The following is a 144,179-nucleotide window of genomic DNA, read 5'->3' on the forward strand; positions in this document are numbered from 1 at the left end:
TTAATTTCCTGGAATTTATAAATGAAAATTCTGCTCTCACTGGACAATTTTTGTCCTCTAATTCACAAGATTTCTACATTAATTGTAATTCATATGAGAATAAGATTAAAAGCAAACATATAAATAAGACTTCTGAGCCATCTTGAGACAAACATATGACTTTGAATGTTTCAAGGAACAAGTGCCTCAGGTATTCATGAGGAGCCTGTATTATACATGAATTACTGAATAAACACTCATCCTATTGAATGAGTGGATGAACAAATGAATTTAGACAATTTCCACAAATATTTTGTCTTTATGCATAATTTATGGTTAACAGATTCTAAATTCTTATGTATTATTTTATATAGTATCTTTCCAAATTTTATATCATAGGTGTTATGTTTTACGTATTTTGTCAATGTTGCAAAGCAGAACATTGGCTGGATAATTAATCTATTTGATGTTATTGATTTAGAAGAAACTATAGCCTAGATAAGGTTTGGATAAGTCTAACTACAGGATATGCCATTTTCTTCCTCTACAGGAGATGTAAAGACTTTCTAATTTTTAGGTCAGCATGTTTTCTTCAATGATGAAGCTGTCCAGCCCAAAACATCAAATAGGGACATGGAACTTATCAGTCTTTAAGCTATCAGAATATTATATGCATCTTCATATGACTGGGGTCAAACACTTTGGAAAATTACATTGATTGACATGACTGACTTGAACTACTTTAGCAAAAGAATTATTTTAAAATCTGTATTAGAAAAAATGTATATATAAATTAATGCATATGCATAAACATCAGTCATGCTTGTTCCAAATTAGAATATTAAAAACTCTTTTCCTTGTATCTTTGAAAACAAAAATCAGTGATTTTCAAATAAATTTAATACTTGCCAGTTTAATAAGATTAAATTTATTATTAAAATGTTACAACAAAATTCATTTCAAAATTGTCTTGATTGTATGTCTATGTCTGCATACACACTTGGATTTGTTTCGGCCAACACTAAAGGGGATCCTATTGTTTTGTCTCTACTCCAATAAATAATAATCAGAATACAGGATGACATTAGTAAAAAGAAAATTTTTAATTATTAAAGTTACTAATCTATGAAAAGTGTTGATTTACTATTACTGAGATGGACTATGAATACAAAGCCACAATAGATACAATTTACTTCAATGTAAACAAATGATTTCAACAGTAAATTCCATAGTCTTTTAATATTAATTTGAATTCTACTTCCAGTAATTCAGATAGTATCTGTAAGTAGGAAAAAAGTCCCATAAGGAAAAGAAACTTCTTTTTGGTGAGATGTCTTTTAAAAATGACAATTATTTTTTGAATGATACGAGGCTTTAAAGAACTTTAAAGAAGTTGCATTTTGCTAGGTAAATTGCCAATGAGGAAAGAAGAGGATCTAGCCAATTTGTAAAATGAAGTAGAATGATGAACAAGAAATTGCATAGCAATTGTAAAAGTCAACTGCATTTAGAGTTGCAAATGAGAACAGCATTTATCAAACCTTTAGTAACTATGTACATTATGTAAGATTGAATCTAATGAAGCAACTTTTGACTGTATTTTTAGTTTTCATTGATTTCCTATGAAGAACAGAAACTTTAAAAAGTTAAATAAAATAGTAAAAGTCAGAATTGATTTTTACACAAGAAAGTAAAGGTGGGAATTACAGACAATCAGCAGTTTTTACCTTTTCTCATGAAAGGGGACTTGCTGTGATCCATCATCATTGTGGGCATATGGGTGTAATTGACCAGGGGGTTTTCCTTCATCATTTCAAAGGAGGTGTGATGGACTATCCTGTCCAAGGCTTCTTCATCCAAGGTCTTCTCTAGAAAGCTGGCAACCTTCTTGATTTCTTTTTTTGGGTTCTGTCAGTGAGTTAAATGATAAACACATGGAAATAGAAAACAAGTAAACCACTCACATAATTTACAAACTGAAGCAGCATTTATAATTCCATGCTTATGGTTGTGTCTTATGATGTTCAGGAGATTGAGAAAAAGAGATGACAAACTCAAGATCTGCCATGCTACACAGAAAGATACTAATTCAACAAAGAAAATAGTGAGATTGGACTGTATTTTTATTAAATACGGAAACATTGACATTTTAAAATATTATTACCTATGTATATGCATGTATATACACATGTATATATTAGCAAGAGATCTTGCAGTAAGGGAAGTTTTGGTAATATTTTCAGGAAGTGGAGAATGCAGTATCTGCTGCAAGATTATCAAGAAGAAGAGCTCACTGACTCTTCCTCTGTAACACATTCTCAATAAACAAGACTAACACTACGTGTGTGTATATTTATATATGACATTGTCTAAAAGTGTCTATATGATAGAAAGCAAACTACTGCCTACTTAGAGTAATGTATGTAACAGGTTTCAGGGAGATTTAAAAAATATTTGGATATTCCTTAAGAACTCCTTGGGCTGGTCCATGCATCAATCAGTATATATTGCTTTGAATAAATCACATAATGAGGAAATTAATCAGCTAAATTCCTCCAAAGATAACATAGGACCTCACTCAGAGTTCGGGTAATTTAGATCCTCTTCTGTGCTGCAACCTAACTACAACTTGGATATAGTGGAAATTTTCAGGTTATTTGAGGTAAAATATGAGGTCTCTGAGGTCTCCCAGAGGTATATTCAGATAGTATTACCATAAAGAGGGGCATGCTACACTAATATTTTGGTTACTACATTCAAACATTCTTAAGGTAATCACATTATCAAAGGTTCTTTCCATGTGTAACTACTGAGGCACAATATTTAAGGTGAGTACCATATTAATTACTGTAAACATGGTTTCAAATAGAAACCATGTATATTTATAAACCAGGTATATTTATATATGACATTGTCTAAAAGTGTCTATATGATAGAAAGCAAACTACTGCCTACTTAGAGTAATGTATGTAACAGGTTTTTAGTTCCCATCAGGGATTTGAGAATTGAAAGGTATTCTAAATTGTATATCTGAATTTTTTTCAAACAAACATTTTCATGCATTTTTCAATGCTGTGTGAGGGTAGGCATGATTGTCCAATTTTGGTAGAAAAGCCCAGATTAATGACAAAGGATACTGCAATAATATTTAATAAAGTTACATCATACAGACTAGCTGAATTCATGAAGTAAAGTAGAGTCAAAAAGTTTATAAGAAACTTAAGAGAGATACAACAGAAAGCATGTGACTCAATCCAAGTCCAAACATAGGAAAAGTGAACTTCAGTTATACTATACTCACAACCTAACTTATACCTTGGAAAACAAAAAGAAATAACAAAGTCAACACTGAAAAAAGAAAATAAGAGTTTTAAAAATTGACAAGTTGGAGAACAAAACAAATCCAGTTTTTTTAGAACATGTTAAATTAATTCCAATGCGAATTTGAAATTCAATTTACAAAATGAAGAATATACAAATCTAGGGATGACTCACAAATAAGTATGGGTGGAAATGCTGAACAAAGGCATGAAGATCACACTACAGCAAGCTATTGCAAAGGGAAACAACTGGGAGCACACAGATACCAAGCACACAATCATGAGCATGATGTCCTTGTAAGTCCAGGGCAGAATTTATGGATGAAAGGAGGATTGAAAAATCATATACAAACTAAAAGAAGAAAATAATAAATATAGATAAATGATTTCACAATTGCCAAGTGGTTACTGATCTGATAGGCTTGCAGATAAGAGACATGGGTAATAAGAAAACAGACGTTTCATTTTGGATTCCAAAATCTAACTCTAAAAATAAAACTTAAGGATTTTCCCATGACACAGATACACATTACTCAGAATAATTATCTAATATGTTACCTGTTTCAAGTCTTCATAGTACAAGTAAAGTAATGGATGTTCTTTCCTCTTTTCCCACCAACTCTTAACATGATCGAACCATGAACCATAGGCTACTAAAATAGAAAAAAAAATAGTGACTTCTTAAGTGTTTATTAGATCAAATCTTTGTGTGTGTGTGTGTAAGAGAGAGAGAGAGAGAGAGAGAGAGAGAGAGAGAGAGAGAGAGAGAGAGAGAGAGAGAGAGAGAGAAGTCAATTGCAAAGACATTTTGTGGACTTTGGTAATCAAAGAAGCTGAGACTATAGGATAAGTTTCCAAAAAGGTAAATTTAGCCAATAATAGATGCACTTTACAAAGGGACCATTTTAGGTAAGACTAGATTGGTCACTACTGAGTCATGCCAATGCCCATGTAAGATTCAGTATACAACAGAGTTAGAATCTAAATATCACAGATATAGCATGTATAATAGATCTATCTAATGATGAGCACAGCACAAAAATGGACTTTTAACACATAGAATGTGTTCATATGCCAGTGATTATTATGATACTTAAAGTTGAATTTTATGGTAAAAATTTAAATGTAGTTATGTTCCTACAGTGGAATTTAATATACTAAATTGTATCAAACTTGATCTTTCTCACTTTAAAAAAATCATGAAAGGAAACTCAATTATTTAAATTTAGCAATGTTTTAAGTAAAAACTATTTAAGATTTTAAAGGTAAGGCTTATGCCTACCTACCATTTCCGGCTAGGAATTTCTCCAGATATTCGGTCCAGGTGCCAGGGAAAGGGTGAATATTATTCATTAGATCAAAATGGTAATAGGAGACAGCAACATCCTTGCCATTTCGAGCAAGGTATATCATCTACATGGGAAAACATGAAGAAAAGCAAAGGGGGCTGCATTATCAATAAAGAAATACTTTATAAGTTAGTAAAACAGCAACTGACATTCTTTTAGAAGTTGTGGATGATAGTGCATCTTTATCAGCACTTCTCCTCTTCCACCACCACCTCCTCCTCCTTCACCTCCTCCTCCTCCATCACCTCCTCCTTCTCCACCACCACTTCCTCCTCCTCCACCCCCACCTCCTCTACCACCACTACCACCTCTTCTACTATCACCACCACCACCACCACCTCCTCCTCCTCCTCCACCACCTCCTCCTCCTACACCACCTCCTCCTCCTACACCACCTCCTCCTCCTACACCTCCACTACATCCTTCTCCTCCACCACCACAAACTCTTCCTCTTCTTCCACATCCTCCTCCACCACCTCCTCCTCCTCCCTCACCTCCTCCTCCTCCACCACCTCCTTCTCCACCACCACATCCCCCTCCTTCACTACCACCACCACCTCTTCCTCCTGTACCAACACCTTCTCCTCTTTCTCCCCCTCATTAGCCTCCACCTGCTCCTTCTTCTTGTGGAGGAATGGGTTAATTTGACTTATATGTTATAATCCATTTTCAGAGGTAGCCAAGGCAAAAGCTAAAACAAAGATAATAAAGGAACACTGCACACTGCTTACTGGCTTGCTTCCCACATTTTCCTTTTCGGCCTCCTCTCTGTTTGTCTCTGTCTCTTTGTCTCTCTGTGTGTCTCTCGGGTCTCTCTTGTCTCTCTGTCTTTGTTCTCTCTTCTTCCCTTCCTCCCTTTCTCTGTCTTTCTCTCTCACTCCCTCCCTCTATCTCTTCTTCTGTTTCTTTCTCTCTCTCCTTTGCCCATTGCATCACCCCCTTCTCTCTTCCTACTTTATCACCCCCATTCCCTCATCCCAACCCACCATGGAGAGACAAGACAGCCCAGCTATAAGAAAGGAATCCAAAGGCAGGCAACAGAACCCAAAACTGAGTCAGCTCCTGCTCCAATTGTTAGGGGACCCACATGAAGACCAAGCTGCACAGCTACTACGTGTGTTTAGAGAGGGAAGTCTAGACCCAGTTCATTCTTGCACTTTGGTTGGTGGTTAAGTATCTGTGAGCCCCATGTCCCCAGGTTAGTGGGGGATCTACAGGTCTTTATTTAGGGGCCCCTCCAGCTCCCTCAATCCTTCCTGCAATTCTTCCATAAGGTCCCCTGAGATCTGCCTAATGCTTGGCTGTGGGTCTCTACATCTGTTTTAATCAACTTCTAATAGCACTTTTATGTAGAATCTCTTCTCATGAACTTATTAAGGTTTTGGTTACCATACAAAGATAAAACTTTTATATATACAGATGATTATACTTTGTTTTTACTTTGGCACACCAAATTCTTTACATAAACTCAAATAAAAAAAAACTAGATAATTTTCACAGCAGAATTACTATCAGAGACATCTTGAATTTTTCAGGCAAATGGATGGAACTTGAGAATATCATCCTGAGGGAAGTAACCCAGATTCAAAATACATGAATGGTTTTGTAGTCACTTATAAGTGAATATTAGCTATAAAATACAAGATACCCACACTATACTCCACAGACACAAAGAAGCTAAATAAGAAAGAAGGTCCAAGCAAGGATGCTTGAATCTCACTTAAGAGGAGAGAAACGGAGGGATAGAGAACTGAGTGAGAGAGAGGACGGGGAGGGAAATGGGGATAGTTCAAGATCAGGTATAAGGAGGGACAGAAGAAATGGCAAGATGGCAATAAAAATGAATAGAAATCTGTAACTGCAGGATGGAGATACTATGGGCATTTTGAGACAGCTTATTGGGGGTAGAGAGCCCAAGGATCAATGATGGTGACCATAGCTGCGACTCACAGCATTGAACTAATGGAACCTGGAGAAGCCACCTCCTGTAGCCAGGCAGAAACCCCAAGTGGAGTTGTAGGGACACCAACCCACCCACAAAACTTTCAACCCCAAATTTATCCTATCTACAAGAAATGTAGAGATGGGAAATGGAGCAGAGACTGAGGGAATGGCCAACAAATAAGTGGCCCAACTAGAGACCCATCATATGGGCAAGCACCAATCCCTAACACTATTATTGATACCCTGTTATGCTTGCAGACAGAGTCTAGCATGGTATCCTCTGAGAGGCTCCACCCAGCAGCTGACTCAGACAGACAGAGACACAGCCAAACAGTGGGTGGAACAAAGGAACTCTTATGGAAGAATAGGAGGAAGGATAGCAGTCCCTAAGGGGATAGGAACGCCATAGAAATACTAACAGAGTCAACTAACCTGGACCCTTGGAGCCCTCAGAGACTTAATCACCAAAAAGCATAGAAGAGCTAGACCTAGGTCCCCTGTACATACATAGTAGCTGTGCACCTTGGTCTTCATGTGTGTCCTGAACAACTGGAACCAGGGCTAACCATAAAGCTGTAGCCTGCTTGTGGGATATGGTCTTCTAGTTGGGCTATGTTGTCTGGCCTCAGTGGGAGAGAGTGTGCCTAGCCTTCTACAGAGACTTGGTATGTCAGGGTAGGGAAATACAGGGGCAGGCTCTACCCTCTCAGAGGAGAAGGAAGGAGAGGGGAATGGGAGAGAGATTGTGGGAGGAGGTGACCGAGAGTGGGGGGGGGGCAGTGATGAATGTAAAGTGAGTAAGTTAAAAAAAATGTGGAAAGAGCACATATTCTCTCCTTAATACTCTTTGTAAAATGCCACATGATTGTGGGGCATAAAAGGGGATAAAAGTGGCAATATTGTGCTGTTACATTTAAGTTTAAAAACTTCATATACATAAATTGAAACTACTTTTAAAAATCTTAACTGTTGATAGTGCCAAACACCTATTATAGTAGAATTGGGGGGGAAGGGGCTGGAGAAGGAAGATTAAGGATGGTAATATCAATATCTAGGCCAGCCTGGACTATATAGTGATACCTCGTCTCAAACAAACAAACAGAACCAGAGAGAGGAGAGAAGAGGAATCAATAAGGGACCAGAAGAGGTGAGGAGATGATAGGGGTGGGATGGGAGATGGGGAGGGACATAAAATGGCAAGAGAGAAGAGAGGAAAAACAATCAAGGACTTTCTAGTGTAGTTTAGTTTTTCTGTATCACAAAGCATGCTACTACATCTCACAATAAGAATAAATAAATGGACAGGGTTTGACTGGGAGCTTGACCTATAGTCCACAATATACCTTGCACTTGTTCTCCCAGAATGATTTAGGGAGTAGGTCAATTGGAAGATGTGTCTTTATAATCCGAGGTGATGGAGCTTTCTTCAAGAGTTCAAGACCTGGGAAATTCAGTTTAGAACACAGAAAGATCAGAATATTGAAGAAGTTCAAATTTCATCTTCCTTTGAATATTTGTAAATGCTATTTACTCTGTGTGTGCATGTGCATGTGTGCCTGTGGGGTGTGTGTGTGTGTGTGTGTGTGTGTGTGTGTGTGTGTGTGTGTGTGGTGATTTAGATGTGTATATTAGTCACAGTACTCTTTTGGAGGTCAGAGGACATTCTTAAGAGTCCAACCTTTTCTTGCACTGTGTGTTTCAGATACTATTCAACAATCACCTTTTCCCCGCTGTGTTATCTCACTGCCCTGCAATGATTTTTTTCCCATTTTTAAGCAATATTAAATTCGGGGTGAATTTTAAATCAACTACAGTCACTTTTTTTTTTTTTTTTTTTTTTTTTTTTTTTTTTTTAGAATTCCAGAGGTACTATGAATTGAGAGGTAAACAGTGTACTGTTTGACATTTACCTCACTGTAGTAAAATGTCTACTATCATTATACTCTTTGCAAGATATTTTAAAATTATTGTGAGTCTTGTTTTATTTTCTTTATTCCAAAAAATGAGGAATAAAACACTACTTCCTAACTTGGAATTTATCAGATTTATTTCTTCAGAATTTTATTAAATCTATTTTTATCATGTCTTTCATACAAATCTTAAAGTCTTATGCACACTTTAATTTCAGTGTCACTTAGAACTATTATTATCTTTAATTTACCTGTTAATAGAATATATTCTTGTTATTTTCAGCATAGGTGTGTATTTTTCTGAAAACATTTGATTAATCATCTCCAAACAAACACATTTTAATCATTTATAATTTATAATATGAGAGCTTTAATCATTTATAATAATTTATAATATGACATCCAGTCCTAATGTTCTGTATAACACTTTCTTGTATGCAACACTGCATGTACTTTGTCATTGTGGCTCAAAGTTTTAATCCCAATACTCAAGAGATTGAGGCATGAGAATCTTAAATTCAGGGCCAGATTGGACTATTTAGAGATGTTCAAGGCAGCCTATTCTTTGTAGGGAATTTTCACAAAAGAATGAGCTCAATCCATTTTCTCATGCTTACTGCTTATGTTCACTCTATTATGTATATAATAATATGATTACTTATATGATATGACATACAATATACATAGAGTGGAAATTCTACCAGAATAAGAATGTGAACTTATGTTATTTACAAATGAATACCTTGTTGACTGAACTCCATGTTCATAACAAATATTAAACACAACCATTTTATAACAATAGAAATAAGGTCATGAAAATCTAATAAAAATCTAAGATGGCCAGTTAAATTTGAATATTAGATAAAAAAACATATTTTTCGTTTGTGTCTCTTTTAAAATCTTTGGGATAAATTTATTCTAAGTCAAATGTCTTATGGTCTGAATTTTAAATGTGATTGGAGATTGGATATCCTGGATTTATCTGAAGATATTAAGTAAAAACTTAAAAAATTCCACATCAGATCTCAAGTAGCTACCACCATGTTTCCCAGTACAGAGAAATGAAAAATTGTAATCTTCTATAGTCATGTGTATCTCTCTTACCCTTAGGCTGTCTTCCCATGCTTATTTTTCCTTGTCCCTGACTTAAATTTTATAAAAGATTTCTCATCTTCCTCGGTCTCAGAGTCACTTTTTGCCAAGTGAGCTGGTTTAAATGAGCTTTTGTAACATGAGTATGACCTCTAGGAGTTTATCAAGGTGTCGCATGTATCCACAACTGGTTCTAGAGTAAATTCAAGTACCTCCTTCACCTCTTGGTTAAACTTTAACAGATCTCTCTATGGCAATCAACTCCACCCTTAACCCTGCCTTCAGCAGTAATCCCAGTCTCCCATGCCTTCACTATTTGGTTTATATATTTTCTGTGGTATTAAAATTATCATTAATTTTGAGCTTTTATTTCACTTCTACTTTAGACAGCAACTAAGGATCAACACATCCCTTCTTCTGGAAGTTAGAAACCTTCTTGCTATGAGCCATCTCCAGGGCAGTCAGGGATTTATAATCTTCTGTTTAAATTCCAAGTATGAAAAGAGTTACTGCCATTCTTCTGTGTTCTTATCTAGGTTCCTAGGACGTTTACTTAAAATGACCTCTAACAGTTGCCTATAATACCAGGCTTTTCCAGTCCCTCCTAGCCTTAAAATGTTTGATATTGCCACTATCTAAACCTCTTCATGATGGTAGTTTTATGAATAACCATTATATTTTTATTACACTTTTGTTGGTCAATAGCCTTGCTTCCAAAGACTGATTATGGTGAAAGTTGCCAATTGAATATCTTTTAAGTGATTACTTAAAATATTCAATACATGAAATCTAACATTTTGTGCAGAATTATTAATAACCTTACCCAGATATAGCATCCCCAAGTTTCCAAATACACCCCTGGATTCATAGAACATTGGTTGATCTAAATAAAACTTCTGGACTCACCCTTCATTTTTCATTTCACCATACTTCTCAGGTGATCTGTCAGCCAATCAAATCTAAAGTATATCTCTAACATTACAAGTTTAATCTTACATTACCACTAGTGTAGACTTTGTATTTTAAGCAACACAAAAATGCCACTCAATAACTCCTACATGCCTAAAGCCCATTCAATGTCTTCCCTACCATGTTTAGAATAAAAATAAAGAAACTTTTAAGCATTTTACATTTATATATTATTTTTAATTCTGCACTATATGATTTCAAGTTGCTTCATACCCTACTCCTTCCTTTGTCTTCACAGTTGCTTTAGTCCATGTGTCACCCTAGGGGTTTTCATGCATCAATCCATGAACACTTGGATGCTTCATGTTCCTATTTTGTGTTTGTCCAAAATACCTGTATAACTTTGGGCCTTAATTACGTGTAGCTAGAATTGAAACGTTCCATCTGAAACAATTGTTCTTATGATTATATCTTATATAGTTTTATTCTTTGGCTCTGTGAGAGTAGTAACATTGATATAAGTTAATATACTTTCTAATGCTGCAGTATTTTTTTACATTCCTTGATGAGAAAATGCATATTTTACTAACAATTCTATAACTCAGTGAAAAATTCTTTATAATTATGTAAACATCTGTGCTTTGTTTCTTTTTTCTTTCTTCATTCTCATTTTTCTGAATTGAAATTACTAGTATGACAATGTTAGGTGAGAATACTCTTGCAAGAATTTCAATCACAAGGGGATGTAATCTTACCTGATATTCTTACTCCAGGAACACTCATTTCTAACATTGGAACTTTAGAGGTAATAACATCTCGCTGCATTTTTCAACATTTCCATCATTGAGAACCATGTCTACAATTTCACTAAGGCCAAGTCGTACCTGTAACAGAAGACGTGATCAGTTTCTTTGTCTTAATGGTTACTTATTATTTAATGATTTACTCTTTGAGAAACTCACACATGTAAAACATAAAACATTTTTGATTTTTTTAAAAAATAAATAGATACTTTTTAAGATTACAATATCATAACATCATTTGCCCCTTCCCTTCCTCCCTCTAAATTCTAACATGTCCCCACAACCAGTCCCCATACCAGCTTTGAAGACAGGACTCATCTCACTGTTGTGGTCACTCACACACATACACATGTTCCCCACACACAAACAACTACATACATAACATATGAATAAAAGAAAAATGTAAGACATAAAAGGCAGGTTAGAGCTGGATTATTAAGGACACAGGACTCACCTGATTTAGGGTAAGTGGTTATTACAATGTCATCAGATTTGCTCTGAAATTTTTCAATCTTTTCCCAATCAAGAGCAAAAGCATAGACCATGGGGTAGCCATGGATTATCTTTAGGTCTTTTCTCAAAACATCTTCTGAGGTACACATTTTTGCAGCCAGGCTGTACAGAAGGAATAGAAGGAGTAGAAATCAGGTTCTGTGTAACAAGTGTTAAACTTAGGACACCACAGTAAAGTACAGAGTGAACTTTATCACTGAGCACACGAAACACAATGTGAATCATGTGGAATAACACTACAGACTGGCAAGGGCAGCAGTTGGCTCTCTGACAACAGGAACAAAGTCTTCAATAGAAGCTTTAAAGAGAAAGGGACTATGCATCTGTGAATTGAGTCATTTTTTTATTTTTTATGCTAACAAAAATCTCCATTTACCGTAAAATATCAGCACTTTAGCTGTCCTCACTTTTCTTTAGGGTTAGTTTATTGTCATTCTGAAGTTTTAAACTGAAAGCCCTGCGTGTGTGTGTGTGTGTGTGTGTGTGTGTGTGTGTGTGTGTGTTTCTCTTCTAGGAATTGTTTCTTTGTCACTTCTCTTAAGGAAATGATTCAGGATCCTACAAATCTCTGTGTATGCCCACACATTTGAATGTAGACTTTAGCTATATTGAGCATCTTGGAATTGTAGGTATTTGTTCTTTTAAATTTGATTAAGTTACCCATGAAGCCTTAAGTTTTAACTTAGTTTCTAGTACTATTTTATATTTATATCATTAACTGATATATGAGACATAAGTTCTGGTCTGCATACAAATTCTCATGCTATCAGTCTCTTCTGAGATCTTATTAGAAATTCAGGATACCTAGTTAAAAATGTAGACTTCGGATCTACATTTTAATGTGATCCTGAAATTTCCTGAAATAAGCAAATTTGAGAAGGATGATTCTACATGACTTTAATTAACCTCTAACAATGTAGGTTGTAGATACATAATTGATTTAAACGGATTTAGTGTCTTATTGCTTTAATTATGTTTATTTTCCATTATTGCCATTCCTTACCCAGTCATTTTTTAAATGGTTTTATTTATTTATTTACATATTAAATGTTGCCCCCCCCCTTCCCAGTCCCCTCTCCAAGAGTTCTTCACCCCAATCACCTCTTTACCAGTTCTTAAGACATGCCTTTCATTTGTAAGTAGAATCAGGAAGCAGTTCTAGCCTGTCTGTTTCAGAGGCTCACAAAGGAGGAGTGGTCACCAAGATGGACTTTGGCCTGCTCACTGACTCGTTTTGCATATTTACTCTGGACCCAGCCCCATGTTTTAAAAGAGCCTTGACTTAGCTCATCCATATAAGAAGTCTTTGCAATTTGTAAGGGGACTTCTTTTAAGTCAAGGAATTATTTTTTCTCCACCTAAACCTCAAGCTCCTCACACAGGAAACTGCTGACTGAAGTGAATGAAGTATGTGCCATAAGAACAATCCATCCAGTTCCAAACTCAGCCATCATGCCAGGGAAGGCACGCACTAGCAGCTCTGCAGCCTTCCAGTTACCAGGCTGGGGGAACAGAGAGAATGGTTACTTCTGAATTCAGTATTATAGGAGAAACAGAGGACAGAGGACAGAAAGGTGGTTAGTGCTGTTGATATGCTGAAACATGGTGTTCTCTGTAAAATATGAAACATGCTAACAAAAAGCCTTTAAGTCAGGCAGGAAAAGAGATGGGAAAAATTTCAGTTATAAATTACACAACATACAAAATCTTACCTCAAGTAGAGACATGACCTAAAATTAAAGTGCCTGCATTCATTCTAGGAATAATCAACAAATTAAAATAGGATTTAAAGAAAATGTATCTTAGAGAAGTAACTGAGTCATCTGACATTAAGACTGAGTGATTCCGAATGAAAAACCTGGTTTCCTGATCAGAACTATTTGTGAGCACAGTAAAAAGAGGCCTGAAGGAAAAAAAGAAGGAAGGAAGGAAAAAGAAAAAACACAGAGAGAGAGACACACACACACACACACACACCACACACACACACCACACACACAACACAGAGAGAGAGAGAGAGAGAGAGAGAGAGAGAGGAGAGAGAGAGAGAGAGAGAGAGAAGAGGGGAAAGAGAAGAGTCTGTTTCTGCTATTGACTTTTTTTTTTTTTGAGCCAAGTCTGTTTACTGTAAATAATTTAAAATGTTTATTTTTGTCTGCTACATATAAACCTAGCTCTGGAATCACAACACTGACTACCACGGTTTTTGCTCTCCACAGTGTGCATGAGTGTATTTAACAGTGGGTGTAAGAGTGGGCAGAAACCTGAAACATTTCAGAAAGATTTCTTTGTTTCTGAATGGGCTTAAAGTTCAGAAGAGCCCCTCCATACCACCGCAGATACCAGAATGCTTCAAATGCATTCTATTGAATCCAGAGAGTTAAAACTAGGTACTGGAAGTTAGATGGTCTCAACATGACATTAAATAAGACATGAATGGAGAATTAGAAATTATGCAAAAGATGCTCAAAATTGCACAAGTGCTCAAAATAGAATCGTATAGATCCACAGAGCTCAAACGTTACAGGACAAAAGCTTGAAGGAAAACAATTTTAAAACAAGTTTCACTTCGCATTGTGATCTCATTGCTCAGCTATTACCTTCAGTCAGAAAGGATGCTGCAGCTATGAAGAGCCTTCAGAGTTGGTGACCTGAGAAGTGCAGGGCACCTCATCCTGTGCTCCAGAAAGAAAGAAAAAAGAAAAAAAAAAAAGTTCAAGGAGGATCTAAGCATAGCAGTCCTGTGACTTTACAAGCAGCAAAGATTTGAAGGGTTTGAAGTCCGTGCACTCAAACACACACACTCAAAGGCCTGCTGTTTCAACAGCTGTTAAGAAATGGTCGTAATGACTATGAGTAAGAAATAGGTCAGAGTGATGCCTGGAAGCCAGGAAGCCATAGATCACCAGGGTGTTAACTTCTCAACGAACTTCACAAAATCTGACAAAAACCGCACGAGGAAATAGCACGACAAGAAATGTCTCAAATCTTCCTGTCGCCACTCATTTGAGAAGCCCTTTTGATAAGTTTGACCACGGTGAAATGTGATTGCCTTATACATGTTGTTTTTTTATCTAAAAGAAGTCGGAGTTTGTTGTTATGAACATGAACTAAAATGCAGTAGCTAACTGAGGAGCAGAAACGCACGGGGCAGAAAGGAGAGCTCCCGAATGCCTGTGACTCTAATCATCTCTGATTTTCTGAGTTCCGTCTCTCCCCTGCCTCTCTCATACACACGCACACATCTCGGAATAAACAAAATATTATGTGTGAATGGGAACTCTCTCCCACAGAAAAATGCTCGTCTTCCTTCTCCAACCTGTCGCACACCCTGCAAATTCTGTCTAATCCAGTTGCCAAAAGGAAAAATTTTGGTTACGAACAGAACATTGGTGTCCAGTTTAGATGCAATGGCACCAGATAAGCTCTGGTCCTGGTGGTCATACTTATGTATGACCCGGCTTGGAAGCATCATAGAGTGTAGAAAGAACCTAAACTTTGGTTTAGACTAACAATTTATATAATATCTCTTAGGGAATTTTTAACATCACGTTTTTCCTTTGAAGGATTTTTCTAACAGATTCCTAATGTTTGTGGCTTCGCATATTACTTTCATACTTTTGCTTTTACATTTTGCCCAATAGAAAAAAGATACAGTATTACAATCATTAATTTTAAACTACAATTTGGTATTAAGAAAATGTGTTTTTGCATCCTCGGAAAGATTTATCGAGAAAAAAATTTTAACTAAATTGTTAAACATTGTAATATCTGTGAGATTTAAAATTCTATCTGACAAAATAAAAAACACATTTTTTTTCATCCTGCTGTCTAACATTGATGACAGCAAACTTTGGGTACAGTAGTGCATAATCTTGAAAGATATTCTCATCACATTCTTTAGATGCCAATTACTAAGATTCATCAGTTTTAACATCATGCATTAATGTAAGTTGTTTTTACCCAATAAACTGCTTGTAGTCCATTCTTACTATTTTATGGAAATATTTATGTTAACAAATTTTATGAGTGTATATGTTAAAGCACTTTTTAAAATCACTTTTATTTTATAAATAGAACAAATTTTTCAAGCGGTCATTTAAAAAAAAAACTTTTGTTACAGTATATGTCATATAATTTAGTGTTTATATAATATCCTAATATATTTGGATACATCTTTAGAGCTTAGTTTATACATGTTTTCTTTAAAAAAATGATCTTTAATCTTTCTTTACAGTTTAGTCATTATTCTCCTCCGGTCTGCACTCCAACAGTTCCTCATCCTATTCTTCACCCCCATCTCCAAAAAGATGCCACCATCTAACCCCACCCTGGCTTGAGGGTTAGGCACATATTCTCTCACTGAGGCCAGACCAGGCAGCCCTCTGCTGTGTATGTGTCAGGGGCCTCATATCAGCTAGTGTATGCTGCCTGCCTGTTCATTCGGTGTCTGAGAGATCTTGGGGGTCCAGGTTAGTTGAGACTGCTGTTCCTCCTACAGGGTCAGCCTCCTCCTCAGCTTCTTCCAGCTTTTCCCTAATTCAACCACAGGAGTCTCCGACTTCTCTCCTTCGTTGGGTGTAAGTAATCTGCATCTGACTCTTTTAGCTGTTGGGCCTTTCAGAGGGCAGCCATGCTAGGCTCCTGTACTGTAAGCACACAATAGCATCAGTAATAGTGTCAAGCCTTGGAGCCTCACCTTGAGCTGGATCCCAACTTGGGTCAGGTCACTGAACCTCCTTTCCCTCAGTCTCTTCTCCATTTTTGTCCCTGTAGTTCTTTTAGACCGGAATAGTTATGGGTCAGAGATTTTGACTGTGGGATGGGAGCTCCATCCTTCCTCTTGATGCCCTGTCTATGCTTAGAGTTTATATAAGTTATATAAGAAAATAAATTCTTTCTAAAGAGAGACTATTTTATACTTTTACAAAGTTGCATTTCAAAGGAACTTTGAAAAACATTCTAAGTGCATAGTTGCTTGTATGTTAATGAAGAACAAGTTTCTAAACTTTAACCATGCATGACTTTAATTATCACAGCAATGTTTCCAAGCTAAGCCTTTCACAAATTGTTAATAATAATACTCTGAGTAGACTAACCCAAGAGCAATGATGACATCGTCTAAACATTTCAGAAAGCATGTAACAAAGCATGACAATTAGGCAGTAACCTGGAAGTTGTAACTGCTGTTTTGCTGAATTGTACTGGATCAAAATCAACTAGATTGCATCAACTTGTTTTGCCTGATCTATGGGTCAACATTTCACTCTCACAGTTACTTCTAAGTCCTGCAGTTCTCTTTTTGGAAGTCAAAAGCTTCTGTATAGTGTGTTATTTTTTATAATTTCCTTCTTATGGATATGTGAATACCTAGAAAAAAACAGGTTTTCCTAATTTTTTCAGATAATAATCTGATATAGAACCATCTTTTCCCTTTTATGACATGGATGATCCTGGTCTGAAAATTATGTTCATACATATAAAGAAAATATGTTGTGAACTATGAGAGACAATGTGGAAGGTACAGTTAATAATGTTGATGACATTGTTTTTCTAATTGGAAATTGCACATGAACACTACAGAACGAATATTTGAAGGAGATTCATGATTTGTCTACATTGTCAGGATGATAGCATTTTCAAAACAATGTTGAAAGTGCCTCATGGCCAACTGTTATTTTATAAAAATAATAATACACCTAGCTTTATACTTTTAAGCTAAATAAATATGTTTATATATTCAAAATGCAATTGAATACCTTTTATATGGAATAAATATGTATATAATATATTATAGAATTTTTGTTAAATATTTTGAGATGATAAGAGTTTGTGAATTCAATTTTTGTATTAGAGAAACAGATGCCAGTCATTTCATTCTACACCAAAAAAATTTTATTATGTTATAAATTTATGATGGTGTCATATCACTTAAATTGTTCATGATATATGGTCAATATAATTAAAATGATGTTAACTCTAACAAAGGAAAAGAATCCCTTCAACAATATAAATCAAATGAGAACTAAATACAGATAAAAGAAATTTGAAAATTCAGTCCACAAAATCAAAGAGCAAATTTTTTATCATTACTCCTTAACTGTATGCAGTTACCAGAATCAAATAGGAGTTGAAAAAACAGGTCATGGAAGTTTTATTTGAATGTTTTAAAACTTAATAAATTTGTTCTTGTTACTTAAAATAGATATATAAACTTCACTTTCTTAGAAGTAAATGTATAACTAACATGATTATACTTCTAACCTGCTGTATTAGAGAAAGGCAGGGCTTAAAAGGCTCAATATCAAAGAAATATTCATCAGATCTCCCACCCACAAAAAGCAGACATTTTCTGTTTTATGTGAGCATTTTATTAGATCATGAAGTAAACTCAGCATCTGCTATAATAAATCGTTTTGTTATGCATTTAATTTGTTTTGCTGACTACAGAAATGTTTCTATTGCCTAAGTCACAAAATACTTTTCACATGGGACCAACTTTTCATTTCCTATTTTTATTCTTTTGGTAGGTCATGTATAAATCTAACATAATGGAAATCACAGTAGAACAATTTGTAACTCACTTCCACATCTACTGACAACCTAAGCTGCCAACAATGAATGTCTAAAGCATGATTTTGTGTCCCATACTTCAAATATAGTATTCTAAAACATTATAATTTGATGCAAAAGAACAGTGTTTTAATAGATAAGACCTCTGTTCCACATCAGAGAATGTCTTGTTTTCTGAAAAATAGTTGTCTAAGGATGAAAATAACTGTGGTAACTGAGAACAAGTAAACAAACCTTGTCCCATAGGAGAAAGAAAAGATTTACCCACTCTGGCTTAAAAGACTAGGTCTCAGTTTCTCAGCATGGGCATTTTGCTGTTTCCACCAGAACAGACTGTCTTGTGTGTTCACTTGGAACTCAGTCACTTTAATCAGCTTACATTAAATCTCCTTCCTTATAGTAATAATAGATTAGTCTCAATAAATCATGTTTTGGACCCATTGTGACACTACCAGAATGGCAGAGGGTATTATTTTTCTGTATTTGCTATTCTACCAACAGTAACCATGGGCTTAGACAACTGAGAACAATATTTGGCCCAACCTTCCATCTGATATAAACAAAAGGCAAATGTCCAGACACACAGATTCAATCTACACAAACATCGTGCACAGAAGCCCAGCGAATAATCATGGAGCAAATTCTTCAAGTGCCATCCTGTGAAAAGTGAGGGGGTTCAGGCTGCATAGATACTAGTGATGCTATTGAAATCAGATTTCTTTTTAATTTTAAAGGAATATGTTGTTTTATTCAATACAATGATTATATCTAAACACACACGGCTACCCACTTGTCCCCAAGCTAAGGGCAAGGCATCTACGACACAGCCTAAAAATATCATGACAGTTTTATGAAGTCTGTAATAAGATGACAGTTCCTTACTCCTTCTATGCCCTCTGTATCTTATTCTGGAAGAGACTGTGTGTCTGTGAATGGACTGAAATTTTCATAATCTGAGAATTCTGGGTCTTGAGCAGAGAGAGGCCACCAGGATCACTGACCAAGAAGTTTATATCTGTCTTGACCAATGCTCACAATAGTCGTGACTTTGAAAAATTTATAAAGCAAATGAGAACCACTGATTGATGCCATTCATTCTAATGTACTTCGGTGTATAAGCCATTGTTTACTGCCACCATTTTTTTTTAAAAGTCACTTCAAGAAAATAGAAGCATTGCTTGGAAAAAATGTTCAAGTACCTGTATAGGTGAACAAAGTTGTTCTTAGAAGACATCAATTATTAAGAAAAATCTCAATGCCATGTTGGGCTACAAACCCTACAAATGATTGGTTAGAGAGAAACCTGATGTTCCCCCAAACAATTTGTCACTCCTGTTGGTTGTTCACCATAACTAAATGGTAAGATGCTATGCTTGAAGATATTAGATGCTTTGCCCACAGGACATAAAGAAAACAAGCTGGAAATTTGATAAATATTTTTCCCTGTCAAGCTTTCCTACTTACGACTGCTAGGGAAAAAATGTCAAATGTTTTAGTCACCCATAGATTCCAGATGCTTCTGTGAAGATAGACCAGGTAAAACTTACTCACTGCTGCAGTGTTAAAATGGCTACATGGAGAGTAACCAAACACTTTCTGTTTGTATTTAAGGCCTGCTCACCAAAAGAAGATTTATTTATATCTGATACTGAAAACCAGGTTAAAACGTGTCAATATGTAAGACGTAAGCAGTAGTGGAGAGCTGAAGTAATTTTTGTTAATTAAACACAATATGCTTTTCAAATTGGCTTCTAGATATTTATGTTTATATCCATAAGTTATTATTAGTGAGAGTGATATATATATATATATATATATATATATATATATATATATATGTACATGTATATAAAATCAATGACAGAAAAGAGAAAGAGGGCAAGATAAAGGGAAAGGAGAGGAGAAAGGAGAAAAGGAAGAAGAGTAGGGGGAGAAAAGAGAGGAGGGGAGAAAAGAAAAAGAAGGAGGAGGAAGAAGAGAAAAGGGAGAAGGGGAGAGGGAGGGGGAAAGAAAGGAAGGGAGGAAAGGAGGGAGTGAAGGAGAGAGAGGAGAGAGAGAGAGAGAGAGAGAGAGAGAGAGAGAGAGAGAGAGAGAGAGAGATTGACTCATATTTTTGAGACTAAGACTGACCTAGTTTTATAGTTTTGCTTCATGGCACAGTTTGCTATAATAGACCTTAGAAACTCAAAGATCGAGTCAAGCGACATGTGGACCTTGTAGATGTTTAGAAACACAACGAATATTCCTGTCTGTGTCTTTTCACTTTGTTCCAGCCAAAACCCACAAACCTTCAGCATATCCTAGACAGGCATGTCTCTCAAAGAAAGTATTCAGACTCAATCCACCACTTAACATCATGATATGGTGAAAGTTAGCCCCCTAGTGAAATTGGTGAGCAACTGTAGTTTCACACAAACATGGTACCTGAATGTTTGTATTTAAATGCCTTTGAAAAACCCATCCAGGAATTCTGTAGCACAGTGAGGTGGATAAAATCCAGCTGTAGAGAATCTAGTCAGCCCTGTGAACCTGTGTTGGAAGCTGAGGAACACAGAGCCAACTCTGTACTTAAATCAGACGTTCTACATAAAAGATTTTTAACCTTAAAAATCCAGTGTCTAAAAAGTATATATTTGGAGCTGATGAATACAGATTAAGGACAATTGTTGCTTTTTCAGAAGACCTGCGTTTGACTCCCAGCTCCTACAATGGTAACTAATAGCCCCTTAGACCTCCAGTTCTAGGACATCTGGTGCCTTTATGGACCCAAGGCTAACAAATGGTTCATACACCTACAAGCAGGCATGCTCACATATGTATACCATGATATTAATAAAATACATGTTGTTAAGGACTATTTCTTCTGAAAGTAAAATTTCTTAGTATAAAGTACAAGTTCACTGTAGGAAGCAAGACCCTTTCTAGGGAGACATTGGCAACAACAATGAACAGTACTTCTCTTATTCCAGTTCACAACTCCAGTACCTACGAATCTTGGTTATTGGATACACTCTAGTAAGTATCCAGATGCTGGTTGAAAGCAAAGATCAATCCTTTCATGGGAACTTACATCAACTCTAAAGACCATTGCTTCCTAAATGACAGACAATTGAGTCTTTGAAAGAACATTCCACTATTATTGCAAACTAAGTACTTCAGCCAGTAGAAAATGCGATAAAGACAATAAATTTTATGAGCATGAGCCCATCGCTGTGGCTTTCAATGACGTGAGTTCTTTAGTAATAAGTAGGTCCTTTCTGTAGTATTATGAGAATGCTAAGAGGCAGAAGTGTATATTCACCACCATTTTATCCGTGTGCTCCATCAAGCCTTGAACATAGTCAAACACTCAGTGATTAACTGATATTTTTAGTTGTGGGTCTTCCCTTCAGCGCTTACTTGTATAAATAGCCTTAGAAACATTTTAAATTAATTCAGCTGAATTACAGTTAATGAAATGCAGTCTTTGTCTAGGGGGTAACCTAGAACATTTACAGACAGGAAGCTATTAGTAACTCAAACTAAAAAATACTATATTATAAATTCTCTTAAAATTGTATTATTTTGATAACAGGAAGTAAAAAGGAAACTACTATACGAAACGTTCTGTAATAAAGATAGTTAGGAGAGAATTATTACCTGTTATTTGTACATTTGAAGACTATGGGTTTTAGTAAATACAGAAAAATAATATATAAACACTTTCTTTGACTGACTCATGAATGTTCTTTTTCTCTAATGTTAGTGCCTGCCAAAGAAGACGGAGGAGACACAAACACTGCCTAGATCTCTGATCTAAACTTCAGTGTTGATTCTTCCATTTTCTTGACATAATCTTCTTCAAATTTCTCATACTGGGCTACAGTGAACTGATTCTTCCAATCACCTGAAATGCCTGTAAAAAAAAACCATAATGAAAAGCATCTGGGATTACTATTAAATATATGTCTAATAGAAATTTGTGTTGACAATTTGAATGTGTATTTCGTCTTTAACTTTTGATATTCATTATAACTGTAATCTTCAATTGCAACCAGATCTAATTGCTATACCTACTTCTTAGCCTTCCAATTTCCATAGATTTCACAAGTATCTTATGTTTAAAAAGTAATAATTTGTAAGAATCTTAAAGAAATGCCACTGGAGGAAACACTGCCTGATCATCTCAATATACTGTGAAAACTATAATTTAAATAAATATTTCTTCTTCATGGCATGTCATATCCTTCCATAAGGATTTTTTGGTGTTTTAAATATACAGAAGTCTTAGAAAAATGCTTAATTACATTTATTCCAATAATTTCCAATCTTGTTTGACGGTAATTTTTTCTCCTAAGTCATCATTTGACATGTAGACTGAAGCTTTCAATTAAGAAGTTCCATTTATCCTTTATTCCACAATAATGCAGAAGTCATAATTAAAATCCTAGTTTTTATTTTTTTTAAACTGCAAATGTTCATCATATTTTAACACAAGATGTCTTACAACTAAACTGAGAAAGGCAGTTCAGTGATTTCCATATACATTGTTGATAAAAAGAGTTTTTAATGAATATTTTCGCATTCACTGTTACCAGATATGTATGGCTTTCCTCTGCCATTTTGATGCTAAAACATTATTTCCAGCCATGTGTTTTATCCTACTTAAAACTAAGCACAAGTCTGGAAGTTGGGAAAGTTCTTAAAACCATCTTGAGGATTATGATTGCAGAATTAATTTAACAACCCTGTTTGTAGATAATGCATTCCAAAAAGAAATTTGAGAAGCATCAATTTTTTAAATCAACCAAGTCAGTGCTTTAATGAGTGAATGAATAAATCAATGAATGAACGAACAATTAATTTCCTTGCTGTATACAAAAGTACACGCCTACAGATCAGGATATAATCTTGATGTCATTTTTTTTTAATTGGATATTTTCTTTATTTACATTTCAAATGTTATCCACTTTCCTTGTTTCCTCTGTGAAAACCCCCTATCCCATTTCTCCTCCCCCTGATTATATGAGGGTGTTTATCTACCACTCACCTACTCCTGCTTCCCTGAGCCTGATATGGTTGTCTCCTGAGAGGCTCTGCCAGAGCCTGACAAATACAGAGGTGGACGCTCACAGACAACCACTGGACTGAGCATAAGGTCCCCAATGGAGTTAGAGAAAGATCTGAAGGAGCTGAAGGGGTTTGCAACCCCATAGGTAGTAAACAATATCAACCAACCCGTCCTCCCAGAGATCCCAGAAACTAAACCACCAACCAAGGAGTACACATGGAGTGACCCATGGCTCCAGCTGCATATATAGCAGAGGACAGCCTTGTCAGGCACCAATGGGAAGAGAGGCCCTTGGTCCAGTGAAGGCTCGATGCCCCGTGAAAACCTAGTTTTTCAAGTCAATTAGAGATATTTTATCTGGAAAATTCCAGAAATTATGTAAGATAAATACAGTATTCTAAGGTTTTTGTTTTTTTTTCTACTTTTGAGATTTCTTCTCTTAAACATACTTCATTGCTTCTAATTTCTTAGAATTTCACATTACTGTGATTACTTATACCTTCCACGATGTGATCAGAAACTATACCAAAAAGGATTTGTACTTTTCTCACCCTTTCTCATGAAAGGAGACACAGAGTGGTCCATTTCTTCCTTCATCATAGTGGTGTAATTAGCACTTGGATTCTCCTTCATTACATTGAAAGAGCTATGGTACAGGATTTTATTTACAGTTTCTTCTGGTATGCCTTTTTCTAGAAACTTTAATAATTTTTTAATTTCACACTTTGGATCCTGAAATGATAAAGAAGAAAAGGATCATTTCAGTTAGATTTGCTCACAGAGAAAGGAATGCACGTACTAAGGTTCTGTTTAAGCTTAAGAAGTGGGAGAGATATTTTGGGGTTTTACTCTACTTTTTGGGAAAGCAAAGTGATTTCTTTGGCTGTTCAATATACCAATCATGAGCTAAGAGGAAGATTAGAGTTTATTTCATGAAATTAAAAAAACTGATTGGGTTGATTCTCAATATTAATATTTAAACATGTAATGAATTTGCAAAATAACGGATAAGGTAAGTTGTTATTTTAGTTAAGGAATAACTTAACTAAATAAGCAATCATCTTGTTTTTTAAATATAACACCAAGTATAGACTATATATCTCAAGAATTTTCCAAAAGTCAAAAACAGATTCTATGATCTCTCACACCTACATATTATATGAAAATGGTAGCGAAGTAAAACAGTTGTGCTAAGTCATTCACATACCAAGTCAGTAATATGCAAATGAAGGGGAAATCATAATGTATAAGGGTGAAATTATTAAATTAAGAATGAAAATATCTGAGGTTGATCTAATGGCAGAGGGAATCTTAAATTCTAGTGGACTTCTTCACCTTCTCTGCCAACAATGTAAATCATTCTTCATATCTGAGGGGACTAAACCTTATTTCTTGACAACATCTTGGCAACCTAGGTAAGAGAGTTTCCATGTAAATTAATATAGAAACACACAAAGATCCATATGTAGGACTCGTTGTTTCCTAAAAGCCTGTAACTTCTACATTATGTAATCATTCTGCCTAGTAGAACCTAGACTTACTGTACAAGAGCAGCTATGAATTTGACTATGCAAAAAAGGAACATGAAGAATGAAGTGATTTCCATAGAAACATAGAACTGGATTCTGAAACCAGAGATGGTTTATCCATTGGAAAGGATTTGCTAGAAGTCTAGGAAACAAGATCAGCTGAGTCAGGCCTACCAAAACTCAGAGCTATAATTGCAGTTTTACTTGGTAGACTTCAGTTTTGAGAGACAACATGCCTCATGGAATTTAGTTGCTATGTGGTTCAATAGTGAAGTAATATTAATCTGAATATAAATAAAACTTTTCATTTTTTAATGTATACTCAGTGAAAAAAGAAAAAATGGTACAAAAAGAGACTGACTGAACATAAAGGATTAAATAAGTCCAGACTTTAGCAACTATCTTAATGATATTATATTTTAGAAGATAATAAGCTATTTTAACACATAAGTAGAATCACACATATTTTTCAAAGATTATTATTATCATTATACTTGATTGGATAATCAATATCATCAACATGGTGGATTTGAATTATTTCATAGATTGTGACAAATCTAGAGTTAAAAGTAAATTAGAAGTGCTTATAAATTAAGTAGAAAAGAATGAAATGGACAAATAAGTTAAATTACAGGTTTAAAAAAAATAAATTGAAGTGTCTACTTACTTCTTTCATATCTTCATAAAACAGGTAAAGGATTCGATATTCTTTTCTTTTCTCCCACCAGCCCTTCACATGATCATACCAGGGACCAAAACTCACTGAAGTTAAGGATAAACATAAAGTTAAAAACTATTCACATGAAGTAGAAATAGCTAAATGTCTCTTTAAGATATGCTTATCTGTCCATGTACAGAAAATTCTGTAGTTCAAAGAAAAGGGGGTGTATAGGAGTGACTATATTTGTGATTCCATTTTCTCATACAATTTGAATTCAATTTTTTAAAATAAAAGTTATTCTGTTACAAATTTGAAACACATCTTCTAAAATCTATATAGAGCAATGTTTATATTTCATACGTGATAATGAAACTGTACTCAGAAGAAAGGTCCCTATAGAAAGAAAAATTAGTTCCTGATTATGACAAATGCCCTTACAGGTAAAGGAGTTAAGACAGACACACCAAGATGGAAGACCAAGGCAAGAACAATCATGAACAGTTTGCCCTGCATAGTTTAAGTAAAAGGCTGTACAAAAAATACACCACATTCTCCTTGGATTTCTAGATTCTGAAAAAGTAAAAACATACATTTCTGTCATCTAAGCCACTCAATATGATAATTTGTTATTGGGCTTTTGGTAAACTAATATGACATTTGATAAATATAACTAAGACCACAAAAGTAAGGTTGCAGAGTCTGACTGTTTCAAACAATAAGTGAAGTGTAAGTTCAGAGGAGAAGTCGTAAATAACTAAGGTGACACAAAAGGGAAGTCACAAAACAACTGGGAAGAGTAAAGTACTTTTTTTCTAAGAAGCCTTCAGGCTTTGACAATGACAATGACATTGACAGCACAAGCACATAATATTTCAAGCAATGACAGGTCGTAAGTCTATACTACGTATCACCTATACATATTTGTTTCCAAGAGGAAGTTTATATGAGGAGAGGTTATATGTCAGTTGAGATTTTTTCCCTACATTTGTTATATTTTTATTAGAAAAAGCAACTGTATGTATGTTAAAGGAAGAGGTCACTTGAGAGTTTTGAATGCTAAAGAACAGAATCCAAGGAAAAGGCACACAGTTAAAATAGTAGAACATAGGCATTGGGGTTTGAAAGCAATTAAATAAATTGCCAGCAGCCATTAATAACTTACAAAATGTTGAAACCCAGAACTAGAGACTATAAAAGCCACAAATTAACACCAAGTCCCCTCAAAGACAAAAGGCACATGTGTTCTTTCTCTTTACTCTCCTCAATGCATTAGTAGATTGCTTGATGAAAATTAATTTTATAAGAAACATAAGATTTAGATTTTAAACTTTATGTTGCCTTGGAAAAAATATTAGTATTGAAATCATAATTAAAGGAACACTTGACCCACCTTGCCCAGCCATGAATTTCTCAAGGAACTCTTCCCAGGTGCCAGGTTCTGGGTGCATTTTTGCCATTTGGTGGAAATAATAGTAAGAAACAGCCACATCTTTGGCATTCCGTGCCACATAGATCATCTGCATGGGCAGATGAAAAGTTGGCATTTACTTTTGTAATTTAATAGTTTTTAACTGTTGCTTACATAGCTGCCTTTTAATTTATCCAATCATGATATTTGTGGACACATGCCCAACATAAGACATTTACAACTACATATTGTTTTAACACACAAAAGTTCATCTCTCATTTCTGACACATCTGCATTCTCTTTAACCTTTTAAAAGAGTATCACTTGAAATATGAAAGATGATTATAATAAGAACTAGAAACTGTATGAAGCCGCGGTTAGCGCCATTCCAAGATGGCATGGACATCGTGTCCTCCCCACTAGTAAACAACTAACTGCACAGGTGCAAAGGCAAAAGCGCGCCAAAAGTCACTGCCCATCCCGGGGCGTATTATGGGTAATGAGTGAACAGCTAATCAGAAGTGAATACGTCACTCTAGGGTGTATTTAAGCTGTGCCTCTTCCTGTGTTTCGCCCCTTCCGTGGTCTTCACTTCTGCTGATACAAGATTAAAGCCTCACTGTGGTAATACCCGAACACTGCCTCTCGTGTCTCTCTTCCACGGGTGAAAGGGGACACGGGAGGTGCACAGAACAAGAAACTTCACTCCTATGTTCTAGTGTCTTCTGTATGAGAAGGTATTGCAATAAAGGCTATTGGAAGGACACCAACCCAGCCACAAAACCTTCAACCTACAACCTGTCTGGCTGACAAGATGTACTGGGGCAATGGTTCTCAGACCATTTATGAGTGGCCAACCAATGTTGGTTTAATGCCATACCATGGGAGGGAGGCCATGCTCTATTATGCCTGAATGGCCAGGAATCTGAGACTGGGTAGCTCAGAGACAGAGGATAGAACCAAATACCAATGACAAAAAGGAAAAATAATAATCAATGAAATGATATTCTGCTCTGGTTATAGAATGGTACCTTGTCCAGTCACCATCAGAGAGGTTTCATCTGACAGCAGATAAGAACAGGTACAGAAACTCACATCCAACATTATGCATGAGAGAGAGAGAGAGAGAGAGAGAGAGAGAGAGAGAGAGAGAGAGAGAGAGAGAGAGAGAATCTGTCAGGATATTCCTGGGGAAATTGTTTTGTAGCACACATTTACTGAAATACCTTGTGCCTACCCCTCTTCAAGCAAGTTTAACACTTGAAGTTTAGCCATGCATGGAGTGAATACGTTTCCTAGGAAATTAGGTGCAGAAAGGGATCTTCAGGCAACTATGATTAGATTTTACTTTTCTTCCAACTTATAAACAGAGTGAGAACTTTCAAACTCTCTTGCCACAAATAGAAGCCCGTTTAAGTTTGGAAATGGACAAGGGTAGAGAGGAGTGAACAAAAACAGGCTTGGAAGGGATGTAGTCATGGGCTCATATAAGATTAATGCTGTAGCTTATATATTTCATTATAAACATTAAACCCTGTTGTTTCTTATTTCAATTTCAATAGACTGGGTCAATAAGCCAAAAAGCATCTATCAACATCATTTGTAACCTTGATGTGTTTGACTTGCTTTAGTCTCCACAAACTCCTAAAAATAAATCATACTGCCTTCTAGGTTCTTGTTGGTATTCATTACTGTAAGAGCTATCTCTCTTCCTGTCTCTCTGTCTCTGTCTCTCTCTCTCCCTCTGTGTGTGTGTATATGATAAAGAAGAAAATTGTTATGTAAACGAGGGAAAAAGAAGCGATAACTCAATGACGATATCTAAGTGGTCAATAAGCCATATTAAAGGCACCAATCTACTTAGTTTCTAAGGAAGTAGAAAATAACCCCCTGTGTAGCTATTAGTGTGAATCAAAATATTTTACCTATGTTTCATATTAATGAAGGTATGGAGTAACTTGGTTACCATTTGCTCATCAACACTTTAAATACTGCAGGTATTATCTTAAAATATCAACTACATAAATGAGTTACCTTAGGTTTCAATAATTCCACCCCTAAATATGTAGCCAAGAGAAAACCTGCATCTATACATTAAAAGACATATAATATGCAAAGGAATACTATTTCTATTGCTGATAACTAGCAGAAACTCAACCATATATCAACAGTCCTCTTGATAAGTAAATTCTCTGGCCCTTGCCTGGGCCTGCTGCCTGGAACAGACACCCGCCTGGTATGCTCTTGTGTGAATACTGGATCCGGAGATATCCTAGAGGGACCACTGAACCCAGAGAAGCAGGTAAGAACACACACACACACACTGCCCTATGCCCGCCCCAGAGCCATAACTGGGTGCAGGCAGCACTCAGGTTCCAGCAGACAGCCCAATTCCTGCCCCCATGGAATACAACCAATATACCAATATAGCCTAGAGGAGCCACTACACTCAGAGCAGTGGACACCTTATCCTGAGACAAGCTAGAGGAGACACTGCACCGTTCTGCCCCTTGCCTGTTCTGCTTCTATGTGGTCACCAGATCCAGAGACATCCTAGAGAGACCACTGAACCCAGAGTAGCAGGTAAGAACACACACACACTGCCCTATGCCCACCCCAGAGCCATAACTGGGTACAGGCAGCTCTCAGGTTCCAGCAGACACCCAAACCCCAGCCCTGCGGAATACCACTCCCCTTCCTCCCCATGCATTGGCCTGCTGCCTGGAGCAGACACCCTCCTGGTCTGCTCCCTTGTGGATATCATATCCTGAGACATCCTTGAGGGGCCATTGAACTCAAAGCAACAGACACCATAGCCCGAGACATCCTAGAGCAACAACTGAACTCAGAGCTACAGACACCATATACCGATACAGCCTAGAGGAGCCACTACACTCAGAGCAGTGGACACCTTATCCTGAGACAAGCTAGAGGAGACACTGCACCAAGAGCAGTAGACACCTAGCTGGTCTGCTACCGGGGAAACACCATATCCTGAGACATCCTAGAGGAGCCACTGTACTCATAGCAACTGGAGCTCAGGATTAAAAGATCAAAGAAACATCTGGACCCTGAGGAGTTCAGACACAATCAAGATAACTGGAAAGGCAGGCTTCACTCCGAGACAGTGAGTGCAGGCAGCACTAGAGTTTACTAGATGGCAAAAGGCAAGCACAAGAACATAAGCAAAAGAATCCAAAGTTAACTGGCATCATCAGAACCCAGCTCTCCCATCATAGCAAGTCCTGAACACCCCATCACACCAGAAAAGCAGGATTCAGAATTAAAACCACTTCTCATGACAATGATAGAGGACTTTAAGAAGCACATAAATAACACTCTCAAGGAATTTAAGGAGAACACAAGAAGACAGGTAGAAGCTCTTGAAGAGGAAATACAAAAATCCCTTAAAGAATTGCAAGAAAACACAACCAAACAGGTGAATGAATTAAACAAAACCATACAGGATCTAAGAATGGAAGTAGAAACAATAAAGAAATCCTAGGAAAAAGATCAGGAGTCATAAAAACAAGTATCAGCGACAGAATACAAGAGATAGAAGAGAGAATCTCATGTGCAGAAGATACCATGGAAAACATCGACACAACTGTCAAAGAAAATGCAAAATACAAAAAGCTACTAACCCCAAACATCCAGGAAATCCAGGACACAATGAGAACCAAACCTAAGGATAATAGGTATAGATGAGGGTGAAGACTCCCAACTTAAAAGACCAGTAAATATCTTCAACGAAATTATAGAGGAAATCTTTTCTAACCTACAAAAAGACATGTCCGTAAATATACAAGAAGCCTACAGAACTCCAAATATCCTAGATCAGAAAAGAAATACCTCCCGCCACAAAATAATCAAAACATCAAATGTACAAAACAAAGAAAAATACTAAAAGCAGTAAGGGAAAAAGGTATAACATATAAAGGCAGACCTATAAGAATTACACCAGACTTCTCATGAGAGACTATAAAAGCCAGAAGATCCTGGACTGATATCATACAGATCCTAAGAGAACAAAAATGCCAGCCCAGAGTACTATACTCAGCAAAACTCAATCAATATTGATGGAGAAACCAAGATATTCCACGACAAAACCAAATTTACACAATATCATACCACAAAGCCAGCACTTCAAAGGATAATTGGTGGAAAACTCCAACACAAGAAGGGAAACTACAACCTAGAAAAAGCAAGGAAGTTATCTTCCAACAACCTCAAAAGAAGATAGCTACACAAACATAATTCCACCTCCAATAACAAAAATAACAAGAAGCAACATTCATTTTTCCTTAATATCTCTTAATATCAATGGACTCCATTCTCCAATAAAAAGACATAGCCTGCGGGAACCAGCTTTGGATGGGGTCCCACAAAATCTCCGGCTTGTCAGAGGACAGGGTGCGAACAGCCGTTGTCTCTGCCATTGCCCTTGCCCATGAGTGGTTCAGGGTAGAACGTCAGCAGGGAAGGTCTGCTGCCTGTCACCCTCATTGCAGCAGAGAGAAGAGAACCCTGAAAGTGCTTCTGAAGTGTTACAGCTCTTTGCTAAGCCAGGAGGGGTGGGGAGAGTAGATCTCTTGCTCACTGTTAACAGCTCTCAGCTCTCACTGAGTTGGTGAGGGGCCCTGGCTAGCTGGCGAAGAGAAGAGGGGAGAATCTACAACAGAAGCTCTCAGACAACTGGAATGACTCTTGTGTGCCCTTTTACTTCTCAATTAAACTCAATATATACAGTTTGGAGTGAGTGAAGGTTTTAGCAGCAGGTGATCCCATTGGCTTGGTCTGAGATTTTGGGGGATGCCTCATATGCATGAGGAGAGCCTGGGGCACTATTCCTACATGACTCGATGGCCATAAACCTCTCTCTGTGGGAGGGGCTGTGAAGGGCAGAATCTGAGAGAGCCAGGGGCCCAGGAACAGAGCTGAATGCCCTCCATCCCAAAGGGTCTCCAGTTTGAATACAGAACCTCTCTGACAGAGCACCCAGATGCCACATGGCAGAGCAAGGCCCCTTCCCCCACTGCTTCTAAGCCCACCATTACTGCTCATTCTTTCCAACAGAAGGACCTGCAACAACAAATGTTCCTGTTTTTCAACCAAAAATTTTAGACATTTCTTTTTCTCCCTAACAGGAACACCTAAAACAACAATGCTTGTGCTTTTCAGCCAATATTTTTGTTATTTTTTTGTTTTATGCTGCCTTTTTCTCTCTAACCCTAGTGAAATATGTCTAACATTTTTTTCTGGTTTTCCAAAGCTTTTAGTGTTCATGGTGTAGTGAATGGGTGTGGATGGTTTGCATGAGCCCCCAAAAGTCAGGGGGCCTGGCTTTTATAGGGAGGGTTAATGGGGTGGGAATAACTTAATTAGCTACACCCCAGGCCTTTAGATAACTCATTAATATTTTAATCTCTGGAGATGAAGACCTGCTAATCACACCCTCTACCTGCATCCTACATGATTAAATGTCCAAGGACCAACAATAGCCTACCAGACTGGATACATAAACACGACCCAGCATTTTGCTGCATACAGGAAACACACATCTGTGAAAAAAGACAGATACTACCTCAGAGTAAAAGGATGGAAAACAATCTTCCAAGCAAATGATCCCAAGAAACAAGCTGGAGTAGTGATTCTAATATCAAATAAAATAGATTTTCAACCAAAAGTAATCAAAAAAGATAAGGAAGGACACTTAATATTCATCAAAGGAAAAATGTACCAAGAGGAACTCGCAATTCTGAACATCTATGCCCCAGATGCAAGGGCACCCACATACATAAAAGAAACTTTACTGAAGCTCAGAGCAAACATTGCACCTCACACAATAATAGTGGGAGATTTCAACATCCCACTCTCAGCAATGGACAGATCATAAAAACAAAAAATAAACCAAGACACAATGAAACTAAACGAAGTTATGAACAAACTGGATTAACTGATATCTATAGAACATTTCATCCTATAACAAAAGAATATACTTTTTTCTCAGAACCTCATGGTACCTTCTCCAAAATAGACCATATAATTGGTCACAAAACAGGCCCCAACAGATACAAAAGGATTGAAATAATTTTTTGTACCCTATCAGACAACCATGGACTAAGGCTCGTTTTTAATAATAACAAAAACAATGGAAAGCCCACATACATGTGCAAACTGAAAAATACTCTACTCAATGATGACTTGGTAAAGGAAGAAATAAAGAAAGAAATTAAAGACTTCTTAGAATTTAATGAAAATGAGGACACATTATACCAAAACTTGTGGGACTCCATGAAAGCAGTATTAAGAGGAAAACTCATAGCTCTAAGTGCCTACAAAAGAAACTAGAAAGAGCGTACACTAACAACTTGACAGCATACCTGAAAGTGTTAGAACAAAAAGAAGCTAATATACCCAAGAGGAGTAGATGGCAGAAAATAAACTCAGGGCTAAAATCAACCAAGTAGAAACAAAAAGAACTATACAGAATATCAACAAAACCAGAAGTAGGTTCTTTGAGAAAATCAACAAGATGGATAAACCCTTAGCCAGACTAACCAAAGGGCAAAGAGACAGTATTCAAATTAATAAAATCAGAACTGAAAGAACTGAAAGGGGAGACATAACAACAGAAACTGAGGAAATTAAAAAAAATCATCAGCCTATGCTTAACAAAATTGGAAAATCTGGATAAAATAGACACTTTCCTAGACAGATACCAATATCATAATTAAATCAGGAGCAGATAAACCATCTAAACAGTCCTATAAATCCTAAAAAAAGAGAAGCAGTCATTAAAAGTCTCCCCACCAAAAAAGTCCAGTACCAGATGGTTTTAGTGCAAATTTCTATCAGACCTTCCAGAAAGACCTAATACAAATTCTCTTCAAACTACTCCACAGAATAGAAACAGAAGGAACAACACCCAATTCATTCTATGAATCTACAATTACGCTAATACCTAAACCTCACAAAGACCCAACAAAGAGAACTACAGACCAATCTCTCTTATGAATATTGATGCAAAAATACTCAATAAAATTCTCACTAACCAAATCCAAGAACACATCAAAACAGTCATCCATCATGATCAAGTAGGCTTTATCCCAGGAATGCAGGAATGGTTCAATATTCAGAAATCTATCAATGTAATCCACTACATAATTAAACTCAAAGAAAAAAACCCACATGATCATCTCAATAGATGCTAAGAAAGCATTTGAAAAATTCAACATCTCTTCATGTTAAAAGTCTTGGAAAGATCAGGAATTCAAGGCCCATACCTAAACATAGTAAAAGCAATATACAGCAAGCCAGTAGCAAACATCAAACTAAATGGAGAGAAACTTGAAGCAAACCCACTAAGATCAGGGACTAGACAAGGCTGCCCACTCTCTCCCTACCTATTCAATATAGTACTGGAAGTCCTAGCCAGAGCAATTAGACAACAAAAGGAAGTCAAAGGGATACAAATAGGAAAGAAAGAAGTCAAAATTTCACTATTTGCTGATAATATGATAGTATACTTAAGTAACCCTAAAACTTCCACCAGAGAACTCCTAAACTTGATAAGAAACTTCAGCAAAGTGGCTGGATCTAAAATCAATTCAAATAAATCAGTAGCCTTCCTCTATACAAAGGATAAACAGGCTGAGAAAGAAATTAGGGAAATAACACCCTTCACAATAGTCACAAGTAATATAAAATATCTTGGAGTGAATCTAACCAAACAAGTAAAAGATCTATATGACAAGAACTTCAAGTCTCTGAAGAAAGAAATAGAAGATCTCAGAAGACGGAAAGATCTCCCATGATCCTGGATTAGCAGGATTAATTTAGTAAAAATGGCCATATTGCCAAAAGCAATCTACAGATTCAATTCAATCCCATTCAAAATTCCAAATTAATTCTTCATAGAGATAGAAAGAGCAATTTGCAAATTCATTTGGAATAACAACAACAACAACAACAAAACAGGATAGCAAGAACTATTCTTAATAATAAAAGAACTTCTGGAGGTATCACCATCCCTGACCTCAAACTGTACTACAGAGCAGCAGTGATAAAAACTGTATGATATTAGTACAGAGACAGGCATGATCATCTAGTGAGATGATCATGTGGGTTTTTTCTTTGAGTTTAATTATGTAGTGGATTCTATTCAATGGAATAGAATTGAAGATCCAGAAATTAACCCACATACTTATGGTCACTTGATCTTTGATAGAGGAGCTAAAACCATCCAGTGGAAAAAGGACAGCATTTTCAGCAAATGGTGCTGGTTCACCCGGAGGTCAGCATGTAGAAGAATGCAAATCCATTCTTATCTCCTTGTAGAAAGCTCAAGTCCAAGTGGATAAAGGACCTTCACATAAAACCATACACACTGAAACTAATAGAAGAGAAGGTGGGGAAGACCCTCGAATACCTAGGCACAGGGGAAAAGTTCCTGAACAGAACACCAATGGCTTATGCTCTAAGATCAAGAATAGACAAATGGGACCTCATAAAATTGCAAAGCTTCTGTAAGGCAAAGGACATTGTCAATTAGACAAAATGGCAACCAACAGATTGGGAAAAGATCTTTACCAATTCTGCATCCAATAGAGGGCTAATATCCAATATATACAAAGAACTCAAGAAATTAGACTCCAGACAAACAAATAACTGTATTAAAATATAGGGTACAGAGCTAAACAAGGAGTTCTCAACTGAGGAAACTTGAATGGTCAAGAAGCACCTTAAGAAATGCTCAACATCCTTAGTCATCAGGAAAATGCAAATCAAAACAACCCTGGATATCACCTCACACCAGTCAGAATGGCTAAGATCAAAAACTTTGTGACAGCAGATGCTGGCAAGGATGTGGAGAAAGAGGAACACTCCTCCATTGTTGGTGGGATTGCAAGCTGGTACAACCACTCTGGAAATCAGTCTGGTGGTTTTTCAGAAAATTGGATATACCATTACCTGAGGATCCAGCTATAACACTCCTGGGGATATACCCTGAAGATGCTCCAACATATAACAAAGACATATGCTTCACTATGTTCATAGCAGCCTTATTTATAATAGCCAGAAGCTGGAAAGAACCCAGATGTCCTTCAACAGAAGAATGGATACAACAAATGTGGTACATTTACTCAATGGAGTATTACTCATCTATTAAAAATAATGAATTCAAGAAATTCTCAGGTAAATTGATGGAACTAGAAGTTATCATCCTGAGTGCATTAACTAATCACAAATAACACACATGGTATTTACTCACTAATAAGCAGACGTTAGCCTAAAAGCTTGGAATAGCCAAGACTCAACTCACAGACCACATGAGTATCATGAAGAAGCAAGACCAAGTGTGGATGCCTCGGTCCTACTTAGAAGGAGTAACAAAAATACTCAAGGGAGCAAATATGGAAACAAAGTGTGGGAGAGAAATGGAAGGAGCGGCCATCTGCAGATTATTCCACCTGAGTATCCATCCCAGGTAAAGTCATCAAAGGTAGACACTGATGTAGATGGCAGAAAGTGCATGCTGACAAGAGCCTGATATAGCTGTCTCCTTAGAAGTCTGCCAAAGGCTGACACATTCAGAGGCCGATGCTCACAGCTAACCACTGATCTGATCAAGGGTTTCCCAATAAAGAAGTTAGAGAGAAGACTGAAGGAGCAGAAAGGGTTTGTGGCCCCATGAGGAGAGCAACAATACCAACCAACCAGAGCTTCCCAAGGTCTAAACCACCAGCCTAGGAGCACATAGGGAGGGACCCATGCCTTCATCTGTACATGAAGGGGAGGACAGCCTTGTTGGGCATACATGGGAGAGGAGATTCTTGGTCCCATGAAGGATGAACACTGAGTAGGGAGGAATTCAAGGTTGGTGAGGTGGGAGTGGGGGTGTAGGTTGGGGCAAATCCTCATAGGAGCATGAGGAAGGGGCATGGGATAGCAGGTTCCTGGGTGGTCTGGGATGGGGGTTAGGGGATAAAATCTGAAATGTAAATATAACATCCAATAAAAATAAATAAAAGAAAATTTAAGTAAACTCTGAAGGAGCCACATATTTGTGATGCTGTATATTATTGGTCCTCAAACTTTAATCTGAATTAAATTTAAATCTGCTATTTTTACATTTTACACTTTTGGGTTTCATTTCTGCAGTTTATGTTTCAGATGATCAGAATGGAATCTGAGAATTGTGTGTCTAGAAAGCTAGTTGGCCTGCTTCTTGTAATGTAATAGAACAAATACATTTATACAAAGAAATAGCTTTCACATGTGTATTGAGAAAATGAAAATAAACTTCACAATATTTATAGTTTATAATTACAGGGCAAATAGGCAAAGGTACTTAGTGTGAGAGCCAAACAGGTTACTGACTAAATGTTTGATGCAACTGAATTTTTGGGGTGCTGACAATAAATACTTTGAATTTCATAATATGGTTATTTCCTAAATATTCATGAAGCTCAATTCTTGAATTTTGTACTATTTTCCTTAATATTCTGTTTGGGAAATTTATTAAAATAAAATTATAAAATATATGAATCTATATAATTATAAATCATTTATTGTTAATAAAATACTATTTATACATAGTGCTGGATTGCTAATAGACTTCTAATCAGAAAATATATGTAATTATAAATATTGATTGATTAATAAATAGAATTATATATAATTGTCAATTCATATAAATTTCAGTCTGGTCAGGTATTATATGAATTTCAATTCTTTAAAAGCATCTGGCAGATAAGTGAAAAGATTGAGAATGAGAGACACTGAGTCTGACAGTGACTCGGGCATAGTGGACAACCTTCAAAATATGTATCCAAGTGTCTACAAAGACTCCACCCATAGGAAAGAAAGAGAGTAGATCAACAGAGTTGTTGAATTATGAAGAATAGAGTCTACCTACCAACCCTGATTCAGATGAAGAAACTAGTGACTGAACAAAAGACTTGGTGAAATCCCAGGGGAATGCTGGGACTACGGAATTGCTGGGATTTTGCTACATTGTATTTGTTGAATGCATCTGGTAATGATGAAAGATACAGGGCTTATGTTCCTTTTCAACCTGTGTTCCACTTTGTTAACTGGAAAAAAAAAAATAAAACAAGTTCCTGTTTAGGTCAATGACTCAGATCTTGGAGGCTCCCCTGCTCATGCTATTGTTCCTCGAGCAATTATGGTCACATGACCATTTAGGGATTCAAAGTTAACTAAATCCCTTCCTTCACTGTTACATGAAACCCGGCAACGATTTTTGGTCATTATTTTTCTGTCTTTATTGGACTTCTAAACTAAACAATTGTTCATAGAAATGTAACTGCGAGGTTTTTAGCCTCTTATACTGGGAAACTTAGAGACAGATTTGGTCCTCCATATCTGCTTTAAAGTCTGATTTGCATATCCTGAAATTAAAACCTAAAATGGGAGAATTGTATGGAGCCATGGCTTTGTGCTTGGCCGAGCAGCCTTGAGAGCATGCGTCATAGGTTTTTCAGGTTAGAGTTTGTGGCTCCTGAGGCACAGTGAACCTTCAAGTTCCCAGTATTCAGGAAACTTGTTTTTCTGTATGTTCTGTTAGTAGTCAAGGAAGCATGAAAACTTGGCAGGAAATTGATCTTTGACATCAGTCCTGTGTACCCTGTGCTAATTGCAAACATCATTGTATCCTAGCACCTCTAACTGTATTGATCCCAGAATTTTCCATTGTATTCTGTCTCTGATAATAGTATCAAAAGTATGATTGGTCTAAAAGAAATTGGCACAGCCTCAGTTGTGCTGCCAATTCTCCAGTCTTACCTGATTTAATTCTTTGTGTCTAAATCAGGTTACCTTGACCTTGTAGACACACACAATGTCCAGGCTTTCTCTTCATCTTTTTATCTCATTTACAATATGAAAGGACTGAAGAAAAATCTTTCATATTCTTCTTTGATCTTACATATGTGTGTATATGTGTGTCTTTGCATTTTTGTATGTGTGGTGTTTGCATGTGTTTTTGTATATGATAGTGAGAGAGAGAGAGAGAGAGAGAGAGAGAGAGAGAGAGAGAGAGAGAGTAAAACTATAATGAAAGGAGAAAGACAAGAATTTGATAAACAGTGAGATACATAGGTGGTGCTAGAGAGAGAATATGAAAGGTGGAAATGTTGTAATTATATGCAAATATCAAAAAAATCAAAATGAACAAAAGAAATGAAAACACAAAGAAAGATGATTTTTACTTGCTACCTTGCAGTCATTTTTCCAGAATGAAGAAGGAAGCAACTGAACAGGAAGATGTGTTTTCACTAGTCGAGGAGACTGCATGTTTTTCAGCATTTCAACACCTACAAACACACATATTAACAACATGAATTTTACATTTAGATTCACACAGCTTATTTCCGTGTAATATGATGCACTAGCTAAATAGTATACTTCCATATATAAAGGGATTTAAGATAGATCAAGATGTAGATATTAACTTGGAATAAATAGAGCCTAACCAAATTCTAACTTCTCCTCTAGACACTTAGGATTTCCTAGTTCTTGTTCTTTCTGTATTATTGTTGTTCCTGACTCTTTCTCACATTCTAAGAGGACATGTATATTTATTGCTATAGTGAAAATGAATATTCTGAGAAAATACCATTTGTTATTCCAGGAATTATAAGCTCCATGAATGGTACTCGTCTGTAGATTGCATCCCGTTTACATTTCTCTGCATCCCCATTGTTATAGATCAGATCTAATATTTCACTGATCCAAGTTGTTCCTAAGAGGAAAATGGAAGACACTAAATATCTCTGTTGAAAGTGACTTGAGAAAACAAGAGAGGCAGAGGCGTTGGTAATATCTAAAACAAACAAATAAATAAACAAACAAGGAGTGTGTTTTTATTTCCACATCCTTTATCCTACTCCAAAATGGTTTGTTTTAAATCAAAATATTCTAAAATGCATTTGATTTGGACCCTAGGAGGATGGACAGTGGGAATAACCAACTTTGGTGAAATTATTAGCCTATATATTTCCTATTAATATTTAAAAAAACATTAAAACTTAGATTTGAAGGGAATATCAGATAAAGATGACCAACGTATAATGAAGGTGTGAAAAGAGACACAAGGAACTTTAGCCAAGATGCTTCATACAATAGGATCCACTTGACCTCAGTACGGAGATTCACTCTGGCAAGTATGATAGTATGTCTCACCAGTCCTTCAAAATGTACCCAAATCATTTGAGAACATTGTATACTCAGCTGCATATGTGGTTTGATTATCGGGTGAGTGATATCTGTGCCTTTCAATATTTCTATTGAAAAAATATGATAAATCAGAAAACTAACTCCTTAGTTGTTCTCATATTGATAAGAGAAACGTTGAAATATACTATTTAATCTATGTTATAACATTTTAATGAATATGATTGTGTACACTTTTTGATGGTTTCCAGATACTACAAATGATACATACATATGGCAGTTTAGTTACAACTAAACTCAATGATTTGTTGGCTAACTTGGAAAATTAATTAAAATGAAAGTAAATGAAAGAAAGAAGAAAATTGGCCCAAACTACCTTCTCCTTTATTCTAAAGTGTCATATAGTACATGTATTCAATTCCTAAGACCCTGTAATCACATTGGGTTCATTTCATCTTGGAAGATCATAAAATACTAAATTTTAGTTTATTTGTTTTCCCCCTTAGGAAATTAAGCAGAAATATGGAGAAAAGTTTTTATTAGAGAATTTATTAGTTAGGAAGTTTGACTGATTGTGGGTTCAATAAATTCACAGGATACCTACTGGCATTTCAGAAGTGAATGTGCAGCTATATAGTCCCCAGCAAGCTGCAAGTTAAGCTTCTTTAACATGTTAGAAAAATTCAGCTTAGGCTGGACAAATATCTGCAGGTAATCAAGTTTATGAGTATGGGTTATTGCATAACTGTCTACAGTGAATAAACTGAAACTTCTTACCAGATTTGGGATAGGTGGAGATCAAAAGGTCATCAGGCCGGGCTTCAAATGACTCTACTTGGGACCACTGCTCAGCAATGCTCCAAAAGAGAGGGATACCTTGAACATTCACTAATTCCCTCCTGAAGACATCCAGCTTGTTTTCCATTTGGGAATACTATCTTTTAACAAAGAATCATCAATTAACTTTAAAAATGTCACTAATTGAATAATAATATCATTTCTCAAACTTTAGAGACATGAACTCAGATTAGGTGTGTTATAATCAAGGGAAAAATGTAGGATCATGAAAGGACAACATGGTTTTTGGTTGAACACCAGCTAGAGATGGCCAGAGACACCATAGGTTGGAGACCCCACAGGTTTCCCTGCAAGGGACAGCAAATATTTCGCCATGCTCTTGACACAAGGCTGAAAAGCTCCATAGATCTGCACTTTTCAGGCATGTAGTACAACTTCCCTACCAGCCCCTTCACAGGTTGAGGGTGTGACTAGAGGTCATGGAGCTTCAAGACAGATCTTCATATTAATGAGATACCTAAACACCTGAAGGCTTAGCCAGTTAAGCATTCCTTCCCAGACTCTCCTCCTTGTAAAAGTTATTTAACTTCAGGCCTGCCCTGAGAATACAGGGATATAGTTTTCATCCATTTTCTACCATGAAAGAAAATATCTTAAGATCATAGCCTATTTCTCTTCTTTGGGACCTACTGTGGGGAACTTTGGAGAAGGTTATCAGTGCCACAGAAGACCTCTCTATGCTTCCAGCCATGGAGGACACCAACTCAAGCCAGCCAAGTGAGTTGATGCACTGTAACCAAGAGTCTCATCCCTGAGGGACACATCCAGAGCTTCTCCCCCTTCCTGTGGGACCTCAGGTGTTCCCCACCCCTGGAGCAGAGTCCCTCTAATTCACACAATCCAACATTGACCCTGGGCTGGCATGGAGTAAACACAGTCAAATTACAGTGCCTCTGCCCCTCTGAGCTTCTGTCCTAGCCCCATAGAGGGGCAGATACAGGACCCACAATTAAACACAACAACAGACCCCCACACACACTACAACCCCACAGAAGAAAATAAATTGAACAAACAGATAAACAATTATTTTTATCTATACCTTTCATAAATAACATATTACCACACCTCATTTTTATATCAATAACATACACTAAATGTTTTCAAGATGTACAATATAGTTACTATACTTTGAAGTTAGGGAAAAATTGTAAGAAACCGAGCTACTGGTTCATTCTAAGTTCCAGAATGGCACAGTTTTCCTTAGATCAAAAAATAAAAGATGGCTTAAATTATAATGCCCTTTCTTTAAATTACAGATTCAATGAAACCAACATCAAAATTCCAACTCAGTTCTTCACAGAGTTAAAAAGAGAAATTCTCAAAGTCATTTGGAATAATAAAAAACCCAGGATAGCAAAAACTATTCTCAACAATAAAATATCTGGGGGAATCACCATTCCTGATCTCAAGCTGTACTATGGAGCATTAGTGGAAAAAAAAAAAAAAACCTGCATGGTATTGGTACAGAGATAGGCAAGAAGATCAATACAATAGAATTGAAGACCCAGAAATGAACCCACACACCTAAGGTCACTTGATCTTTGAAAAAGGAGCTAAAACTATTTGATGGAAAAAAGACAACATTTTCAACAAATGGTGCTGGTTCAACTGGGGGGTCAGCACGTAGAAGAATGCAAATCGATTCATTCTTATCTCCTTGTATAAAGCTCAAGTCCAAGTGGATCAAAGGACCTCCACATAAAACCAGATACACTGAAACTACTAGAAGAGAAAGCAGGAAAGAGTCTCAAACACATGGGTACAGGGGAAAGTTCCTGAACAGAACACCAATGGCTTATGATCTAAGATCAAGAACTGACAAATGGAAACTTACAAAATTGTAAAGCTTCTGTGAGGCAAAGAACACTATCAACAGAACAAAACAGCAACTAACAGATTGTGAAAAGATCTTTACCAATCCTACATCTGATAGATGGCTAATATCAAAAATATCTTTACCCTATTCAAGTTATTGGAAGGAGGTTCAGATTTTGAGTGTAAGGAGCCATCTTGAGTGTCATGCCAAATACCATTGGATTCATGTTAGTTCTAAAATTTATGGTGGTAGTCATTATGTGGGTTTCAGGCAGGAATCTGACATTAGGCTAGAAAAAAAAAGAAAAAAAGAAGTAATTTCAGGCAGAAATCTAAATCTTAGGCTAGAACAAGGAAGTAGGCTTCAGACATGAAAATGACTTTGGGCTAAGACAGGGAAGTTGGCTCAGATATTTTGGTCATCCTGATTAGCCCTTAGAAACAGTGATCACTGGAGTGTCCACAAAATTCATTTATTGCCTTTGTTCTTTGACTATTTGTGTTTATTGTCTTGCTTGTTCCTTGACTATCTGCATCTAGTGTATTTTTAGTTCTTCAACCTGGAACTGACCTCAATACTTGCATGTAATTAAAATGGTATGAAAGCAAAAAGGAGGAGGGGGATGAGATAGAGGGTTTCTAGGGAGGGAAAATGGGGAAAGGGAATGGCATCTGAAATGTAAATAAATAAATTATCCAATAAAAAAATTACAAGGTAAACTGGCAAATTGTTTAAATTATACAGGGCAGGCTACAAATTAAGAGAACATGTGTATGTGAGGTGTGAGCAGAGAAAATAGAGATCATAAGTAAGACATCAATGAACATGCCAAATGCACGGGGAGAGGATCACAAGGTCTCATCCCTACAGAAAGAACTATAGGCAATTGAGTAAAACTAGAAGTGTGAGTGGTGGCACTTCCTTGGGAAGATCACAGTGATTGTCCAGTGTCAACTGGTCAGCCCTGAAAACATACATGCAAGTTACATTATATTGACTTATCTAGTCATACACACACACACACACACACACACACACACACACACAAATACTTACATGCATGCAATAACAATTGGTAGAATGAGTGGCTGTGGCCATGGATTTGACAGACAGCAGGGAGGAGTGTAAGGAGGGTTTGGAGGGAAGCAAGGGAAGGGAGAATTAGAATAAAATATCAAGAACAAATAACATCAAAAGGATAAAAGAATGAAAATAAGCTTAAAGTTAGGCAGTTGAGCATACATTGCACATCTTCCACTAAACTTTGAAACACTCATTATGATGACACTTTTATTTTTTCAATGGGACTATAGATGAAGGGACTTCTCTTTTTTTCTCTTACCTGTTATAGGTAAGAGAAGAACTTGAAATCTACCATTAATCATACTCCAAAATATACCTGCCTCCAATTTAGCATAAGCTGAGGGATTCTGTTACTTTTTTCTAAAACTCTAGCTTTAAAATTTTAGCTAAACTGAGACTTTGTATTACTCTTTTAAGAGAATGCCTAACATGCAGTACCATTATTAAGCCTTTAAAAAGATCCCTAGATATTAGTACTCTGGTGGTTTGAATATGCTTGGCCCAGGGAGTAAGTGGCACTATTAGGATGTGTGGCCTTGTTCAAGTAGGTGTGACTTATGGAGGAAGTATGTGTCACTGTGGGGATGGGCTTTTGAGACTTTTCTTCCTGCTAGCTTCCTGGAAGCCAGTCTTCTCCTGTTTGACATCACAACCAGATGTAGAATTCTCAGCTGATTCTTTAGCACCATGCCTGCCTGGATGATGTGTATGTACTAACAGGATGATAATGAACTTAACAGCTGAACCTGTAGGCCAGCCACAGTTAAATGTTGTCTCTTATAAAAAGTGCTTTGCTTATGGTGTCTCATCTCAGGAATAAAACCCTTAAGACAAGTACTTGTCCGAAGGGTTCAAAGTCAGAAGTCTGAAGTCTGTAGATAAAATAACTAGCCCTCTGTACTCCTGGATTCTACATATTTCCCAGTTATTCACAGCTTTCCCAGTGCCCATGAGATACAATCAAGTGTCAACTAAATTAAAGAATAGTTGTGAGAAAGTTATTAGTTGATTTTGTCACTGTGTAAAACTATTACAGTGCACTTACCCTAACTAAGATACCTTCAATGTCCTTATGAAAGTTAGTACAGTCAGCAAATGTAAATTTACAATAGCTAAATATCATTAAAAACACGATTTTTATAAAAGTAAAACAAAAGTAAGAGTTGGAATACTTGAAGGATTGGAAACTGAAGCATGAGTGAGTACTGGAGTATATGGGAAAACAGAAGGTGGAGCCCGGACTAACCCAAAAACGCAGCATATGTAAAGCTATATATAAACATACTGCACCACAAAATATTTTAAAAGTATTTAGGGAAAAATTAGAAAATATGTGAACTGAAAAGTGGGGACTCTGTGGTTATAGAGAGTGGAAAATGAGAGAGTAGTGAAGGTTATCTAAAACTAAGAATGTACAAAAAGCCTATGGAAACACACAGAGTGAATTAATTTCAAGATACAACTTTACCAAAAAGGAGTTGGAATATATTTCCTCTGCATGGTGAACAATGTTGCTTATAGGAAACAAGTTATTGAATGAAGCATTGCAGTGGAAGACATGGGATAGATACCTATGATTTATTGGTCATGTCAGCCTCAGACAACTCCATACAACAAAATTATGCCAACATTTCCAATAGTAGCTCCTGGTAGGTTTTTTGTTAACTTTTATTCTTCTATCATACATTCCATTTCAATTGCAGTTTATTCTTTCTCTTCCCTCCCAAGCTCCCCCTCCCCCCCCAGCCCTAGTTCCTATCCCGGATCCCCTCTTCCATTTCACTTCTGAAAAGGACATGCCTCTCAGGGATATCAACTAACCATGGTAACTAACTAAACATTGCTGGACACTAGGAACGTCCCGTCATGTTAAGGCTGGACAAGACAACCCAGTAAGTGAAGAAGAGTCCCTAAAGCAGACAAAAACGTCAGAGAAAATCCTGCTCCCACTGTTAGAAGCCCAATAAATATATAGTCCAGAACTCTATAAACACATATAGTGTAATTTTCAGTTTATATAAGGTTCTTAAGTGTTGATTCCAACTATCCCATTTTAACTAAGGAGGAAAACATGAGAAAATTAAGTATCCTTTAGAAATCCTCCCCAAAGAACTTGCTCTCAACAAATGGGAGAATTTGGTTTGGACCAAGATGGTGCAGGCTCTTAGTTTTAACTATTTTAAATTTTATTACAAGACTTGGAACAACAAATAATGAAAAGTACTGTAAGAGAAACTCAAAGTTATGCCAAGGTTCTTGGCAAAAGAATAGGAAAGGTGAAGTGTTACGAATTATTGTTAAGAATCTAGACAAGAATATGGTATCTTGAAGAGGTTGATTTTACTCATCGTATTCCTTAATAATGAGCTTCACATTATGCATTAAATACAGTATATAAAGGGCATATGAAATAATTTAGAAAATATAAGCCTACCTTACTAATCATTTCTTCAAGTAATATCTTTGTTTTTTAATATCCATATAGTTTATTTGATTATATAAAAAGTAAGATTTCATATGGAGTCATTTCTGAGTGAATATTGAAACATCATAAGATAGTTTAAGTACTGATCTTTGGACCTTGCAAAATATCTATGCTTTGATCAGTATCTGATAATGACAGGACACAGAACAAAATTCTTAGAGTCCAAAAAGTATGTTTTAAAATTTTTGGATCTTTTAAATTTTATATATTATTTTAAGATCTTACATTTTCAATATCTATACCTTAAAAACTCAAGCCAACAGAATTATGGAAGAAATACACCCAAAGTTATCTTACCTTTAAATCTTGGCAGCTTTAAATGAATTTAATCAGATTAGAGCCCAAAAGTCTTTAAAAGGATGATGCCCCTTGGTAGTACACAGCTTAATGTGAGAAGGAGAATAACTTGTTGTAAGCTCAGGAAATGCTGAACAATGTTCATTTCCCTAAGGCCACTTTCCTGTTTACCTACCTGAAAATGTCCTATGAGTATAAACTCCCCAAGGGAATAATTATAAGATCTTAGAAACACCTCAATGTTTTTGCACATTGTTAACAGTTACTATTAGTCACATATCAACTGACTAGTGGACTCTGGTCTTTCCAACCTAGTAGTGAACTGTATTAAACCTAAAGATATTTTGTGCCGTAGACATCAAAGTGAATTTCAAAGTCATGACAGTCAATACATTATTCTCTTAGATAGTGCTATATTGGTAGTACATAATTCCTTTGCATGGTGCAAGTATTTCACCTAAACTAATGATGAGATAGGATGTCTAAGTCCTTCTGAGAGTTACACTGGAAGACCTGAGGAGGCAGATGTGTCTGGTCCTTCCACAAAGCAATGGTATTATCCAGAGCTGCTGCTTCTTCTTCTTCTTCTTCTTCTTCTTCTTCTTCTTCTTCTTCTTCTTCTTCTTCTTCTTCTTCTTCTTCTTCTTCTTCTTCTTCTTCTTTTTTTTTTCAGAATAAGGATAGAGAAAATGCTGTCTCTGTAATTAAATTAGGCTCAGGCACAAACCATGCAGATATCAAAATTGTACATTTCATTGTCACTGGTGTTTTATACCAATCGATTTTGGTAACATTTTGTAATTATTGGTTCACTATTAATTATATATATATATATATATATATATATATATATATATATTAGCAATAAAAGGAAGTGCTGGATAGAAAGTATTCTTTTATTAATGTAACCACTCAATCTGTTTGAATATATCTTATTTCCATTTACTTTTTTCTGTCAAATGATAACACTTGAGACAATTCCTGTATGTGGATATCTGTAGCTCCCACCTCCAGCTTACTGCAGGTTGACAAACCTACAATGAGTTGTCATTTAGCAAATTGCACCCCAGTTTGCTCCACTGTCTAAATATCTGGCGGCTGTTTTCCTAATAGAGCTTCCTCTTCACAGGTAAGACTACTTTGTCATGATGACAGAATGACAAGAACAATAATAAAAAGAACAACTAGGAGAGTGATGTATTCTTCTTTTTAATGGAGAGTCTCAAGCAGACCACTTGTTCATGCCTACTTTCAAGTACCTGGTAAATGTTTTACCACACTTTGGAGCAAAAATTAATATACCCAAATTATGAAAATTAAACAGAATTATTTTCCATCCCATTTCAATTTTTTACCTTTATCAGAGAAACATAGTTTAGGTTTTCATATCTAGATAAGATCCTACAGTCATTACATTGATGTTTAATAATTAAATGATTTATGAGTAAATATAATTGACAATTCCATGGTATATACTCATAAAAGCTAAGGAGTTGGTAATGTATTTATAATTACTCACTTGAGAATTACTCAGATTAGAAAATCTGGACATGCTGGACAGCCCAGGCTCCTCTGACATTTATGTCATTCTAATTATTCTGCATGTCATTCCCTACTAAGAATACAGTAAGATAAAATGCATGCACTGTACATAAAAACGCTGGCCTTAGATTTCTCAGAGAAACAGAGAATTGCCTTGAAATACTTGTATTTGAAACAGTCTGAAATATGCAGATTTTGATGGGGAACAAGACTTTGTCATCTTATTAATGCCCTTTGAAGCAACTTAGAAGTAACATTTGAACTTACTTGCAAAGGCTCTTTCAGAATGATGTATGTAAACTTTTAGAAAACAAGACTAAGTTGCTCTTATTTTCAAAGAATAAGTACATAAATTTACTAACATCCCAGAAATAATGGGGCTAGGGAAATGGTTTAGTGGTTTAAAAACAAAACAAACAAACAAAAAACAAAAAGCAAACAAAAACTTACTGCTTTTGCATAGGACTCAGGTTCACTGCCCAGCACCCATGTGGCAGCTCACAAAATTCTGTACCTGCTATTCTTGGGGATCCAGTGCTCTCTCCTGGCTTCTCTGGCCTCAGACACATACTTCGTTACAGATATTCACATACAAAAATATCACCATGTACATTAAATAAGTGAATTACACATATGTAATTCACATATATGTATATATAGTAGCTGTATGTAAAAATGAGAGAAGACTTACGAAGATCAAAAAAGAACTGAGCCTTTAAAAATAAAAATTACATAAAGCCTCTTCAGTATTAGGGAATGTCAGTAACACATGATAGTCCTAAGTGACTTTAAAGGACTACCCCTACTTGATGTTACATTGTAGGTATAGTGATTTTTAACTTCATGATAGCTAATAAATGCTGATAGCTGACATATTACATTTCATTAGAGATAAAAATGTAATTTCAGACCATTATTAGAACACTGCCTTCTAATTCTTAACTATACAAATTTTCATTAGGCTGAGAAAAACAGTTGTGCCCTTATTTGAAAAACAGTAATTGTACAGCATTTACCCACAGGCAAACATTTATGATTACTAACCAAAAACATCCATTGACTTGGTACACTTTCTTTACTTTCTCATATTTTTGCTTTAAAATACATCTAAACTCTTACTCTTAAAACATTCCCATGGCTACCATAAGTAGGGCAGCACACATCTCTTGATCTGTCAGAAAGGTTTGTTCTGTGTAATCTTGTTACCATAGTGCTTTGATACTGAAGTGAATCCCAAAAGAAAGAAATGAATAGAAAGAATAGTGAACAAATCCTTACAGTGACAGCGACAGGGAGGGGCACATAAAAATTGTGTATGAGCATCTTTTAGAAAATAAGAAATCTCCTGAAACTCAAGAACAATCACCATAGTGGCTTTTATAGCCTACGACAAAAACAAAACAAACAAACAAAACTATGTATGTAAAATATACCAAATAACTAAACTATTCTATAGAGCAACATGAACCAGCTCTCACTGGCAAATGCATTGACTAGTGTTAACCCTGTTCTTCATTATACAGAGTTCTGAGAATGACACAGAAGCCAGCTTGTCTTGATGACTCTTGCCTAGTTCTTGTTTTCCTGTTTCCAACCACAGTTCACAAAACTCAGCCTAGCAATGTCCTGTTTGAATATTTCCCTGGCATGAAGAGAAATACTGAAAAGATGAAAACCACTACACTTTAATATTACTTAATCTCTACGAACCTAAAATTTAGCAGAAAAGACTACTTCAACAGAACTTCCGTTATTAAAGTTAATCTTTTGTCTTTGCAGATAGAAAATCTAGAATTAGGATTTCCAAATGTTTTCTTATCTTGTAGTAAAAAGAAAATACAAGAATATTTCAGGTTTTAGTTTCTTGTTACTCAGTTGAATGCTGTGCCATTCAAACGACAGACATAGTACATTACTCACCAAGCACTTCTTAATAAGAACTGGAGGTCTGGACTGTGTCTCTCCAGAAGCTAACTAATGGAAGGCTTGTTCTCTGACTTGTTTTGACAGCGGAGCCTGAACAGTAATGACTGGCTCAGCGCGGTTTACAGCACTGTTCAAAGCCAGTTGCTGTTTTAAGTTTGAAAGGCTCAGGAGAAAGTGCTGTGGATGTTTGTAAGAGTAAGAAAAAGAATAAAAGAATACATCTGTTCTGAACTTACTGCTCTGAAATAGTTGTACTCGACAAGAAAGTCCTTTGTCTTCACTCTAGGAACTCCTGGTTTCAGCTGGAAAAGGAAAGCAGAGCACAGATGCTGTCTGGCCACTCTCTGCAATGGCAAGGTCATGCAAAGGAAGAGCAGCCAAGAAAACACGAAACAAATTCGGCTCCTTAAATGGTGCTGTACCATCACAAGACAAGTTGGAATATCTATCACCACTGCATCTCCTGCTAGTGTAATGACATCTATTTCCAAATAACAGTAGCCAGAGAGTCTTTTCATTTTTCACATGATCAAAATATGACGGATCAAAATATGCTTCCTGATTTCTGTACCTAGGTTTCATGTCTTATTGCTGATGTGTCTAAAGAAGTTGAAATTAAAGCCTCCCATTTTGTTACATATGCGATTATTACTAATATTTGTTATTCTCCTATATGACTATCACAAGCATACATATTATTTGGTACAGGTGAAAGTAGTTTTCTTTTCTTTTTCTTTTTTCATTTCTATTTCAGCCTGCTTCAGAGAAGAAGCCTAGCACAGCCCAAACAGCATATTTCTATAAGGTCACAGCACAGCAAAGCACCTGAAGGCAGTTAAACATTTTTAAAAATCAGTAAACAAGGAAAAAATATTCCAAGATTGTGTTGCCTTGTACTCAGAAAGTGATCCGGAGCCTTTTAGCAGGCTCCCATATTTCTCTCCTACAGAAGCCTGAAGATTTATGTTCTAGTAAAATTGGATTATTGACTTACTGCTTATAGTCATATGACGAAGCTGAAACAAATGTATAAAGCCAAGGAATCCAGAGACAAGTCATATCCAGTTCATTTCCCCGAGGTACGCACTCCAATTAGCTTGGACTCATGAGAATGAACCAGGAAAGTCAACAACCATCAACTTGACTTCACATCCATTCCTCTCTCTGTCACCTCTCCTGTCAAGTAGAAGCTGAAGGTACGAGGATACTGGGATGTAATCCATAAACATCATCCTCCCAGACAAAGAACCAACATGAAGAAAAGTGCTCTCAAACGAATACATGGGAGCACGTTTAGAGGGATTTCAAAGCTGCTGCTTTTTTTTGGATGCTAATCATAATTCTAGTTTTTAAGCCATGGCAAATTTAACTAATGTAAAACATTTAAAATGTTTTATGAACATAAATTACATTAATAACTCATAGGGACAAAATTTATGAATTAGTAGAATCTACAGCTATGATGTATGTATGTAAACACATTTTTAACACATGAACAATATCATTATACATATAAAAGCAGAAAAAAACACATGATATCCATTATACATGCCATAAAACTATGGGTTTGGGGAAAGATTTTATCAGTCTCGCACATGCTCTGGCAATACGAGACTGAAAGAGAACGTATAGATCTCCCATTGCTTTTCTTACATATTGTATATATGTGCAATATTAAGGAATGAATTTTGGTTTTACCACACACAGGCATCTCAAATGAGTAAAACATAATAAAGGTTACAGGCTTTATTGCAAACACCCAAGAGATAAATTCAGTATTTCTATAGGAAGTAAATGAAAGAAGAAAAAGACAAGGTGTTAGTTATGGTGGGAAGTTGAGAGGGACATTCAGAAGCACTAGAACTTTTGGGAGCCCAGTTATTTCTGAAGGGCATGAAATACAGCTAACGGTTGATATTGTGACTGCCTGGTGAGCATCAGAAACACACACGAGTTGAGACTCTAAATGTCATCAAATATTTCTGTCACAACATGCCTGAAATCAAGTGGCTTCACAAAAACACTCACATGGAATAACCAGGTGTTACTTATATATAGATATTTATATATTCATTTATATATAATACCTATTATTATGTTAGTATATATTATGTATTATATATAAATTTATACATATTCATATATTTATTTTTTTATAAATATATTATTGTATAATGTATAATTATATAAATGTTAACTTATACATTTATAATATATTAAAAAACTAATATGTTAATATAATGTTATAATATATTATAAATATGTTAACTTATATATTATAATATTATAATATGTAAAATAATATTTAAAATAAATATATAAATAGCTATTTTATTAACAGCCATATGAATTTGCAGATGAAACTTTAGATATTATCTTGAAGTGACCTTATAATTTTTGGGGTTGTTTTCTCTCTTCATATAATTTTATATATATTTGTCTCTAAACACAATCATAAGGTAATCTAGCTTCAAGTTTCAAAGCACCTTGTTTGTTGATCTGTGTATCACAAATATATATATTATAATGAATAAGAATGAATGAGTGAATGTTTCAGTATGCAGACATCAAATTATTTTTATTAGAAATCTTTGGACACTATTAGAGGACAATGCTTATGTTATATATAAGAAAACTGTGATTGTGCTGTCAAGACATCCAGAAATTACACTGACATGAAAGTTAGAAAAAACAGAATAAATTTAAACCATCAGACTTCAAAAGACTTCTATGTCTATTGAATTCACAACAAGAGAAAATGAAGGATAAATTGCAGACTACTCCAATTTCAGACACAAGGGAGTGTCTCAGAGCTCTGATCTAAACTTCAGAGTGCAGTCCTTCATCTGCTGCTTGTAGTGGTCATCAAATCTCTTTCTCAGAGCTTCCGGGAAGTGGTTCTTCCAGTCTCCTGTAATTCCTGTAATGAAACATCAAAATCAGAAGCATCAACTCTTGGAGCCAGAATTGTAAGATTTCTCTATCCTGTATTTCTTTCTTTAATAATGTGAAAAATTTCCTGATAGTTAATGCCTCAATAGAATATTTAAATATCATGATTTTTACAAAGGTAAATTTTCTTTTTTGTCTTGAAAAAATTTCTATTGGTTCTGCCTTTTCTTCCTATACTACTTCAAATGAGCTCTCTTATGTTCTTTCATAAATCAGGCCTTCTAGGATGAGACTCATAGGATAATGATTATCAAATTATTGAATATCATATTTTGCTGATAATTTTTTAATCCAGACTTATGCCTTTATATCCAATTACTTACCTGACATTGCTACCTCGATGCTATATATAAAAAAAAAAAATCCCCAAATGTCAGGTATACAAATTTACTATTGCTTACCAAGTAATACTTCTATGTAAATGAAATTTTATTTCGTTGTGTCTTGATGTTATTGGTGATTATAATTGTGTTTGAATTCTTACTTTAGTCACTTAGTATTCAAAACTTTCTGTCATTTGTATAAAGAAAATATGACTGACTTTTCAGAACTTGTTTCTTCACCACAGAATGAGATAGTAAATTCATCTTTCTAGTCAGAAATCATAATCTATAGAGATACTATGTGTGAAGCACATGGCATACACCCAAAACACACAGACCTCCTCAGTGACAGTCATTACACAATGGTATCATTGCTAACACTGACAGCAGTGGGCATTATGCTTTATGTGATTTGCTTCTCAAACAAGAAACAGAAATTCATTATTAGTATATATGGTCTTAGATGTATTAATAAATAGTGTTTCGTGCCCCTGCAAAATTGATAATTTCATAAGAGTGTTCAAGAAAAAATAGTTGTAAAGAAAATACATGCTGTTTCTTGTGCAGGGTGAATAACCTTGAGTAGATTTTTGCCTATGTCACAGACACTTAGACCTTTTAATGGAAAAACACATGACTCTGTCTTCTTACCCTTTCTCATGAAAGGCGATACTTTTTGATTCATCATGTCCTCTGGCATCATTGTATAGTTGGTGGTTGGATTGTTCTTCATCTCCTGAAATGAAGTGTGTTGAATGATTTTGTCCACGAGCTCTGCTGAGGGTTGTCTCTCTAGGAATTCTATCAACTTCATAACTTCTCTTCTGATATCCTATGAAGAAACAAAGAGATTTAAAAACCAAAATGGCAAAAGTTGGTGAATAGGTTTCATGCTAAATATGAAAGAACATTATTTTGTGTCTGGTTAGAATTAATTGTATAATAAAGAAAACAAACTTTCTTAAATAATCTGTCCTCATCCAAAAATAGATGCAGAAGACATTTATGAAGCTGTTAGCCTCAAATGAGATGAGTTGTTAAACTTTAAATTTTGCAACTAGTAAAATAGTTCTTTTGAATTGTTTCATTTCAGTGTCTTTATTTTTACATAGACATATGTGTGTGTGTGTTTCTGTGTGTTCAAGCTTGCATGTATATGAACCTACATGCAGATACGTGTGCATGCACTTGTATTCAAGTGTGTGAGAGCCAGAAATGCACACCAGTATAGCTTCCTCTATTGCTCTACACTTTATGTTACTGAGGCAGGAGTCTCAGGCAACACAGAGCTAATTGATTGTTAGGTCACCATGTGACTTTGCCTCTGGCATCTCTTGTTTCCATAGCACTAGGATTAGAGGCATGTTTTCATACCTACTTGGTTTAGCTGAGGATGTTGGGGATCTGAACTGCATCCTCAAGCTTGCATAGCTTGACTTTATCCACAGGCACATCTACTTGGCCTGTTTTTATTTATTTTTCATTCTTTTTGAGGCAAGTCTTGCTATTCTGCTCAAACATAGCATGAGCTCCCAATTACCTATCTAGCTTCATAAGTGCTAAAATTAGAGGTACAGGCTACCCTGCCTAGCGTTGTGCATGCATGATATATGAAGAATGAATTCCATATGTAAAACATATAAACTATAAGAATACAGTGTGCAGTGAAAGATCAAATTTGGTGACCATGTGTGTATGTTGTTATTCTGTTTCTTATTTTTTGTGAATTCTAGGTTCTTTTTGCAAATTTTATCTTTACAAAGTTTTAACACTAGGATTTAAAATGGATTTGTTTCTTAACCACTTTTATTTAGAAAAATCAAGTCTGAGATAACCAAAGTACAATATTGTGTTTTTCCTTTTTAGCTTGGTAACTGGTTGCTGTCAGGTTTCCAGTGATAATATTGCATCCAAAGACTTGTCAGATGCTAAGAGCATCTTAAGAATTACTACAATGTTCATCATGTCTTCATTTCTTACCTCTTTCATATCCTCATAGAACATAAATAAAACACGTGAACTCTTACTCTTTTCCCACCAAGCTTTTACATGATCATACCAGGAGCCATACGGAACTGAAATTAGAAGAAACACTTGTAAAGATATTATGTTATCACTTTACAAGCTTAACATAGGTATTCAAATTGTTAATGAAAGGCAAAATTGACCATAGAATTAGAACTAATAGGTCAGTTACACTTATTTAAGAGTTCTGTGTGGCAACAATGCAAAAAGTGTTGAATAATTTCCTCCTGAGGAACATATTTTTAGTTTTATCATCATGACATGTAGTACAATACTAAGAAAAGATGAGAAACAAACTCAATTTAGAGCAACTAAACCATGCTTCAAACTGGTGTGTGTGTGTGTGTGCCTGTGCACGCGTGTGTGTATGCATGCTTGTGTATGTTTGTGTAGCTGTGTTTGTCTGTGTATTTGTGTCTGTGCATGTGAGTCTATGTGTTCGTATGTATCTGTGTGTTTCTGTATGAGTCAGAGACCAGAAGAGAGAGAGGGACAGAAAGGGAGAGAGGAGAAAGAGAGAGAGAGAGAGAGAGAGAGAGAGAGAGAGAGAGAGAGAGAGAGAGAGAGGGTGAGAGAGAGGAGAGAGAGTGAGAGCAAGAGAGAAAGGAGAGAGAAGATGGAGACAGAGATTAGTAATATTTAATATTTGACCATTTACTAAAAGACTAGTATTTAGGTCATGAAAGATGTTCTAATAGGGACAATTTATTTTGGAGATAATGTGATGTAACAAATGTTGTAATCTTTTCTTCATTTCCTTATGAAACAGTTTTGTCAAATCCAAAGCTAACAGGACAGTGCAAACGTGTTCTGTGTCACCACTAGACTCCCATTGACCTTTCTCTGTACCTCGATACTATCAGCAAAGATAATTTTGAAAAGGTCCACAGTGATATTAATAATGATCTAATACATTTTTTAAGGCATACGAATTATTTTCTCTGTAATTTAAGGATAATATTGACAATTTTGAAGCATATGTGTTCTTCACGATGCAAGTCACAAGGAGCTAAAGAGTAATATTATCTTCTATGGCTATAAAATATTTTCTTCTATTACCCTTATGTGTACAATTCACCTGACTTATTGAAGGAAACTCAAACTATTCTTTGCCCCTTCATCTTCTAACATAAAGACTCAGTTGCTTTAGTCAGAATTTTAATGGAATCGTAGAGTTTCCATAGTATATGCTCAAGAAACTTTTTACTCTTCAGTGAGATTAAAGTTAAAATGTTGAGTCTACACACCTAGAAGAATAAGCAAGAGTTTTGCAGGTATTCAGAAAGACTGTAAATTCCTTCATGTGACTTCATTTAATGCCTTGGCATTTTACTTAGAAAGGAATGAGCGATGTTTTGATACTTCATCTATTTTTTGTTAAATGGTGTTGTAAAAACATGTTCTAAAACATTTTTTAAAATATGAAAATATATGTTAGAAAAGGACATACCAACTCTCAGACTTACAGAGCAGAAATTGCCACCCCTGATGTCACTAGTAAGTCAATACATTTACTTCTTGGTATTAAATGGAATGCCTAGAGTCTCTAATTTTCTGTCATGTTCATATACAGAAGCCTACTATCAATCTAAGCATCAATATTTCAGATTTGTATGATATTATATCCCTTAGAAACCTTATATTCTATATCTATTTAGACTATATTTGTTTATATACATTCATATCACCTTATATTTCTGTTTACATATATTAATCTGTCATGTATATTTATATATTTGTATTATATTTCTCTGTGTATAAGTTTATATTCTATTTATATATTTATATATAATATATATATTTATATATAATATATATATTTATATATTATATAAGTTTATATATTATAGGTCTGTTTGTATACATTATTCTTATTTTATATTAACTCCATATTGATTGTTATTTTTGTTTGCACAAAATAGCATTTGTATTGTCCTGCTTTGATTAAAGAAAAGATGCAAAAAACTTAAGGTGCTCTTACCTTCCCCTTGCATAAATTTCTCCACAAATTCAGAAAAAGATTTAGGATTTGGATAACTAGTTATCATTAGCATAAAGTAGTAATAAGAAACGGCGACATCTTTGGCATTCCGGCAAAGATAGATCATCTAGAATATGAAATAAGTTATTAAATCACTGACTGGATGATCTACCATGATGTCATCAGGTTTCAAACATTCATGTTTCCAACAACTAATATAATATAAATTTATTGTGGAAAAATATAGATATATAAACATTGTATAAGAAAAAGTACGCTAATATCTGAAGTTGAAGCAGTATTTGCTCAGTTTCCTGGTGGCCTTTACTCTCACACTTCATAAAAACCTATTAAATAGCCTGAGGTGACAGCCTCATGACATTTTCACTGACAAAAAGAAAATTGAGTTACCCAGATTTTCCCCAATTTTATGCATAAAATAGTGAAATTTAAGTTGATTCAAGTGTATAGCAGAACTGACAGTAAATACAAATACCAAGTAGACAGATCACTCAGTCCAGAGTACAGTTTTCTGTTCTTCAGACTATATTACAATTTGGATACTAAGTCAAAAATGCCCTGTAGTATCCTAGCTTGCAGTTAGAAAAAATCATATTTACATAGTTGTCTTTAAATCCTTATCTCAAAGTTTTCTATTTTTTTAAATCTAGGTTCCTCTTGATACCCCTTTCATTGTTTAATAATAAAATGACTACTCCTCCCCCCAAGGAAGGTTTCTATGCTTATATGCAGTAGATAAATATCAGTGGATCAGCAAATTGTGCAGATGCTGATCCTAGAGTCAGCACTGTAAAATTCTATCCTGCAAAAGCACAGTCTTTTTCTATGCAGATTTTTCTCCCCACTTAAGAAGTAAGAGAGCATGTAGTCTCTTTCAGGTCTGATAGTCAAGAATACCTGTGACATTTCCAGAAGTCTCCAGCCTGTGTGTGCATTCTTTCTATCAGCTTTCAAGCCCTTATTCAGTGACATCAAGGAGTTCTGCCCTTAACACTCTACAACTAAGAGGCTAAGGTTAAACTCTCTAGTTTGTTTATGTGATTACAGTTTTTTTTTTAAATACTTCTGCTTATTCTTTGAAGACTCATTCTTATGTTTAAGGACTTTTTTGAAAAACATTCAGAAGATGTTATTTTTGCCAAAGTTGTTATTAAATATAGTAAACTTTTAAAATTTCTCATCTTCTCAGGTTCTTTTTGCTAACTGAATGGAAACATACACACCATTATGACCATACATTCATTTCTCACTTTTCATCCTTTGCCCACACCATTACTGTGTTTCAGGAGTGTTCCTTGAATCTCGACACACTGTCTGTATTTCAGACTGAAACTGCTTTTCTTCCCTCTCTTGGAGACAGTGTAAGCTCTTATTTTTAACTCCTAATTTCTATGATCTCATGTTGGTAGATATTATGAAATATCCACATATTTCACTGAACATTCTTTTTAATGCAGTCAGAGAGCATCTGCCTCTTTCCTGGAGTTGGTACGTTCAATACAACTGTCACTAGAATTCCTAGTAAATGCACAGTTAAATACAGTTACCACTTTCTACCCTTGAGAGGGTGCTACTCCCCTAGCCCATGCTTCTCCTTCTGATGGCTTTATTTCTGAAATTTTGGTCATTCATTTGTTTCAACTAACAATTTGAACATGAGCCTCCTTTGCTAACCTTTCCATCGCTAACTCTCTTCACCTTCTATTAATTTTTATTATCTATATTCACAGTTCATCTAATTCATTAAATTATTGTTTTCATCCATGATCAGTTCTTTATAAACTCAGACTACCTCTTTTGTCACCAAATATTGAATTTTACCATCTCACTAAAAGTTTCACTTTGGAACCCTATACTGTGTCAAAATGTTTTTCTCCACTAAAGATCTGCTCCTCCTTGCTCCTCATACATTACTCCAAATGCCTCCCTGTAAACCACACCACAAATTCAAAGTCATTATCCTTGAATAATTTCTTATTCATTATCTTGCTCTCTTAAAAATCATTTTCTTTACCTTGACCCTTATTTTTTCTGATCCACTACTCCAAACATACTTTTACAAAATATTCTCCTCTACCTCTCCTGATGGATCAATAAATCAATCTGGAAATAATCCAAAGGTAAATCCATTCAGTTCTGTCTGTTTCTTCGATGACCTTTCAGGCATAAAAAGTATGTAATAAAAGTCTGACTATAAATTTCAGTGGCGCAGTAACATCCTACAACATCTCTCACAAGGAAAGGAATGGCTCTATCATAAATCTTACCAAAAGTGGCCATGAGATATTTAAAACCTACACAGCCATGAGAGAGCTTCTCTGCAGGAAAACAAACAGGAAGATGTATATTTAATGATACTTCGTTTGAAAATAAGAAAGCAATTGAACCTTTGAGGTTTGGAGACTTAGATATTTTAAGTGTCAAATATTCAGAAAAACACCAGCAGGCAGGATGCAGGACATTCACTTGTGGCCAACCTTTGCTTGTATGACGTTTTCTCTACAAAGTGGCCTAATCTTGGTATAACTTAAGTAAAATCTAAGTTTCCTCACTTGCCATCCAACTTTCCTGCGATTAAGTCTTGGGGGAAATACTGTTTCAGTGTTCTACCCAGCACAGACACTTAGCTTTCCAGTCAAGTTGAAGTGGTTTCAACCCCCGAATCTCAGTTTGAATAAACTCTTAATCATTTTAAACCATGCATCTGAATTAAAGTCTTCTCTTCCATGACCTAAGTACTACCCATAAAGTCTGCTTACTTATTACTTTACTGTGAGTTATAGATTTCTGTAAGACATTAGCCTTATGGATATTGGTAACTTTGAATATGGTTTGTACCCTCCAAATTAACATTCAAATTCAATGTTCATGATGAAGTTTCTTGGCCTGTGGAATGAATAAAATCTGGCTTTTGTATGTAGAGTTTGTGCTAAGGGTTAGAAAATGTCATCATACTAGTTGATTCTTGGGTGCTGGTGGTGTTAAAAACATGAAGGAAACTTAGAGACATAAATTTGTGTGTATTGACTGACTCATACGTTACCTTGAAATTTTGCCAACAAGAAGGCTAGTAGCAAGTACTACATCTTGACCTTGATTCAGAACCACAAACCAAAACACAACTCTTGTTGTATGTTTTATTTTTTTTAAATGTGTGGTACACTATCCGCAAGTGGACTGGACGATAACAGTCATTTTCATTCACTGGGTAAATGCTTGTTGCAAGACACTTATCTGGACATTCTATTCTGATTCATTTGAATGTCTTACAATGTCATGTGTAATATTTTGTAAACTAAAGACATTCAATCCACTGTGATTCATCCGGTACTTACAACGGGTTAGGCACTAGGCTTGAGGTTGCAAAGATAATTGTACTTAGTTCTATTTGATGACAACTACTACTTTCTTTTATCCAGAAAAAAACAAAGGCTTGGAGTTTAAGTAGTGTTCAGATCACCTTAAGAAAAAAAAAAGTGTGAATATAATATAGACTTGTGTTACACTAAAAATAATTCACATTTGTTGAAAGATCTGTGCGTGAAAAGAAAGGAGTGAAAAAGTGTAGCAGGATGGTTGCTGCTGCTATGTTGTTTGCAGTAGAGCTAATGGGGGAGGAGAGAAGAGAGAGAAGGAAAAGGAGGGGAGGGGACAAAGGTAGGAAGAGCAGGAGAGAAGATGGCTGGAGATATCCAAGTGTCTTTAGCAGTCTCAGGTAGTTATTCATATCTAGGTTAGTTATTTGAGTTAACAATTCCAATTGTGTGGGCATCTTGTTAATTGAGCATTGCCAAATGTATGTACCAATTGGATGGCCATTAAGTGTTAAGAGTTTTTATTCCAGCGCATACCATGGGATGATGGGTATTATCTGGGCTCAGCCAAGCCTTGTGGACAGCAAGGTGGACTGGCTGATCTAGCCACCACAATGGCATCTTGTGGGTGCCAGGGCCTGTGCTTCTGGCCAGCCAGAGCCGTGGTCTGAGCCAAGCAGCAGTGGGAGCACATAGCTACTCTTGGCCTTAGTCCTTGTCTAGTCAGAACATGGTGGCTGCTTAAGAACAAGCCAGATCCAATGCTGCCGTTTTAAATATTACCCTCAAAAATAAAGTATGTATAAGATACCTCTTAGGTGCTTTGTGACCTACAAAGGGCCAAGATTTCATGCAAGTCTAAGATAATCTAATTCTGGTTACCTTGCAGTTCTTTTCCCAAAATGATGCTGGAAGGAGCTTGGGCGACAGGTGAGTTTTCACTATTCTAGGAGATTCCTTCTCTATTAGTAGTTTTACTCCTGGTTTTAAAAATAAACAGACAATCTGACAAATGTTCACATGAATATAAGTGGATATTTTCGCAAGAGATTATGTAAGATTCTAGATTGACTTCATAATAGTAATGCAATCTTGTTGTAGAAAAATTATTAATTAATAAATCACAAACTAAGGTCAAATAGTTTCATCAATCAAAGTGAGTAATTTTTCACATGTTGGTAGGCAGGGTTTCATGAACACAGTTTTAACTATCCTTGATATTCAGTGAATAATTTTCTAGTATTTTTATTTTCAACTCTGGAAACAGCAAAATAAATGCTGACATATTATAAGACTCTCCCTAAAGCACTAATTAGAACAATTCACTGTTCCAGGTACATGCCATGCTATGAGTCTGGATTTAGTTTTAGAATCTCATATAAAGATGACAGAATATTAATTGCTATGTTACTTAAAATCTTTTCGCTCTTATTACAATATAACTTTATTTATGTAATCTATTGTCATAAATATACATATAACGCTTTCTCTCCATATATATGTGTGTGTGTGTGTGTGTGTGTGTGTATATATTTTAAAATTAATTTAAAATTACCATTTATGAGCTCTTCATTTCTGCACTCAAGGTAAGGTATTCTGTTAAAAATTGCATCTTCTTTGCATTTTTTCACATCACCTTCTTTATATATCATATACACAATTTCACTAATCCATGTGGTGCCTGTAAAAATTAAATACACCTGATTTTTCAATGAATTCATATCGCTGATAACAGTATATTATGATAGTGTTTATATCATTAAAAACTCAAATAATATTTTCTTGAATATTTAAATATATACCACCCAAAATAACTCCAACACATATGGATGTTTAGTGTCATGAATAACAACTGGTCCATGTGTCTGGACGTCTCATGATGAATTGTGACATTATGAGAAACAAATAATATATTTTAATGTATATATATATTTAAAGTATTTACAAAAAATTTAGATTTTTTAAAATTATCAAATCATAATTTTTACTTTTTAACACAGGGGTTATAAACACAAAAATGCAGGATGTGGGGAAGAAGATGACACAGGAGCATAGGAGTTCAGGGGGAGTACAGATATCTTTAAGAACAGGGTATTAGCTGGGTGAAGGTTAAGACTACAGGTCACTATGACTCTGCCTAAGATTCACTTGTCCTTATCTAAGTTGGTACTATCCACCAAGGCTGCCTATTTACAAGGTCTATGACTACTCAGGCTGGTAAATTTCCACAAAAACTCCCTGTTTACATCTCCTCCCTTCTCCAAGTATAGAATGGCCATGGTGATTCTAATTTTGCCAAGGCGGGGATAGAAGCCTGACCTCCAGTAATTAAAGGGAACCTTGTAATGGCTCCGGTTCACCCAGAACAAATAACATTCTTATGAGTAAGAAGTGAGGAGACTTGGATAGAAGGTGAAGCTTGAGTGAAACATACAAGCATACTTTCCATCTATAGATTTATTGGTAATTTTGCCCCTAACCCAAGGCTTAAGTCATAGGATATAAGAAAGTATGAATTGCATATCTGACCTTTGATGATAACCAAAAAAATTAAATAGAAAACCGGTGATGACAAAGTATAGTTTTCTTTCTGAAATGTTGTAATAGAGACAAGAATTCAGAATTTGAAGATGTACAAAGAAGGGATATGTACTCTTCACTACTGCCCCTGCTACTACACATAGAAGGTTAAGAAGCTCCCTCATGAAACTGCACCAATAGCTCAGCACCTAAGTGTGGGAAAACTGCTAATTAAGGCTGAAGCCCACCATGGCCGGATAGCCTTTGTGCTTGGTGCAAAATGGGAGACTCCCTTGTTAGTAGGTTTTCTCTGTCTCTGTCCTTGTCCAGGGATCCCAAACCCCCACACGTGTAGATAAATATAAACAAAAATCAAAATGAGAATTACTCTGTGCTCTCTCTTCAGATGACAGTGTTATGTGGCCATTGAGCTGAGCCAAGAAGAAAAAGAGGGGAACAGTTTTAGAAAAGAGTTGCCAAAGACATAGTAGTTTTCTCTTTCGTGTGTGTGTGTGTGTGTGTGTGTGTGTGTGTGTGTGTGTGTGTGCGTGCGCGCGTGTGTGTGTCTGTGTGTGGCTAGTTTTAAAGTCATGATTCTTTTGTTTCCTGAAAATTTGAATTATAATATCACACTTTATAGATGGCTAATATATTTTTAAGTGTCACACATTAATAATAAGCCAACAGAGAATATTAGATTGGACTTCTCCAACTTCTAAAGAATATAGTATTGGTGTTTAAAGAGATGGTTTAGCAGTTAAGAGAACTGGCTGCTGTTCCAGAGGTCCTAAAGTTCAGTTCCCAGGAACCACAAGAGGGCTCACAACCATCTGTAATGAGATTTATGTCCCCCTTCTGGTATGTCTGAAGACAACAACAGTATACTCATAAAAACAAACAAACAAACAAACAACTGTATAAGAGTATAGTTTTAAGACTCTGAAGATATTTATAGTAGTAGAGCTATTCTCTAGAAAGAATTGCTGTCTATAAATATATAATGAAATTAATATACCCTTTTTCATCAGACGTACTCACAGGATGTCTGATGAAAAAAGGTGATTTCCCAAAAGAGTGTTATTGATTATCTTTGAAAAGGTTTATAAAAGGAACAAAATGAGCTTGTATCACAGGAAGAGAAATAATAAATTTGATATATTTAAGGGATATAAATTTCCATTTCTTTTGCCTAAAATGAGTGCCAAGAATACATTCCATTGCTGTATTTAAATTTCCTGATATCTTTCTGCAAGTAGTCATAAACATGTTAATTATCTTTAAAAAAGAAAAAGTTTGTATTACATATGAAGAGCTATAATATAAACACAGTAGTTTAAAATATTTATAATTCAATTCATATCTCAGATTGACTCATCTGTGCTGAATAATTGTGAGATCAACACCTTCAATTTATCTATGACTTAATGAGGTTACTTACCATGTTCTGGTACTTTGAGATTGTGGAACAGAGTCGATAATGTGCAATTATTAATATTTGACACTAAAATTGCTTCAACTGTCTTTTTAACGGGAGATGAGTATGAGTCAGGTAAAAACTCTAATGCTGATGACCTAAAGTAGCTTCATACTTCCTAGGTGTCTAGGCAGCATCCTGTCCCAGCAGAGACACTTACCAGATTTAGGGTAAGTAGCAATGACAAGGTCATCTGGCCTTGCCAAGAATGTTTCAACATCTTCCCAATATTTGGTGAACCGTTTATCCATTAGAACTCCACGGAACTCACCCAAAACTTCATAATACTCAGGCACAGAAGTCTCCATCTCAAGTGGTGTACGAAGAAAAGAAAACAGACATTTTACATTTTGTATTCACTTTGCAATGCTTTCACATTAGCAGTAACCATGCATACAAAGGCCAATTAAATGCTGCTCCTTCCCTGTTACACAGAGTAAAAGCATACTTAATATCAGTAGAGGGAGGGGAATCTATAATCAGGATATACTGTATGAGAAAATTTACAGGAAATATGTTTCCATTTCTATAGATGACTACAATAGTCACCACATGTTTTATTAAATTGTTTATTCAATAAATTATAGTGTATAGATTTAGCCACAATTCTAAGAATTGGCTTGCAATTAACAGGGTTAGTGCACGGCTTAAGCCGGAGCCTGTCATCAAGCTCTTACTTCATAGTTAAGCTGTCTCAGAGGAAAAGTGCTGGTATCAAAAAGCCTCTTTTCTCCCACAATTTTTTTTCTCATAAATATCCTAAACTTGTGTGGTTTTCCCTAGAATGTGTATTTCAGTGAGATATTGCTAATACTAGTTCATAAGGAGGTGAATAGGTGTCAGTTGTACAGAAGGAGCAACACAAATTGTTTAAAATGCAGGTCATACAGTTAGTTAACTCAGATGACGTTCTTTCCATTCCTTAAAGTCATTCCCACTTCTACCTCCCTATCTGAACTTCAGTCAGTTCCCTTCACATTCGACTGCCTTTGCTCCATTCTATGACCAATACTGAAAGGTTTCGTTGAGTCCTTAGTTTTCCAGTTTTAGGATGGATTTGAGTAAAATGGCTGAAAGCAGTTGTCTTTTTATATGCATTTCTGCCAGTCCCCATCACAGTGACACAAAGGTCATTCTGAGAAACATTTGTTACTCCCAGTATTAGGCTATATTTTTAATTGGCTAGCTTCCACTCTGTTTCCACTTAAAAGAAAAGCGTATTTGGTAAATGACATACACATGAATGGTTTGTCAATGAGTCAAATTTTTTTTGTTGTATTAAGTTATTTACATAAAAAGATCACAATAGTATTTTCAAGATTCTTTATAGAAATTGCACTCAATACTTTACTGTAACAGTTAAATTGTATTTTAAAAATCTTTAAACATTAAAGCATATCTAAAATACTTTTGTGACAAGTGATTTAAAAAGGTTTGAGATGATATACATTATCGATTATCCATCCTATCAACACAGACTTTATCATTCCTTTAGTTTAACAACTTAGTAGGTGACATAAATTTTGTATCTAAAATATATATTTAAAACCTGATAATAACAATTAAAAAGTACAGCCTGTCCAGATGATCCCATGAGAGAAGTGAAATGATCCGGTTTAGTTCTCTTCGAATGGCAGCACGAGTCTTAAGCTGAAAAAAAAAATGAGAACTGGTTGTACACTTGGAAAATTTCTTGTGAGCTTTTATTCTGACAGCTGGAGAAGGAGGCAGAGACTAACTTGTGTGGATTGGCTATGATGTCATGGATGGGGGAGGATACCTGCAGTTGAGTTTAGTCATAAGGTCAAGTTCACACACTCAGAGATAGAGATAGCCTCTACTCCTGTTTCTCACCTTTGGGTAATACGTCAGAGTTAAACAACCCATTCATTATACCATTCATTAAATTGCTCATTCATAATAGAGTAAGAAGAAATGGACAAGGAGAAAAGAGGAGGCCGGGAAGAAAACGGGAGCTAGTGTGGAGTGAGAAAACCTGTCATTTTCTGATAAATAATGACAAGCATACAGCTGAAGTTGCAAAAAATAGCTTAAAGGAGTGATAGCAAACACTAACAAGGAAGAACCTAAAAGAGTTAAGAACATGAACCAAGGGCACAGCAAAAGAAGGCTTTGTAGCACTTAACTCTATCTAACAAGACTATGGAGAAGGGATTTCTACTTAAAACTGTGGTTGTTCTGTGCCAAATAATCATCCCTGAAAACATACATATTAATAGCACTATATATGAGGCTGGAGCTATGGGTCCCTCTATGTGTACTCTTTGGTTGGTGGTTTAGTCCCTGGGAGCTCTGGGAGGTCTGGTTGGTTGATATTGTTCTTCCTATAGGGTTGCAAACCCCTTCATCTCGTTCAGTCCTTTCTCTAACTCCTCCACTGGTGACCTCGTACTCAGTCCAATGATTGGCTGAGAGCATCCACCTTTGTCATGCTCTGGCAGACCTGCATATGTAGCAGAGGATGGCCTTGTTGGGCATCAGTGAGAGAGATGCCTTTGGTACTATAAGGCTCAATGTCCCAGTGTAGGAGAATGCCAAATCAGTAGGCGGGAGTGGGTGGGTGGGTGGTGGAACTCCCTAATAGAAGTAGGGGAATGGGGATGTTAGAGGGGGTTTCAAGGGTGGGGAGAAAGTGGGAAATTGTATAACATTTGAAATATAAATAAAGAAAATATCCAATGAGAGAGAGAGAGAGAGAGAGAGAGAGAGAGAGAGAGAGAGAGAAAAGAAAGAAGAAAACTTAAAAAAAAATAAAATAAAGTAAAATAAAATAAAAAACGATAAGTAGCACTGTATAGATTGAAGGGTTGTATTGGGAATATGTTTGTTTACACACATGCGTAGATCCAAGCAATAGAAATTAGTGAATTAAGAGGCCATGTATTTGAAAGGGGTAGGTAAATATAGGGGCATTTGGAGGTTGGAAAGGTAAGGGAGAAAGTTATAATTAGATTACAATCTCCAAAAGGGGTTGCCCATAATTCCAAAACAGCTGTGAACATAAAAGAACACATAGCTAAAATAGAAAGAACACATAGCTAAAATAGATCTAGTAAGCAGCACTCACATTGGCATAACTCTTTAAAGAGCCTTGCTCCACTCTCTACCACATACAAGTTTTATAGCACTAAGTTTCCAGACTAAAGTCATTCCCATAGCTGTGATTAAGAAGGGGGAAATGCCCCCAGGGCTTGTGCAATGCAATAGTGCTTCAGCCCTGTCTGTGATCTGCTTTGACTCCAGGGAAGAAAACTGTCAGCTATTCCTAAGTCCCCATCTGCATCAGCACCTCAAAATAAATGCATTTTGTTGTTGCTACCTCTTTTGTTTCTGTCAAATTAAGCTGCCTTCTTCCAAGAAATGTTGGATCTTAAAAGCTTCAATATCCCTCAAATGACTTCACATTTTATATTTACTTTTAGCTAGGGGTCTTTTATAGTATGCCACAATTAAGTTTAACTATTAAACCATACCTAACTCAACAGCAGGGTCATACTCTATAGTTAGATACTGCCTTGTATCTAGTAGGACAAGCATTGGGTAAGTAATTCTTCATAGTAATTGCCTGGTTTCTTTCTAAAATGTTGGTGGAAATAATAATAATCTGTCTGTGAATTAACATCTACACAGTAAATACAGTAGTTTCTGAAACACTTGATTTCCTGAAATAAAATCAGTAAAGCAATAGGAAAAGCGGTAACTGAATAATTTATTATTATTTAACAACAAACAGCCATCTGTCAGATGATTCTGGGACAGAAGGCTGAAGATTTGATGCTCCAACGTAGTATAGGGGCTTTCCAGGTGTTCAGAAGTCTCTATAAATTGGCTAAGTTTTAGAAGTTATGCTTAGTGCTTCCCATAATATCAGTTAACTCAGTCATTCTGGATTACTGACAGGGTTGAAGACCTATAGTCTCATAGCAAATCCTGGCTATTTACTTTGAGAGAAAAGATCTGAGTGGATGGTTTTCAGCTAACATTCATTCTAAAGCCAAGAAAAAAGCCAGGTTCAAAGCTAAGTGTTTTAGTTAGGAGAGATGACAGAGGTTCTGGTTAGTTAACAAAATGATGGACTGGGTATTAGGACTATCTTGTACCTCACTCGTACAATTAGGAATAATTATACTCTAATTGCATTTTGAGAGAAAAGTCTTATTTTAACAAGAAGGGTGAAGCTAGGTGATGGGGGGGGGGAGGCATGGAGGCAGATGTTCATGTGTCTCTACCAGTCAAAATTAGTTTATATATCTAGGTTGGGTATTGGGTTACACTTCTGATTGAGCATTACCAAACTTATAAAGCCTTTGACTAACAATTAAAAAATGTATAAAAGCAAAAAGGAAAAGGGAGCATGGGATAGGGGTTTTCTAGGGAGGGGAAATGGGGAAAGGAGATGGCATTTGAAATGTAAATAAAATATGTTTAAAAAGTATTTTGTCTGAATATTGAAAATAAACCAGCTATAAACATCTATGCTCAAGCGTTCATTGAAACAGTTTTCCTTAGATTTGTGTTAATACTTTTGTTTATTAACTATGGCCTGTATCATTACACAGTTTACATTTACTAGAAACTGAAGAAGCATTTTGTAAAATAGTGTCACAATCATGGACTATAATCACTTATGAATAAAAGTACTGGTTGATCTATATTCTGGTCAACATTTTATATTATCTATTACATATTAGCTTATGCTGATTAGGCTATATTTTGTTATTTTATTTTATTTTATTTTATATCAGAGAAGTGTAAGAGGATTCAAGTTTCTCTGGTTTCTCTGTCTTGGTTTCTTCTGTTGCTCTTAGATTTTCCTGTAAATTCCTTGATAAATCATGTCTTATGCTTACAGTTTTGTTCTCTTTAAGTGATATTAACCTTGCTGGTGAACTGGAGATATGAAGGGGAAGAAGTGCATCAATTGTCCTATGACCAATTCTGTCTATTCATCTATTCATCATTCTGTAATAGTATGTGGCATTCACTTGTGACTCACAGCCCCACTTCAGCACAAAGAGGAAGGGGCCAATATTGCGATACTTATATACATCTTCATGTTAAGGCTGCTAGCAGAATAATGACTTCCAGGCAGCTAGGATAAAGGTTTTAAAGCACACACTCACAGTGAAATACCTACTCCAACAGGGCCACACCTTCTAATAGTGTCACTTCCCAGTGTCACTCACCATCTAGAGTGATTTCTACTTTAGAGGAACTCCATTTTCTATTATATTTTACCATCGCATAGGAAGTGAGTATCTCTTTGTAATATATTTAATTGTATGGTTACCTTAAGAGTGCAATACAGACATAACTGGTACTGAACATTAAAACCTATGAAATTCTAATGGGGTGAGCAAAAACTGTAAGTCACAGATAGCAAAATTCCTATTATTTTATTAAGTGTTAAAAAATTAAGATTTATAAAAACAATGCCTCTACAATCTTGCGTTAATTTGCATATTAAAACTATGTCCTAATCAGTGTTCTAAAGCTGTAAAGAGACAGCACGACCATGGCAACTCTTATAAAGGAAAGCATCTAAGTGGGGCTTGCTTAGAGTTTCAGAGATTAAGTCCATTGTTGTTATGGAGGAAAGCATGCTAGCATGTGAACAGAGAAGATGGTGGAGAAGTAGATGAAAGTTCTATACCCAGATCCTCAGGTAAAAGGAAAAGAGAGACATTGCGCCTGGCTTCTGGTTTGTTTTCTTTTTTTTTTTTTTCTTTTTGTTTTTTTGTTTTGTTTTGTTTTGTTTTTTGTTTTTTTTTTTTTGTTTTTTTTTTTTTGTTTTTTTTTTTTTTACTTCAAACCACATCCTCTGGACACGTTTCCTCCAACAAGGCCATATATACTCCCAAAGGCCACACCTCCTAATCCCTCTCAAGTAGTCCACTCCATATGACCAAGCATTCAAATACATAAACGTAACATAGCCATTCAACTATTACAGCCAACACAAACTATTACAGAATCCTTCAAAGAATTCCAAAGTATTCTTTAATGAACTTGATACATAAAGATGTTTCTAGAATGCTCTCTTCCACAAAAGATTGGCGTATTATGTCGCACAGTATACAGTTATTAATTTTAAACAGTTTCCAGAAAAGTCTACTTTCTATGAGGTGCCTTAGCTCAACTGTTAAGTTCCCGCTGCTGTAAAGTAACAAAACACAAATTTGTTCCAACCATTCTCAGAGTGGACTCAAGACATTTTCAAAACTTCATAAAGCTCCCAAATAAAGTAAATATTTTGTGCACTGAGTACTAAAGTGAATCTCACATGAACGGAATAATGTGTGCACAAGCTATGTCACCCTCCTACACCACAGTGACATCTAGGTTTCCTCTAGCATTCCTTAGTAGTGCATAAATTGTTGTGAAAAATTCCATTAGGTCCAAAATGATAGTATCTATACTGAAATAGATTTAATTTCCTTAACATTTTTATCCAAACAATATAGTATAATCATTATTTAAGGTTTAGTATATTGATTATAATATAATCAATCTTTAGGTTTTAACTTAGTTATTAAGTTAACACCATTTCAAACATTAAGAAAAGGAGCTAAACCAACCCAATGTTACTGAGCCATTCAGCAGATCAAAATATAAATCTCATTAAAAATCTGTAGTTGGCTTTCTCACCAGATCCAAGCAGGAGAAACTACTATAATGCCTTTTCTGTTGTTATTCCACAACCCCTGGGAATTGTTGGAGCAGTTCTGACTTTAAAAAACTCACTCCACAGTCCTTGGAAATTGATCCCACATTGTATGTTTCAGGGTAAAAGAAAAGTCTAGTTAATACAAACTACCTCTGTAAGATAGGTGGTCTTCTCTCATCCACATCATATAAACTTACTAGTTTTTAGTTTATAAAATGAAATGTTATCTATAGAAACTAAAAACATAATTTTGTGTGTAGTACAGACAAGAAATTTTCAGACTTTGTTTTTTGAGTTCAGACCTTCATTGTCTTAGTAATGCTAAGAGACAATATAGCCACAGAACTTGGTCCTGTAACTGTATTTCAAAAAACAATGTTTTTGTTTGTTTTGTCTTTGTTTTTCTTCATTTGGTTTTTCTAGTTCTAAGGCAGATATCACCCTCTTAGGTTATTCAGGCCTCAAATGAGAACTCAATTTCTCTGAGCAAAACTGGAATTGGGTAATGTTAGACCCCTAAGGATGAGAACAGCTACAGACCTTGTCAAGGAACTGAAATCTTTCCAAGGGGTTTTTATTGATAAACAACAAGGTCAGAAGTGAGGTCTACTTGCCAAAAAGTGCTCATCTCTCCTTACTTTCTGCCTTATAGACTAATAACACTCACAAGAAGGAATTTGCTAAGGTATTTTCACTAGTTATTTATCATCTACTATTGATTTTTTTTTCTAAGCCTCTCCAGGAAAAGGATAGAAAATTTATTGCATGATTCTAATGCCATGTCAGCAGATCTGAATGTTGTCCTAGAATTCTTAATTATGATTAATTATAAATACTCTCATTTCCTTCCTAAATTTAATACATTTTAGCAAAGGCACGTTTTAGAAACTAAATATATTCATTTATTTCTAGTTCTTTTATTTTTGATACCATAATTAAATCATTTCTCCTTTTTCTTTTCTCCCCCAAAGGCAAGGTTTTGTGCTTTGTTTTGTATTGTTGCCACAAACAGCAAGGATTTTCAAATATCTTACATGCCCAGTGGTAGGATGTTTTTACTCTTCAGAGGCAATAGATAGAATTCGTTTTTCAGCTTTTTGTTCTCTCAAGCTATACTTCTGTAATGTCTTTACACCTTAATGTTTGAGGCCTTTGAAATGAAACTCCAGACTTTCAACTGTTGCCCCAACAGGGATTGGGCCTGTAGCCTAAATAATGCAAACTAAGAGTCACTGAGAGATATCAGCTTTCAAAAACCCAGCAGTAGGGATTGTAGGAAATGAGTTCAGAATTCACCTTAAAATTCCTCTCTTCTCACCCCTAGAGCAAGTCTCTTCTAGACATTATCTCAGGTATGAAAATATCTCAAGTATGAAGGAATTGTGAAGAGCAGATGTAATAACTGTGTTGGAGCTCTGTGTGGTCCTATCTCTGTGATCTTGGCAGGAATGCACTCTACTGAAAAGAAAGAAAGAAAGAAAGAAAGAAAGAAAGAAAGAAAGAAAGAAAGAAAGAAAGAAAGAAAGAAAGAAAGAGAGAGAAGGGAGGAGGGAGGGAGGGAGGGAGGGAGGGAGGGAGGGAGGGAGGAAGGAAAAAATGGAAGAAAGATAAAGATGTGAGAATAAATAAAAATGACATTAAAAATTCTTTGGGTCCTGGGTTCACCTGGGTACTTAGCCACACCAGAAAATTTAGGAAGTTGTGTATGTGCCGCCATATTAACAAGTTACATAACTCTGCATTTTTCATAGTGAATTAATCTTTGTCATCTTGGATAATCACTTGCTTTTTTCTACCTGTGATGACAGCAACAATGAGAATAAAATAAAATCACTCAGCTCTGGAAAATAATAAAACTGCTCTACTTTTTGCAGTATAGAATTCTCAGACTAGTTTTCTTGGTACTAGAAGGTACCATACAAGCTTATTTCCAAAGAAGAAAATCAAGAATAATCCCACAGAGCTAAGACAAGTATAAGCAGCAACAATGACCAGCAAGGCACAATAACCATAAGAGTACAATAGTGGTGCACATATTTTGGGTTTAAGCAACAAACAGCTTCTTAATTGGATTTAAGGCTCACACAACAAAATATTTTTGGTGCTAAATACCTACCCAGATTTTTTACAGATCTTGGTGGATAACCTGTAACTGCCATCTTACTAAACCAGCATAACATCTAACTATATTCTAAGTATTTGTCCTTATACCTACAGGTAAATGTAGCTCTCATCCTTCATTGGGAAAACTTGTCTTTGCAACACATGGAAATCATTAAAGACAATCAAATCTGACCGAAGTGCAGAGTTATGGAGCCCATTGCCTACTGATGATACATCTATAACACAAATCTTGACCTTAGGCTCCAGGACCATTGTGAAAGAAGGGGTGAGGAAAGAAGCTGCTGACCCCTGAGTTTGAGTTAGAGAAAATCTTGAAGAAGATGATAAGGAGGGCAGCCCTATAGGAGCAACCACAATTATATGGTCTATTTTGGAGAAGGTACCATGAGGTGCTGATAAAAAGGTATAGATTTTTGCTTTAGGATGAAATGTTCTATAGATGTCAGTTAAGTCCAATTGGTTCATAACTTCTGTTAGTTTCATTGTGTCTCGATTTAGTTTCTGTTTCCATGATCTGTCCATAGCTGAGAGTGGGGTGTTGAAATCTCCCACTATTATTGTATAGGGTGCAACGTATGCTTTAAGCTTTAGTAAAGTTTCCTTTATGTATGTGGGTGCTCTTGCATTTGGGGCATAGATGTTGAGAATTGCAAGTTCCTCTTGCTACATTTTTCCTTTGATGAATATGAAGTGTCCTTCTTTATCTTTTTTGATTACTTCTTGTTGAAAAATGATTTTATTTGATATTAGAATCGCTACTTCCGCTTGTTTCTTGGGACCATTTGCTTGGAAGATTGTTTTCCAACCTTTTACTCTGAGGTAGTGTCTGTCTTTTTCACAAAGGTGAGTTTCCTGAATGCAGCAAAATGTTGGGTCCTTCTTACGTATCCAGTCTGATAGTCTGTATCTTTTTATTGGAGAATTTAGTCCATTGATATTAAGAGATATTAAGGAAAAATTAGTGTGGTTTCTGTTATTTTTGTTATTGGCAGTGGAGATATGTTTGTGTAGCTACCTTCTTTTACAGTTTTTGGAAGATTACTTTCTTGCTTTTTCTAGGTTGTAATTTCCCTCCTTGTGTTGGAGTTTTCCACCAATTATCCTCTGAAGTGCTGGATTTGTGTTGAGATACTGTGTAAATTTGGTTTTGTCATGGAATATCTTGTTTGTTTCCATCTATAGTGATTGAGAGTTTTGCTGGATATAGTAGTCTGGGCTGGCATTTGAGTTCTCTTAGGGTCTGTATAATATCACTCCAGGATCTTCTGGCTTTTATAGTCTCTAGTGAGAAGTCTGGTGTAATTCTTACAAGTCTGCTTTTATATGTTACTTTACCTTTTTTCCCTTACTGCTTTTAGTATTTTTCTTTGTTTTGTACATTAGATATTTTGATTATTATGTGACAGGAGGTATTTCTTTTTCTGGTCTAGTCTATTTGGCATTCTTTTTTTTTTCCTTTTGTTTTTCAGGTGTTTTATTAAGTGGGCCATACTGTAGTTGGTTTCTAAGTTACAAAACAACAAAGCCAGTTAAATTTTGATAAGCTTTTCCTTTTCTTCAAGAGAAAAAAAGAAAAAAACCCAAATACTTAAAACATACAATGGCAAGTTAAATAAATAAGATAGATGAAGACAAGACAAACCTGTTATAACATACTCATGTTTACTTCTGTCCAACTTTGTGCCAAGAGGAAACATGATTTTCTGTATGACAGTAACACAATGACATTGTCCTGGCAAGTCTCCTTCCCAAATAATACTGACAAAAAAGGGGAAGGGGGAAAGGGATGCCGGGCTGACTCTGCAGTGCTTGATCAGAGGCACTGCTAAAAATCCCTGTGACTGGAGCATGGGATTTCCCACTTGCACACCTGGGCATGGCCCATGAAAGCCAGCTAGCCAGAATAATGTTAATATAGAAAAGAATGGAGACAAGAAAGAGGTTCTGATCAAGTTGCTTGTCTCATTTATTGTCTCTTTTATTGCAAGAAATCCTGGGTATTTATAAGCACAAGCAGGGGAACACAGCTAAAGACACTGTACCATGTGCACCTTACAGCTGGGGGCACTAAACAACAAAACAAGATATGTGGGCAAAACAAGATGTTTACCAGAGTGTGCTCAGCTGTTGTAGGCTGTTGAAAACAAGTCTCTTGTCAGGGTATATGGCTCGAGATGTTTGCAAAGATGATAGCTGCTTTCTGCTAAAAGTCAGTTCCCAACAGGTCCCCCTTTTTAATTTTTTTTCAAAAGGGAAGGCTGGGAAAACTTACAAAAACTGTGCATGCCTTAGATCAGAACAAATAACTCCAGCCTCCCATAAGATGGTGAGGCCTCCCAGTTAGGGGCAAGGGTCTTGAAGTGTTCTTTTACCATCATTGACTATCCGGCTTAGGGAGCAAATTAGGGGTTAATCCTTGTCAGTCTTGATGACAGAGGTTTTAGAGTCCCCTACTTCCAGCCTGTGATAATGGACCTGTATGGGTTTCATTTGAATAGTGTATATCTGTTATCACACAAAAGCCATCAGTGTGTTGAACAGCATGAACCTGAGAGACAAGAGACTTAATGCCTGAATGGTTGTTATAAAAGCAACACTCTTTTTTAAGGGTCGCACACAAGGACCCTGTTGGAGAAGTTAAAGGTCTAAGTCTTGTACCCACAAATTTTGAATTAAGAATAGAAGAAATTATATAATCGAAGAAATTATACCAATGAAATCTTTGAATTTGCATCAGCTTGGTAACAATTATACAGATTTATACCAATAGATTATAGCTTTGTAATCAATTTTAGCTCTTCCTTCCTGTTCCAATAAAACCATTACTTTTCCCTAGCAAGACAGCCTAACATAACCTCCTCAGTCACCTAGTCCAGGGAATTGGGGCGCCAACACTTCATTAACTTCTTCAAGCTGAATATGGGCGTTGAGATATTAGAAGAGGGATGAGGGGAAGGGTAAATTGATAAGCCTCTGATGTCTGTGTTAACTGCATGCAGCTGGAAGTGCAAAGCATCAGTGAACATGCAGGTGATAAGAAGATTCATTCACCAAAGCTGTGTGTTCTGTAATATTCAAATCTCAAAACAAATTTTAGTATCAAGATAATTATTTTGTTTAATTCTCTGGAATCTAGTTTTCTGGAGGCCTACCTCTGTCATGTCTGATCCATATAATTCTGGAAGATATAACTACTACCTTAATGACCTCACCAGAAAACACATAGAAAAAACTGTTTTTCCAAATCTGTCTTTCCTTGAACCAGTAACCAGAAAAGCTTTTACATTGACCTTTTATTCAGAGGAAAAATATAACTACACAACTCAGAATCCCACCCATTTTGAAAGTTAAATCCATCTGATACAACTGATTAACACTATCTTTCTGTTCAGCTTTCTGCCTAGAGCAACCTTCTATTTATCTATCTGTTTGGCTCTCTTGACTCAGAGCAGCCTGCAATTTACTCCTCACATCTTTAAAGTCTTTTTCATCTGTTTCTGCTCATTTATTTCTTGCCCCATTTTTGTTACCATGACCTATTGGTCTCACTGCAATCACCTTTGTTTCACTTCTGAATTCTCGGCAGACCCTTCTTCCAGTAATGTCTCTCACTGGGTCTCTTTTTCTTGCTGTCTCAAGTCAAGTGCCACTGCCAAGCCAGCTCCATCAGTTGACAGGTTCTCCAGCACAGGAGAGAGAATGCCCAGTTCCAATTCCTGTGGTGTCCTTCACTGTATCCCGCTTACTGGACCTCCAATGTTAAGCACCACTTTGTAATGCCCCTTTCTGCCACTCACTTGGGGGCCACTATGTTGCTGTCCACACTGCCCCACACTCTGGGCTAAGTGCTCTGGGCCGTGGGGATCAGACAACAGGGTCTAGCAAGAGAGAGAGTGGGGATGGAGGGGCAAGAGAAGAGAAGAATGGAGACAAGACAGGGTGTGTGACCAAGTCTCATTGCTCCTTTATTGTTTCCTGTTTCGTCTCCCTCTTATTGTCTCCTCTATTGCCTCCCTCTATTGTCTCCTACTGTTGCAAAGAAATCCTGAGTATTTATAAGCACAAGCAGAGGAACACAGCTGAAGACACTTTACCACACGCACCATGCAGCTGGGGTCACTAAACAGCAAAACAAGATATGTGGGATAAACAAGATGTTTATCAGAGTGTGCTTCAACTGTTGTAGGTTGTTTAAAAACAAGTCTTTTGTCAGGGTATATGGCTCAAGCTGTAGCTGCTTTCTGCTAAAAGTCGGCTCCCAACAACTTTATCCTGCTTACTGGAGCTCAAACATTGAGGCTCTGTCAGTCAGCAGGTTCTCCAGCGCAGGAGCTAGAATGCCTGTTTTCAATTCCCACAGTGCCCTTCACTGTATCCCACTTACTGGAGCTCCAATGTTAAGCACCACTTTGTTGAGACCTGCTCTGTCCCTCACTTGGGGGTGACTTTGTTGCTGTCCACACTGCCCCACACTTTGGGGCTAAGTGGTCTGGTCTGAGGGGATCAGACCAGTGGATCAGATCTAGCAAGAGAGAGAGTGGGGATGGAGGGGCAAGAGAATGAAGACCAGACAGAGGGTCTGATCAAGTCCCTTGTCTCGTTTATTGTCTCTTCTATTGCAAGGAATCCTGGGTATTTATAAGCACAAGCAGGGGAACACAGCTAAAGACACTTTACCACATGCACCTTGCAGCTGGGGGCACTAAACAACAAAACAAGATATGTGGGCAAAGCAAGATGTTATCAGAGTGTGCTCAGCTGTTGTAGGCTGTTGAAAACAAGTCTCTTGTCAGGGTATATGGCTCAAGATGTTTGCAAAGATGATAGCTGCTTTCGGCTAAAAGTCAGCTCCCAACAAAGCAGGTCAGCAAATAAACTCTAAAATAGATTATTTTTTCCAAAAATTGTCTGTCCACTGCATTGAAGGAGAGCAGGTGATAGAGGAACTGCTCCTCCTCATCATCGCAGCTCAGGAAGGCATAATGCTTGTACAGATTCTTGGTGAGCTCATGGTCTGAAAGAACCTGCTTCAGGTGTCTGGAGAGTAACTTCTTCTCCATGGACAGTTGCACCCATGCTCTGGCCTTTCCCACATCAGTCTTGATTTCCCCAGTATTCTGGATGTGCCTCATATCCTGAATTAGGGAGATCCTCAGGGAAGACATGACAGCACTGCCATCAGACTTTCTCTGTTCTGAATCAAGAAGTACTCCTGAAGTACTCCCTGATGTGACTTTTCTCTGCTGGTTTTCTTGATAATGTAACAGATGAGACCACAAAGCTGATTTTCCCTGTTTCACTTGTAGCCTGTGGCTCCAGATTCTTTTCAGAAGATCACAGAGGCTGGCAATCAAAGTGTTCTCTTCCACACCTGTGATGTTCACCTCCCCATGCCCCAGCTCCACTGCCTCCCACCCCATCTTCTCTGCCAGCATCCTCTTGCCCTTGTTTCAGCATTCCTTCAGCAAGCCCTCTACAAACTTACAGTTGCTCTGGGAAATGACTGATGGAAAGAGGTTGGATAGTTTGGGCTGACGGATGGTACTACCCAGATTCTTGGCTTCCTAGATGTACTTCTCTCTCTGGTCATTGTCTAAGCGCAAGTGTTCTGTGTGCTGCTTCTGTCAGTCTTTCCACCTCCATTGGGCAGGGGCATTCCTTTTTGTCCACTTGTTGCTGGCTGGCCCAGTGTAAAGTACATCAGACTGTAGCTTAGGGGAAAAGCCAGGTTCATATTTTCCTTGTCCAATTTTTATGTCAAGAAGATGTGGGTGAACTGCAGTGTGGTCAATTTTTGCCTGATGTAGCTCAATTACTTTTTTTGCTTCATCCACAGTGGTATACTTCTGGTACATGGATGTCCTAAGAGTAGGTGTTCTAACATTTAACAGTCTGATCTTGTCTACCCTTGAGTCAAAGAACCAGAGGACAGGGTCTTTATCATTGTCATCATGACACATGATCTTGTTGTCAATAAAAGATGCAAACATCTGGGCCTCTAGGAATCTTGAGAGGAAGGGCAGGTAGGGTTCAGGCTGACCTGACAAGAAGGATGCTTTATCAAAGTTCTGTATCTGCTCCCTGTTGGTGAACCAGGACTCCTTATCCTGGCTGAGCTGGATGACAAACACTTCATAATTGGCAAACATCTGAGTAAAGTGATTGGTAAAAAACTTTCGGGATCTGAATGTTTAGCTGGTAAATCTTGAGTTCTTCTTCATGACACTGAACTTGGAAAGCTTTATTGCTACTGGGATCCTCACGAACTTCCAGTTTTTCCAAGCTTACTCCAGTCCTCCTGACCAAAGCTTTCAAAGGAGCAATAGTTCATTTTCCTTGAGGAGCTCATAGGAATGCAAAGGGGAGCCAGCAATGTTCCCACTGCTCTTGTCAGACACAAGCTTGGAGGCTCGGATCCTCTTCAGCTTCGAGGCGCTTTCGCTGCAATGGAGGTTACCTTCAGGAGGGAACAAGGAAGGCCATGAGGATCTCAGAGACCTGGACAAACTCATTTGTTGGGAAATCGAGGCAAGTTCTCTGGCAACTCAATGAAGTGGTTGTCAACATCTGCAAAGCAAAGGTTAGCCTCCTGAGGCAGCTCCAACTTTGAGCGGTCATCCAAGCCATTGGAATGCAAGCCCATCAGGTATGGAACAGGAGTATCTAAGAAATGCAGGAGAGAGGCTGGGAGGATAGGGACATAGACATGCTGCCATTGGAAAGGAAACATCAGAGCTGTAATTGTCTCCGCCAGGGTCATCAGTCTCTGGTAATGTTGTGAGTAGAGCAGTATTTGAAACTCCAGAAGGGCACAAGTAAAAAGTTGAAACACATTCTCCACCCCAAGCAGTTCAAAGCTGTCTTTGATGGGAAAATCAAATAGAGGAAGCTCATTGGTACTTGATCTCTGGCAGATTATTGGCCCATAGACTCCAGAAAACTTCAGGGAGCGGCCAGGAGGTGGAAGTGGCACCTCGTGGAGTACATTCTATATGTAGCTCTCAATGGGCAGAGGAGGGGGCTGAGGTGATGTGACTGCCTGGTGGAGCTGCTGCAGCACACTCCGACATGCCTTCATGAAAGACATGGGTGTAATGAAACAGATGCATTGAGAAACATAAAGTGTGTCCCTGCTAATGTCATAGGAGTTGAAGCGCTGCAGCTTGGTCCCAGGGATGCTTTCACCATCTTCAAATGCCACTCTGGTCTCCACCATCAGCGAGCGGAGCATGAAGGACATTATACTCAGCGTTGTGCATATGGTAGAGGGTCTGCATTGCACTGCAGATCTACTTGCTGGTCACTTCTTCATAAAAGGTAAGGGCAAACCCAAATGTCCTAGAGCCATCCTCTCTTGTGATAATAAAGGCATGGAACTGTGGCTCCCTGGGATCAGCCTGGATCTTGAATGCCAGCCCTTTGGGCATACACAGCATTCCCACTGCATCCTGGTCAAAGGGATTCCAGGCTGCATTCACAGGGTATTGGGCAAGGGCCTTAGACTTGATTGTTCGTCTCAATGGTGTTTGCTCAAAATTTTCTCTTTCAGTCGTACTTGAAATGAAAGGGCTGACACCATCCCTGGCTTTAGGAGCCTGAATGTACTGGCATAATGCCAACAGCTTGTCCAGCTCCAGCCTGGTCTCGGTGGTGTCCAGCCAGCAGATTTGGCGAAGCGACTGGGCGACTGGGCGTGGAGCCCCTTGCGCTGCCACTGCGGGGGACCTAGGGGGCGAGCCACAGGGAGCCTAGCACCCTCCTGCCAGCCCCAGGCCTCCAGTGCTGCTCCCTCTGCCACCACTCCCTCTGTCACCACTCCCTCCACCGCTGCTATCTAGGCTCTGGCTGCTGCCCCAGGGCCTCAATGAGTCCCTGCGGCCTCCTCTGCCTTGCCCGGGCATGAGAGCGCCAGGCCAACCCATGCCACATTCTGGACTCTGTCCTCTACACCAGGGCTCAAGCAAGCCTGAGGAAAGGGTGGAGAGCGGCCCCCCACCCACGGCCACCTTTAGCACAAGCAGTCCAGGAGGCCTATTTGGGGTTCTATGGGTTTCTTATATGTTCATGGGCATCTTTCTTTAGGTTAGGGGAGATTTCCTCTATAATTCTGTTGAAGATGTTTACTGGCCCTTTAAGTTGGGAATCTTCACACTCATCTATACCTATTATCCTTAGGTTTGGTCTTCTCATTGTGTCCTGGATTTCCTGAATGTTTTGGGTTAGGAGTTTTTTGCATTTTACATTTTCTTTGACAGTTGTATCAATGTTTTTCATGGTATCTTCTGCACATGAGATTCTCTCTTATTTTCTTTTTCTTTTTTTTTTTTATTATTATCAAATCATAATTTTTACTTTTTAACACAGGGGTTATAAACACAAAAATGCAGGATGTGGGGGAAGGGGACCTCGTACAGTATCTCAGGTAAAAATGAATCACACGTGATGTCTGCTATTAGGAGTTCTAATCCTGATGCTGGCCTCCAGACTTATACTACTCAGACCTTCGATGGGCCTTTGACAAGGACATCAAACAATTAGAGATTGACATTGCTAATCTGAAATCCCTCGTTTCACTGTCTGAAGTGATCTCCAAAAATTGCAAAGGACTTTATTGGACTTGATTTTCTCTTTTACAATAGAAAAGACTGTGTACAGCTCTAGACTGTGTACAGCCCTTAAAGAAGAATGTGGTTTTTACATAGAAAAAAACAGGGATGATTAAAGAGAGCATAAAAAAGGTCAGAGAATGTCTTGAGAAAAGATAGAAAGAGACAGAGAAAAATGAGAGCTGGTACAAGATTCTCTCTTCTATGTCTTTTATTCTGTTGGTGACTCTTGACCTCTTTCCTAGGTTTTCTATCTCCAGGGTTGTCTCCCATTGACATTTCTTTATTGTTTCTACTTCCATTTTTAGATCCTGGATGGGTTTGTTTAATTCCTTCACCTGTTTAGTTGTGCTTTCTTGAAATCCTTTAAGGGATTTTTGTGTTTCCTCTCTAAGGGCTTCTATCTGTTTACCTGTGTTCTCCTGTACTTCTTTAAGGGAGTTATTTATTTCCTTCTTAAAGTCCTCTATCATTATCATGAGAAGTGATTTTAAGTTTGAATCCTGCTTTTCCATTGTAATGAGGTGTCCAGGGCTTGCTATGGTGACAAATCTGGGTTTTGATGATACCAAGTAAGTTTGATTTCTTTTGCTTATGTTCTTGTGCTTGCCTTTCGCCATCTGTTTAACTCTGGTGCTGCCTGCACTCACTGTCTTTGACTGGATCCTATCTTTCCAGTTATCTCGCTTGTGTCAGAACTCCTCAGGGTCCACAGACCTCTGTGATCCTGTGATCCTGAGCTCCCACTGCTCTCAGTGCAGTGGCTTCTCTAGTATGTCTCAGGATATGGTGTCTTCACGGGAGCAGACCAGCTAGGTGTCTGCTGTTCTGGGTGCAGTGGCTCCTCTAGGATGTCTCAAGATATGGTGCCTTCACGGGAGCAGACCAGCTAGGTGTCTGCCCCAGCCACAAGGACCAAGCTAGGGGCAGAAGGGGAGCGTTATTCCGCACGGGTGGGGTTTGGGTTCCTGATGGGTTCTGAGCGCCCCTGCTCCCAGTTGTAGCTCTGGTGCATAGGGTAGTGGGAGAGGGTTCTTACCTGCTGCTCTGAGTGTGGTGGCTCCTCTAGGATGTCTCAGGATATGGTGTCTTCACAGGAGCAGAAATGCTAGGTGTTTGCCCCAGCCACAAGAATCAAGTGAGGAGTGAAAGGGTAATTATATAATTTTTAACTTGAACTTTGTATGTTTAATGATTTTTGTTTAGTAGTGTTTCTCATGGTTATGTAAACATGCTTGTGTGTATGTGTGTGTGTGGTTTGTTTTTATAAAATATATTTATTTTTGTAAGTAAATTACCCAGTCATATTGATTAATTTTTTTAAATTAAATTATTTCTTTTTCTCTTTGAGATTGTAATAAGATTTCATAATTTCTCTTTACATATCCTCCCTCCAAAGCCTTCCATATACACCTTCTATTTTTTTCATTATATTGCTATTATTTAAAACATTTTTAGAATTTAAATATATTTTTATCATATTCTTCCCCTCCCCTAAGTCCTTTATCAATAACACTTTAGTTTATCAATAAACTTTTAGTTTATGATTTGTCTAGCTTAGCCTTAGAATTTCAGAAGAGATATGGTTGACTACAATACAAATTGGCAAACTCAATAATTTCATAATCAGTTATGATACTTGAGTTCTAAGAATGATTCCTGATGATTCTGCTTGCATTAGAGGGTTCTGGAGATAAGAGGCATCCAATTGTTTCAATTGCAAGGCTACTGTTTTTTTCCCACTTTCATACTCCAGTATCCTAGTAAGTTTCTTCATATTAAAGAATTCAAATTAAATAATTCTATTTTAATAATGATGGTTTGGTCAATAAATTTGATTTTTCTCTAATTTGGTACAAGTGAAAAATTTTTGAAATTCTCACGCATTTCCAAGCAAAAACTGTTGCCTAGACCAGGTGAAGTGCATAGAGTGCTGAACTACAGCTGGTCTATGTGCACCACGGAAAACGTTTCTTTGGAATGTGAACTCTGGGTTCTCATCTGTGTGCCCAGGACACTAAGTGCTCCTCTTGGTGACTACACCATGAACCTTTTACTCAGGCTCATGTTAACACACAGAAGCTAAAATAAATTAACCTTCCCATCCCTAATAGCTCATCTATCAGAAAGCAATATTTATAATTTAGTAGAGAAAACATTCATAACTTACGTTTTTTATATAGTTTTTTTTTCATAGTAAATGGCCTCGTTTGACCCACTCCTGATATCTGTCAGGTGAGAATGAAAGGGCAAATGGAAACTTTGTCTCCATATCCTGCCTAATTCCATTCACCATGCAAAAGGTCTCCACTTAACAAGCACTTAGACAGATCAATAGCTATTAGTTGCCCATCATTTAAGGACAGGGATGCATATCCCTGCACACAAGGCACATGCTTAGGAAGGTAGTGCCAGCAGGAAAGCTTCAGGGGACTGATGCTTTGACTCTAGGTTTTTAGGCATCTGAAAGTTGTTTGAAGTGGCTGGTTCCCCAATTCATTGTTCCATACTCCTGTGAGAAATACAGAAAGGGACAGGTCAGAGTTGAGCTAAATCTATGATTCTCAGCTTTGGGTGGTACAGAATATAATCCTTTCAATTAAAAAAAGGAAAGAACGGCTAACACACAGAATATGAATTCTAATGAGGTAACAACATGAAAAGAGCTGTAGGTCACAATGCCCAGTCGGTCAACATGTACAGTGGGTCAGCATAGCAGTGAGGGTCATCTATGCTTGTGAAACTCTATTCTAACAAGGTACCAGATTAGGTTTTATACTAATGAGACAAAGAATGTCATAAATCAATACATTTATAAAATACAGTGGAGGGCTTGAAGATATGACTCAGTCATTAAGTACACTTACTGCTCTTACAGATCTGAGCTCAGTGCCCAGCATTTATGCTGGGTGGCTCATAACCACTTAATTTTAGCTTTAGGGGAATAGATATACTGCCTCCAGCCTCCTGAGTATCTGCACTTCCATTCACTATGCCCCTACATACCATCATAAATAACATAAACCTCTAAATATATTGGTTGGGATATTAAATAGATTAAAGTAGAGCAGGGATAATTTCTCTATCATCTCAAATGCTGTCACATATCATCCTTAGCATTTTTTGGTGATAGAAGTTAGGGCTTGTTATGATGATACAGTCCAAAATATTTTACCTGATGATAGTCACAGGAATGTTAAGACAGACCTAGAAATTGGAGAGGAATGACTATTAAGAGAGCCAAAGAGAGAACCTTCAATAAATTACTATTACATTCTGAGCCTACAACACTCCAACTTCTCCACAAAGTTCTAATCATCCTACCCACGACTCTTCCTACATCCATCCAACTTCTTTATCTCACTAACTTCATTTCCCCTCTCCCTCTCCCTCTCCCTCTCCCTCTCCCTCTCCCTCTCCCTCTCCCTCTCCCTCTCCCTCTCCCTCTCCCTCTCCCTCTCCCTCTCCCTCTCCCTCTCCCTCTCCCTCTCCCTCTCCCTCTCCCTCTCCCTCTCCCTCTCCCTCTCCCTCTCCCTCTCCCTCTCCCTCTCCCTCCCCCTCCCCCTCTCCCTCCCCCTCCCCTCCACTCCCCTCTCCCTCCCTCTCCCCCCTTTTTTTGCCTTTGTCTACTTCTGATTCTATCATCTGTCCCTCTCTGTGTCTCTCTCACATTGCATTAGCCAGCACCTCTTGAGCATGGGATCTTCCCCAGGTTGTGGTCTACATACTAGGGACCACACTATTTAAAAAATCCCTTCTACCTCCTCATCTCCCAGAAGCTACCCAATGTCCATAGCTCTACAGCTAGGAATAAAACATCATATTTTATTGTAATTGTATACATCTCCTATAATTGTAAATCTGTCTCAGTGAGTTGAAGCTTTGTCACTTATCTTGAAAACACACAGACTGGCTACATTAATAAGAATATTATACCAGATATGGCTGCTTAACTTCTGGTCCTAGATCCTAAGATTCAATTCATCAGTCACCCTTTCTAGAAAACTTGGAGCTAGACCCCTGAGCCTGAATGTAACAGAACATTCTGTAAACAGAACTCTCAGCTAAAAAAAGACAACAAAATAGCACTCTTGCCTCCTTTATCAGCTACTGACAGAATTCAGGTCATAAAGAAGCAAGCACCATACTTGGCTGAAGGAAACTTTCAGGATATTTCAACAACGAGCCCTTTAAGAATTCTTAATTGACTCCTCTTACAGCACTAAATGCAAAGAACCCCCTTCTTTCCTTTGTGTAGATTATTTCAGATCTATTACATCTTTAATAACATAGTTTCAGTTTTGTTTTAAGCTATCATTTGTTACATAGAAGCAGTGAGCCTGGAGCATTAACAGTTGTCTGTAACTATGTGATCTGTATATGTATATGTATAGGGGTATGCCAGAAAATACATAGACGGTATAATACATGATAAAAATTATTTGTAATTTCATTATAGAGTCATGCAATGAAACCTTTTTATTCATCTTTATTCTATAGTTATGAATGTTTTGCCTACATATATGTATATTTTAACTAATTTTTTTTTTAATTTTTACTAACATTTAATAGTCAACAGCCTTAAAGCATTTGCTAATATGGATAATATGGATATAAAATGAATGATATGATTGTTTCTTACAATAAAGAAACACTAAAAACTCGGGGAGATGACATCATCCACCTCTTTTTTTAATTGGATATTTTATTTTTTTACATTTCAAATGTTATCCCCTTTCCCAGTTTCCCCTCTGCAAGCCTCCTATCCCATTCCCTCCAACCCTGCTTCTATGAGGGTGCTCCATCACCCACCCACCCACCCACTCCTGCCTAACTGCCCTAGCATTCTGGGGTATCGAGCCTTCAGGGGACCAATGGCCTCCCCTTCCATTGATGCCAGAAAGAGAAACAATCTTTAAGAATTTCATGCAATGCAACTTTGATATTTATCCCTGTCACTCTATTAGCCCTTCCTAGATCTGCCACCATTTCTTATCTTCCATACTTTCTATCCTTGTTAAAAAAAAAATTAAAGCAACCTTGAGTTCACTTGGTGCTGACCCTGTATTCTCAGGTATATCGCCATTCAATGAAGCATGATCAACCCCCAAAAGTCCACACTTGCTAGCTATGGTTGCTTGGTATTGTTGCTCTCCTCGTGGGGCCACAAACTCTTTCTGCTCCTTCAGTCTTCTCTCTAGCTTCTCCATTGAAGGACCCTTTATCAGATTAGTGATTAGCTGTGAGCATCGACTCTGAATGTGTCAGCCTTTGGCAGACCTCTAAGGAGACAGCTATATCAGGCTCTTGTCAGCATGCACTTCCTGACATCCAAATCAGTGTCTACCTTTGGTGACTGTACATGAGATAGATACCCTGGTGGAATGGTCTCTAGATGGCCCCTCCTTCAGTTTCTGTCCCACACTTTGTTTTCATATTTGCTCCCTTGAGTAATTTTGTTACTCCTTCTAAGGAGGACTGAAGAATCCATACATGGTCTTCTTTCTTCATGAACTACATGTGGTCTGTGAGTTGAGTCTTGGATATTCCAAACTTTTGGGCTACATTTCACTTATCAGAAAGTAAATACCATGTGTGTTCTTTGTGATTGGGTTAACGTACTCAGGATGATAATTTTTAGTTTCATCCATTTACCTAAGAATTTCTCGAATTCATTATTTTTAATAGCTGAGTAGTACTCCATTGTGTAAATGTACCACATTTTTTGTATCCATTCCTCTGTTAAAAAAAATCGGGGTCTTTCCAGCTTCTGGCTATTATAAATAAGGCTGCTATGAACATAGTGAAGCATATGTCCTTGTTATATGTTGGAGCATCTTCTGGGTATATGCCCAGGAGTGGTATAGCAGGATCCACAGGTAACAGTATGTCCAATTTTCTGAGGAACCACCAGACTGATTTCCAGAGTGGTTGTACCAGCTTGCAGTCCCACCAACAATGGAGGAGTGTTCCTCTTTCTCCACATCCTCACCAGCATCTACTAACACCTGAGTTTTTTATTTTAGCCATTCTGAGAGGTGTGAGGTGATATCTCAGGATTGTTTGATTTGCATTTCCCTGATTACTAAGGATGTTGAGCATTTCCTGAGGTGCTTCTTGGCCATTCGAGTTTCCTCAGTTGAGAATTTGTTGTTTAGCTATGTACCCCATTTTTAAATAGGATTATTTAGTTTTCTGGAGTATAATTTCTTGAATTCTTTGCATATATTGGATATTAGCCCTCTATCGGATGTAGGATTGGTAAAGATCTTTTCCCAATCTGTTGGTTGCCGTTTTGTCTTATTGACAATGTCCTTTGCCTTACAGAAGCTTTGCAATTTTATGAGGTCCTATTTGTCAATTCTTGATCTTAGAGCATAAGCCATTGGTGTTCTGTTTAGGAACTTTTCTCCTGTGCCTAGGTATTCCAGGGTCTTCCCCACCTTCTCTTTTATTAGTTTCAGTGTATCTGGTTTCACATGAAGATCCTTTATCCACTTTGACTTGAGCTTTGTACAAGTAGATAAAAATGGATCGATTTGCATTCTTCTACATGCTGACCTCCAGTTGAACCAGCACCATTTGTTGACAATGCTGTCCTTTTTCCACTGGATGGTTTTAGCTCCTTTGCCAAAGGTCAAGTGACCTTAGGTGTGTGGGTTCATTTCTAGATCTTCAGTTCTATTCCATTGATCTTCCTGCCTGTCTCTGTACCAATACCATGCAGTTTTTTTTTTTTTTTTTTTTATCACTATTGCTCTGTAATACAGCTTGAGGTCAGGGATGGTGATTCCCCCAGAAGTTCTTTTATTGTTGAGAATAGTTCTCCCTATCCTGGGACTTTTGTTGTTCCAAATGAATTTGTAATTTGCTCTTTCTATCTCTATGAAGAATTGATTTGGAATTTTGATGGGGCTAAACCTGATAAACAACTTCAGCAAAGTGTCTGGATATAAAATCAACTCAAACAAATCAGTAACCTTTCTCTATTCAAAGGATAAACAGGCTGAAAAAGAAATTAGGGAAATGACACCCTTCACAATAGTCACAAATAATATAAAATACCTTGGAGTGAATCTAACAAAGCAAGTAAAAGATCTGTATGACAAGAACTTCAAGTTTCTGAAGAAAGAAATAGAAGATCTCAAAAGATGGAAACATTTCCCTTGCTCCTGGATTGACAGAATTAATTTAGTAAAAATGGCCATCTTGCCAAAATCAATCTACAGATTCAAAGTCCTCATTTCTAAACTGGGTCATGTGGTCTTAGGTGTGACCAATAACAGTCCTCCTTTACCACTCATTCTTTATTTCCTCCCATAAACTACATTGCAAGGATCTTCACAGACAGAAGTTGATACCTACAAGATGAACTAACCTACACTGGTGGAATCCAAAACTGTGGTTTCTATCCTAGGAACTATTGACTGAAAAAACAGGAAGGCCAACTGCAATCCTGGTAGCTTTCCATGGACTCTCTTGAGACTTGAATGTGATTACCCAAAGGTACTTATTTGGGGAGATTTATCAGAATATCACTGTTGCCTCTTAATATGTGTATGTTGCATATTAGGGCACATGAATGAAGGCACTGGCAAGGAGATTTGATGTCTCTCAAATTATACAAACTATACATCATAATGCTTTAAATATGCTTTATATAGCTACTAATTTAGCTAACTATGCTTTCTTACATGGCATTTCTTACATGGCAAAGAATACATTGCAATTCAAATTTACAGCCAAAATTAGGATTGTAAAAACAATTCACACCAAACATCTTGAATATATAGCTTCCACATACACAAATCTTATCAGAAACTTAGTTTTTGTCCACTGAAATGATAAATTTCTAGGGAAATAATAAAAGCAATCTTCAAAGAAATCCAATCTATAGTAATTACCTCAGCTAATGAATGGGTCACACAGAGTGCAGGCTGTATTGAGAAACTCACCATCTGTTGTATTTTGAAACTCACTGCACATTTGGCAAACAACCCAGTGTTAAGCTTTGATTCATCAAGCTCCTTTATCTTTTAAATTATATTAAATAATTGGTTTCATGTTTTGCCTGCTTTTCTCGTATTACTTTTTTGTGTTTACAAATATGAATGCAATCAACAAAGCACAGTATCTTGGTAGCTGTTTTCATCTACCTAGCAGTCATGCGGAAAACAGTAGTTTGCATTTATCACATGGGATACAGCATTAGGCAATGCTGCCACTGAGTCTCTTAAAGCGATTATATAAAACACAGAATGGGTGGCCTCCTCTCGAGTTTCCTAATCAGAACCTCCAGGGAGAAGCATGAGAAATTCACTTGCTTTATGTAGCTTCTAAAATGCAGAGCAGTTTTGGTCTGAAGAAATGGATATAAGAATGTAAAGTGTGGGGAACTATCTTGTTTCTTTATACTTTCCATTTTCTGTAATTCAACTTGAAAAGGGAATTTCTACATAAAATTTATGACAGTTTGTTCTTTTCTGTCGATCTGAACAAAAAACTTTAGAGAGTTTATAATGATTTCAGATCAGAACTTTAACATCATCATTTGTGCTCCATTACTTATTTTTGGGATGATTTTTGTATTGTATTTTATATAGGTACAATACTGAAATGGTTAAGAGTGTTTTTTGAAGACACTTAGATTTGAATCTTTAATTTACACTTCATGTAAATGGCTGTGGTATGTTTTTTTCTAGACACTCTGGGATGATCTATGATATAAACAAAATGGCAATAAATTATGAGAATTACATATTTTTATGGAGGTGGAGGATGGCTCTGCATAAAACAAAACTTCCTGCTCTTCCAGAGATTATTAATAATAATCATACCACTCTTGTAGGACAACTCATGACTACCAGTAATTCCAGTTCCAGGGCATCTAACATCATCTTATGTTCTCTGTGCACACACACACACACACACACACACACACGGCATCACACAGAAACACAAACAAAATAAATCATTAAAAGACTAATTATATTGATTAATTTCAAATTAAAATATATTCTATTTTATTATCCCATAACATAGAAATTAGGCAAATTATTTCCTTTTGTAAATCAATGAGGAAAGTTTGAGTGTCACAGAAGATATAGCTATTTCTTTTTTCCCCTGACTTCTTTCTTAATTATTATTTTTATTGATTATTTTATTTATTAACATTTATTCAGTTTCCTCTCCACAAACACCCCTCACACTCTCCTACTTCCCCTTTGCCTCTAAGGGGGTGCTCCCCCACCTACCTACTCCTGCCTTACCCCTCTAGGATCCCTCTGCACTAGGATAAGCCTCCAGAGGACCAAGGACCTCTCTCTCACTGATGCCAGATAAGACCATCCTCTGTTACATATGCAGATGGAGCCATGAGTCTCTCCTTGTGTACTCTTTGGTTGGTGGTTTAGACCCTGGGAGATCTGGAGGGTGTGGTTAGTTGATACTGTTCTTCCTATGGAGTTGCAATCCCCTTCAGCTCCTTCAGTCCTTCCCCTAACTCTTCCATTCTGGTCCCCTGGCTCAGTCAGATGGTTGACTGTGAGTATCTGCATCTGTATTGGTCACTTGCTGGTAGACCTCTCAGGAGACAACTGTATGCAAACACTTCTTAGCATCAGCAATAGTTTCAGGGATTGCTGTTTGTGGATGAGATGGATCCAAGGTGGGACAGTCTTTGGATGGCCCTAACTTCAGTCTCTGCTCCATTTCTTTTGTCTCTGGGTTTCTTTTAGACAAGAAAAATTCTGGATTAAAAATTTTGAGATGGGTGGGTGGCTCCATCCCTCAACTGGGACCACACCTATCGAATGGAGGTGGTCTCTTCAAGTTCTATCTCCCCTCTTTTGGGTATTTCTGCTAATGTCATCCTCAATGGGTCCTGTGAGCTTCTTACATCCCTGGTGTCTGGGATTTTCTAGTGGTTCCCTATTCCCCACCCCTTACCATTACATATTTCTATTCATTGTCATGGCCCTCTGGACTTCTCTCCTGCCTTTTCCCATACCCGATCCTGCTCCCCCTTTTTCCTCCTTCCTCCCCTCTCCCATCAAGGTCTCTTCCTCCCTCTACCTCCCATGACTATTTTGTTCCCCCTTCTAAGTAGGATTGAAGCATCCACACTTTGGTCTTGCTTTTTGCTATGTTTCATATGGTTTGTGATTTGTATCATGGGTAGTCTAAACATTTGGGCCAATATTCATTTATCACCGAGTACATACCATGTATATTCTTTTGGGTGTGGGTTACCCCACTCAGGATGGTATTTTCTGGTTACAACCATTTACCTGAAAAACTCATGAAGTCATTGTTTTTAATAGCTGAGTACACTGTGTAAATGTACTATATTTTCTGTATCCATTCTTCCATTAAGGATTATGTGTTGTTTCCAGCTTCTGGCTATTATAAATGAGGCTGCTATGAACATAGTGGAGTGTTTGTCCTTGTTATATGTTGGAACATCTTTTGGGTATATTCCCAGCAATGGTATAGCTGGATCCTCAGGTAGAACTATTTCCAATTTTCTGAGGAACCACCTGCCAGATTGATTTCCAGAGTGGTTGTACCAGCTTGCAATCCCACCAACAATGGAGGAGTGTTCCTCTTTTTCCACATCTTCACCAGCATCTGCTGTCATCTGAGTTTTTGACCTTAGCCATTCTGACTGGTGTGAGGTGGAATCTCAGGGTTGTTTTGATTTGCATTTCTGTGATGACTAAGGATGCTGAACATTTTTAGGTGCTACTTGGCCATTAGAAATTCCTCAGTTAAAAATTCTTTGTTGAGCTCTGTACTCCATTTTTAATAGGGTTATTTGGAAAAACAGATTGATGCTCTTTATCCTACTCAAATTATCGGAAGGAGTTTCAGAATTTAAAGGTGAGATGCCATCTCGAGTGTCATGCCAAATACCATTGGATTCATGTTATTGAAGACTAGCCTTTTTATATGTGATCTGATTGAATTCATGGGATTCAATATTCTTGTATCTCCTTTGAGGCTTGCTTTGTGTCTGATTATATGGTCAATTTTGTAAAAGGTATTATTAGGTGCTGAAAAGAAGTTATATTCTTTTGTTTTAGAGTGAAACATTCTGTAGATATCTATTAAATTTATTTGGTTCATAACTTCTGTTACTTTCACTGTGTCTCTGTTTAGTTTTTGTTCCATGATCTGTTCATTGGTGAGAGTGGAGTGCTAAATTCTCCCACTCTTATTGTGTGAGTTTCAATGTGTACTTTGAGCTTTAGCAATGTTTCTTTTACAAATGTGGTTGCCCTTGTATTTAGGGCATAGATGTTCAGAACTGAGAGTTCCTATTGGTGGATTTTTCCTTTGATGAGAATGAAGTGTACTTCCGCATCTTTTTTGATAACTTTTGGTTGAACATCTACTTTATTGGCTATGAAAATGGCTACTCTAGCTTCTTTCTTGGGACCATTTGCTTGGAAAATTTTTTCCAGCCTTTTACTTTTAGGTAGGGTTTGTATTTGTCATTGATGTGTGTTTCTGTATGCAACACAATTCTTGGTTGTGTTTATATATCAAGTTTGATAGCTTATGTATTTTCATTGGGGATTTGGGTCTATTGATGTTGAGAGATATGAAAGGCCAATTATTGTTTTTTCCTGTTATTTTTGTTGTTATCAGTGGTATTATGTTTATATGGTTATCTTCTTTTGCATATGTCAAAAGATGATTAATTTCTTGTTTTTTCTTGGGAGTAGTTTCCCTCCTTCTGTTGAAGTTTTTCTTCCATTATGGCCTGAGAAGTGAAAATAAATTGTTTAAATTTGGTTTTGTCATGGAATATCTTGATTTTTCCAGCTACAGTGATGGAGAATTTTGCTGGGTCTAGTAGCCTGGGCTGGCATTGGTGTTCTCTTAGGATCTTTGTGACATCAGTCCAAGATCTTCTGGCTTTCAGAGTCTCTGTTGAAATGTCTAGTGTCAATCTGGTAGGTCTGCCTTTATATGTTTCTTAGCCTTTTCTTTTTGCTACTTTTAATATTGTTTCTTTGTTCTGTGTTTCTTTTTCTGTGTTCTTTGTTTAGTGTTTTGATTATTATGTGATGGGAGGAATTTCTTTTCTGGTCCAACATATTTGGTGTTCTGTAGGTATGTTGCACCTTTATGGCCATCTCTTTCTTTAGTTTAGGAAAGTTTTCTTTTATGATTTTGTTGAAGATGTTTTCTGGACCTTTGAGCTGAGAAACTTCACTTTCTTCGATACTTATCATTCTTAGGTTTGGTCTTTTCATTGTGTCCTGAATTTCCTGGGTATTTTGGTGTTAAGAGCACTTTGCACTGTGTATTTTCTTTGACTGTTGTGTCAACATCTTATATGGCATCTTCAATACCTGAGATTCTCTCTTCTATCTCTTGTATTCTGTTGATGATGTTTGCATTTATAACTCCTGATTACATTCCTAGGTTTTTCATCTCTAGGGTTACCTCCCTTTATGATTTTTTTATTGTTTCTATTTCTGTCTTTATATCCTGAATGGGTTTGTTCAATTCCTTCACCTGTTTGATTGTGTTTTCTTGATTTTATTAAGGGATGTATGTGTTTCCTCTTTAAAGGCTTCTACCTGTGTTCTACCTGTATTCTCTTGTATGTCTTTAAGGGAGTTATTTATGTCCTGCTTAAGGTTCTCTGTCATCTTCATGAGATGGGATTTTAGGTCAGAATCTTGCTTTTCAGGTATGTTAGGGTGTCCAGGGCTTCCTGTACTCAGTGAACTGGGATCTGATTGTGTCAAGTCATATTGGTTCTGTTGCTTATGTACTTGTGCTTGCCTCTTGTCATCTGGTTATCTCTGGTATTGACTGGCCTCTCTGTCTCTGACTGAAGCCTGTCCCTCCTGTGAGCCTTTTATGATGGACCTCTTCGGGTCAGGCTGCCTCTGGGTGTGGAAGGGAGTCTGGAGCACCTGATCTGTGAGTGTGGCTGTGGGGGACCTCCTGAGAGTGAAGCTAACTCTGCATGTGGGCAGACTGGGAGTGGCTGGAGCACATAATCTGCTTCCAGGCACAGATGCAGATTGGACTGAAGATGTGTCTCCAGCAGAGTGTGAGGTCCTGCATCATAGTATTGTGGGGGCTCCTACTAAGCCAGGTATTGTGGTGGAGGTCGGTCTCACCTGTGAGCCTGGTTGTGTTGGAACTACTTGAAGTCAACCTGTCCATGATTATATCTTATAGATATGATTGTTTTGAAGTTAAAAATATAGCCCTTATCATAAAAAATGAGAGATAGTTTATTCTGCAGATAAATATGAATGACTGTAGCCCAAGACCACAGATCTAGATTAGCCCAAATATCATGATGATAACTATATGACATAGTATTCTGCCTTCAAAACTTTCAAAGGATAAAATTTTATCAGGCAGGATAATGTCAGCGACTTGTATTCAGAAAAGTCAGGAACAGATTTACATCAAAACAGGAGAAAGGGGCCAGCTAACACACCCTTTGAAAGTCTACTCAGCCAGGACTTATCTGGCTGTGGTGAATGGATGCCATAAGAAATGCTTTGAACTTTTCAAAGCAAAGAGGCCATGAACTGTTTAATGAGATTTTCTATTGTTATTAGCTATCAAGATTCTTACATGATAAAGATTCAGTTAAAATCAGAATAAAACTCATATGGTTTCTGTTTTTAAATTGGTGAATAAGGTAAAAACAAAGCATTGTCAATTAACTGAGTGGTAGTATTTTGGATGATATCAAAACATAAAAACAATCATTGAAAAGTTAAGAAAATGTACACTTTATTTTTTTTCAGTCTATATACTGTGCACTTAAAATACTTGAATAGTTCAAGTTTACAAAGCTACTGTTGTTGAACAGAGTTAAACAAAATGACTGAAAAAGAAAAACAAAGTTACTGCATTGTACTAGTGAAAGTAGATGATTCAGGAAATCTATTACAACACTATTAGTTCAGGTCACAGATGTTTATTATTTTTCCAATAATTTGACTTTGTACCAGATTATGTGTCACATTAACATATTAGTATTGATGATGAGGCAAGTGGGTAAGTATGCCTGCCTTAGCTTATTTTTACCCTGAGAAGAGGATTCTCCAAGTGAAATTGTATTTTAATACCTACAAATATGTTATATTAACTTCTACAAGATATTTCTAAGCATTAGAACACATGTTCCATAACTTAAAAAAGTTATAACCCATGTTATGAAGCAGCTATCTCCCTAAGCAGAGGTATGTCTTTTCTAGGAGTTAGCACTTGTAGTGTTTGACATCCTTTGCTGCTGTTGAATCATGGATCTGTTGTAGCTAAGACTCACTTGCAAAAATACAAATTCGTTAACCACTTCCCATCTCAGCTATGGTTAAGTGTGTGTTTACATTGTAAATGTAGTCTCTACCCCTTAAACAGGTAAAGGAGAAATCCAGAGCCTATCAACAAGCTTCAGCTTAGAGACAGTCTTGGATGCAGTTTTACATTAGGTTGATATTACCTACAGGCAGAAAAACTTTTTACACAAAGACTTATGCATAGCCATGTGCAAAACATATCTGGCCATGGGCTGGGGCGGGGATTGAGTAGGCTTTTGGATATAAGCTCCTGGATCAAGGGAAGAGTTCTAAACAGAATAATGTAAGTCTTCCATTTCTCAGAGACTTAGAAATGAGATAAAATACAGAAAAATATTTCTAACATCTCTGCAATAAATTTGGGACAAATTAGCCATAAAAACATCTATCCATGTGGCCCTTCTGTTATGCACCACCATTTTCTTTGGATGGGACAGATGATCCTTGGTCTAGAAACTCTCCCTTGAGCACTAGGTTAGGACAGTTTCAGGTGCAAGTGATAATTTCACCTTGTGAAATGAAATCCACTACTGCTGGATCCAAACACACTGAAGCACAGGAAAGCTGATCAGCATGCAAGAATTTGTTCCAGGAGATTCAAAAGACTCAGTTGAGAGGATCCTCCACAGAGGCAGGTGAGGCAGGGATTGATTACAGGCCCTGAGTAAACTCTCAGAGATAAGCTGCTGTTTCAAGGGGAAATTTTTTTTTTTTTTTTTTTTTTGGTTTTTCGAGACAGAGTTTCTCTGTATAGCTCTGGCTGTCCTGGAACTCGCTCTGTAGACCAGGCTAGCCTCAAACTCAGAAATCCACCTGCCTCTGCCTCCCAAGTGCTGGGATTAAAGATGTGCACCACCACAATGACATAAAATAGAAAAAAAATATTTCCAAGTCTCAGCTACTTGATCTGGAACATGAAATATCATTATCAAAGAACCATGGCAGAATGATGATTGATAACTCACAGAAGAGCATGAAAAACCTGTGGATAGCCAGGTAGCACAGTGTCCTGGGTAAGATATTCAGGAGAAGGAAACCAGGGCAAGTGTAGAAAATACTGACTATGTGCAACCCTGTTTCAACAGACCTGTGTTTGCTGTTTCAACAGCAAAGGATTTATAACTCTAAAAAGTACTTAGTATTCTCTAATTACTTTCTCTAAGTACTTTTACATGGGAGATGGAGTGGCAAAGTACAATATGTCTCTGTGAAATGTTTCTCAAGAATGGGAATGCAAGTTTCATACCTTGAGACAAGTTATAGTTCATGTTACGATAAATTCAGAACAACTTTTTTTCATAAATCACAAAAGTTATTTATTTAATCCAGTAGTCATCTAGAAATCTGAAGACATACCCTTTGAAAAATAAGATAACAAAACACCTTGGCTCTAGATAATTTGGAATATTATCTGCTGAGGGATGTGTAGGACATATTTAATCAGTGTTTAAAAGCACATTTATTTCTTCCTCATGAATTCATTTGATTTCCCAGCCAAGTTATTATGTCAAGAAATCATATATTCAAGTTTCAGATTAGGTACTCTGAATGTCTGTACAAAACTCAAGTGTTGTTCCAGACATTTTCTTCTTATAGATGGCATCAAATTTCTCATTTTGAGCCATTGTGAAGTAGTTTTTCCAGTCACCAACAACACCTAAAAATAATAACACATGAAAGAGTAAAACATGAATTATAAAGAGAAAACTAATACACACCAAAGGACAGACTGGATATTTTACTTTGGTGAAAAGAATGAATTTGAACTATATTACATTTAGCTTCAAATATAATTTCTAATATGAAAAAACACAGAAAAGTTATATGTTTTATTCTAATTTGGAATAAGGTGATATAATATATATGCACATACATTTATATTGATACAAAACTGATAAACATTAAAAAATCTCATATTGAATAAATACGACTGTTTTAAAGCATCATTTAAAAATAAATATTATCATTGATAAAACAGGCTTATAACTAAGCTCAGCTACTTATAAGTAAGGCTTATAACTAAGCCTGTTTTATCAATGATAATATTTATTTTTAAATGATGTTCATATTTCAGATATTTTGAGATAAATGATTTTCTTATCTACGTTTTCAGGGGGTATACTATTACATAAGAGAGATGTTGTATTTTTCTCACTGTCCTCAGTCATGGAGTTATAGCTCAGTGGTTAGAGGACATTTTATTTTCTCACTTATAGAGTCTGGAAAAAAGTCAACTCTTCATTGTCTAGTAGAGATATCAAATGGGAAGCAGATGTGTTTAATTTCCTGGAATTTACAAATGAAAATTCTGCTCTCACTGGACAATTTTTGTCCCCTAATTCACAAGATTTCTACACTAATTGTGATTCATATGAGAATAAGATTACAACAAAACATATAAATAAGACTTCTGAGCCATCTTGAGACAAACATATGACTTTGAATGTTTCAAGGAACAAGTGCCTCAGGTATTCACAAGGAGCCTGTATTATACATGAATTACTGAATAAACACTCATCCTATTGAATGAGTGGATGAACAAATGAATTTAGACAATTTCCACAAATATTTTGTCTTTATGCATAATTTATGGTTAAAAGATTCTAAATTCTTATGTATTATTTTATATGATATCTTTCCAAATTTTATATCATAGGTGTTATGTTTTACGTATTTTGTCAATGTTGCAAAGCAGAACATTGGCTGGATAATTAATCTATGTGATGTTATTGATTTAGAAGAAACTATAGCCTAGATAAGGTTTGGATAAGTCTAACTACAGGATATGCCATTTTCTTCCTCTACAGGAGATGTAAAGACTTTCTAATTTTTAGGTCAGCATGTTATCTTCAACGATGAAGCTGTCCAGCCCAAAACATCAAATAGGGACATGGAACTTATCAGTCTTTGAGCTATGAGCTATCAGAAGATTATATACATCTTCATATAACTGGCGTTAAACTTTTTGGAAAATTACATTCATTGACATGACTGACTTGAACTACTTTAGCAAAAGAATTATTTTAAAATCTCTATTAGAAAAAAATATGTAAATAAATGCATATACATAAACATCAGTGATGTTTGTTCCAAATTAGAATATTAAAAACTCTTTTCCTTGTTCTGTTTTATTATAAATTATCTTTGAAGACAAAAATCAGTGATTTTCAAATAAATTTAATACTTGCCAGTTTAATAAGGTTAAATTTATTATTAAAATATTACAACAAAATTCATTTCAAAATTTTCTTGATTATACGTCTATGTCTGCACACATACTTGGATATATATTTGTCCAGACATAAAGGGGATACTATTCCTTTATCTCTACTCCAATAATAATCAGAATAGAGGACAACATTAGTAAAAAGGAAACTTTTAATTATTTAAGTTACTAATCTATGAAAAGTGTTGATTTACTATCACTGAACCAGACTATGAATATGAAGTCACAATAGATGCAATTTACTTCAATGTAAACAAATAATTTAAACAGTGAATTACATAGTCTTTTTATGTTAAATTTGGATTCTACTTCCAGTAATTCAGATAGTATCTGTAAGTAGGAAAAAAGTCCCATAAGGAAAAGAAACTTCTTTTTGGTGAGATGTCTTTTTAAAAATAACAATTATTTTTTGAATGATATGAGGCTTTAAAGAAGTTGCATTTTGCTAGGTAAATTGCCATTGAGGAAAGAAGAAGATCTAACCAATTTGTAGAATGAAGTAGAATGATGAACAAGAAATTGCATGGTAATTGTAAAAGTCAACTGCATTTAGAGTTGCAAATGAGAACAACATTTATCGAACCTTTAGTAACTATGTACATTATTCTTCTTTGTAAGATTGAATCTAATGAAGCAACTTTTGACTGTAAGTATTTTTAGTTTTCATTGATTTCCTATGAAGAACAGAAATTTTAAAAAGTTAGATAAAACAGTAAAAGTCAGAATTGTTTTTTTAACAAGAAAGTAAAGGTGGGAGTTACATACAGTCAACAAAGTTTTACCTTTTCTCATGAAAGGGGACTTGCTGTGATCCATCATCACTGTGGGCACATGGGTGTAATTGACCAGAGGGTTTTCCTTCATCATTTCAAAGGAGGTGTGATGGACTATCCTGTCCAAGGCCTCTTCATCCAAGGTTTTGTCTAGAAAGCTGGCAACCTTCTTGATTTCTTTCTTTGGGTTCTGTCAGTGAGTTAAATGATAAACACATGGAAATAGAAAACATGTAAACCACTTACATAACTTACAAACTGAAGCAGTATTTATAATTCCATTCTTATGGTTGAGTCTTATGATATTCAGGAGACTGAGGAAGAGAGATGACAAACTCAAGGTCTGCCATGCTACACAGAAAGATACTAATTCAACAAAGGAAATAATGATCTGGGGAGAGACCTCAGTGGTTAAAAGCACACACTGCTCTTCTGTAGGACTCTAGTTTGACTCCCAGTCTCTGCACAGGGTAGCTCACTACTCTGGACCAGATTCCACTGGTCTCTGCGAGTTTGTGCACTCAGGTACACAGACAGAAACACTCAAGCATAACTATAAAAATTAATCAAAGTTCATCTTCTCCTTTAATTTATAGTATAACATGACATAATGCTTGTAACTTTAAGGTAGAGAATTAAATCTTCATTGATATATCAAAAATATATTGAAAAATATTAAAACTAAAATTGAGAGATGTGATTTTTAATTTAACAAACTGTACCACCTATTAAGATGTTGGTGTCAATTCCCAGGAGAAGAAACAGCCTAAATTCTTAGTATAGAATTTTGAAATGTTTTCCAAAATGGTTTTAAAAAAAGAGAAGTAGTTAGAATTAGGTTTAAGTAGTTCATATAAATGAGAAAAATTATAAAAACCTGAAAAGAAAAAATGCTTTAAGGAAAATAATAACATCCTAGGATATATTCATGAAGAGATTGGACTGTATTTTTATTAAATAGGGAAACAATGACATTTTAAAACATTATTAGCTATGTGTATGCATATATACACACATGTATATATTAGCAAGAGATCTTGCAGTAAGGGAAGTTTTGGTAATATTTTCAGGAAGTGGAGAATGCAGTATCTGCTGCAAGATTATCAAGAAAGAAGAGCTCACTGAATCTTCCTCTGTAACACATTCTCAATAGACATGACTAACACTATGTGTCTGTGTATATAAGACTGAAGGAGCTGAAAGGGTTTGAGGCCACATGAGGAGAGCAACAATACAAACCAACCAGAGCTCCCCCGGGTCTAAACAACCAGCCTGGGAGCACATAGGAAGGGACCTATGACTCCATCTGTATATCTGGGGGAGGATGGCCTTGTGGGGCATAGGTGGGAGAGGAGATCTTTGGTCCCATGAAGGCTGAACACTGAGTGTGGGGGGGAATTCGAGGGTGGGGAGGTAGGAGGGGGGTAGTTGGGGACACATCCTCGTAGAATCAGGAGAAGAGGGGGTGGGATGGGGGCTCCTGGGTGGTGGTGGGAATGGGGTAAGGGGATAAAATCTGAAATGTAAATATAATATACAATAAAAAGACAAAAATATATACACACATGTGTGTACAGACACACACACACACACACACACACACACACACACACACACACACACATATATATATATATATATATATATATATATATATATATATATGACATTGTCTCAAAGTGTCTATATGATAGAAAGCAAACTACTGCCTACTTAGAGTAATATATGTAACAGGTTTCAGGGAGATTTAAAAATTGTTTGGCTATTCCTCAAGAACTCCTTGGGCTGGTCCATGTATCACTCAGAATATATTGCTTTGAATAAATCACATTAGCTTAATGAGGAAATTAATCAGCTAAAGTCTTCCAAGGATAACATAGGACCTCACTCAGAATTGGGGTAATTTAGATTCTCTTATGTGCTGCAACCTAACTACAACTTGGATGTAGTGGAAATTTTCAGGTTATTTGAGGTAAAATATGATGTCTCTGAGGTCTCCCAGAAGTACATTCAGAGAGTATAACCATAAAGAGGGGCATGCTACCACTAATATTTTGTTTACTACATTCAAACATTATTAAGGTAATCACATTATCAAAGGTTCTTTCCATGTGTAGCTACTGAGGCACAATATTTAAGGTAAGTACCATATTAATTACTGTAGGCATAGTTTCAAATCGAAAGGTTTTTGTTCCTATCAGGGATTTGAGATTGAAAGGTATTCTAAATTATATATCCTGATTTTTTTTCAAACAAACATTTTTATGTATTTTTCAATGCTGTGTGAGTGTAGGCATGATTGTACAATTTTGGTAGAAATCCCAGATTAATGACAAAAGATACTGCAATAATATTTAATAAAGTTACATCATACAGACTAGCTGAACTCATGAAGTAAAATAGAGTAAAAAGGTTTATAAGAAACTTAAGAGAGATACAAGAGAAAGCATGTGACTCAATCCAAGTCCAGAACATAGGAAAAGTTGACTTAAGTTATACTATACTCACAACCTAACTTATATCTTGGAAAACAAAAAGGAATAACAAAGTCAACACTGAAAGAAGAAAATAAGAGTTTTAAAAATTGACATGTTGGAGAACAAAACAAACCGAGTTTTCTTTAGAACATGTTAAATTAATTCCAATTTGAATTTGAAATTCAACTTACACAGTGAAGAATATACAAATCTGGGGATGACTCACAAATAAGTATGGGTGGAAATGCTGAGCAAAGGCATGAAGATCACACTACAGCAAGCTATTGCAAAGGGAAACAACTGGGAGCACACAGATACCAAGCACACAATCATGAGCATGATGTCCTTGTAAGTCCAGGGCAGAATTTATGGATGAAAGGAGGACTGAAAAATCATATACAAACTAAAAGAAGAAAATAATAAATGTAGATAAATGATTTCACAATTGCCAAGTGGTTACTGATCTGATAGCCTTGCAGATAAGAGACATGGGTAATAAGAAAACAGACGTTTCATTTTGAATTCCAAAATCTAACTCTAAAAATAAAACTTAAGGATTTTCCCATGACACAGATACACATTACTCAGAATAATTATCTAATATGTTACCTGTTTCAAGTCTTCATAGTACAAGTAAAGTAATGGATGCTCTTTCCTCTTTTCCCACCAACTCTTAACATGATCGAACCATGAACCATAGGCTACTAAAATAGGAAAAAAATATAGTAATTTCTTAAGTGTCATTAGATCAAATCTCTGTCTCTGTCTCTGTCTTTGTCTCTCTGTCTCTGTCTCTCTCTGTCTCTCTGTCTCTCTGTCTCTGTCTCTCTCTCTGTCTCTCTCTCTCTCTCTTTCTCTCTCTCTCTCTCTCTCTCTTTCTGTGTGTGTGTGTGTGAAGTCAATTGCAAATACATTTTGTGGACTTTGGTAATCAAAGAAGCTGAGACTATAGGATAAATTTCCAAGAAGGTAAAATTAGCCAATAATAGATGGAATTTACAAAGGGACCATTTTAGGTAAGACTAGATTGGTCACTACTAAGTCATGCCAATGCCCATGTAAGATTCAGTATACAACAGAGTTAGAATCTAAATAACACAGATATAGCATGTATAATAGATCTATCTAATGATGCGCACAGCACAAAGATGGAGTTTTAACACATAGAATGTGTTCATATGCTATTGATTATTATGATATTAACAAGTTGAATTTTATGGTAAAAATTTTAATTTAGTTACATTCCTACAGTGGAATTTAATATACTAAATTGTACCAAACTTGAACTTTCTCACTTTAAAAATCATGAAAGGAAACTCAATTATTTCAATTTAGCAATATTTTAAGTAAAAAGTATTTAATATTTTAAAGCCAAGGCTTAAGCCTACCTACCATTTCCAGCTAGAAATTTCTCCAGATATTCTTCCCAGGTGCCAGGGAAAGGCTGAACATTATTCATTAGATCAAAATGGTAATAGGAGACGGCAACATCCTTGCCATTTCGAGCAAGGTATATCATCTACATGGGAAATGATTAAGAAAAGCAAAGGAGGCTGCATTATTAATAAAGAAATACTTTATAAGTTAATAAAACAGCAAATGACATTCTTTTAGAAGTTTTGGATGATAGTGCATCTTTATCAGCACTTCTCTTCCACCACCACCTCCTCCTTCTCCTCCAACTCCACCTCCTCCTCCTTCATCTCCTCAACCACTTCCTCTTCCTCCACCACCTCCTTCTTTTCTTCCACCACCTCCTTCTCCTCTACCACCACCTCTTCCACCACCACCATCTCCTCCTCCACCACCACCACCTCTTTCTCCCCCTCAGTCTCCTCTACCTCCTCCTTCTTGTGGAGGAATGGGTTACTGTTGGGAGCCGACTTTAGCAGAAAGCGGCTAGATCAACTTTGCAGCCATCTGGAACCATATACCCTGACGAAAGATTTGGTTTTCAATAGCCTACAACAGCTGAAGCACACTCTGATACCCCACATATTTTGTGTTGCTGTTTACTGCCCCCAGCTGCAAGGTGCACGTGGTAGTCACGCCTGCAAGGTATTGCAGTTCACGTGCTGTCCACGTGCTATCTACACCATACATGCTTATAAGGCGCACGTGCTATCCACGCCTGCAAGGCATTGCGGTGCACGTGCTGTCCACGCTATAGACGCCTGTAAGGCTTACGTCATATCAACACCTGCAAGGCACGTGGTATCCACGCGCCTACAAGGCACGTGGCAAAAGCCTATAAATAGCTCAGAATTCCCTTCAATAAATGAGACTTGATCAGAATCTCTGTCTTGTCTCCATTCTTCGCGTCTCTTCCCCTTTATCCCCACTCTCTCTCTCGCTAGACCCTGACCCTTGGACCGGAACGGGCAGTACGGGCTGCAACAGTTTGGCGTCCAACATCAGGCTCCAGTAAGCGCAACAGTTTGGTGCCCAAGCGTGGGGGGTTCGCGACAGGTTACTTTGACTTATATGTTATAATCCATTATAAGTGGTAGCCAAAGCAGAAACTAAAACAAAGATAATATAGGAACATTGCACACTGCTTACTGGCTTGTTTCCCACATCTTCCTCCTCAGCCTCCTCTCTGTTTGTCTCTGTCTCTTTCTCTTTCTCTGTCTCTCTGTCTCTTTGTCTCTCTGTGTGTCTTTATCTGTCTCTCTGTCTCTCTCTTTCTCCCTCCCTCCCTCCCTCCCCCTCTCTCCATCTGTTTCTTTCTCTCTCTTCTTTTCCCATTGCATCCCCTTTGCTCTCCTCCTACTTTATTCCCCCCAATTCTCTCCTCCCAACCCACCATGGAGAGTCACGTCTCATCAGGACTAACCACATCCTCTTCCACTAGGGCATACAAGGCAGCTCAGCTATAGGAAAGGAATCCAAAGGCAGGCAACAGAATCCGAGACCAAGTCAACTCCTACTCCAATTGTTAGGGGACCCACATGAAGACCAAGCTGCACAGCCACTACGTGTGATTAGAGAGGGGAGGCTAGACCCAGTTCATTCCTGCTGTTTGTTTGGTGGTTAAGTATCTGTGAGCCCCATGTCCCCAGGTTAGTGGGGGATCTACAGGTCTTTCTGTAGGACCCCTCCAGCTCCCTCAATCCTTCCTGCAATTCTTTCATAAGGTGCCCTGAGCTCTGTCTAATGTTTGGCTGTGGGTCTCTGATTCTGATTCATCAACTTCTAACAGTACTTCTAATGTAAAATCTCTTCTCATGAACTTATTAAAGTTTTGGTTATCATACAAAGATAAAACTTTTATATATATGGATGATTATACTTTGTTTTTACTTTGGCACACCAAATTCTTTACATAAACTCAAATAAGAAGAACTAGATAATTTTCACAGCAGAGTTATTATCAGAGACATCTTAAATTTTTCAAGCAAATGGATGGAACTTGAGAATATCATCCCGAGGGAAGTAACCCAAATTCAAGAGGACATGCATGGTTTTGTAGTCACTTATAAGTGAATATTAGCCATAAAATACAAGATACCCACACTATACTCCACAGACACAAAGAAGCTAAATAAGAAAGAAGGTCCAAAATGCATGCTTGAATCTCACTTAAGAAGGAGGGAAATGGAAGGAGAGAGAACTGAGTGAGAGAGAGAGGATGGAAAGGGAAATAGGGATAGTTCAAGATCAGGTATGGGTAGGGACAGAAGAAATAGCAAGATTACAATGAGAATGAATGGAAATCTGTAACTTCAGGATAGGGATATCATGGGCATTTTAAGACAGCTTATTGGGGTTGGGGGAGTCCAAGGATATATGAGGGTGACCATAGCTGGGACTTACAGCATTGAACTTATAGAACCTGAAGAGGCCACCTCCTGTAGCCAGGCAGAAACCCCAAGTGGAGTTGTAGGGACACCAACTCACCCACAAAACTTTCAACCCCAAATTTATCCTGTCTACAAGAAATGTAGAGATGGGAAATGGAGCAGAGCCTGAGGGAATTGCCAACAAATAAATGGCCCAACTAGAGACTCATCTTATGGGCAAGCACCAGTCCCTAACACTATTAATTATGCTTGCAGACAGGAATCTAGCATGGTATCCTCTGAGAGGTTCCATGCAGCAGCTGAATCACAGGCACAGACACAGCCAAACAGTGGATGGAGCCAAGAGACTCTTATGGAAGAATAGAATGGATTGCGATCCCTAAGGGGGTAGGAACTCCATAGAAAGACTAACAGAGTCAACTAACCTGGACCCTTGGGGCTCTCAGGGACTTAACCACCAACCAAAGAGCATAGAAAGGCTAGACCTAGGCCCTCTGTACATACATAGTAGCTGTGCACCTTGGTCTTCATGTGGGTCCTGAACAATTGGAACCAGAGCTAATCATAAAGCTGTAGCCTGCTTGTGGGATATGGTCTTCTAGTTGGGCTGTGTTGTCTGGCCTCAGTGGGAGAGAGTGTGCCTAGCCTTCTACAGAGACTTGGTATGTCAGGGTAGGGAAATACAGGGGCATGCTCTACCCTTTCAGAGGAGAAGGAAGGAGAGGGGAATGGGAGAGAGATTGTGGGAGGAGGTGACCGAGAGGGGGGGGGGCAGTGATGGATGTAAAGTGAGTAAGTAAAAAGAAAGAAAAAGAAATGATTAACTATTGAAAACTTGAAAGAAAATTGTTTCTTGCTGAGTAGACAATCAGTCACAAATATTTCACTAAATAATGTCAACAAACATGGAAAGAGCACGTATTCTCTCCTTAATACTCTTTGTAGAATGCCACATGATCATGGGGCATAAAAGGGGATAAAACTGGAAATATTGTGCTGTTACATTTAAGTTTAAAAACTTCATATACATAAATTGAAACTACTTTTAAAAATCTTAACTGTTGATAGTGCCAAACACCTATTATAGTAGAATTGGGGGGAGGGGCTGGAGAAGGAAGATTAAGGATGGTAATATCAATATCCAGGCCAGCCTGGACTATATAGTGACACCTCATCTCAAACAAACAAAACAGAACCAGAGAGAGGAGAGAAGAGGAATCAATAAGGGACCAGAAGAGGTGAGGAGATGATAGGGGTGGGATGGGAGATGGGGAGGGACATAAAATGGCAGGAGAGAGAAAAGAAAAACAATCAAGGACTTTCTAGTGTAGTTTAGTTTTCTGTATCACAAAGCATGCTACTACATCTCACAATAAGAATAAATAAATGAACAGGGTTTGACTGGGAGCTTGACCTACAGTCCACAATATACCTTGCACTTGTTCTCCCAGAAGGATTTAGGGAGTAGGTCAATTGGAAGATGTGTCTTTATAATCCGAGGTGATGGAGCTTTCTTCAAGACTTCAAGACCTGGGAAATTCAGTTTAGAACACAGAAAGATCAGAGTATCAAAGAAGTTCAAATTTCATCTTTCTTCAAATATTTGTAAATGCTATTTTACTCTGTGTGTGCATGTGTGTCTCTGCCTGTGGTGTGTGTGTGTGTGTGTGTGTGTGTGTGTGTGTGTGTGTGTTGATTTAGATGTGTATATTAGTCACAGTACTCTTGTGAAAGTCAGGGGACATTTCTCAAGTGTCTAACCTTTTCTTGCACTGTGTTTCAGATTCTTGTACATATTCAACAGTCACCTTTTCTCGCTGTGTTATCTCACTGCCCCGCAATGATTTTTTCCCATTTTTGAGAAATATTGAATACAGGTGTATTTTAAATCAAATACAGTCATTTTTTAAAAAGAATTCCAGAAGGTACTATGAGTTGACAGGTAACAGTGTACCGTTTGACATTTACCTCACTGTGGTAAAATGTCTACTACTATCCTTTTACTCCTTGCAAGATATTTAAAAATTATTTGTGAGTCTTGTTTTATTTTCTTTATAACAAAAAAAAAATAAGGAATGGAACAGTGCTAAGTAACTTGGAATTTTATTGGATTTATTTCTTCAGAATTCTATTGAATCTATTTTTAATCACATCTGTCATACAAATCTTAAAGTCTTAGGCACACTTTAATTTCAGTGTCACTTAGAACTATTCTTATCTTTAAATTACCTGATAATAGAATATATTCTTGTTATTTTCAGCATAGGTGTGTATTTTTTTTCTGAAAACCCATTACATTTGATTAATCAACTCCAAACAATCACTTGTTTTTAATGATTTATAATTTATAATATGATGACTTTAGTAATTTATAATAATTTATAATATGACATCCAGTCCTAGTGTTCTGTATAACGCTTTCTTGTATGCAACACTGCATGTACTTTGTCATTGTGGCTCAAAGTTTTAAACCCAATACTCAAGAGATTGAGGCATGCAAATCTTAAATTTGAAGCCAGCTTGGCTATAGAGATGTTCATGGCAGTCTCTTCGTTGTAGGAAATTTTCACAAAAGAAATGAGCTCAATCCATTTTCCCATGCTTACTGCCTATGTTCACTCTATTATGTATATGATAATATGATTACTTATATGATATGACATACAATGTATAATAGAATGGAAATTCTACCAGAATAAGAATGTGATTTATGTTATTTACCAGTGAATACCTTGTTGACTGAACTCCATGTTCATAACAAATATTAAACACAATCCTTTTATAACAATAGAAATAAGGTCATGAAAATCTAATAAAAATCCAAGATGGCCAGTTAAATTTTTATTTTAGATAAGAAACATATTTTTCATTTGTGTCTCTTTTAAAATCTTTGGGATAAATTTATTCTAAGTCAAATGTCTTATGGTCTGAATTTTAAATGTAATTGGAGGTTGGATATACTGGATTTATCTGAAGATATTAAGTAAAAACTTTAAAAATTCCACATCAGATCTCAAGTAGCTACCAGCATGTTTCCCAGTACAGAGAAATGAAAATTGTAATCTTCTGTAGTCATGCGTATCTCTCTTATCCTTAGGCTGTCTTTCCCATGCTTATTTTTCCTTGTCCCTGACTCAAATTTTATAAAAGATTTCTTATCTTCCTCTGTCTCAGAGTCACTTTTTCCAAGTGGGATGGTTTAAATGAGCCTTTTATATCATGAGTATGACCTCTAGGAGTTTATCAAGGTGTCACATGTATCCACACCTGGTTCTAGAGTAAATTCAAGTACCTCCTTCACCTCTTGGTTAAACTTCAGCAGACTTCTCTATGGCAAGCAGTTCCACCCTTAACCCTGCCTTCAGCGGTAATCCCAGCCTCCCATGCCTTCACTATTTGGTTTTATATATTTCTGTGGTATTAAAATTGTCATTAATTTTTGAGCTTTTATTTTCCCTTCTACTTTAGACAGCAACTAAGGACCAACACATCTCTTCCTCTGGAAGTTAGAAACCTTCTTGCTATGAGCCATTTCCAGGGCAGTCAGACATTTATACTCTTCTGTTTAAATTCAAGTATGGAAAGGGTTACTGCCATTCTTCTGTGTTCTTATCTAGGTTCCCAGGAGGTTTACTTAAAATGGCCTCTAACAGTTGCCTATAAGACCAGGCTTTCCAGTCCCTCCTAGCCTTAAAATGTTTGATATTGCCACCATCTAAACCTCTTCATGATGGCAGTTTTATGAATAACCATTATATTTTTATTACACTTTTGTTGGTCAATAGCCTTGCTTCCAAAGACTGATTATGGTAAAAGTTGCCAAATGAATATCCTTTAAGTGATTACTTAAAATATCCAATACCTGAAATCTAACATTTTATACAGAATTATTAATACCCTTACACAGATACAGCATCTCCAATTTTCCAAATACACCCCTGGATTCATAGAACATTTGGTTGATCTAAATAAAACTTCTGGACTCACCCTTCATTCTTCATTTCCTCATACTTTTTAGGTGATCTGCCAGCCAATCAATCTAATGTATATCTCTAGCATTACAAACTTAATCTCACATTGTCACTAGTGTAGACTTTGTATTTTAAGCAACAAAAATGCCACTCAATAACTCCTACATGCCTAAAGCCATTCAATGTCTTCCCTACCATGTTTAGAATAAAAATAAAGAAACTTTTAAGCATTTTACATTTATATATTATTTTTAATTCTGCACTATATGATTTCAAGTTGCTTCATACCCTACTCCTTCCTTTGTCTTCACAGTTTCTTTAGTCCATGTGTTACCCTAGGGGTTTTCATGCATCAATCCATGAACACTTAGATGCTTCATGTTCCTATTTTGTGATTGTCCAAAATACCTGTATAACTTTGGGCCTTAATTACATGTAGCTAGAATTGAACATTCCATCTGAAACAATTGTTCTTATGATTATATCTTATACAGTTTTATTCTTTGACTCTGTGAGAGTAGTAACATTGATATAAGTTAATATACTTTCTAATACTGCAGTATTTTTTATATTCCTTGATGAGAAGATGCATATTTTACTAACAATTCTATAACTACAGTAAAAATTCTTTATAATTATGTAAACATCTGTGCTTTGTTTCTTTTTTCTTTCTTCATTCTCATTTTTCTGAATTGAAATTACTAGTATGACAATGTTAGGTGAGAATACTCTTGCAAGAATTTCAATCACAAGGGGATGTAATCTTACCTGATATTCTTACTCCAGGAACACTCAGTTCTAACATTGGAACTTTAGAGGTAATAACATCTTGCTTGCATTTTTCAACATTTCCATCATTGAGAACCATGTCTACAATTTCACTAAGCCAAGTCGTACCTGTAACAGAAGATGTGGTCAGTTTCTTTGTATTAATGGTTTACTTATTATTTAATGATTTACTCTTTGAGAAACTCACGCATGTAAACATGAAACATTTTTGTGATATTTTAAAAAAAAATGAATACTTTTTAAAATTAAAATATCATAATCACTTGCCCCCCCATCCCTCCCTCTAAATTCTAACATGTCCCCACAGCAGTCCCCATACCAGCTTTGAAGACAGGATTCATCTCACTGTTGTGGTCACTCACACACATACACATGTTCCCCACATACAAACAACTACATACATACATATGAATAAAAGAAAAATGTAGGACATAAAAGGCAGGTTAGAACTGGATTATTCAGGACACATTACTCACCTGATTTCGGGTAAGTGGGTATTACAATGTCATCAGATCTGCTCTGAAATTTTTCAATCTTTTCCCAATCAAGAGCAAAAGCATAGACCATGGGGTAGCCATAGATTATCTTTAGGTCTTTTCGCCAAACATCTTCTGAGGTACACATTTTTGCAGCAGGCTGTACGGAAGGAATAGAAGGAGTAGAAATCAGGTTCTGTGTAACAAGTGTTAAACTTAGGACACCACAGTATAGTACAGAGTGAACTTTGATTTTATCACAGAGCACACGAAACACATTGTGAATCATGTGGGAATAACATTACAGACTGGCAAGGGCAGCAGTTGGCTCTCTGACAACAGGACAAAGGTCTTCAATAGAAGCCTTAAAGAGAAAGGGACTATACATCTGTAAATTGAGTCGTTTTTTCATTTTTTATGCTAACAAAAAGTCTCCATTTACCATAAAATATCAGCACTTTAGCTGTCTTCACTTTTCTTTAGGGTTAGTTTATTGTCATTCTGAAGTTTTAAACTGAAAGCCCTGCGTGTGTGTGTGTGTGTGTGTGTGTGTGTGTGTGTGTGTTTTCTCTTCTAGGAATTGTTTCTTTGTCACTTCTCTTAAGGAAATGATTCAGGATGCTACAAATTTCTGTGTATGCCCACACGTTTGAATATAGACTTCAGCTATATTGAGCATCTTGGAATTGTAGGTATTTTGTTCTATTAAATTTTATTAATTTATCCATGAAGTCTTAAGTTTTAATTTAGTTTCTAGTACAATTTTATATTTATAACATAAACTGATGTATGAGACATAAGGTCTGCATACAAATTCTCATGCTATCAGTCTCTTCTGAGATCTTATAAGAAATTCAGGATACCCAGGTCCCATGTAGACTTAGGATCTACATTTTAAGGAGATCCTGAAATTCCCTGAAATAAGCAATGCCTTAAAATTTGAGAAGGATGATTCTACATGACTTTAGTTAATCTCTAACAATGTAAGTTGTAGATACATAACTGATTGAAATGAATTCAGTATCTTCAAGAAAATACATTGCTTTAATTATGTTTATTTTGCATTATTGACATTCTTTACCCAGTCATTTTTTAAATTATTTATTTATTTACATATTAAATGCTGCCACCCCCTTTCCAGTCCCTCCTCCAAGAGTTCTTCACCCCAATCATCTCTTTATCAGCTCTTAAGACATGCCTTTCATTTTGTAAGCAGACTCAGGAAGCAGTTCTAGCCTGTCTGTTCAGAGGCTCACAAAGGAGGAGTGGCCACCAAGAATGGACTTTGGCCTGCTCACTGACTCGTTTTGCATATTTACTCTGGACCCAGCCCCATGTTTTAAAAGAGCCCTGACTTAGCTCATCCATATAAGTGTCTTTGCAATTTGTAAGGGGACTTCTTTTAAGTCAAGGAATTATTTTTTCTCCACCTAAACCTCAAGCTCCTCACACAGGAAAACTGCTGACTGAAGTGAATGAAGTATGTGCCATGAGAACAATCCATCCAGTTCCAAACTCAGCCATCATGCCAGGGAAGGCACGCACGAGCAGCTCTGCAGCCTGCCAGTTACCAGGCTGGGGGAACAGAGAGAATGGTTACTTCTGAATTCAGTATTATAGGAGAAACAGAGGACAGAGGACAGAAAAGGTGGTTAGTGCTGTTGATATGCTGAAACATGATGTTCTCTGTAAAATATGAAACATGCTAAGAAAAAGCCTTTAAGTCAGGCAGGAAAAGAGATGGGAAATTTTTCAGTTATAAATTCCACAACATACAAAGTCTTACTTCAAGTAGAGACATGACCTAAAATTAAAGTGCCTGATATTCATTCTAGGACCAATCAACAGATTAAAATAGGATTAAAAAAATGTATCTTAGGAGACAGTAACTGAGTCATCTGACATTAAGATTGAATGATTCTCAGAATGAAAAGACCTGTGTCCTGATCAGAACTATTTGTGAGGCACAGTACTGAAAAGCCTGAAAGAAAGAAAGAAAGAAAGAAAGAAAGAAAGAAAGAAAGAAAGAAAGAAAGAAAGAAAGAAAGAAAATAAGGGAAAGAGAAGAGTCTGTTTCTGCTGTTGACATTTTTTTGAGCCAAGTCTGTTTACTGTAAATAATTTTAAAAGTTTATTTTTGTCTGCTACACGTAAACCTAGCTCTGGAATCACAACACTGTTCACCACGGTTTGTGCTCTCCACAGTGTGCAAATCATGTTTTGGACCCATTGTGACACTACCAGAATAGCAGAGGGTTTCAGTATTTGCTATTCTACCAACAGTAACCATGGGCTTAGACAACTGAGAACAATATTTGGCCCAACCTTCCGTCTGATATAAAGAAAAGCAAATGTCCAGGCACACAGATTCAATCTACACAAACATGCACAGAAGCCCAGAGAGTAATCATGGAGCGAATTCTTCAAGCACCATCCTGTGAAAAGTGAGGGGGGTTCAGGCTGGATAGCTACTAGTGATGCCATTGAAATAATTTTCTTTTTTTTTTTAATTTTAAAGGGATATGTTGTTTTATTCAATACAATGATTAAAGCTAAACACACACAGCTACCCACTTGTCCCCAAGCTTAGGGAAGAGGCATCTATGACACAACATAAGAATATGCTGAAAAACCCATCTGGGAATTCTGTAGCACAGTGAGGTGGATAAAATCCAGCTGTAGAGAATCTAGTCAGCCCTGTGAACCTGTGTTGGAAGCTGAGGAACACAGAACCAACTCTGTACTTAAACCAGACATTCTACATAAAAGATTTTTAACCTTAAAAATCCAGTGTCTAAAAAGTATGTGTTTGGAGCTGATGAATACAGATTAAGGACAATTGCTGCTTTTCCAGAAGACCTGCGTTTGACTCCCAGCTCCCACATTGCTAACTAATAGCCCCTTAGACCTCCAGTTCTAGGAGATCTGGTGTCTTATGGACCCCTGGCTAAGAAATGGTTCATACACCTACAAGAAGGCATGTACACATATGTACACCATGATAATATGAATAAAATACATGTTGTTAAGGACTCTTTCTTCTGAAAGTAAAATTTCTTAGTATAAAGTACAAGTTCACTGTAGGAAGCAAGACCCTTTCTAGGGAGACATTGGCAACAACAATGAACAGTACTTCTCTTATTCCAGTTCATGACTCCAGTATCTATGAATCTTGGTTATTGGATACACTCTAGTAAGTATCCAGATGCTGGTTGAAAGCAAAGATCAATCCTTCTGTGGGAACTTACATCAACTCTAAAGACCATTGCTTCCTAAACGACAGACAATTGAGTCTTTGAAAGAACATTCCACTATTATTGCAAACTAACTACTTCGGCCAGTAGAAAATGCGATAAAGACAATAAATTTTATGAGCATGAGCCCATCGCTGTGGCTTTCAATGACGTGAGTTCTTTAGTAATAAGTAGTCCTTTCTGTAGTATTATGAGAATGCTAAGAGGCAGAAGTGTATATTCACCACCATTTTATCCGTGTGCTCCATCGAGCCTTGAACATAGTCAAACACTCAGTGATTAACTGATATTTTTAGTTGTGGGTCTTCCCTTCAGCGCTTACTTGTATAAATAGCCTTAGAAACATTTTAAATTAATTCAGTTGAGTTACAGTTAATGAAATGTAGTCTTGGTATAGAGGGTAACCTAGACCATATAAAGACAGGAAGCTAATCGTAATTGAAACTAGAAATATACTATATTATAAAGCCTCTCAAAATTGTATTATTTTGATAACAGAAAATAAAAAGGAAACACTATATGAAACGTTCTGTAATAAAAATAGTTAAACGAGAATTATTACCTGTTATTTGTACATTTGAAGACTATGGGTTTTAGTAAATACAGAAAAATAATAAATAAACACTTTCTTTGACTGACTCATGAAAGTTCTTTTTCTCTAACGTTAGTGCCTGCCAAAGAAGACCGAGGAGACACAAACACTCCCTAGATTTCTGATCTAAACTTCAGTGTTGATTCTTGACATAATTTTCTTCTCATGCTGGGCTACAGTGAACTGATTCTTCCAATCGCCCAAAATGCCTGTAAAAAACATAATGAAAAGCATCTGAGATTACTATTAAATATATGTCTAATAGAAATTTGAGTTGACAATTTGAATGTGTATTTAGTCTTTAACTTTTGATATTCATTATAACAGTAATCTTCAATTGCAACCAGATCTAATTGCTATACCTACTTCTTAGCCTTCCAATTTCCATAGATTTCACAAGTATCTTATGTTAAAAAAGTAATAATTTGTAAGAATCTTAAAGAAATCCCACTGGAGAAAACACTGCCTGATCATCTCAATATACTATGAAAACTATAATTTAAATAAATATTCCTTCTGCATGACATGTCATATTCTTCCATATGGATTTTTTTGGTGTTTTAAATATACAGAAAGCTTAGAAACATGGTTAATTACATTCACTCCAATAATTTCCAATCTTGTTTGATGATAATTTTTTCTCCTAAGTCATCATTTGACCCTGTAAAGAATTCAATTAAGAAGTTCTGTTTATTCTTTATTCCACAATAATGCAGAAGTCATAATTAGAATCATAGTTTTTCTTTACTTTTAAACTGTAAATGTTCATTATATTTTAACACAAGATCTCTTACAACTAAACTGAGAAAGGCAGTTCAGTGATTTCCATATACATTGTTGATGAAAAGAGTTTTTATGAATATTTTTGCATTCACTGTTACCAGATAAGTATGGCTTTCCTCTGCCATTTTGATGCTAAAACATTACTTCAAGCCATGTGTTTTATCCTACTTAAAACTAAGAACAAGTCTGGAAGTTGGGAAAGTTCTTAGAACCATCTTGAGGCTTATGATTGCAGAATTAATTTAACAACGCTGTTTGTAGATAATGCATTCCAAAAAGAAATTTGTGAAGCATCAAGTTTTTTTAAAGCAACCAAATGAGTGCTTTAATGAGTGAATGAATAAATGAATGAATGAACAAACAATTATTTTCCTTGATGTATAAAAAGTACATGCCTACAGATCAGGATATAATCTTATTGTCATCTTTTTTTTTTTTAAATTGGATATTTTCTATATTTTCATTTCAAATGTTATCCCCTTTCCCTGTTTCCCCCGTGAAAACCCTCATCCCATCTCCCCTCCCCCTGCTTCTATGAGGGGTGTTCATCCACCCACCCACCTACTCCTGCTTCCAGAGCCTGATATGGCTGTCTCCTGAGAGGTACTGCCAGAGCCTGACAAATACAGAGGTGGATGCTCACAGACAACCATTGGTCTGAGCACAGGGTCCCCAATGGAGTTAAAGAAAGATCTGAAGGAGCTGAAGGGGTTTGCAACCCCATAGGTAGTAAACAATATCAACCAACCAGACCCCCAGAGCTCCCAGGGACTAAACCACCAACCAAAATGTACACATGGAGGGATCCATGGCTCAAGCTGCATATGTAGCAGAGGATGGCCTTGTCAGTTATCAATGGGAGGAGAGGCCCCAGTTCAGTGAAGACTCGATGCCCTATGAAAACCTAGTTTGTCATGTCAATTGGAGATATTTTATCTGGAAAATTTTAGAAATTATGTAAGATAAAATACAGTATTCTAAGGCTTTTTTTTCTACTTTTGAGTTTCCCTCTCTTAAGCATACTTAACTGTTTCTGATCTCTTACAATTTCACATTACTGTGATTACTTATACCTTCCACAATGTGACAAGAAACTATACAAAAAAGGATTTGTACTTTTCTCATCCTTTCTCATGAAAGGAGACACAGAGTGGTCCATCTCTTCCTTCATCATAGTGGTGTAATTTGCACTTGGATTCTCCTTCATTACATTGAAAGAGCTATGGTACAGGATTTTATTTACAATTTCTTTTGATATGACTTTTTCTAGAAACTTTAATAATTTTTAAATTTTACACCTTGGATCCTGAAATGATAAAAATAAAAGAATCTTTCAGTTAGATTTGCTCACAAAGAGACATTTTCAGTTAGATTTGCTCACTTACTAAGGTTCTGTTTAAACTTAAGAAGTGGGAGAGATATTTTGGGATTTTATGCTACTTTTTGGGAAAGCAAAGTGATTTCTTTGGCTGTTCAATAAACCAATCATGAGCTAAGAGCAAGATTAGAGTTTATTTCATGAAATTAAAAAACTGATTTGGTTGATTTTCAATATTAATATTTAAACATGTAATGAATTTACAAAATAATAGATACTAATAAAGTAAGTTGTTATTTTAGTTAAGGAATATCTGCAATCATCTTGTTTTTTAAATAAAACAGTATAGATTATATATCTCGAGAATGTTCTAGGAGTCAAAAGCAGATTCTATGATCTCTAACACCTACGTATTATATGAAAATGGTAGCAAAGTAAGAAAGTTGTGCCAAGTCATTCATATATGAAATCATTAATATGCAAATGAAAGGGAAATCATAATGTATAAGGGTGAAATTATTAAATAAAGAATGAAAATATCTGAGGTTGATCTAATGGCAGAGGGAATCTTAAATTCTAGTGGACTTCTTCACCTTCTCTGCCAACTATGTAAATCATTCTCCATATCTGAGGGGACTAAACCTCATGTCTTGACAACATGTTGGCAACCTAGGTAAGAGAGTTTCCATGTAAATTAATATAGAAACACATAAAGATCCATATGTAGGACTCCTCATTTCCTAAAAGCCTGTAACTTCTACATTATGTAATCATTCTGCCTAGTAGAACCTCGACTTACTGTACAACAGCAGCTGTGAATTTGAGTTTGCCAAAAAGGAACATGAAGAATGAAGTGATTTCCATAGAAACATAGAACTGGATTCTGAAACCAGAGATGGTTTATCCATTAGAAAGGATTTGCTAGAAGTCCAGGAAACAATATCAGGTGAGTCAGGCCTACCAAAACTCAGAGCTATAATTGCAGTTTTCCTTGGTAGACTTCAGTTTTGAGAAACAACATGCCTCATGGAATTTAGTTGCTATGTGGTTCAATAGTGAAGTAATATTAATCTGAATATAAATAAAACTTTTCATTTTTTAATGTACATTCAGTAAAAAAAAATGTTATAAAAAGAGCCTGACTAGACAAAAAGGAATTAAATAAGTCTAGACTCTAGCAATTATCTTAATTATTATATTTTAGAAGCTAATAAGCTATTTTAACACATAAGTGGAATCACATATTTTCAAAATTATTATTATTATTACTATTATTATTATCATCATCATTATACTTGATTGGATAATCAATATCAACATGGTGGATTTGAATTATTTCATACTTTCTTACAGATCTAGATTAAAAGTAAATTAGCAGTGCTTATAAATTAAGTAGAAAAGAATGAAATGGACAAATAAGCTAAATTATAGGTTTAAAAAAATAAATTGAAGTGTTTACTTACTTCTTTCATATCTTCATAAAACAGGTAAAGGATTCAATATTCTTTTCTTTACTCCCACCAGCCCTTCACATGATCATACCAGGGACCAAAACTCACTGAAGTTAAGGATAAACATAAAGTTAAAAACTATTCACATGAAGTAGAAATAGTTAAATGTCTCTTTAAGACATGATTATCTTACTACAGAATTTTCTATCCATGGACAGAAAATTCTGTAGTTCAAGGAATAGGAAGGGTGTAGAGGAGTGACTATATCTGAGATTTCATTTTTTGATAGAATTTGAAATCTATTTTTTAAAGATAAAGTTATTCTGTTACAAGGTTGAAACATGTCTTCTCGAGGAGAAGCTAGGTGATGAGAGAGAGAAAGAGAGAGGGGGCATGGAGGCAGATGTTCACATGTCTCCACCAGTCAAAGATAGTTTTTATATCTAGGTTGGGTATTGAGTTACGCTTCTGATTGAGCATTACCAAACTTATAAATCCTTTGATTAACATTTTAAAAAAATAGTATAAAAGCAAAAAGGAAAGGGGGGCATGGGACAGGGGTGTTCTAGGGAGGGGAAATGTGGAAACGGGATGGCATCTGAAATGTAAATAAAATAAACAAATAATAAAAAAAAGAAACATGTCTTCTCAAAATCTATATAAAGCAATGTCTATATTTCATACCTGATAATGAGACTGTACTCAGAGGAGAGGTCCCTATAGAAAGAAAAATTAGTTCTTGATTATGACAAAAGCGCTTACAGGTAAAGGAGTTAAGACAGACACACCAAGATGGAAGGCCATGGCAAGAACAATCATGAACAGTTTGCCTGCACAGTTTAAGGAAAAAGGCTGTACAAAACATACAGCACATTCTCCTTGGATTTCTGGATTCTAAAAAAGCAAAAACATACATTTCTGTCATCTAAGTCACTCAATATGATAATTTGGTAAACTAATATAACATTTGATAAATATAACTAACACCACAAAAGTAAGGCTGCAGAGTCTGACTGTTTCAAACAATAAGTAATGAGTAAGTTCAGAGGAGAGGAAGTTGTGAATAAATAAGATGACATAAATGGGAAGTCACAAAACAACTGGGAAGAGTAAAGTACGTTTTTTTTCTAAGAAGGCTTCAGGCTTTGACAATGACATTGACAGCACAAGCACATAATATTTCAAGCAATGACAGGTCGTAAGTCTATACTACGTATCACCTACACATATTTGTTTCCAAGAGGAAGTTTGTATGTGGGGTTACATGTCTGTTGAGATTTTTTTCCCTACATTTGCTATATTCCTATTACATAGAAAAAGCAACTGTATGTTTGTTAAACAAACAGCTCACTTGAGAGTTTTGAATGCTAAAGAACAGAATTCAAGGAATAGGCACACAGTTAAAATAGTAGAACATAGGCATTGGGATCTGAAAGCAATTAACTACATTGCCAGCAGCCGTTCATAACTTACAAAATATTGAAACCCAGAACTAGAGACTATGTAAACCACAAATTAACACCAAGTCCCCTCAAAGACAAAAGGGACATGTTTTCTTTCTGTTTACTCTCCCCAATGTATTAGTAGACTGCTTGATGAAAATTAATTTTATAATAAACATATTTAGATTTTAAAGTTTATGTTGCCTTGGAAAAAATATTAGTATTGAAATCATAATTAAAGGAACACGTGGACCCACCTTGCCCAGCCATGAATTTCTCAAGGAACTCTTCCCAGGTGCCAGACTCTGGGTGCATTTTTGCCATTTGGTGGAAATAATAGTAAGAAACAGCCACATCTTTGGCATTCTGTGCCACATAGATCTTCTGTATGAGCAGATGAAAAGTTGGCATTTACTTTTGTAATTTAATAGTTTTTAACTGTTGCTTACATAGCTGCCTTTTAATTTATCCAATCATGATATTTGTGGACACATGCCCAACATAAGACATTCACAACTATATATTGTTTTAACACACAAAAGTTCATCTCTCATTTCTGACACATCTGCATTCTCTTTAACCTTTTAAAAGAGTATCACTTGAAATATGAAAGATAATTATAATAAGAACTAGAAACTTCACTCCTATGTTCTAGTGTCTTCTGTATGAGAAGGTATTGCAATGAAGGCTATTGGAAGGACACCAACCCAGCCACAAAACCCTCCACCTACAACCTATCTGGCTGGCAAGATGTACTGGGTCAATGGTTCTCAGAACATTTAGGAGTGGTCAATCAATGTTGGTTTAATGCCATACCATGGGAGGGAGGCCATGTTCTATTATTCCTGAATGGCCAGGAATCTGAGACTGGGTAGCTCAGAGACAGAGGATAGAACCAAATACCAATGACAAAAAGGGAAAATAATAATCAATGAAATGATATTCTACTCTGGTTATAGAATGGTACCTTGTGCAGGCACCATCAGAGGGGTTTCATCTGGCAGCAGATAAGAGCAGGTACAGAAACTCACATCCAACATTATGCATGAGAGAGAAAGAGAGAGAGAGAGAGAGAGAGAGAGAGAGAGAGAGAGAGAGAGAGAGAGAGAGAGAGAGAATCTGTCAGGATATTCCTGGGGAAATTGTTTTGTAGCACACATTTACTGAAATACCTTGTGCCTACCCCTCTTCAAAGCAAGTTTAACACTTGAAGTTTAGCTATGCATGGAGTGAATACGTTTCCTAGGAAATTAAGTGCAGAAAGAGATCTTCAGGCAACTATGATTAGATTTTACTTTTCTTCCAACTTATTAAAAAAAGTGAGAACTTTCATACTCTCTAGCCACAAATAGAAGCCCGTTTAAGTTTGGAAATGGACAAGGGTAGAAAGGAGTGAACAAAAACAGGCTTGGAAGGGGTGTAGTCATGGGCTCATATAAGATTAATGCTGTAGCTTATATATTTCATTATAAACATTAAACCCTGTTGTTTCTTATTTCAATTTCAATAGACTGGGTCAATAAGCCAAAAAGCATCTATCAACATCATTTGTAACCTTGATGTGTTTGACTTGCTTTAGTCTCCACAAACTCCTAAAAATAAATCATACTGCCTTCTAGGTTCTTGTTGGTATTCATTATTGTAGGATCTCTCTCTCTCTCTCTCTCTCTCTCTCTCTCTCTCTCTCTCTCTCTCTCTCTGTCTGTCTCTGTCTCTGTCTCTCTGTCTGTGTGTGTATACGAAAAAGAAGAAAATCCTTATGTAAATGAGGCGAAAAAAGCAATAACACAATGAAGATATCTTAGTAGTCAATACGTCATATTAAAGGCACCAATCTAATTAGTCATTAAGGAAGTACAAAATAACCTCTTGTGTAGCCATTAGTGTGAATCAAAATGTTTTACCTATATTTCATATTAATGAACGTATGGAGTAACTTGGATACCATTTGCTCATCAACACTTTAAATACTTCAGGTACTATTTTAAAATATCAACTACACAAACGAACTACCTTAGGTTTCAATAATTCTACCCCTAAATATATAGCCAAGAGAAAACCTGCATCTATACATTAAAAGACATACAATACGCAAAGTAATACTATTTCTATTGCTGACAACTAGTAGAAAGTCAACCATATATCAACAGTCCTCTTGATAAGTAAACTCTGAAGGAGTCACATATTTGTGATGCTGCATATTATTGGTCCTCAAACTTTAATCTGAATTAAATTTAAATCTGCTATTGGTACATTTTAGACCTTTGGGTTTCATTTCTGTAATTTATGTTTCAGATGATCAGAATGGAATCTGAGAATTGTGTGTCTAGAAAGCTAGTTGGCCTGCTTCTTGTAATGTAATAGAACAAATACATTTATACAAAGAAATAGCTTTCACATGTGTATTGAGAAAATGAAAATAAACTTCACAATATTCATAGTTTATAATTACAGGGCAAACAGGCATTACTTAGTGTGAGAGCCAAAATGGTTACTGACTAAATGTTTGATGCAACTGAACTTTTGGGGTGCTGACAATAAGTACTTTGGATTTCATAATATGGTTATTTCCTAAATATTCATGAAGCTCAATTCTTGGATTTTGTACTATTTTCCTAAATGTTCTGTTTGAGAAATTTATTAAAGTAAAATTATAAAATATATGAATATATAATTATAAATCACTTATCATTAATAAAATACTATTTATACATAGTGCTGGATTGCTAATAAACTTCTAATCTACAAATATATGTAATTATAAATATTGATTGATTAATATATAGAATTATATATAATTGTCAATTCACATAAATTTCAATCTGGTCTGGTATTATATGAATTTCAATTCTTTAAAAGCAGTTGAAAGATAAGTGAAAAGATTAAGAATTAGAGACAGTCTGACAGTGGCTCAGGCATAGTGGACAACCTTTCCTTCAAAATATGTATCCAAGTGTCCACAAAGACTCCACCCATAGGAAAGAGAGTGGATCAACAGAGTTGTTGAACTATGAAGAATAGAGTCTACCTACCAACCCTGATTCAGATGAAGAAACTAGTGACTGAACAAAAGACTTGGTGAAATCCCAGGGGAATGCTGGGACTACGGAATTGCTGGGATTTTGCTACATTGTATTTGTTGAATGCATCTGGTAATGATGAAAGATACAGGGCTTATGTTCCTTTTCAACCTGTGTTCCACTTTGTTAACTGGAAAAAAAAAAAAAACACACATTCCTGTTTAGGTCAATGACTCAGATCTTGGAGGCTCCCCTGCTCATGCTATTGTTCCTCGAGCAATTATGGTCACATGAACATTTAGAGATTCAAAGTTAACTAAATCCCTTCCTTCACTGTTACATGAAACCCGGCAACGATTTTTGGTTATTATTTTTCTGTCTTTATTGGACTTCTAAACTAAACAATTGTTCATAGAAACGTAACTGCGAGGTTTTTAGCCTCTTATACTGGGAAACTTAGAGACAGATTTGGTCCTCCATATCTGCTTTAAAGTCTGATTTGCATATCCTGAAATTAAAACATAAAATGGGAGAATTGTATGGAGCCATGGCTTTGTGCTTGGCCGAGCAGCCTTGAGAGCATGCGTCATAGGTTTTTCAGGTTAGAGTTTGTGACTCCTGAGGCACAGTGAACCTTCAAGTTCCCAGTATTCAGGAAACTTGTTTCTCTGTGTGTTCTGTTAGTAGTCAAGGAAGCATGAAAACTTGGCAGGAAATTTGATCTTTGACATCAGTCCTGTGTACCCTGTGCTAATTGCAAACATCATTGCATCCTAGCACCTCTAACTGTATTGATCCCAGAATTTTCCATTGTATTCTGTCTCTGATAATAGTATCAAAAGTATGATTGGTCTAAAAGAAATTGGCACAGCTTCAGTTGTGCTGTGGATCTGCCAGTCTAACCTGATTTAATTCTTTGTGTCTAAATCAGGTTACTTTGACCTTGTAGACACACACACAATGTCCAGGCTTTCTCTTCATCTTTTTAATCTCATTTACAATATGAAAGGACTGAAGAAAAATCTTTCATATTCTTCTTTGATCTTACATATGTGTGTATGTGTGCGTCTTTGCATTTGTGTGTGTGTGTTTGCATGTATTTTGTATGTAGGTGGCGCTAGAGAGAGAGAATATGGAAGGTGGAAATGGAATTATATGCAAATATCAAAAAAATCAAAATGAAAAAAAGAAATGAAAACATAAAGAAAGATGATTTTCACTTGCTACCTTGCAGTCATTTTTCCAGAACGAGGAAAAAGAAGCTGAACAGGAATATGTGTTTTCACTAGTTGAGGAGACTGCATTTTTTTTTTTTTTTTTTTTTAGCATTTCAACACCTACAAACTTGCACATTAACAAAGTGAACTATACGTTTAGATTCACACAGCTTATATCCAATTCAACCCAAGATCTTCTAATCATTAATGGCTTAATAAAGTTCTTTTTTCTCTTTCTTTGTTCTGATTTGTTGGCTAAATGGACCAACAGAATCATATCTTCATAAAATATCTGCGGATACAAACTGTAAAGCGTCATGGTTAAAAGGGCTCTATCATCTTTGTAGGTATGAGGACATGATGATCTCCACATCTGTCTACAAAACATTCCTTGTTTATAACACATGATGGAGCAGAAAGAGCAGCTTTGAACCATTCTCCAGGTTTTTTCTTCACCCTTATACCTCATTAACAATATGAAAAGATTAGATGAAAGTCTTTCAAATTTCTTTACTATTGTTCTCATATTCAAACTTTATGATGAAATTATGCCATAATATTCATTTCTATTTTTTCAAGATTTTTTAAAAATGCAAGAAAATGTATTTCCACTATATATATATGTATATATTAATAAACTAATATATTAATATAATGTTATAATATATTATAAATATGTTAAATTATATATTATATAAAATAATATTTAAAAATAAATATATAAATAGCTATTTTATTAACAGCCATATGAATTTGCAGATGAATCTTCATATTATCTTGAAGTGACCTTATAATTCTTGGGGTGGTTTTACTTTCTTCATATAATTTTACATATATTTGTCTCCAAACACAATCACAAGGTAATATAGTGTCGAGTTTCAAAGCACCTTGTTTGTTGATCTGTGTATCACAATATATATATATATTATAATGAATAAGAATGAATGAGTGAATATTTGAGTATGCAAACATCAAATTATTTTTATTAGAAATCTTTGAACACTGTTAGAGGACAATGCTTATGTTATATATAAAAAAATGTGATTGTGCTGTCAAGACATTCAGAAATTACACTGACATGAAAGTTAGAAAAAACAGAATAAATTTAAACCATCAGACTTCAAAAGACTTCTATGTCTATTGAATTCACAACAAGAAAAAAATGAAGGATAAATTGCAGACTACTCCAATTTCAGACACAAGGGAGTGTCTCAGAGCTCTGTTCTAAACTTCAGAGTGCAGTCCTTCATCTGCTGCTTGTAGTGGTCATCAAATCTCTCTCTCAGAGCTTCCGGGAAGTGGTTCTTCCAGTCTCCTGTAATTCCTGTAATGAAACGTAAAAATCAGAAGCATCAACTCTTGGAGCCAGAATTGTAAGATTTCTCTATCCTGTATTTCTTTCTTTAATAATGTGAAAATTTTTCATGATAGTTAATGCCTTAATAGAATATTTAACTATCATGATTTTTACAAAGGTAAATTTTCTTTTTTGTCTTGAAAAAATTTCTATTGGCTCAACCTTTTCTTCCTATACTACTTCAAATGAGTTCTCTTATGTTCTTTCATAAATCAGGCCTTCTAGGATGAGACTCATTGGACAATGACTATCAAATTATTGAATATCATCTTTTTGCTTATAAATTTTTTAATCCAGACTTATGCCTTTATATGCAATTACTTACCTGACATTGCTACCTCGATGGTATATATATATATATATATATATATATATATATATATATATATATATAAAATCCCCAGATGTCAGGTATACAAATTTACTATTGCTCACCAAGTAATACTTCTATGTAAATGAAATTTTATTTCATTGTGTCTTGATATTTTTGGTGATTATAGTTGTGTTTGAATTCTTACTTTAGTCGCTCACTTAGTATTCAAAACTTTCTGTCATTTGTATAAAGAAAATATGACTGACTTTTCAGGACTTGTTTCTTCACCACAGAATGAGATAGTAAATTCATCTTTCTAGTCAGAAATCATAATCTATAGAGATACTATGTGTGAAGCACATGGCATACACCCAAGACACACAGACCTCCTCAGTGACAGTCACTACACTATGGTATCATTGCGAACGCTTAACAGCAGTGGGCATTATGCTTTATGTGATTTGCTTCTCAAACAAGAAACAGAAATTCATTATTAGTATATATGGTTTTGGATGTATTAATAAATAGTGTTTAGTGCCCCTGCAAAATTGATAATTTCATAAGAGTGTTCAAGAAAAAATAGTTGTAAAGAAAATACATGCTGTTTCTTGTGCAGGGTGAATAACCTTGAGTAGATTTTTGCCTATGTCACAAACACTTAGACCTTTTAATGGAAAAACACATGACTCTGTCTTCTCACCCTTTCTCATGAAAGGTGATACTTTTTGATTCATCATGTCCTCTGGCATCATTGTATAGTTGGTGGTTGGATTGTTCTTCATCTCCTGAAATGAAGTGTGTTGAATGATTTTATCCACAAGCTCTGCTGAGGGCTGTCTCTCCAGGAACTCTATTAGCTTCATAACTTCTCTTCTGATATCCTATGAAGAAACAAAGAGATTTAAAAACCAAAATGGCAAAAGTTGGTGAATAGGTTTCATGCTAAATATGAAAGAACATTATTTTGTGTCTGGTTAGAATTAATTGTATAATAAAGAAAACAAACTTTCTTAAATAATCTGTCCTCATCCAAAAATAGATGCAGGAGACATTTATGAAGCTGTTAGCCTCAATTGAGATGAGTTGTTAAACTTTAAATTTTGCAACTAGTAAAATAGTTCTTTTGAGTTGTTTCATTTCAGTGTCTTTATTTTTACATAGACATATGTGTGTGTATGTGTGTGTATGTGGTTCTGTGTGTTCAAGCTTGCATGTATATGAACCTACATGCAGATACGTGTGCATGCACTTGTATTCAAGGGTGTGAGAGCCAGAAATGCACACCAGTATAGCTTCCTCTATTGCTCTACACTTTATGTTACTGAGGCAGGAGTCTCAGGCAACACAGAGCTAATTGATTGTTAGGTCACCATGTGACTTTGCCTCTGGCATCTCTTGTTTCCATAGCACTAGGATTAGAGGCATGTTTTCATACCTACTTGGTTTAGCTGAGGATGTTGGGGATCTGAACTGCATCCTCAAGCTTGCATAGCTTGACTTTATCCACAGGCACATCTACTTGGCCTGTTTTTATTTATTTTTCATTCTTTTTGAGGCAAGTCTTGCTATTCTGCTCAAACATAGCGTGAGCTCCCAATTACCTGTCTAGCTTCATAAGTGCTAAAATTAGAGGTACAGGCTACCCTGCCTAGCGTTGTGCATGCATGATATATGCAGAATGAATTTCATATGTAAAACATATAAACTCTAAGAATACAGTGTGCAGTGAAAGATCAAATTTGGTGACGATATGTGTATGTTGTTATTTTGTTTTTTTATTTTTTATGAATTCAAGGTTCTTTTTGCAAATTTTATCTTTAGAAAATTTTAACACTAGGATTTAAAATGGATTCATTCCTTAACCACTTTTATTTACTGAAATCAAGTCTGAGTTAACAAAAGTACAATATTATGTTTTTCCTTTTTAGCTTGGTAACTGGTTGCTGTCAGGTTTCCAGTGATAATATTGCATCCAAAGACTTGTCAGATGCTAAGAGCATCTTAAGAATTACTACAATGTTCATCATGTCTTCATTTCTTACCTCTTTCATATCCTCATAGAACATAAATAAAACACGTGAATTCTTACTCTTTTCCCACCAAGCTTTTACATGATCATACCAGGACCCATACGGAACTGAAATTAGAAGAAACACGTGTAAAGATATTATGTTATCACTTTACAAGCTTAACATAGGTATTCAAATTGTTAATAAAAGGCAGAATCGATCATAGAATTAGAACTAATAGGTCAGTTACACTTATTTAAAAGAGGTCTCTGTGGCAACAATGCAAAAATTGTTGAATAATTTCCTCCTGAGGAACATATTTTTAGTTTTATCATCATGACATGTAGTACAATACTAAGAAAAGATGAGAAACAAACTCAATTTAGAGCAACTAAACCATGCTTCAAACTGGTGTGTGTGTGTGTGTGCCTGTGCACGCGTGTGTGTATGCATGCTTGTGTATGTTTGTGTAGCTGTGTTTGTCTGTGTATTTGTGTCTGTGTATGTGAGTCTGTGTGTTCGTATGTATCTGTGTGTTTCCGTATGAGTCAGAGACCAGAAGAGAGAGAGGGACAGAAAGGGAGAGAGGAGAGAGAGCGAGAGAGCGAGAGAGAGAGAGCGAGCGAGAGAGAGAGAGAGAGAAAGAGAGAGAGAGAGAGAGAGAGAGAGAAAGGGTGAGAGAAATAGAGGGTGAGAGAGAGGAGAGAGAGAGCAAGAGAGAAAGAGAGAGAGAAGATGGAGACAGAGATTAGTAATATTTGACCATTTACTAAAAGACTAGTATTTAGGTCATGAAAGATGTTCTAATAGGGACAATTTATTTTGGAGATAATGTGATGTAACAAATGTTGTAATCTTTTCTTCATTTCCTTACGAAACAGTTTTATTAAATCCAAAGCTAACAGGACAGTGCAAACATGTTCTGTGTCACCACTAGACTCCCATTGACCTTTCTCTGTACCTCAATACTATCAGCAAAGATAATTTTGAAAAGGTCCACAGTGATATTAATAATGATCTGATACATTTTTAAGGCATACGAATTATTTTCTCTGTAATTTAAGGATAATATTGACAATTTTGAAGCATATGTGTTCTTCACGATGCAAGTCACAAGGAGCTAAAGAGTAATATTATCTTCTATGGCTATAAAATATTTTCTTCTATTACCCTTATGTGTACAATTCACCTGACTTATTGAAGGAAACTCAAACTATTCTTTGCCCCTTCATCTTCTAACATAAAGACTCAGTTGCTTTAGTCAGAATTTGAATGGAATCGTAGAGTTTCCATAGTATATGCTCAAGAAACTTTTTACTCTTCAGTGACATCAAAGTTAAAATGTTGAGTCTACATACCTAGAAGAATAAGCAAGAGTTTTGCAGGTATTCAGAAAGACTGTAAATTTTTACATGTGACTTCATTTAATGCCTTGGCATTTTACTTAGAAAGAAATGAGCGATGTTTTGATACTTCATCTATTTTTTGTTAAATGGTGTTGTAAAAACATGTTCTAAAACATTTTTTAAAATATGAAAATATATGTTAGAAAAGGACATACCAACTCTCAGACTTACAGAGCAGAAACTGCCACCCCTGATGTCACTAGTAAGTCAATACATTTACTTCTTGGTATTAAATGGAATGCCTAGAGTCTCTAATTTTCTGTCATGTTCATATACAGAAGCCTACTATCAATCTAAGCATCAGTATTTCAGATTTGTATGATATTATATCCCTTAGAAACCTTATATTCTATATCTATTTATACTATATTTGTTTATATACATTCATGTCACCTTATATTTCTGTTTACATATATTAATCTGTCATGTATATTTATGTATTTGTATTGTATTTCTCTGTGTATAAGTTTATATTCTATTTATATATTTACATATAATATATTTATATATTATATAAGTTTATATATTATATTATAGGTCTGTTTGTATACATTATTCTTATTTTATATTAACTCCATATTGATTGTTATTTTTGTTTGCACAAAATAGCATTTGTATTGTCCTGCTTTGATTAAAGAAAAGATGCAAAAAACTTAAGGTGCTCTTACCTTCCCCTTGCATAAATTTCTCCACAAATTCAGAAAAAGATTTAGGATTTGGATAACTAGTTATCATTAGCATAAAGTAGTAATAAGAAACGGCGACATCTTTGGCATTCCGGCAAAGATAGATCATCTAGAAGATGAAACAAGTTATTAAATCACTGACTGGATGATCTACCAGGTTGTCATTATGTTTGAAACATTCATGTTTCCAACAACTAATATAATATAAATTTATTGTGGAAAAATATAAAAATATAAACATTATATAAGAAAAATTACTCTAATATCTTAAGTTGAAGCAGTATTTGCTCAGTGTCCTAGTGGTCTATAGTCTCACACTTCAAAGAAACCTATTAAATAGCCTGAGGTGACAACATCATGACATTTTCACTGACAAAAAGAAAATTGAGTTACCCAGATTTTCCCAAATTTTATGCATAAAATAGTGAAATTTAAGTTGATTCAAGTGTATAGCAGAACTGACAGTAAATTAATACAAATACCAAGTAGACAGATCACTCAGCCCAGAGTACAGTTTTCTGTTCTTCAGACTATATTACAATTTGGATACTAAGTCAAAAATGCCCTGTAGTATCCTAGCTTTCAGTTAGAAAAAATCATATTTACATAGTTGTCTTTAAATCCTTATCTCAAAGTTTTCTATTTTTTTTTTAAATCTAGGTTCCTCTTGATATCCCTTTTGTTGTTTAATAATAAAATGACTACTCCTCCCCCCAAGGAAGGTTTCTATGCTGATATGCAGTAGATTAATATCAGTGGATCAGCAAATTGTGCAGATGCTGATCCTAGAGTCAACACTGTAAAATTCTATCCTGCAAAACCCAGTCTTTTTCTACGCAGATTTTTCTCTCCACCTAAGAAGTGAGAGAGCATGTAGTCTCTTTCAGGTCTGATAGTCAAGAATACCTGTGACATTTCCAGAAGTCTCCAGCCTGTGTGTGCATTCTTTCCCTCAGCTTTCAAGCCCTTATTCAGTAACATCAAGGAGTTCTGCCCTTAACACTCTACAACTAAGAGGCTAAGGTTAAACTCTCTAGCTTGTTTATGTGCTTACAGTTTTTTTTTTTTTTAAAAAAAAAAAAAGTCTGCTTATTCTTTGAAGACTCAGCCTCATGTTTAAGGACTTTTTTGAAAAACTTTCAAAAGATGTTATTTTTGCCAAAGTTGTTATTGAACATAGTAAACTTTTAAAACTTCTCATTCTCTCAAGTTCTTTTTGCTAACTGAATGGAAACATACACACCATTATGACCATACATTCATTTCTCACTTTTCATCCTTTGCCCACACCATTACTGTGTTTCAGGAGTGTTCCTTGAATCTCGACACACTGTCTGTATTTCAGACTGAAACTGCTTTTCTTCCCTCTCTTGGAGACAGTGTAAGCTCTTATTTTTAACTCCTAATTTCTATGATCTCACGTTGGTAGATATTATGAAATATCCACATATTTCACTGAACATTCTTTTTAATGCAGTTAGAGAGCATCTGCCTCTTTCCTGGAGTTGGTACGTTTAATACAATTGTCACTAGAATTCCTAGTAAATGCACAGTTAAATATAGTTACCACTTTCTACCCTTGAGAGGGTGCTACTCCCCTAGCCCATGCTTCTCCTTCTGATGGCTTTATTTCTGAAATTTTTGTCATTCATTTGTTCCAACTAACAATTTGAACATGAGCCTCCTTTGCTAACCCTTCCATTGCTAACTCTTTTCACCTTCTATTAATTTTTATTATCTATATTCACAGTTCATCTAATTCATTAAATTATTTTTTCATCCATGGTTAGTTCTTTATAAATTCAGACTAAAACTTTTGTCACAAAATCTTGAATTTTGCCATCCCACTAAAAGTTTCACTTTGGAACCCTATACTGTATAGAAAAAAACCTATGAGGTGTTTTTCTCCACTAAAGACCTGTTCCTCCTTGTTCCTCATACATTACTCCAAATGCCTCCCTGTAAACCACACCACAAATTCAAACTCATTATCCTTGAATAATTTTTTATTCATTATCTCACTCTCTTAAAAATCATTTTCTTTACCTTGACCCTTATTTTTTCTGATCCACTACTCCAAACATACTTTTATAAAATATTCCCCTCTACCTCTCCTGATGGATCAATAAATCAATCTGGAAATAATCCAAAGGTAAATCCATTCAGTTCTGTCTGTTTTTTTGATGACCTTTCAGACATAAAAAGTATGTAATAAAAGTCTGACTATAAATTTCAGTGGTGCAGTAACATCCTACAACATCTCTCACAAGGAAAGGAATGGCTCTATCATAACTCTTACCAAAAGTGGCCATGAGACATTTAAAACCTACATAGCCATGAGAGAGCTTCTCTGCAGGAAATCAAACAGGAAGATGTATATTTAATGATACTTCGGTTGAAAATAAGAAAGCAATTGAACCTTTGAGGTTTGGAGACTTAGATATTTTAAAAGTGTCAAATATTTCAGAAAACACCAGCAGACAGGATGCAGGACATTCACTTGTGGCCAACCTTTGCTTGTATGACCTTTTCTCTACAAAGTGGCCTAATCTTAGTATAACTTAAATAAAATCTAAGTTTCCTCACTTGGCATCCAACTTTCTGCGATTAAGTCTTGGGGGAAATATTTTTCAGTGTTCTACCCAGCACAGACACTTAGCTTTCCAGTCAAGTTGAAGTGGTTTCAACCCCCGAATCTCAGTTTGAATAGACTCTTAATCATTTTAAACCATGCATCTGAATTAAAGTCTTCTCTTCCATGACCTAAGTACTACCCATAAAGTCTGCTTACTTATTACTTTACTATGAGTTATGTCTTTCTGTAAGACATTAGCCTTATGGAAATTGGTAACTTTGAATATGGTTTGTACCCTCCAAATTTACATTCAAATTAAATGTTCATGATGAAGTTTCTTGGCCTGTAGAATGAATACAATCTGACATTTGTATGTAGAGTTTGTGCCTTTGGGAGGTGTTAAGGGTTAGAAAATGTCATCATAGTAGTTGAATCTTGGGTGCTGGATGGCATTAAAAACATGAAGGAAACTTAGAGACATAAATTTGTGTGTATTGACTGACTCATACGTTACCGTAAAATTTTGCCAACAAGAAGGCTAGTAGCAAGTACTACATCTTGACCTTGATTCAGAACCACAAACCAAAAAACAACTCCTGTTTTATTTTTTTTTCAAATGTGTGGTACACTATCAGCAAGTGGAATGGATGATAACCGTCACTTTCATTCACTGGGTAAATGCTTGTTGCAAGACACTTATCTGGACATTCTATTCTGATTCATTTGAATGTCTCACAATGTCATATGTGATATTTTGTAAACTAAGGACATTCAATCCACTGTGATTCATCTGGTATGTAAAACGGGTTAGGTACTAGGCTTGAGGTTACAAAGATAATTGTACTTAGTTCTATTTGATGACAACTACTACTTTCTTTTATCCAGAAAAAAAAAAAAACAAAGGCTTGGAGTTTAAGTAGTGTTCAGATCACCTTAAGAAAAAAAAAGTGTGAATATAATATAGACTTGTGTTACACTAAAAATAATTCACATTTGTTGAAAGATCTGTGCGTGAAAAGAAAGGAGTGAAAAAGTGTAGCAGGATGGTTGCTGGTGCTATGTTGTTTGGAGTAGAGCTAATGGGGGAGGAGAGAAGAGAGAGAAGGAAAAGGAGGGGAGGGGACAAAGGTAGGAAGAGCAGGAGAGAAGATGGCTGGAGATATCCAAGTGTCTTTAGCAGTCTCAGGTAGTTATTCATATCTAGGTTAGTTATTTGAGTTAACAATTCCAATTGTGTGGGCATCTTGTTAATTGAGCATTGCCAAATGTATGTACCAATTGGATGGCCATTAAGTGTTAAGAGTCTTTATTCCAGCGCATACCATGGGATGATGGGTATTATCTGGGCTCAGCCAAGCCTTGTGGACAGCAAGGTGGACTGGCTGATCTAGCCACCACAATGGCATCTTGTGGGTGCCAGGTCCTGTGCTTCTGGCCAGCCAGAGCCGTGGTCTGAGCCAAGCAGCAGTGGGAGCACATAGCTACTCTTGGCCTTAGTCCTTGTCTAGTCAGAACATGGTGGCTGCTTAAGAACAAGCCAGATCCAATGCTGCCGTTTTAAATATTACCCTCAACAATAAAGTATGTATAAGATGCCTTTTAGGTGCTTTGTGACCTACAAAGGGCCAAGATTTCATGCAAGTCTAAGATAGTCTAATTCTGGTTACCTTGCAGTTCTTTTCCCAAAATGATGCTGGAAGGAGCTTGGGCGGCAGGTGAGTTTTCACTATTCTAGGAGATTCCTTCTCTTTTAGTTGTTTTACTCCTGGTTTTAAAAATAAACAGACAATCTGACAAATATTCACATGAATATGAGTGGATATTTTCAAAAGAAATTATGTAAGATTCTAGATTGCCTTCATAATAGTAATGCAATCTTGTAAAAAATTATTAATTAATAAATCACAAACTAAGGTCAAATAGTTTCATCAATCAAAGTGAGTAATTTTTCACATGTTGGTAGGCAGGGTTTCATGAACACAGTTTTAACTATCCTTGATATTCAGTGAATAATTTTCTAGTATTTATATTTTCAACTCTGGAAACAGCAAAATAAATGCTGACATATTATAAGACTCTCCCTAAAGCACTAATTAGAACAATTCACTGTTCCAGGTACATGCCATGCTATGAGTCTGGATTTACTTTTAGAATCTCATATAGAGATGACAAAATATTAATTGCTATGTTACTTAAAATCTTTTTGCTCTTATTACAATATAACTTTATTTATGTAATCTGTCATAAATATACATATAACTCTTTCTCTCCATATATATGTGTGTGTATGTATATATTTTAAAATTAATTTAAAATTACCATTTATGAGCTCTTCATTTCTGCACTCAAGGTAAGGTATTCTGTTAAAAATTGCATCTTCTTTGCATTTTTTCACATCACCTTCTTTATAAATCATATACACAATTTCACTAATCCATGTGGTGCCTGTAAAAATTAAATACACCTGATTTTCCAATGAATTCATATGGCTGATAACAGTATATTATGATAGTGTTTATATCATTAAAAACTCAAATAATATTTTCTTGAATATTTAAATATATACCACCCAAAATAACTCCAACACATATGGATGTTTAGTGTCATGAATAACAACTGGTCTATGTGTCTGGACGTCTCATGATGAATTGTGACATTATGAGAAACAAATAATATATTTAATGTATATATATTTTTAAAGTATTTACAACAAATTTAGATTTTTTTAAATTATCAAATCATAATTTTTACTTTTTAACACAGGGGTTATAAACACAAAAATGCAGGATGTGGGGAAGAAGATGACACAGGAGCATAGGAGTTCAGGGGAAGTACAGATATCTTTAAGAACAGGGTATTAGCTGGGTGAAGGTTAAGACTACAGGTCACTATGACTCTGCCTAAGATTCACTTGTCCTTATCTAAGTTGGTACTATCCACCAAGGCTGCCTATTTACAAGGTCTATGACTACTCAGGCTGGTAAATTTCCACAAAAACTCCCTGTTTACAATAGCTTCTAGCCATCTGTTTCAGTGTTTTTCTACAGAGATCCAAGACTTTGTGTTAGCCGGCATGTGTACCAGGCTTATTGCTGATTTTAGGCTTATGGCTGATTTTAGGCCTTTAGTGTATAGGCAGGGCTGCCCCTGACATCTCCTCCCTTCTCCAAGTATAGAATGGCCATGTTGATTCTAATTTTGCCAAGGCGGGGATAAAAGCCTGACCTCCAGTAATTAAAGGGAACCTTGTAATGGCTCCAGTCCACCCAGAACAAACAACATTCTTATGAGTAAGAAGTGAGGAGACTTGGATAGAAGGTGAAGCTTGAGTGACACAGACAAGCATACTTTCCATCTATAGATTTATTGGTAATTTTGCCCCTAACCCAAGGCTTAAGTCATAGGATATAAGAAAGTATGAATTGCATATCTGACCTTTGATGATAACCAAAAAAATTAAATAGAAAACCAGTAATGACAAAGTATAGTTTTTTTTTCTCAAATGTTGTAATAGAGACAAGAATTCAGAATTTGAAGACGTACAAAGGAGGGATATGTGCTCTTCACTGCTGCCCCTGCTACTACACGTAGAAGGTTAAGAAGCTCCCTCATGAAGCTGCACCAATAGCTCAGCACCTAAGTGTGGGAAAACTGCTAATTAAGGCTGAAGCCCACCATGGCCGGATAGCCTTTGTGCTTGGTGCAAAATGGGAGACTCCCTTGTTAGTATGTTTTCTCTGTCTCTGTCCTTGTCCAGGGATCCCAAACCCTCACACGTGTAGATAAATATAAACAAAAATCCGAATGAGAATTACTCTGTGCTCTCTCTTCAGATGACAGTGTTATGTGGCCATTGAGCTGAGCCAAGAAGAAAAAGAGGGGAACAGTTTTAGAAAAGAATTGCCAAAGACATAGTAGTTTTCTCTTTCTTGTGTGTGTGTGTGTGTCTGTCTGTCTGTCTGTGGCTAGTTTTAAAGTCATAATTCTTTTGTTTCCTGAAAATTAGAATTATAATATGATACTTTATAGATAGCTGATATATTTTTGTGTCAAATGTTAATAATAAGCCAACAGAAATATAAGATTGGACTTCTCCAACTTCTAAAGAATATAGTATTGGTGTTTAAAGAGATGGTTTAGCAGTTAAGAGAACTGGCTGCTGTTCCAGAGGTCCTAAAGTTCAGTTCCCAGGAACCACAAGAGGGCTCACAACCATCTGTAATGAGATTTATGTCCCCCTTCTGGTATGTCTGAAGACAACAACAGTATACTCATAAAAACAAACAAACAAACAAACAACTGTATAAGAGTATAGTTTTAAGACTCTGAAGATATTTATAGTAGTAGAGCTATTCTCTAGAAAGAATTGCTGTCTATAAATATATAATGAAATTAATATACCCTTTTTCATCAGACGTACTCACAGGATGTCTGATGAAAAAAGGTGATTTCCCAAAAGAGTGTTATTGATTATCTTTGAAAAGGTTTATAAAGGAACAAAATGAGCTTGTATCACAGGAAGAGAAATAATAAATTTGATATATTTAAGGGATATAAATTTCCATTTCTTTTGCCTAAAATGAGTGCCAAGAATACATTCCATTGCTGTATTTAAATTTCCTGATATCTTTCTGCAAGTAGTCATAAACATGTTAATTATCTTTAAAAAAGAAAAAGTTTGTATTACATATGAAGAGCTATAATATAAACACAGTAGTTTAAAATATGTATAATTCAATGGATATCTCAGATTGACTCATTTGTGCTGAATAGTATAATTGTGAGATCAACACCTCAATTTATCTATGACTTAATGAGGTTACTTACCATGTTCTGGTACTTTGAGATTTTGGAACAGAGTCAATAATGTGCAATTTATTAATATTTGACACTAAAATTGCTTCAACTGTCTTTTTAACGGGAGATGAGTATGAGTCAGGTAAAAACTCTAATGCTGATGACCTAAAGTAGCTTCATACTTCCTAGGTGTCTAGGCAGCATCCTGTCCCAGCAGAGACACTTACCGGATTTAGGGTAAGTAGCAATGACAAGGTCATCTGGCCTTGCCAAGAATGTTTCAACATCTTCCCAATATTTGGTGAACCGTTTATCCATTAGAACTCCACGGAACTCACCCAAAACTTCATAATACTCAGGCACAGAAGTCTCCATCTCAAGTGGTGTACGAAGAAAAGAAAACAGACATTTTACATTTTGTATTCACTTTGCAATGCTTTCACATTAGCAGTAACCATGCATACAAAGGCCAATTAAATGCTGCTCCTTCCCTGTTACACAGAGTAAAAGCATACTTAATATCAGTAGAGGGAGGGGAATCTATAATCAGGATATACTGTATGAGAAAATTTACAGGAAATATGTTTCCATTTCTATAGATAACTACAATAGTCACCACATGCTTTATTAAATTGTTTATTCAATAAATTATAGTGTATAGATTTAGCCACAATTCTAAGAATTGGCTTGCAATTAACAGGGTTAGTGCACGGCTTAAGCCGGAGCCTGTCATCAAGCTCTTACTTCATAGTTAAGCTGTCTCAGAGGAAAAGTGCTGGTATCAAAAAGCCTCTTTTCTCCCACAATTTTTTTCTCATAAATATCCTAAACTTGTGTGGTTTTCCCTAGAATGTGTATTTCAGTGAGATATTGCTAATACTAGTTCATAAGGAGGTGAATAGGTGTCAGTTGTACAGAAGGAGCAACACTAATTGTTTAAAATGCAGGTCATACAGTTAGTGAACTCAGATGATGTTCTTTCCATTCCTTAAAGTCATTCCCACTTCTACCTCCCTATCTGAACTTCAGTCAGTTCCCTTCACATGCGACTGCCTTTGCTCCATTCTATGACCAATACTGAAAGGTTTCGTTGAGTCCTTAGTTTTCCAGTTTTAGGATGGATTTGAGTAAAATGGCTGAAAGCAGTTGTCTTTTTATATGCATTTCTGCCAGTCCCCATCACAGTGACACAAAGGCCATTCTGAGAAACATTTGTTACTCCCAGTATTAGGCTATATTTTTAATTGGCTAGCTTCCACTCTGTTTCCACTTAAAAGAAAAGCGTATTTGGTAAATGACATATACATGAAAGGTTTGTCAATGAGTCGAATTTTTTTGTTGTATTAAGTTATTTACATAAAAAGATCACAATAGTATTTTCAAGATTCTTTATAGAAAATGCACTCAATACTTTACTGTAACAGTTAAATTGTATTTTAAAAATCTTTAAACATTAAAGCATATCTAAAATAGTTTTGTGACAAGCGATTTAAAAAGGTTTGAGATGATATACATTATCGATTATCCATCCTATCAACACAGACTTTATCATTCCTTTAGTTTAACAACTTACTAGCTGATATTAATTTTGTATCTAAAATATATATTTAAAACCTGATAATAACAATTAAAAAGTACAGCCTGTCCAGATGATCCCGTGAGAGAAGTGAAATGATCCGGTTTAGTTCTCTTCGAATGGCAGCACGAGTCTTAAGCTGAAAAAAAAAATGAGAACTGGTTGTACACTTGGAAAATTTCTTGTGAGCTTTTATTCTGACAGCTGGAGAAGGAGGCAGAGACTAACTTGTGTGGATTGGCTATGATGTCATGGATGGGGGAGGACACTTGCAGTTGAGTTTAGTCATAAGGCCAAGTTCACACACTCAGAGATAGAGATAGCCTCTACTCCTGTTTCTCCCCTTTGAGTAATACGTCAGAGTTAAACAACCCATTCATTATAGCATTCATTAAATTGCTCATTCATAATAGAGTAAGAAGAAATGGACAAGGAGAAAAGAGGAGGCCGGGAAGAAAACGGGAGCTAGTGTGGAGTGAGAAAACCTCTCATTTTATGATAAATAATGACAAGCATACAGCTGAAGTTGCAAACAATAGCTTAAAGGAGTGATAGCAAACACTAACAAGGAAGAACCTAAAAAAATTAAGAACATGAACCAAGGGCACAGCAAAAGAAGGCTTTGTAGCACTTAACTGTATCTAACAAGACTATGGAGAAGGGATTTCTACTTAAAACTGTGGTTGTTCTGTGCCAAATAATCATCCCTGAAAACATACATATTAATAGCACTATTTATGAGGCTGGAGCCACCGGTCCCTCCATGTGTACTCTTTGTTTGGTGGTTTAGTCCCTGGGAGCTCTGGGAGGTCTGGTTGGTTGATATTGTTGTTCTTCCTATGGGGTTGCAAACCCCTTCATCTCCTTCAGTCCTTTCTCTAACTCTTCCACTGGTAACCTCGTACTCAGTCCAATGATTGGCTCTGAGCATCCACCTTTGTCAGGCTCTGGCAGAGCTGCATATGTAGCAGAGGATGGCCTTGTTGGGCAACAGTGAGAGGAGAGGCTCTTGGTACTGTGAAGGCTCAATGCCCCCGTGTAGCAGAATGCCAGATCAGTAGGGGGGAGTGGGTGGGTGGGTTGTGGAACTCCCTCATAGAAGTAGGGGAAGGGGGATGCTATAGGTGGTTTCAAGGGTGGGGAGAAAGTGGGAAATTGTATAACATTTGAAATATAAATAAAGAAAATATCCAATGAGAGAGAGAGAGAGAGAGAGAGAGAGAGAGAGAGAGAGAGAGAGAGAGAGAACTGAAAAGAGAAAGAAGAAAACCTAAAAAAATAAAATAAAGTAAAATAAAAAAAAATAAGTAGCACTGTATAGATTGAAGGGTTGTATTAGGAATATTTGTTTACACACATGTGTAGATCCAATCAATAGAAATTAGTGAATTAAGAGGCCATGTATTTGAAATGGGTAGGTATATATAGGGGCGTTTGGAGGTTGGAAAGGGAAGGGAGAAAGTTATAATTAGATTAGAATCTCCAGAAAGGGTTGCCCATAATTACAAAACAGCTGTGAACATAAAAGAACACATAGCTAAAATAGAATAAATAGAGTAAGCAACACTCACATTGGAATAACTCTTTGAGGAGCCTTGCTCCACTCTCTACCACATACAAGTTTTATAGCACTAAGTTTCCAGACTAAAGTCATTCCCATTGCTGTGATTAAGAAGGGAGAAATGCCCCCAGGGCATGTGCAATGCAATAGTGCTCCAGCCCTGTCTGTGATCTGCTTTGACTCCAGGGAAGAAAACTGTCAGCTGTTCCTAAGTCTCCATCTGCATCAGCACCTCAAAATAAATGCATTTTGTTGTTGCTACCTCTTTTGTTTCTGTCAAATTAAGCTGCCTTCTTCCAAGAAATGTTGGATCTTAAAAGCTTCAATATCCCTCAAATGACTTCACATTTTATATTTACTTTTAGCTAGGGGTCTTTTATAGTATGCCACAATTAAGTTTAACTATTAAACCATACCTAACTCAACAGCAGGGTCATACTCTATAGTTAGATACTGCCTTGTATCTAGTAGGATAAGCATTGGGTAAGTAATTGTTCATGGAAATTGCCTGGTTTCTTTCTAAAAAGTTTGTGGAAATAATAATAATCTGCCTGTAAGTAAACATCTACACAGTAAATACAGTAGTTTCTGAAACACTTGCTTCCTGAAATAAAATCAGTAAAGCAATAGGAAAAGTGCTAACTGAAAAACTTATTATTATTTAACAACAAACTATGGGTATAAGATATATATATACGTAAATATGCATATATAATACATATATACAGATATGTATATATAATACATGTATATACTGTTTCCTTTCTCTTAAAAAGTATTTTGTTGCCCTTCCGCCCCTGGCCCAGATACTGGAGGCTGGAGCAGTCTCCTAGCAGATCTGCTCTCCTCTGGAAACTGAGTCCGGAGGCACCCTTGGGAGGTCACGGACTGCAGAGCAGCAGAATACACAGCCTTGGTGTATCTACTCATCAAGCATACTGAGCAGACCTGCCCAAACCTCCTCTCATGTCCTGGAATTCCATCTGGATGCAGTGAAGACACAGCGTCAGAGGCTTATCAATATACTCTTCTCCTCACCCCTCTTCTAATATCTCAACACCCATAATCAGCTTGAAGAAATTAAAGAAGAGTCAGCACCCCTATTCCCTGGGCTTGGGGACTAAGGTGGTTAATATTGGGCTGTCATTCTAGGGAAAAGTAGTGGTTTTGTTGGAACAGGGAGGATTAGCTAGGACTTATTGCATAGCCATAACCTATTGGTAGAAATCTGTATAATTAATATCAAGATGAAGTTATAATTTCTTAAATAGTACAAAATTTACTTTGATTTCAAATTTAAAGTTTTCATTGGTACGAGCATCTTATTAACATAAAGTGAGATGAATATTGATACTCTCATAGGCATTGTGCCTGTATAACACATTTAGGAATACAAGGCTTAGACCCAGTCCTTCTTTAACTTTTTTAACTAATTTGGGACGGTTAGCCTATGAGTTAAGGGACTATAGCAAATTCAGGGCTTTGAGTTTATTATTAGGGTGTTTTCCATATTTTATTTAGAAATAGCTGAGAGGAGTTAACAGACAACAGTCCAGGTTACCTTACATGGATAGTTGGTTTTCAAAACATCAGAAGTCCATAGAATTAATGTTACAAATATTTCTATATTAATGTTCATTTTGATTAGAGACCTGTCTGCTCCTGACAGCCTCCTGTCATGGATTCTAAGAAGAAATTGAGCATCTTTGGAGTTACTCCAGCTGTGGGGAGACAGCCATAGGCAAGAATTGCCTCTTTCCATCTACAGACAAATTAATGTCCAGAAAAGGACACATTTGCAGAATAGTCAAATGATTATATCTGCCTAGACAGAATAATCAGCCCTTAATAATTCTGCATCACTAAGGTCTGTCAGATGATCCTGGGCCAGAAGGCTGAAGATTTGATGCTCCAACGTTCGGTAGTATAGGTGCTTTCCAGGTGTTCAGTGGTCTCTATAAATTGGCTAAGTTTTAGATGCTATGCTTAGTGCTTCTCATAATATCAGTTAACTCAGTCATTCTGGATTTCTGACAGGGTTGAAGACCTATAGTCTCATAGCCAATCCTGGCTATTTACTTTGAGAGAAAAGATCTGAGTGGATGGTTTTCAGCTGACATTCATTCTAAAGCCAAGAAAAAAGCCAGGTTCAAAACTAAGTGTTTTAGTTAGGAGAGATGACAGAGGTTCTGGTTAGTCAACAAAATGATGGACTGGGTATTAGGACTATCTTGTACCTCACTGGTACAATTAGGAATAATTATGCTCTAACTGCATTTTGAGAGATAAGTCTTGTTTTAACAGGAAGGGTGAAGCTAGGTGATGAGAGAGAGAAAGAGAGAGAAAGAGGGGGGGAGGCATGGAGGCAGATGTTCATATGTCTCCACCAGTCAAAGATAGTTTATATATCTAGGTTGGGTATTGGGTTACACTTCTGATTGAGCATTACCAAACTTATAAAGCCTTTGATTAACATTTTAAAAAATGTATAAAAGCAAAAAGGAAAAGGGAGCATGGGATAGGGGTTTTCTAGGGAGGGGAAACGGGGAAAGGGGATGGCATCTGAAATGTAAATAAAATATATTTTTAAAAAGTATTTTGTCTGAATATTGAAAATAAACCAGCTATAAACATCTATGTTCAAGCTTTCATTGAAACAGTTTTCCTTAGATTTGTGTTAATACTTC

At 36.3% G+C, this 144,179-nt stretch overlaps 4 protein-coding genes and 3 pseudogenes across 14 annotated transcripts; all 7 read right to left on the bottom strand.

Moving 5' to 3' along the window:
• Window positions 1-1,543: 1,543 nt before the first annotated feature.
• LOC117712435 (sulfotransferase 1B1-like) lies at window positions 1,544-12,076 on the bottom strand (annotated as a pseudogene). The gene is made up of 6 exons (XR_013111911.1): window positions 11,761-12,076; window positions 11,259-11,387; window positions 7,936-8,033; window positions 4,586-4,712; window positions 3,858-3,952; window positions 1,544-1,887 (listed from the first exon to the last, which is right to left on the bottom strand). The product of XR_013111911.1 is annotated as a sulfotransferase 1B1-like (transcript).
• A 6,091-nt stretch (window positions 12,077-18,167) lies between these two features.
• LOC117712915 (sulfotransferase 1 family member D1) lies at window positions 18,168-46,934 on the bottom strand. Of its 6 annotated transcripts, none has more exons than XM_076938746.1 (9): window positions 46,780-46,931; window positions 43,058-43,203; window positions 41,018-41,174; window positions 39,684-39,809; window positions 39,281-39,381; window positions 27,023-27,149; window positions 25,639-25,733; window positions 23,994-24,174; window positions 18,168-22,287 (listed from the first exon to the last, which is right to left on the bottom strand). In XM_076938746.1, exons 3-9 carry the CDS (start codon window positions 41,163-41,165, stop codon window positions 22,175-22,177), a joined length of 891 nt encoding a protein of 296 aa, XP_076794861.1. In that variant the 5' UTR covers window positions 41,166-41,174; window positions 43,058-43,203; window positions 46,780-46,931; the 3' UTR covers window positions 18,168-22,174. The 6 variants fall into 6 exon arrangements, with proteins under 6 accessions (XP_076794861.1, XP_076794859.1, XP_076794860.1 ...); XM_076938744.1 differs by having other exon boundaries at window positions 41,018-41,178; XM_076938745.1 differs by lacking the exon at window positions 43,058-43,203 and adding an exon at window positions 43,971-44,002 and having other exon boundaries at window positions 41,018-41,178; window positions 46,780-46,921.
• A 5,872-nt stretch (window positions 46,935-52,806) lies between these two features.
• LOC117713076 (sulfotransferase 1E1-like) lies at window positions 52,807-83,434 on the bottom strand. 3 transcript variants are annotated; one of them, XM_076938750.1, is made up of 9 exons: window positions 83,315-83,434; window positions 66,431-66,507; window positions 65,018-65,165; window positions 62,419-62,544; window positions 61,746-61,843; window positions 57,529-57,655; window positions 55,503-55,597; window positions 54,174-54,354; window positions 52,807-53,167 (listed from the first exon to the last, which is right to left on the bottom strand). In XM_076938750.1, the coding sequence occupies exons 2-9, from the start codon at window positions 66,449-66,451 to the stop codon at window positions 53,055-53,057; spliced, it is 909 nt and encodes a 302-aa protein (XP_076794865.1). In that variant the 5' UTR covers window positions 66,452-66,507; window positions 83,315-83,434; the 3' UTR covers window positions 52,807-53,054. The 3 variants fall into 3 exon arrangements, with proteins under 3 accessions (XP_076794865.1, XP_076794863.1, XP_034365285.1); XM_076938748.1 differs by having other exon boundaries at window positions 66,407-66,507; XM_034509394.3 differs by having other exon boundaries at window positions 66,418-66,507; window positions 83,315-83,407.
• On the bottom strand, window positions 76,033-83,581 carry LOC117712436 (DENN domain-containing protein 5A pseudogene; annotated as a pseudogene).
• Window positions 83,582-96,026: 12,445 nt separating this feature from the next.
• LOC117712977 (sulfotransferase 1B1) lies at window positions 96,027-112,456 on the bottom strand. The gene is made up of 7 exons (XM_034509226.2): window positions 112,136-112,456; window positions 111,639-111,767; window positions 108,332-108,429; window positions 104,489-104,615; window positions 103,706-103,800; window positions 100,629-100,809; window positions 96,027-98,277 (listed from the first exon to the last, which is right to left on the bottom strand). The coding sequence occupies exons 1-7, from the start codon at window positions 112,422-112,424 to the stop codon at window positions 98,156-98,158; spliced, it is 1,041 nt and encodes a 346-aa protein (XP_034365117.2). The 5' UTR covers window positions 112,425-112,456; the 3' UTR covers window positions 96,027-98,155.
• A 3,501-nt stretch (window positions 112,457-115,957) lies between these two features.
• Window positions 115,958-125,299, bottom strand: LOC143442932 (sulfotransferase 1 family member D1-like; annotated as a pseudogene).
• An 868-nt stretch (window positions 125,300-126,167) lies between these two features.
• Window positions 126,168-140,085, bottom strand: LOC117713024 (sulfotransferase 1E1). Of its 3 annotated transcripts, none has more exons than XM_076938752.1 (8): window positions 139,994-140,085; window positions 138,583-138,730; window positions 135,878-136,003; window positions 135,226-135,323; window positions 130,966-131,092; window positions 128,925-129,019; window positions 127,583-127,763; window positions 126,168-126,536 (listed from the first exon to the last, which is right to left on the bottom strand). In XM_076938752.1, the coding sequence occupies exons 2-8, from the start codon at window positions 138,728-138,730 to the stop codon at window positions 126,424-126,426; spliced, it is 888 nt and encodes a 295-aa protein (XP_076794867.1). In that variant the 5' UTR covers window positions 139,994-140,085; the 3' UTR covers window positions 126,168-126,423. The 3 variants fall into 3 exon arrangements, with proteins under 3 accessions (XP_076794867.1, XP_034365204.1, XP_076794866.1); XM_034509313.2 differs by having other exon boundaries at window positions 139,981-140,085; XM_076938751.1 differs by having other exon boundaries at window positions 139,970-140,071.
• Window positions 140,086-144,179: the final 4,094 nt, after the last annotated feature.

The sequence above is a fragment of the Arvicanthis niloticus genome, chromosome 7 (genome assembly GCF_011762505.2).
Source record: "Arvicanthis niloticus isolate mArvNil1 chromosome 7, mArvNil1.pat.X, whole genome shotgun sequence".
NCBI classification, from domain to species: domain Eukaryota; kingdom Metazoa; phylum Chordata; class Mammalia; order Rodentia; family Muridae; genus Arvicanthis; species Arvicanthis niloticus.

What these genes read in the sequence shown, in the direction of transcription:
- LOC117712915 (XM_076938743.1), bottom strand. Translation starts at nt 41,165, where the DNA reads ATGGAAAACAAGCTGGATGTCTTCAGGAGGGAATTAGTGAATGTTCAA. An exon ending in CTCCACCTATCCCAAATCTG is followed by an intron (nt 39,810 to 41,017) that starts GTAAGAAGTTTC and finishes TTTTCCTCTTAG; the next exon opens with GAACAACTTGGATCAGTGAA. An exon ending in GTCTCCTTTCATGAGAAAGG is followed by an intron (nt 22,288 to 23,993) that starts GTGAGAAAAGTA and finishes TTTTTTTTACAG; the next exon opens with GCATTTCAGGTGATTGGAAG.
- LOC117713076 (XM_076938748.1), bottom strand. Translation starts at nt 66,451, where the DNA reads ATGGGATCATCTGGACAGGCTGTACTTTTTAATTGTTATTATCAG. An exon ending in TTTTTAATTGTTATTATCAG is followed by an intron (nt 65,166 to 66,406) that starts GTTTTAAATATA and finishes ACACCACTTGAG; the next exon opens with ATGGAGACTTCTGTGCCTGA. An exon ending in ATCGCCTTTCATGAGAAAGG is followed by an intron (nt 53,168 to 54,173) that starts GTAAGAAGACAG and finishes GTTTCATTACAG; the next exon opens with GAATTACAGGAGACTGGAAG.
- LOC117712977 (XM_034509226.2), bottom strand. Translation starts at nt 112,424, where the DNA reads ATGATTCACAATGTGTTTCGTGTGCTCTGTGATAAAATCAAAGTTCAC. An exon ending in ACCCACTTACCCGAAATCAG is followed by an intron (nt 111,768 to 112,135) that starts GTGAGTAATGTG and finishes CTTCTGTTACAG; the next exon opens with GTACGACTTGGCTTAGTGAA. An exon ending in GTCCCCTTTCATGAGAAAAG is followed by an intron (nt 98,278 to 100,628) that starts GTAAAACTTTGT and finishes TATTATTTTTAG; the next exon opens with GTGTTGTTGGTGACTGGAAA.
- LOC117713024 (XM_076938752.1), bottom strand. Translation starts at nt 138,730, where the DNA reads ATGGAGACTTCTGTGCCTGAGTATTATGAAGTTTTGGGTGAGTTCCGT. An exon ending in TGCTACTTACCCTAAATCCG is followed by an intron (nt 136,004 to 138,582) that starts GTAAGTGTCTCT and finishes TAATTTTTACAG; the next exon opens with GCACCACATGGATTAGTGAA. An exon ending in GAAATTTATGCAAGGGGAAG is followed by an intron (nt 129,020 to 130,965) that starts GTAAGAGCACCT and finishes TTCTAATTTCAG; the next exon opens with TTCCGTATGGGTCCTGGTAT.